The sequence below is a fragment of the Xiphophorus maculatus genome, chromosome 2 (genome assembly GCF_002775205.1).
Source record: "Xiphophorus maculatus strain JP 163 A chromosome 2, X_maculatus-5.0-male, whole genome shotgun sequence".
Lineage (NCBI taxonomy): Eukaryota > Metazoa > Chordata > Actinopteri > Cyprinodontiformes > Poeciliidae > Xiphophorus > Xiphophorus maculatus.
The window spans coordinates 14,867,444-15,011,622 of record NC_036444.1 but is presented as its reverse complement, the minus strand read 5'-3'; the positions used below and the strand labels follow the sequence as shown (position 1 = coordinate 15,011,622).

Here is a 144,179-nt window from a genome sequence, read left to right as displayed (position 1 = left end):
CTCGGAGGACATTCTGGTACCATTCTTTATTCATGGCTGTGTTTTTAGGTAAGACTGTGAGAGAGCCGACTCCCTTGGCTGAGAAGCAACCCCACACATGAATGGTTTCAGGATGCTTTACAGTTGGCATGAGACAAGACTGGTGGTAGTGCTCACCTTGTCTTCTCCGAACAAGCTGTTTTCCAGATGTCCCAAACAATCGGAAAGGGGATTCATCAGAGAAAATGACTTTACCCCAGTCCTCAGCAGTCCACTCCCTGTACCTTTTGCAGAATATCAGTCTGTCCCTGATGTTTTTCCTGGAGAGAAGTGGCTTCTTTGCTGCCCTCCTGGAGACCAGGCCTTGCTGCAAGAGTCTCCGCCTCACAGTGCGTGCAGATGCACTCACACCTGCCTGCTGCCATTCCTGAGCAAGCTCTGCACTGCTGGTAGCCCGATCCCACAGCTGAAACACTTTTAAGAGACTGTCCTGGCGCTTGCTGGTCTTTCTTGGGCGCCCTGGAGCCTTTTTGGCAACAATGGAACCTCTCTCCTTGAAGTTCTTGATGATGCGATAGATTGTTGACTGAGGTGCAATCTTTCTAGCTGCGATTTTCTTTCCTGTTAGGCTATTTTTGTGCAGTGCAATGATGACTGCACGTGTTTCTTTCGAGGTAACCATGGTTCACAGAAGAGAAACAATGATGCCAAGCACCAGCCTCTTTTTAAAGTGTCCATTGGTGTCATTCTTATTTAATCATGACAGATTGATCTCCAGCCCTGTCCTCATCACCACTCACACCTGTGTTAATGGAGCAATCACTGAAACAATGTTAGCTGGTCCTTTTAAGGCAGGGCTGCGATGAAGTTGAAATGTGTTTTGGGGGATAAAGTTCATTTTCTAGGCAAATATTGACTTTGCAATTTTTTGCTGTTACGCTGATCACTCTTTATAACATTCTGGAGTATATGCAAATTGCCATTATAAAAACTGAAGCAGTAGACTTTGTAAATATTAACATTTAAATCATTCTCAAAACATTTGGCCATGACTGTACACCCTTTAACAATGATACCTAAAAACACATACTTGACCTACATTTTCTTTAGCTTTGTTTATTTATTTTTTTTATTTTGAACTTAGGCATATAATCACCTCTTCATTGTACACCTTGCAAGCAAAATCTTGTCATTAAGAAATGCCTTGATAATATGATATAGTGTAGATCCAACATGGTGTTAGAAACATTCTGCATAGATTTTTGTCCCATTGACAGACTAGCAGTTCATATCCGTTATGCGACTCTTCCATTCCACTACATCTCAAATACTTTCTATTGGGTCAAGATCTAGAGATTGTCGCCAGATCTGGACTATCATGAACTTGTTCAATAAACCAGTTTGAGATTATTTGAGATGTGTCACATAGTGAATTATCCTTGTGGAAGAAGCAAATACGATAAACTTTGATCATAAAAGGAGAGAGATGGGCTGTAACAACATTCAGGTAGGCTGACTTAAAGCCATCTCAACATCCCACCTTTCACAAAACACACTAGCTTGCAAAAACCGTAGTTAGTTAGTGTCTAATGGTTAGTTAGTATTACTTACTCAGTTAGTGTTTCTTCTTTTCTGCCGAGTGGCTGAATTGCACTACATAAACAAAGGGGAAAGCTTTTTCTCTTCAGTGCTTTTGTTAGAATTTGCCACAAGCCATTCTGACAAGCATTTCGTGAGGAGGGTCATTTAACACAATGGGGCAGAAGAAGAATCCCTTTAACTAATAATTTTAACATTCTACTTACAACATTCAGCACAGGTGTAGATGATCTAATTACTGAGAATTTAGTTTCGCTACATGCAAGTCCATATATATAGCGTTTGTTCAAAGGAAACATGGACATTGTCATTTCTAGATCTAAATTTCTTTTGTTTTAACATGGAAAAACTACAATTGCAGATGCTTTAGAACTGGGCCCTACAATCATCAAATTTTGGTCAAGAATATTTCTCTTATTATTTTATTTTATTTTTTTACCAAAATAAGCCACCGGTCCCAAACACAAAGATGATTTGGTCACTGACACAACTTCTGACTTTGAGTTCATCAAGTTGCTCCAGTAATGCTATGTATGAAATGCTTAAAGCACTACAGGCAGAGGGAGGAAAATATGCTGCTTCAATCTGATCCTTTGCTCTAGGTCAGGCTCTATCACTTTGGTAAGAAATGGTACCCTCTGTCAACCTAAGGAACACTCTTCAAGCCGGAGGTACAGCCTTTCTGCAGCTTGGCTTACTCTCCAACCTACTTTCACAGAACTCTCTCATCTCTGTGTCCTCTGCTCTGATGGCGCTAACATTTTTGTAGTTTTTGACAGCGACATGTTTTGTTTCTTTTCTTAGTTGAAAGTGTAATTACAATGGCTCTAATAGGTCATGAAACATTGGTAAACATCAATTGCTGCACTGCTTCAGTATTTGCTCTCGACTGAAGTTACTACCGGGCCGTTTTCAGCACAGCACCTGTAATTTGTAGCTGGAGGTGAACAGCCGTAAATAAAATGAGGATACTGGTATAGAACCGCAGTACTAAAGGAACGTTTGGCCCATGGTATTTGGAGTTAAAATCTAAATGTAACACAAACAGTAGGTTAAAGCCAAAAGTGTTATAATTAAATAAATCAAAACATCCTAAAATTAACATTTATGAATGTGAAACTTGGGGCATTATGTGGCGCAAAGGTTAGAATGTTCATCTTCCTTGTTCCCTGATCTGAACATTTCTTCTCTCAAAGAAAAGAGCTTTTCTTCTCTTTGAGGACGGCATTTATTTCAGGATTTGTTGTTGGAAAAATGCTTTAAGTTCCTCATGGGCACAGTGTGCCACACAAATGTTAACCAAATAGACATTTATGGAACCATAAATGTTTTTATGGTTTTTATGTAATTTTATATTACATGAAATTTATTAAATTTCATGTAATAAAGTGTCTCTTTACAAAAAACACAATTATAAAACCCTGTTTATTTTTGTGCTGATAAGCCGGATATTGGATTAGTCTTAAACACAGTGGATCTTTATTGTACGTCAGAAACTTTAGTCTAAATGATCCAGATTTTCATGAATGTAGGTGCAACAAATTCCTACCTGTTTAATATTAACATGAATGTACAATTGGATATGCAATGATGCACATTTTATCTTTTTTGTCTGTCAATTGACAAAACCTTTTTGAACACTGTCCAGATTGCTAATTTAAAATCTTCAGTGACTGAGGCATGTTTTGAATCCTAATGTTCCAGTAGGACAGGTCCTTTCTATCCTAATGCACAAAGGTCTCTTTCACAAGCATCTTTTGTACCTGCTGCCATCTGGAGTAGACATTTGAGAGCGTGGCCATGTCTGCATAGGTCAGGCCTTCCTAATTAGTATTTCATCATAATTACAGTGAGACTGTGGACCAACAGCTTCATTTAAACAAGTGCAAAATGTCAGGTAAATAGTTGCCGGCTGAATAGTAACATCAGTCTATAATAGGACGAGACATGACTTATTATGGATAAAAGACAAAAAAGCAATGCAAAGCTTGGAAGCTGCAGCTAATGGAAAAGTGTAAAGTTAAAAATAATTAAGAAGAAATGATAAATTCTGCAAACTAAGAAATCCATAATGTTCATGCTTTTCTGAAAAACACATCTACATAATTTGTGTTGAAACTCTTTTCTATTGTTCTTATTATTACCAAATATATCTAGTCACACCAGCCCTGTTAAGTCCATTTTATTCAAACTCTAGTTTGTTTGCTGAGAAAGTCTGGATAGTTTGGGGAGATGTGAAGGCACAATCAAACCCTGATGTGGACCAAAAAAGCAAATTCCTGTCTGTCTAAAATCCTAGGTCTCGGTTCGGTTGAAGTGAACTCTTGTGTGGTTCAAATACATATGTGAATGCCATTTTATTTCTTTGGAAAACAATACGCCATGTTTACTGAGTAATTAGAAAAGTGCATCTACAAAATACATGTTTTCTTTGGCTCAGACTACTCAGCCTTATTCATTCCTGGTGCTAAGATATACCCTGAAAATCCTTATGATTCTGTTTGGCTGGTTTATTCTGGACCACTTTCAGAGGTGGCCTGTGACGCTATCTGTATTATCAACCTGAATCAATCCACCTTGAGACTTAATAATACCCTTGACCAACATGGTGTGACTAATTTCAGCAATATTACTGAATTGTAGTTTTTCATGTCAGTATTAAGATTTTTATTTACAAACATGAATTTTTTTTGGTCACATTACCAATTTATGGCAATTTTCACGAATATCTGCAGTTTCAGACATCTGACAGATATGACATCATGTGATTTCACTCTTAGAAAGAAGGGTCAGACTTGTACTACAGGGTGGGTCATAAGTTTCCATACATAGAAAAAAATAAACATTTTATATTTTGCAACAGTTTTTATTTTTTTGAGAGTAATCGCTGCACGTCTTGGACCACTTTGTGGTTGATCTGCAACATTTCCAATTTTCTGAAACTTGCAAATAAGTTTTGCCACAGTGTCGTGTGTGATGCTCGTTCCATGTTTTCTGTTAAATTTCGTGCAACCATGTGACAGCTTCCCGATCCAGTCATCAGTATACTTTCAATTCTTTGCTCTTTTGTCAAACACATCTTTTTGGGTATCTGAAATATGAAAGAAAAATACATATATAAAGTATGGAAATTCATGGCCCATCCTATAGAATGAGTTTTTGTGATTTTTTTGTGGTTTCAAGAATTAACAGGCTGGCGGGTCACCCCCATCACATCTCCGTCGTCCACACGTGAAAACATACCTCTGACATATTGAACTATAATTATTTTTATGATTTTTGATTTGTGTTAGGAAAACTCTAGTCACATCTCTGTTATTTTATTTTAATTTAGGGAACGTTTTCCGTCATATAAATGTGCAGTGCTCATTCACATAAATAATATGTCTATGGCATATTGGACAGTGCTAAGAATGTTTGTCGAAAATATGACAAGTGTATTCAGTCATCTAATTTTAGCAACAAAAGTTAAGTACAGTTCTGGCACAGACAGGCTCAATCTTGACAACAGAATGAAGCCAGTTGAATACATTGTTAGTGGGTGGAATATATTAGCAGCAAATGAAGTTTGGACTGGATTTCCTGATGTCCAATCACATTACGTCTTCCCACCCTCCATAAAACAGCCCAGTTTCATAATGGACAAAATGCAACGTACATTTTCTAGAAGGTAATAAGGCAACCAAACCAAGACAGTGTTTAACTCTTTGATACTATTTGGCTGTGCTTTGAAACTGACCTGCTGTATTAAGAGGGTAACTTGTCTAAAGTCCTGACAAGAATACCTAAAAATGTCTATGTAGCTACTGGTACAGAAAACTTACAGGATACTTCAAATGTGAAGAGAAACTTAATAAATGTAATTCTGTTATATAATTGAAACCAGGCATTTATACATACTAGACAAAAAAAAAAAACATTACATTTTTTATCTCACTCTCTGACTGGAAAAATCTAAATAATGGTTTTCTGTGAAGTTCTGTAAAAATAGTCAAAATAACTTATATTTACAAAATGTCTGACAAATGAGAATTATATATATTTTTTCCTATCAAATTAGTAAGTTTACACACACTAATGTCTTTAAAGAATTAAGGAAAGCCCAAATGACAATGCGATAATTTTTTAAAGTTTCTAATAGGTTAGTTCAAGATGTGTGCTTTTTGGAGGCAAATGTATTTTAAGCCAACACCTCATATGCACTGCTTTCCTGTGAGACTTTTTTTCAGAGCTTCATGTTAAATTTAGACCAAGTCAAAATCATCATCCCAGTATGCAAGAAACAGAGACTGTATGTTGGCACTGCTTGATGAGATAATAGATGAACCCGAGCCAAATTGGATGAAGTGGTGCCATGCCATTGCAGTATTTCTAAAACCTCTGGCAGCCTGTCATCTTCTTGCTTTTGGCACATGCTGTGGAGGACTGCAGCCAGCTCCCGAAACAGCAATGTTAAAAAATGGCAGGATATGTTAGCTGTAATTAATTTGTCTAATAGAGAATATGTTTTTCAGTTGTGAAAGACATAAGACACTGCCGACCAAAACAAATCCTGACATCGATGTGGAAATACTCCATGTTATTTTCAGAACAAACATGCAGTTGGAGCAAACAATATTTGTGTGAGGGGAATGCTCAGGCAGGTAAATATTACAACTTAAAAAATGGTAATACCTGTTTTAATATCTGTTTCTAGTACTGAAGCAGAATGTCACTTGCATAAGGGTCAGACAGCAGGCCAACATCCACATGTAAATACTGTAAGATATTGTAATGAGGCTAGAAAGTCATTCATTTCTCAGTAGAGGACCGCTAACAACTTGAAACATATGGGGGGGAAATCGCAAACCAGTGTTGCTGGCAATTCAGCTGTGATTATTAAGGAACACCTGTTTGGCTGGCTGGCAAGGCGACTCAGGGTCCTGCTGAATAGCAGCAGGCTAATGAAGGTCTTCTCAGCTTAATTGTTTGGGCTATAAATAGTGACGGAGAGAGGAATAGAGTGCGGCACCACACTCCCCCCATACATTCAGTGAATGAGCTATTAGAGGGTTGTTGTTGTTGTGGATAATGAATAGAACAGAGAAGGTATTCATGTAATTGCCAACATTATCAATTACAAAACAGTCATTAACAGTAAACTGTAAGATATTACTCTGACACATGCATAGTTGGATAGGTGGTTTATAAAATGTGAAGAAGCCTAATAATCTCCCATTAATATTGGTGTGTTAAAGTGCTATTAAAATAGCTAAAACTGTGTTGAGTTATGAAGTTAAACAGTCGCTTTTAGTCCAAAGGCCAACAAAGGTCTTTCTCATAAGCAATTCAAATCATGGCCAAAGTGTTTTTTTTTTTCTTTTTCTTTGGTGGCCTCTACTAATCCAATTGCTCATATTGCCATTCCTCTGACAGAACCCCATTTTAGGTCACATTAAATGCAAAATGCATTGCTAATTGCAACATTATCCAAAAAGGTTTTCCTGATGACTTTTTGACACAAGACACAATGAGGATGAAGTAGAATCATCAGACTTTTTCTTTTTTTTTTTTAGTTGTGTTTGAAGCGTTGCCAGTGCTCTGTCTGCCCTGCTGTTCAGGGGTCACCTTCATTGATGTTGTTCAGATGAATGTTGCTGGCTGTGTTTTCCAGGTTAAACTCTTTCAAAGGGAGATGCAAGACTTGGATAACCTATTATATTTTACTGCAGGTATAAACAAAACTGTATTTTAAAATTTGAGTTAAGGGAAAATTAAAAATGTTGTTTGCACAAACAATAATATATCTATGAAAGATTCATAAGGCTTAAACAAAAATGCAATTAAAAAACAACCCAGTGCAGCACATACCACACAGTATTCAAAAATTACTTACCCAACATTCTAAATTATCATATCAATTCATAAGAGCAATAGGTTATGCTCTATTTCAATAATCATTATATTGGCAAAATATATGTGAAAATTCTAAGTTTTCTGACATTGTAAACAATAAATGATAAAAATTGTACTGAAAATTTAACAAGAAAGGACACAATGTAGTGTTTAAGGGCTTTTTCAAAAAAAATAACAAAACAAGAAAACAAAATAGAAATAATCCTTGGAGTTGGAACAAAAGTGACATTTCTTATTACTTTACGATTTCTCTTGGAGCCACCAGTGTTTGTTTGGTTTTAAGCTGAGTTTTCCAGACTGTCCAGCTAATTTTAAGTTTGTTTAATAAGACTATTGAAACAGAATCAGTATGTTTTGTTAAGCATCAATCCGCTTGACATTCTTAAAAGGGTATAGTACACCTCTTCAGAAGTCAATGTCAAATCAGTCAATATGAAAATTGGAGAGAAATGTGTTTGCTTTGCAACAGCAATGTAATGCCATTTTAAAAATAACTAAATTATAAAATATTTAAGAAGGTACCTGTTAAGTATTGGAGTTTTAAGGCAGGACCAAACTGCAGACATGAACTCAAGATAATCATGACTTATTAAACGGGATTATAGAAGACACAAGAATCTCAAGTTAACTAAAAGGCAGGAAAAACAAGGTACATCACAGAAGGAGCCTGTCATGGATGGAAGAAACTTAAATACTGAGGGAGAGGTGGAAGTGACAAAGAAACCAAAGTAGCTAATCAGATGAGAATGAAAAGAATCTGAGTGAAAGCGCAAAGGACAAGGAACAGCTGAGAAGGGAGGAGAGTTGCAGCCTGAGAGAAAGGTGAAAGAGAAACAAAGCAGAGTGCTTGAGGGGAAAAAACTCTGAAACTGATATAAATATCATATAACACTAATCTAAGAAAAAAAAAGTCCAAAGCACAAACTAAACCAATAAATGAACTAACACAATGAATAAACTAAAAGCCACGAAATAGCAAATAAATAAGGAATGATCTAAACAGGAACATAAATTCAAACCAAATTTCTAGCACCTAAGAGAGTACCTAAACATTCTTCCTTTAAGTCTTTTTACTTAATGCAAGCTTCTGTTCATGTGTTGTATTATACATCGATGCCAGGCTTCCAGGAATGTTTGAAGCTTGCCATTTGATGTTTTTTTTTTTCCTTCTCTTTCTTGATTCTGAAACAACTGTATTTTTTATCCCACTGTGATGGGGTACACATGTAAGTACACATACAAAACTTCATCTTAACATGTAAAAAATAAAAAAAAACAAAGATTTGCAGTTGTCTGTGAGGGCTGGTGTTCCTGCAGAATCATAACAGCAGATTGTCAGCTTTTGTAAAAGGCTTTTAATATTCACAAAGACATTATGATGGGGAGGTGATCTTTGTTGTTTAGGGGGACAAAAATTATGATGATGTTTCTGATAACACTGCAGAATAGAGAGATGAAAAGATCTGGACTGAAGATAAGCCTACATTTATTGACACGAGCTAGTAGGATGCCCTTCAGCCTGTTTTGTATATTATTCTCAGTGCATGATGCTATATTTATATCTGTCTATGTGTACCTTGAATGTTGCCATGTACAATAAATGAGCTGCTGGCAGGAAGTGGGAGTAACACTGAGATTTAAAAAATGACTTCTGCCTCGTCTTCAAGCTCCCCTGTCAAATACAAACAGTTTGCAAAAGTATAGCAAAGAAGAGGAAGCTAAATATCACCAGTGTCTGTGTGGGAGAAGGTAAATACATGGCAAATTGCAAAGTGTTCCACAGAGTATTTTCTGTCTCCATAGGAGCAGTGAATAATATTACACAAAATCCCTCGGAAAACTCAAGTTGTGACACAATGTGTGGGGTGGAGGGATTGTTATATCAGTATGATGGAATGACTATTGCTTACATGTTCTCTAATTTTTGGCTAATGAAAAAGGAGCCAAAATGACATTCTTTGTAGCTGTTTTTAGTTGCAGCTGTATAATTATTGTTAGCAGTACTTATGCATAAGTTATCTTATTTTGTATAACACTGCTTTTTTGTTAATAATCCTTTAATAAATGTATTGGCAGCTTTATTTTTAAGATAATTACAATGACTTTTTTTTGCTGTTTTACTCCAAATTGTGCAAGAAAGTCAAATTAAACTAGTGTAAATGGTTATATCAAATGGTGCAGAACCCTGTATTATAAAACAGGGTGATGTACATCTTTGCTTGGATTACATTCATAAAGAAAACCATTTGAATGCTTTCTTGAACTAAATAAATCGGAACTTTCTAAGGCCATGTCACATGTGCGACCAGCAACGTTCAATACATTTACAGAAAACATAAATGTATGTAGCAGAAAATATATAGGTAAGAATAAAAAAGGTTGAATATTTGTATTGGCAAGTACTTAAATGTAGTAACAACAGCCGTCTTGCTGAGAGTCCAAGAATCTGCCTAAGAAGAGTAAAGTCCTAATTTCCTTTCGTTGGCATTTCCCGAATTGTTTGTGCTACTAAATCCTGATTGAACTCCTCCTTGACATTTGGAGAACCTAAGAGTAAATCAACTCAGACATTATAGAGATTGCTGACTGCTTGTTGTTTGTCTTTTTTAAGCCAGACAACTTAAGAGTGATCTTGACATCCAGCTGTACATGTTGCTACCAGTGTAAAAGACCTCAAGGCAATGTGATGAAAGGTTACTTAAACTTTGGCTGCCACACTCACTCAGTATCTATGATGCAAAATCTATTCCTTTTACCTGGAGTCGTACTCTATTATGTAATGTCTTGCACTGCCTGTTTTTTCATGGAAGCCACACAATTCCATTTTGCCGCCTTTGCCTCAAGACAACAATTAGAATTTAAGTACAAAATAAAGTAAAACAGCAGGTGGTTTTTTAGGGAGTCATACAGCAAACCGACAGGTTCCCCTGGGGACCAGTCCTGTCAGTCCTTTGCCTTTTTTTTTGCCCCCGTCTCTCCGTGTGACCGGCTCTGTTGAATCCCTTAAAAAGCAGGGATTCAGAACACTTTTATATAGACAAGCTTTTACTTAGATGCACCTCTTATTATTTTTGCACTCTGTAAAGCACTTTGTGTTCTGGCAACTTGTTCCTGGTGTTGCCGCAGCACATTACATATAGTTATCACATTTTAATGCAGTCTCTTTCTCTCACTGGCCTCTATATTTCATTAGTAATGAGGAATGATGGCGGTTTATAGAGAATCACTTTCAGTTACACTGCTATGTTTTCCTGGTATTGGTGAATTATTGGTGCATAAAATATGTCTGACTGGTTAACAACTCCATTACTTGAAGGAATTTACAGAAAAGTAGTGTCTGAAGTATGTTTACAATTTCCACACTGCACAACCTACAGTGGGAAAGCATAAAATATGTTGCTGTTCTGACTTTCATTCATCCATTGACTAATGAAAATCTTAACTATACAGGAAAAAACCTTCATAAATATGACACTGCAGCAATGAATCAGTGTCAGTCAGTAGCTTCCTTTACAAAAACATTGCTGGGGCATGCAAGTTGCTTTCTGTGCGTACTGCACATTTCATTATGTGGGTCATCATTTGTCTACGATAGACTTCACTGTTTGAAAACATCTAGATCACTTTAAACACATATGCTACAGTTCATACTAAATTCTGAATGAAAACAAAGGGATGCCATACATTTTGTATTTATCTTGGGCAAGTTTAAACATCTGCTCATTAAGCCTTTCTCTTTTCTTAAACAACAATTTAAACTGCAAATCTATGGGAGATTATGACAAAAGTCTGTACTGGCAGTATGTTTTGCATGCAAACATAAGACTGCAATTTATCTTAACTAGTTGTAAATTCTTGTTGAAATTCAGCTTGAGACACACGGCATCACGCTTTTCTTTCAGCCATTCGTTCAGAGAATTAGTTGCAGAAAAGAAACATTTAACAGACCTCTGCACACACTGCATGTACTGGCACATGATTTAAATTTAAAATATAGATTAACTAACGTGACTGTCAAACAGGGTTGGAAAACAGACATGGAAAAAAGTGCAATTTAGAACAAATATCGAGCTGTGAATTACAAAAAGCAACAGAATGTGCATACTAGTATGGGAATTAGGGATTGTGAGTGAGTATGACTTTGACTCACGTTACATTTGCGTCACAAAAACAGATTTCAGCACTTGGACTTGTGCTCTAAAGACCTAAGACTTGACTTACACTCAATTTCTGAAACTATAGCTTCATTAGTAGTCTGTATTTCACTTAATCAGTAGTAAAAATAAGGTAATAAATACAAAAGAATATTAAGGGACCATTGTTGTTTCCTCTGTCTAGTCACCGAACAAATGTTTTAACAGTGAAATGCTCCCGGATTCAGGATCGGAAGCCATGTTTTAAATTGCTTTATTTATATCTTTTTCTGTTTTTAACCTTCCGAAGGATCTACTGACATCTCAAAATGCATCACATATTTATTTGTATTTATTTTACATTCGTATCAAAGTGACATGATATTACTGGTGCATGACATCAAGCACTAGTAAGTGCTTACACCAAGCACACCGTGTAGGGGCTTTCTGTAATGTTCCTCAATAATCCTTTAATAAAAGGAAACAAAGGCAACTTCTAAACTCATGTGTTTTTAATGCCACCATCAAGGAAGTATTTACAGTAATTAAGCCACAACTGCAGCTCTGACAGAGGTACATACAGTATATTCTCACCTGAAAGAATGTGTTTGAGTTTTTAAACAGTGACTTTCACACACCATTGGCTATTAACGATTCTTTCACACACCATTGGTCATTAACGATTCATAACAACCTTTTTATTTTTGTCGTAGCTTCATTAGAATCCCCCATTAGTGCCCCTCAAGCCGAATATTGAAGTCATTTAATGACTCTAGGTCTTTTCAAGGCAAAATCAACTTAACTGGCCAACTGACATCCAAGTCTTTTGTTTTTGCATCATTTTTTTCTTCTATATTTCCCTATATGCTGTATTCAGAAAGGTGCACCAAGTCCTAAAAAGAAATCACTATTTGCAATCTCAGCACCATTTTTTTAACGGATGACAGGGAGGTTTTATCTAAAATCAACTTTATTGAGCTGTATTTCGTGTTATGATGTTATCCATTCACCAAAAACATATCTGAATTGTGAATAACAGATTTTCAGAACTATGTAAAGCAAAGGCAAAGCAAATAGTAAAATAATGAGATGCTTGGCTGACATGTTTGTAAAACAATGTTTAACGTTGAAGTTCATATAAATGTTTAATAATCAAATACGGTTAGGCAGCTGCTGACCTAATTAAACTGCATCACAATTTTGCAGACTGAATTTCCTATCTTCTATCAGGAGGAGAAACAGGACCGGCTTTCCTTGTTTGACCTTTTATATAAGCAGTTGGCAACAGGAAATAAATAATTGATCATTGATAATTAGGTAAACTAAATTAATGTTTTCCACAACAGACACAGATTAAATGCATTCTTATGGTTTCTTCATCTGCCTGAACACCTGTGTATTTTATATTACGTAAAAAAAATTATTTACTTTTGTGCAGCTGAAAGTTTGTCTTGCATGTCTCATTAAATTATATAGACTCATAAATATTTAAATTAGTTCATGGGCATTGTTGGGTAGATTCAGACTTATATTCCTGGAATGAATTTAGTCTAACTATTTCACTTAGGTACTCTTCTGTCTCTTTAGTCATGTTTAATAATACATGATATTTACAACTTTTCTCAGAGTCAAAAGGCATCAGCAACTTGTGCTTCAAAAACTTTAGATGCAAATTTATGCTTATATGTGTTAGAGAGCTAGGAAATTCAAGCACATAACAGAAACTGAAGATATTTCATCAGCTGGACTTTCACAACTGCTGCACATTCTATTTAGAAATCTGTAATTAGTCACAACATGCAAAATTTCTCTCTCGCTCTCATCCTCTTTTTAATTTAGCAACATGGAATACATGTAGTGATGTTTTTCATTGGCAGCTCTTTACCAGTGTTATCCATAAGACTTCTAAAAAATTGATTTCTCACGCCCCATGTTGCATCTGGCGCAGACTGACAGGAGTGGTGAACCAGGGGAAAATGTTTGGAGTAATATCCAGCTGAAAAGAAATGTCAGCAATAGGGTGGAACACAACACTCCGACATAGTGTCTCTATTCCCAGAAGAGAATGTAATAGGGCTGTGACATTTAAGCAAAGCAAATAAAAAAGTAATAAAGTAAAGCCCAATAACACTGAACAACTGAGACCTACAGGTATGATCAAACAGGTAATACAGGTCACACTATTTAGCAAGTGATGTCCTTGTAATTACTGCTATCATGCACTAGTTAGTAATTAAAAAACAAAATGCTAAAACAATTCCCATCAGGAGTTTACTGACAGTTAGCATGAACACTGTTGCTATATAAAGTTTCTAAATTTAAATATGTAATTGAAATATTCTCTTTTTCAGAATGTGATGACCATGCAACAAACAGCTTCAACAGACTTTGACAATGAGAGAGCAAGTTTACATTTACTTCAAAATTAATAAGTTAATTTCCTGCCACAATTTGCAAAAATAATATATTTTTATAAACTCTCATCTAGTATAAAATTATGTCTTCTCACATGTAAAACAGAAACCTAATCAAATGAGCTCTACCCCTTAAACAAACTTGAGTTATTAAATATACACCAATTTGTGCCAGAAACTTGTTGATGGCTAAAAGCAGGATGTGGCTGAGCGGCAAATTACAAGGGAACTTTTAATTAAATATTATTGGGAGATTTGTAAATATTTTAGGCTTGTATTTATAATTTTGACACTGTGCAGATTTGAGTTAATAAACCTAAAAGTCATGTTTTTGGACTATGGGACCCATTCATGAATATATTAACTCTATGCAGAAAGACCATCAGCCTACGACCTTCCTGCTGTAATAATAATAATAATATAATATTCCTTTATTTAATCAGGTAAACCCCGTTTACCTGTAAGACAACAGTGCTTCTAACGATGCCACCATGCAGGACATTTTCTAAGATTAGAGATATATTGTGTGATTGTTTTGGCCTGTCAATAGATTTTCAGAAAACTGTAAATTCACTGTATCTGTGAAATGGTAAATATTTAAAACCTAGAAAATGCTTCATTTATTAAAAAATATAGGAGAAACAAAGAGAAGAAAGGATAACAACAAAACATGCAGTTACCATTAGTGGCTATACTTTCCCTGTCAATGTTATTGATGGCAGACTGAATGTCTCCAAGGCTTCACGCGTCCATGTGTGACAGAATAAGAGAATCCGGATCGTCAGTGAGAAAATATTTGTGTTTATCAGTCAGCACAGCTACCTTCTATAAAACGCAGTCTGTTACATACTGTAGCTAAATGGCACGCCGCAATGCCTCCTTCGTTCTGATTGCTTCCCCTTGCACTGTCCCCTGTTGTCCCTTTTGACAGAGAGGCTTGACAGATAGATCACAGAGATGCACAATCATTGCATGGTAGGGACTCGGATGGAGTGCACCCATTATTCTAAAGCAAAGCTGTCTGCCGTAGCGAGGCCTGCGAGCCACATGGTGCCATGATAGATGGGGACCATTAATCAAGGCAGGACGGAGCCCTGAGATTGATGTGCAGAAATTCAAATGCTCAAGCAGCATTTGGAAGATTAAGGCTGTGTGGGTAAGGATGAGAGGCTAACTTTCTTTTGCAGAAAAAAAAATAGGTGTGATTGTGGATCAACATGTGATTTTCACTTAATTGAATGTAATTCTGAACGTAATATCTACAAAACATATTTGGAAATAAGATTGAAATTAAGAGTATTTGTGTCTGTTGTGTCATTCCACAAAAAAACTCCTTCGATTCATATTATAATGCTTTAACTTTCTTTATATCTATGGAAGTAAAGCAAAATCTATTAAATTTATATAAACGGCCTTGATATCACATAAGGATAAAGAATAATTGCGAGCTGTTGTGCAATAACATTTTATAAACACCATTAGATTAATCATCAAGTCATTTACATAACCATAGGTTTTAGATTCTTTTAACTGTATGAAAAGTTGCACCTATAGGGACCAAAGGAAGAACACCTGTAACCTCAGTATTTAAGATGTTTTATTTACCTCTAAATTCCACAGACTTGAGTATATTGGAGCGTCTGTTGGGATCTGAGGCAAGCCTTGTAATTGTTCTTTATACAGTGCTATAATTTTTTTTTTCCCATTTACAGATTTATTTTGTTTATTGTATTTTTGTCAGACAAAAATAACTATCCAATGTACTAAAAGTGAAAAAGTAATTTCCTCACACAACTCTGACAAGATGAAGCCGCATACAAGTGCTGTTGGCAATAGCTCTTGCTTAAAAAATGTGAATTTGAGAGATTGTGTTTTGCTACATCCGTTCAGGTCAGTTTGGATGAATCAAGAGAATTAAACAATGGTAACTTTTCTATTTGGTTTGCACACCAATTAGTGTCCTTTTTAGATACATTTAGCAGTATACAAAGAAAAATGCATCCTTCATGTACCTGCTTGTGTGTGTGTATTCTTTGTACCAACATTGTTGTTGGCGAGAAGGAAAATAAAAATATGTTAAGAATTATTTAGTTTATACAGTATATATTTATAAAGAATATTAAGTCAGAATATATTTATATCAATAAAAATACATATTTGGTGCAAATATCTTTTTACTTTAGAAAAGTCTCAAAATCCACTTCTTCATAGTTAAACTATGTTCAGCATGTAGATGTAAACATTTCAATTCATGAAGTAATCAACATTCTGAAACTTACATTTAAAATTACATTTGACTAAATATCATGTCATTCCATGAAATAAAAGGCACAACATCTTTTTTCAGAAAAAGCTTATGGAAGAATACCTTTCAGAATTTTCTAGAACATTATGGCACTTTATTTTTTCCATCAGTGTTTTATTCTCTTGCCTGTCTTCCAAGAACAGTATCCCTTCCCATAGAAAATGGCAGTCATAAAAACTGTTTATGATTCAACTGTTTAAATGCATATTTCTAGGATATGAAAACTTCCTGGTGAGAAAATATATGTTATGTACTTTGTCCGCAGAGAGGTTGACCCAATTCAACCTCCTTACCTATCAGAGCCTGGATTAGCAGGCATCTATATTGAGAAGAAGCAGGAATGTATTCAACATATACAAAGCTACATTTGGAATCAGCTTATTCATAATTTCATCAGTTCCAACATGTTTATATTTAAAATGAAGAAAAGAGAATATATCTCCTCTTCAAAGACAAAACAGTTTTTGTAACATGACACAAACTAATACGCTGTACTAAGGGTTGGAGTGCTCCATTTACTGTGTGTAGAAGAGCTGGTGAGACAGTTCTCAGTACCTTTTCTTATGGCAAAATGAGTCATCTGAATAACACCTACAGCGTTTTATCTCACCGCAAATGTAGTAGTAAGAGAATTTGTTTTTTCTTTTTATGTCATTTCCATCTGCTACACTATTTTTAGTTTGTGATTATATAATAAATTAGGTGTTGGTAGAGGATTATGCCCTTGTTTTATGAACATATTTGTCAGAATGTATTTGCTAAGTAGAATATAAATTTGCCTTCTGAGAATGACGAAAAATGAGTTTATAGCAGCAATTTCAGATAAAAAAAAAATGACTTTAAAGAGTTTTTCTGACAAAAAATGTTATCTCTCAAATACATCCACCTTAGTGAATGTGAAGGCTATACAGCTACAGGTAAAATATGACATATTTTATTCTATTAATTGATGTAACAACTTTAACCTCTCGGAAGTTGAGATGAAACCAACAATACCAAATGCAGGCAAATTTAAGACATCCTTTGCTGAATGGCACTAACCTGTGGAGACCAAACTACATTACAACTCCTGAATCATACTTAAGTTAGCTTCTAATTAAGAGGAATTAAAGAAAACACTGGTAAATAAAACAGGGGTGGTAGTAAATTATAGTAGAAATGGAAAAAAATAAGTAAATCCAGAGCACAATAAAAAAATATGAAATGTGTAAATGAAGACTGTTTTACATATAGACCTCTGTTTTTGGTTTCTTTGTAGAGACTGGCAGATGGCCTTCAAAATTTGTGCATTCTCTGGACCCCTATGACACATCAGGCTCAGTTCTGGATGGGGCTAAGATCAAATGTGGCCCAAATGCAACATTACTGTTTCTTAGGATGAATGATTGCATGTTATGTGAGGGCCAGAACTGACCCATGTTAAACAACAAGCGGTAAATATGAGTTATGACACATTGTGTGTAAACGATAGCTGAAACCCATGAAAGGAGGTCAGATCTGACCTTTGTGAAATAAAGGTCTTCACAGAGGACAACCCTCAAAACTAAAAGCCTTTCATCCCTGATTTCGCTGTCTTAGGGCAAACAGTTTTGTTGTGTGGCAGGAAAGACTTTCAGGTTAGATATTACATCATACTGAACACTTTCAGACAATCCAAGGCTTTGAATTCTGGGCTTTGAATGAGCTAAGGATTTTGAAGGGGCTGCACTACATATTACCCAGCCACATAATGCCATTTTATAGCTTACAACTTCTGTATATATCAAGCATGACTTAAAAGAAATTTGACTTTGCAATTTTACGGCTTGAAATTCTTAAGAGTGTTAGAAGTTATTTGTATGATACGCTTAGTAGGATTGCAGTTTGCTAATTGGTGCTGCCATAGTCTGGTGAAGTTGAGTGGTGTGGGGCATTGCGGAAGGCTGTTCTGTGAGACAGAAACTCAACTTGGAGACTGCAGCTGCAAGAAAGAACTTTGTTTGAGCAAGCGTTTAGGCATCACTGAATGAGTGCCTCAGGAGATTCAAGGATTTAATCAAACATGCATGAAAGAATCAAGCACCAACAAAAGAATGACTGAATTTTTTTATTACCTAAAATAAAGAAGTCAATTCAACTTTAATTCAGTTAATATCTTTAAAGTTGTGTTTCCATCCCATTGTCCAATTGAGTGGACTTCTAAAATTTAGCAAAAAAGAAGGAACAAAAATGTGAACCTAGTGGTTGGGAGCGAATCAACCAGGCTACACAAAGTGCAATTTCATCAGACATTGACTCTCCACATGGCTGTAATAAAAATGATGTAGAGGTTGCAAACTAGCATGGACCACACATCTCACAAAAACTAAATGGTCTCCCTTCTGAACTGTAGGTTTGGTCTTTTAAATTATTCAGTTAAGGTGTTGTAGTATGACCACTGTTAAACAAAACGAAATTTGTTACAAGCAATTGTAAATCTGCAAATGCTTTTTTATGTCGTCTGGCATCATAGTCAAAGGAAAATTCTTACAGAGATTTTCATCCATGTGTTCTTGAAATGACCATAGACCTCAGAAATTTGAAGGGAAAGTTTGCTACGTAAGAACTTGTTCTGTAAATGTGTTTCCAACTCCATTTTTATGCTCTGTGGAACAGGAAACTACTGACATGCAACCAGAAAACAATGTGTGTGAAAACAATTCTGACACTGTCTTTTTCAATAAGCACAGTAATATCCTTTTAAATGTATGGCACACTAATCTCACTCCTAACTGTTGTCTGCTAAGATATCTATAGTGTCATGAAACCCATATGTAAACTATGCAGACAGTTCCAATGGAAAAAAAAAGGAAAGCAGATATTTTCAAAAATGTAACTGTGCATATTTAATTCGACAACCACTCTGACTCCCCTCCAAAATACAGTTAACTTGTTAGATCTAAACACCTCGTGCAATTGCTGCAAATGAAACCATGTGAATTGAAATAAACTATGCTGATTAACTCTGATGGTTGCTCATAAATTAAAAAGAAAGTCAGTGTAATCACTGTACTTATACTGATACGTATGTATGAGGCAAAATAGATTGAATAGATGCTGAATAAAGCTTAAGGGGAAATAGATTGAAGTTCAACTTAAAAATGTAGGCTCTCCAACTGTTATCTTAATATTTTGGTACAGTAGTGCTAATATATTTATCTCGCGTGAACTGTGGATGGCAATCCATTTACTTTTATAATGTCTGTGCCATTTAAAAGTACACAAATGCTCTTTTAAGAATGACAGCCTCTGTTTGAGAAATTGGACTCCTGTACATCAGGCCTTCCTGTGACCCTGTTGTGCTTTGTCAGCAATACTCAAGTTGCTTGTTGTTTCTCCCCTTTACCATTTTCAGCTTGTGTGTGCTGAAAGTAAACATTGCAGTACTGTAATGACAAATGGCAAGCAAGCAGAGAAGAAGCCTCATAGACTACTACCTCCGTGCTACCTTTCACTATTTTTGTGTGCAAGTGAGAAGGGGTGGACTGCCAAGGGGGGAGGGAGAGGTACCAAACATTTCTTCTATTGAATGTTTTCTATGCCTTTATTGCTTCCTGTAATTGGTTCCCTGACAGGTAACTGGTCTTTGTTGTCCTTTTTCCACTGTTGAAGGACATTACACAACAAAATATGGAGGAAACCACATGTGAGCCACACATTCGATTTAAAAGTAATAGTTGTCAGCACCCATTAATGTAACTACATTTTATGGTCAGAAAGAAAAATTAGAATATCACTAAATATTTTAGTCAGAAGAGCATAATCTCAACCCAACACGCGTAATAGCCACTTTCTATGAGACCTTTTATTGTCATCCTTTGAAAGAATATTCAAAGTGTTATATCTCTAGCAAAAGCAGATCACATTATTACAATGAGCTGACATTCCTACAAGAAGTGCAACGTCATTTCCAGCCAGTTTGTAACCAGTGTATTTCTGCTGGATATGAATGTGGTGTGTTGATTTAAACTAAGCAGCAATACTGTGAAGGTTATAGGTTTGATCCCTTGTGACGACAGCGGTGCTAATGGTGCGTGTACTCATTGTATGATAAATGCAGTGGAACATAAACACAGACAATAGTCATATATTAAATGGTGTATTTTAGTTAAAAATAGGGGTGGAAACCCAAGAAGGGGTGTGTTTTTGTGTGCAGGTGGTGAAAAAGAAGGTCCTTCTAACTACTTGTACATGTTAAATAAGGGTGTTTTTTTTATACAACCAGCTCATTAGATGAGACAAGACAATATAATTAATGACCTTGGTTTCATTACAATGAAATATGAGTTTTGGCTCATTGTTTGAAAAAAAGACAAAGAATCTTATTTTCTTTGAGATTGTAAAATTTAAAAAAAACTTAGAATTTATCAGATGTGTTTTAAAATGTCTTTGATCATGTAGACTGTCCTACTTAATCTTTCATTCTTGTATTATTCTTAATTTTTAATAGAGTGGGATGCTTTTTTTCTGCATGCTTATACCTGAGATTTTAGATGAAGCCCAATTTAATCCAATTTTTCAGCTGATATTAGATCAATTTCCAATATCAATATCAGATTGAGACTCTCCTATTACATACAATTCAATCGAATCCATTCATGAGTAGATACAGTTAATTTGGGGTGAATACTTAAAGAAAAACTTAGCTAAGCTGTATTTTAACTATTGCTAAACAAAATGAAATTTATTACAAGCAATCGTAGCTCTGCAGATAGTTTTCCATGTCACTGGACATCATAGTCAAAGTGGCATTATTCTAAAGATATTTTCTTCTGTGTGTTCTGGAAATGACTATTAACTGCATGTCAGTAATTTTTTTCTAAAATACCGTCTGATAAAATTTGACACAGACAACACTGCATCCATAAGTGAGAGTCACTGACAAGAAAACTGGGCTGACAACAGCCTAACGCAATACACTGCTTTTAAGATTATGTCAGTTCACTCAGGCTTTGTTATCCAAGTGTTAAGTTTCTTTTATCATCCACTCAAAATTTGACAGCGTAGGCTTTCAAGTGATATCAAATTCCTTCTTGGAAATTCCAGATGAAATACCAGCAAACAAAAGCCAATGTTTTGGTTGATGGTTTATTCATCACCCAGTTGTTTCATCTATATGCTTACAAAGTCAACATAATAACTTTTGCTCTGAAGTGACATTTCAGATAGATCAAAAGAAAGTGCGAGACTAATTAACTTTGGCTTTGTCAACTGCTTGATGTTTTAGAAAACTCAAAACATATGATTGTCTAGAAGAGCATCACAAAAGACACACCTATATCGAATACTTATCTAACAGAGTAATCATGGGGAACTTGTCAACCAATCAGAAGCAAATTCAGGGGTTTATGAGCAATACAACAAGTTTAACAGGAAATGTCAGTGTTTATTTAAATTGGCTAACTGATTATGTTATTTCATGATTAACAACGTCAACAACAGGGAAAAAAAGGAGAATGTAAACACAATTTCATGGAAGCAGGAAGCAATGTAAGTGAGGTGGAGAGTTAAAAGCAGATTGCTAGCCACTGTGACGTGAAATAAAGTTTACACTCTGCCACTAGCATTTTAGGAGGCCGATGGCACGCTCCACAGTTGACTGCTTATGGGTGTGAGTATTATTAAAGTGTGCACTCTCTGTGCTCTGGGGGTTTAGAAACAGCCAGAGCCCGAGGGTTAGTCACTGTCCTTTGCAGGTAATAGTGAAATAGTGCATCAGTGCATCAGGTCCTAATGGTTAGAATTCCACAAATTAGTTTTTCATGGACTCACCAAGAAGTCAGCCATCACATACTGGACCTGCCTGCAGTCTACTCCCTACACTGCTTTACGCCAGGAAAAAGAAGTCAAGTGCTAAGTCAGGCCAGCATGCCACTAAATGGGACACCTGCACGCTCGAGTCACATAAGAGTTGCACATTAATAGAATGCACAAGCTTACATACACAGATTCATTGTTGTATGGAGCCCTTATCACTTCTCCTTTGTTCCACCATCCTCCTCTTCTGGACTTATAGTTTTTAATAGTCAATTTTCAGATGCTTCTGCTCCCTATTTTGACATATTCTTGTTTTTCTTCTACACATAACCAGTTTCCATTTTTCATTTTGTTTACTGAGCTTCACTACAAAGTGATCTTGCCTGCCTCCTATCTGTGTTTGAGTCCTCAAAATCTCTAACGAACTCACAGTACTGTGTTACTTGCTAAATATATTTCAGCCTTATTGTGCAAAGGATGAAAATACATATTTACTATTTTACACCAACATTATACAATTGGATGCTGCTCTAATTCTTCATGGTGAGATTAAACTAAGAAAATTGTTGAAAAGTTACAAATTTCACTTTTGCTCTCCCCTGTCAGAAGTGTTCATGTGAGAGAGATCTGGAAATTTTTTTGATTGTTTGGCACGGATTCTTCCAGGAGCAGAAAAAGATAAACTACATTTAGTCAGAGGATAAAGGTACAAAATTACTGGAAAAAGAAAACCAGTCCTGGCGTAAAGGATGAATGAACATAAGACTATTCGGTTTGGTGTATTTGGTTTGGCAGACCTTCCTCAAGATTTGATGAATTGTTGAAACGACCATGGTGAAGTAATGGTTCCACAAGCTTTCAGGGACATTTCCATGTATGTTTTTGACAGAAGGATGTTTTTTTTTTCCCTCACTGGAGAAAGATATTGCTGACATTGAGAAAATCAGGTTTAGGTCTTTCTTTTGTAATGCATGTAAAAGGAATAATCTTGTGTAGTAATGTTTTATTTTCTAAACCGCACTAAAAAACTCAACAAAGGCCAATATAAATGTTGAATTACTTTTTCTCCAGAACTGAAGGAAGGAGGAGTGTAATATTGTGTGACTGGAGTAATTCCCTTGAGACAGCTAGAATCCATCTGTGAAGATTCAAAGGTAATACTAGTGTTTCTAACATTTGAACTATGGCTGAATATAAAAAGAAAAGCAAATCTCCCATCTTCACTGATATTCTAAGCTGATCTCTCTGATCTGCTGTGACACAAAGGTCACAAAGCATTACGCTATTGCCTCAAGTAGTGTTTCTCAAAACCAACACAACTCAAAACACACACCTGCACAAGAAATGTGTTTCTAAAATCCACTCTCTTTAACTTCACATGTTTCACTTTTACTGACTTATTGTCACTTCTGTGCCTTTTTCTTTTCCTTCCTCTGCCTGGTTTGTCAGCTTAACTCTGAGGTGATTACAGTAAAAGTGACTGATAGAGGTCTATGATATCAGCAGTGTTGTTGCTGTTCAATTTGTGTGGTTGCTCTAAGCATATGTCATGACAGGCTCCCTCCACTTATTCTTCCATTTGACTCAATGTTTTCTAGTATTGCATGTGCAGTTTTCCGGTTTTCTGGCTAATATGAACAAGCAGACATTAAACAGAAGTGATAAATCCTTTTGCGGATTGCGGTGTTAGCTCTGAACACAAATGCATTTTTTTTTTAAAACTTGGATAACGACTTCTAAATAATCATTAAGTCAACCATTGCCTAAAATATTAAAGTAGTAGTGAAGAAATTATAACATCTTATATTGGTTACCATGGCAACATTTCAAACGATTAATGTTATTGTTTTAGAAAGAAAATACAGAGCAAATGGCGAATCAAAGTATTACAGCAATGACTCTCTTTTGAATTGATATACATGGCAATCCCTTTTGTCTTATTATCATACATTTATGATAAGACATAGGGTTTGAACCACTGCAGAACCTCGATGATGACAGACAGCAGCCTCATTATTTTGGAAATAAAATGCCTGTAAATTATCTTTTTCTAGGAGGCTTTCCTAGAAAAAAGCCACTATCAGTTCCACTGACTGATAGTGGAAAGTTGGAAGAAGTGTCTGTCACCTCAAACAGAAATATTAAGAATAAATAAGATTCAAGACCAACATTTGTAACTGTCTGCTGTTTGTCTTACAAAGATTTGTACCTTTAACCCACTATAAAATTCATTAAATCTATAGTAAAACTAGTTCCAACAACCTTAATACCATATTTGAGCATGCCCTTCCCATAACATGTTGGTTTTTTTATTTTTAGAGAGTCCACATCTTGTGCCTTGCACATACACCCAGCTTCAAGAGATTCGCTAGAAGCAGAAAGCACACAATACCTCTGCATGGCACAGCACATCAGTGAGAAGCATGCAAAGCAATGACTCTCTTTTGAATTGACATACATGGCATTGTTTACCAACCCTGCTCTGTGCATTGTGATAAGCACACACAGCTAAAAACAGCAGGATTAGAAGGGGCTTTCTTCCACATTGATGCTTGGCTTTTTACCTGTTTTTGTGTTTGCAACTCTGCAAAACCAAGCATTGAAACCAGAGGGCAGGTGTTCTGTGTGTGAAATAGTTCACAAAGCATATTAAGTTTGTAAGAATACAGCAAAGTTATAAGTCACCCCATATGTCCAAGAGCTCTCATGGACATCTGTTATTTTTAGGATACGATAATCTTTCTCTAGAATTGTTTTCAAGCAGCAATGCTTTGCTACCCCGGACTGTACATCTATTTGAATGTACAGTACATACAGCAGGGCATTTTCATACTACTTCCTGCAGAGCGATTGACATGTGGCCAAGTCCAGGCCCGGGGATGAAATCTGGCTTATATGTTTTTTATGTGGCCCTCTGTAGATGAGTATTTTGCATGCCTTAATTAACCACTAACTAGTTTAAGATGGTGGAGGGATCACCAAGAGCTCTCAACATGGGCGACTGATGTAGAGTAGAACAACTTCCTAGCCTTGTGCGCTTTCTGGAAAACAATCTTGTAATGAAAATTAATGTGAAAATATTTCCAGAAAGTTCTAAATAGCAAACAAAGCAAACTTGCAATTCACTATGTGAGAAAGGTTTGCATTTGATATTGTGAACCTTGACTAATGTTACGTGCAATGATGCATTCAGTGACAGAATATGGCTGTGGGATTTTTATGAATTTATATATTGTGTTGTTGTTGTTTTCTCTTCAATTTCATTTTTTAACAAGAGGATCCAAAATTGGTTGGACCCGAGCTCCACTCGCTCTTCTTGTTGTACCATGAAGACAAAACAAATAACATTTATCTCACCATGTTTGTCATTGTTTCAATGTTTTGTTTTGACACTTTATACAGTATGTTGTTGTGCAACATGTTACCTTTATATTTACATGTTTTTACTGAGGTGTGAATATCAGAGAGTCTACTCCCTACACTGACTAGAGTATAAAGGTATTCTTTTTTGTCACAAAACCCCAGAACAACGCAAGTATTTGACACACTTTTGACTTTAATGAACACATCTTGCTTTCATGTTTACACTTAAAACAGCCAGTCATTCATCTGTACTCTCCCATTGCTGCTTGTATTTCTCAGCTACTTTAATGTTTCATTAATCTCTATCTTTTCTCTTCTTACTTAATTTATATTTGTGTCACAATATTTTTTTCTCTTGCTCCCTAACATTTAGTTTCATCAGCTCTGCTTTTTATTTGCTTTGTAATCACTGTCTCTTTCACTTACTGTCTGACTGATTTTTTTTTTCTGCAAAGTAGCTCTACCAGAAAGACAACAAAGTTTTACTACAAAGAATGCTTTTAAAAGCTGAACAGCTGTGCTTTAATTTCCCAACATAAAGGGAGTTTCAATCAAAACAGTCACAAAATGTTTAATTGTTTTGGGACTTTTGATAGTTATTATTTATTAGAACTGAACGTTGACTTTAAAAGTAGATAGTAATTAAAATTGTTACGTTACTTAATGTGTTGTAATGCCTCAGGACAGTTAGGGCTGTTGTTGCTATCTTGATGTTGACAAACTGCTCATTCCTTAAAAGCAGTAAAAGCATTTTCTTGCTTAAAAAATAAAGTGCACTGCAGATCAACTGTTTTTTGTTGTGAATACATAAATAAATTTAATTTGTTTTTCTTTTTTTGTTTTCAAAATTTCAATTAAAGCAAGGTTGGGCCACTTCACCACTCTTTACCCAAATACCGAGTGCAAACTAAAATCATGCTTGACAGACAGGATTAATGAAATAGGCAATTGTCTGCATAATACTTCAAATAGATTTGACTTAATATTTTTTAAAGTGCTGCAGTTTTAGTGAATCTGTAATGCTTTTAAACAAAACAATGTCCTTTGAAACATACAATTTGAATCAGTGTGTAAATTTAAAATTTATGTTACATGCAAACATTTGACATTGGATCCAGATATCAAAATATTTCTCGTTATGGAACATGAATAAATAATTGGAAAAGAAGTATTGATTAGAAATTAATTCACTTCTTTTGCTTGTACATTAACAAATTTTGCTTAGAATAATTTGTCCAACCAATTCAATCCAATTATATTCTAACACATAGATAGAGTCACATGCAGTTAGAAATGTAGACCAGAGATTTCTTATGTAGTGTCCAATACTTGGGTTTTTCTAAATATAACGCAAAATTACATACAGATGACAGCTGCAGAATATTGATGATTATAAAGAAAACAGTAACAACTTGTCAAAAGAAAACAATATTGCTGGACATGTCCAGAAACCATATGTAACACAGATTTATATTATTATTTGTGGACTACAGCTCCAAAGAGGAACTTTATGGAAATAGGTGGCGCTTTGTGGGAGTAACCATTTTAGCTGCCACGGTACATTCAAGGATTCTCAAACTTATAAAGAATCAAAGCAAACTCCACATATGTTTTTGATGAGGGAATTACATTATAACGTAACGTAAAGCTCAAAAAACTCAAAACACCCCCTTTAAAATGTTTTTGATAATACCTATTAAATAACTGAAAAACATATAAATATACAGGGGTTGGACAATGAAACTGAAACACCTGGTTTTAGACCACAATAACTTATTAGTATGGTGTAGGGCCTCCTTTTGCGGCCAATACAGTGTCAATTTGTCTTATATATATTGTCAAGAAAATCCGAGCTCATCCCACTTCCCCATGCTGGAGATTTTAGTTTAACAGTAATAATAAATAAAGTTATCTTTAAAATGAATCACTCAAGTGACATCAAGGCCCAACAGTAGACTTAAGTGTCAATAAAGTTAGTTTAACAGTAATAATAAATAAAGTTATCTTTAAAATGAATCACTCAAGTGATATCTAGGCCCAACAGTAGACTTAAGTGTCAATAAAATAAATCTGGTTGTGTGTGTTGTTTTTGTCTCATGCAAACTTTGCTTTAATTTTACTTTTTTCTATCTAATCATAAGAAATCATAGTCAGTCAGAGAGAGTCATTAAACAGGAAAAGCAGGTTTCCTGGAAAAAGAGGAAGTAAGTTCCAGCCTGCAGATTTATAAAAATAGCTGAGACTATTCTTTATTTCAAAGGTAAAGTTTTAAAGAATGAAATCTAAACATTTTTGAGTAATTTGATAAGATTCAAAGTAAAATACTTATATTAATATTGGTTTACTTGTAATAATACTTACAGTTACATTTGTGGGAACACTTACAAGAAAAACAAGTAACTGTAACTTTGGCATCAAATAATTAGAATCATGGATTATTCTTGGTTTCTTTTCAGAAAAACATCTGTAATAACTCACATTAAGATTATAATAAGTATAATTAATAAGTTATGGTTATAAAATCATAAATGAATGATAAATCAAAGAAGCTAAAGAAAATAAATGTGATATAAATGTGATTTTGACATTGAACTTGAAATGGTGTAAAAGGTGTAACTGCAATTAAACATCACTGATATGTTGGAGGTAGAGAGTAGGTGAAAGGTGAAAGGCAAGGAACTAACAGGAGAGCAGAGATGATCAACGCCTTATTTAGAGAGTAGGTGAAAGGTTGTGCAGGCAATGGACATAGGAGGTTGAGCAACCCTGAGACATTAGCACAGACATCAGGAAATGTCTGTAAGACAGTGATGGATATGAGATCATCTGTCTAAGCAGTCAGAAACCCTATAAAAGGTGAGTGCAAAAGAGGAACCGTTCGTTGGATCCTCCGGGCAGCTTCGAGCCAAGAGATGGACAAAGAACTCTGCAGCTGAAGAAGAGCCGGGGCCACGGAGCCGAAGACTGTCCGGCCATGGGGACCAACCCGTCAGCCCCACAACCTGTGGCTTCAAATCGCACTTCTCTCATCGGCTGGGTTCAGACCCCAAAGACAAAGATGAAGACAAAGGCAAAGACAAAGAAGAAGAACTGGTGCCTTCCTTCCTGCCAGCACCAAGTCCTGTGTGACCTCACCATCCATGCGGAGAGGAGGCTCATCAGACCTACAGAGATCCCTGCCTTCATCGATCGGCGTCTTCCTCCTGCTGCAACACCTTCTTCATCATCAGACCTGCGGAGATCCTGGCCTTCATCGATCGGCGTCTTCCTCCTGCCGCAGCACCTTCTTCGTCGTCGTGCCAGGTCTGGGGTTCGAGGCGTCAAGCTCCGTCCGTCTCTCTCAAAGGTTCCTTTTTTTTAGTTCTCAGTCAGCAGTAGGGAAAGACAGACTAGATGACTGATTTTACTTATTTGATTATTTCTGCTACTGAATTAAGCTGTACTGACCCTTGCAAAAATGCCTTACTAATAAAATATTTAGCATAAAGAAAATCTAAAAGATGTTGTGGACATTCAGTTAATGAGTCACCTTAAAGTTCTTTGATGGTTGTAAAATAGCTGTGATGTTTGATTCTGGAGAGGAAAAAGTTTAAAATGTTTTTAAGTTGCTGGTAGCCCAAATTTAAAACGTCATCCTTGGGACTCGCCCGAGTCACTAAAACCTACCTGGTTCAATAACAAATGCAAGTTGTAAAATAAGAGAACGAGCGACCGTTAACAGGTGTGCTCTGTGAAACTAGTTGGCTGTAGGCTGCTCAGTCTGGCTAATTCACAGAGGGAAGAAGGGTGAGACACCTGGATGTAGGCCGTTAAAAATCAGGTGAATCGTTTCTCGAAACCAGCTTAAACAGAGTTTACTTCAGTTCTGGACAGGGTAAATCCCGGCAGATTTAGGAAACTCAATTAACCCGTTAGATGGAGAGCTGGTAGCACATCTCCCCTCTCAGAAGAGGAAGCAGAGAGTGAGAGAGTAGAGACAGGAAGGAGGGGGGGGGTGTTGCGCAACAACAAGTGGCGCCCGAACAGGGACTCGACTAACGGAGTAGGAGGGCCCTGCCAAGTCAGTAAAAACAGATGTGAGGATCTGAATAGCTCACTTGGTTTGTTAACTCTTAGGGAATAGAGTTAATGGTGACTGATATGGCCGTCAGTCACAACCCTTGCAGTAACTGTATGGCATACAGGTGAGGGAAAGCTTCTACTGAGGATAAATGACCGGATCCAGACAGTGAAGCTAGTAGCCAACATAGTCTAGACCCATCCCTGCTCGAGAGCGCAAAGAGAGGCTTTGGGGGATAGACAACTCGAACCGGCAGAGAGACGGAGTGATGGATGATCACTTCGAGGAGGAAAATCTGGGGAAGAAACCGGAGGAAGCCGGCCGCCCAGATCGTTTGGAAAAGGAGGAGACCTCAACAGAACTGCATCAACTTTCTACACAGCTACTGTGACTCAGACCTGAAGCAAGGGGGGACGTTGGTTCCAAGAATGAGGAACTGAAACATCAACCCCTGACAAAGGAAAGTTGGCTCAGTCTTGCTGGAGTGGTTCGTGATGTAATGCTGACAAGAAAAGAAAAGACCAGCCTGCAAGCATGCACAAGAAACACAGAAAAGTATCATCAGCTGACGATGGATGAGGAAGCACACCGCGTCCTCCACTGCAGCCATCGAGAAGACATCCGGCAACAGAGGAACAAACACCAGCAGCTGACATCATCACACAGACGCAGACATGGTTAAAGACATCCTGCTGGACCCGGAGCTTGAAATTGGGCCAGCACAACCCACCAGTAAGAAACGACCGCAAGCGACATCTGAGAAGCCAGGACAACTGGAAGGGACAATCTACACCGATGGATCCAGAAAGGGGTCCGACCAGTCGGCATACTGGGGATTTATTCTGAAGCAAGACGGCAAAGAGAGATGCCGTCAGAAAGGAAAAGCTCCCGGTAGTGCTCAAGCCGGAGAAGTAACGGCAGTACTGGAAGGATTGCTGGAGCTGGTGAAAAGGAAAATCAAGATTTGTGGAAGAAGAAAGCAGAACTGAGGCTCCGCCCGAAACTTGAGGTGCAGCGACAAGGCGCACACCTGAGAAGAAGCCCTATGGAGGGGCAAAGATGATGACCTTTCGTGCCACTAAGAAAGGTTGTCTCTGCCGGTGTCGAGGTGGGACAGAACACCTAAGGACAGGTGGTCCTAGAGTAGCACGGGGACCAGGTAGTACGGTGCGTGCATAAGGCCCTCGAATATGCAGGCGTGCTACACCCCCGTGAAGAACTGAGCAAGCAGGACTGCTGGATGTCCCTTCAGCCCATCCGATGCAGCTGTGTGACTTTGAGGTATGTGGTCGATACGCAGGGCACCCAGGGCAGCGGATGGAAGGTTTGTTCATCAAGAGCACAGTCCCATGGGGTTCAGTCTGCATGGATGTAGCAGAGCCAATGGGGACAACAGGAAAGAGAGGTGAGAAGTACCTCTTGGTGCTGATGGACACAGTGACAACTGCTAGAAGAGCAGGTCTTCCCCTGCAGAGGAACTCCGTTCACGTCACAGAAAGCAGGGAGGCGAAGACACTTCTCCTTTTTGCTCAGAGAAGGAAAAGGGAAGTTGCAGCTCGAAGTGTCACTGAAAACAGGGCAGAGAGTTTGGATTAAAGCTCAAGATCGGCCTGCAACTACGGGGATCAAGCTGAGATTCAACGCCCAAGATTTTGTAAAGCAAGTACTGAACTTCAACACAGTACTACTGATGAAGAAAGGGGTCCATGAGGAAGCAGTGCTCAAGCCAGTTCTTAGCTACAGCAAACCAGAACATTACGAGAAGATGGCCAGAGAATCAAGCACCATGCCATCCTACAGTAGACTGGCCACTATTACAGGAAGGTTGCCGTTCAAAGAACAACTTCAAGGCTTTGGACTGGGAGGGCCGTGAAGAAATTGGACTATGCTAAAGAAGAACTCCTGTCACAATCTGATGGATTAAAATGGAAAAGGATCATGATTACGGATAAAGCGTCATGATGCTTATGCTTTTTGCTTTGCTCTGCTGAACAGCCAGAATTTTTTTTTTTTTTGAGGCCTTCTGTCTCAGCCCATCTTCCCTTCCCTAAAGAACCATCCCACATCCTGAAGAACCGACAGTTCATCCAGCGAAGGTTCCTGTAGAAGAATCAGAGCGATCCAAGTTTTCTTCGACATTCATCACCTCATGGGGGAAATCAAAACTCCAAGGAGGGGGTGTCAAGAGAAGTGGAGTTTTGATGACTACACTGAGCCCTCTGTGACAACTGAGGATGAAGAATCTGCATCTTCACATCCCAGACGAACATCTTCTCTTTCCAGGGGATGAGGACGGCGAACTGCAGGAGGGTGATGGACTCCCAGCATGTGAAAGGTCTGACCTCGTGGAGGGGGTGTCAAGAAAATCCGAGCTCATCCCACTTCCCCATGCTGGAGATTTTAGTTTAACAGTAATAATAAATAAAGTTATCTTTAAAATGAATCACTCAAGTGACATCAAGGCCCAACAGTAGACTTAAGTGTCAATAAAGTTAGTTTAACAGTAATAATAAATAAAGTTATCTTTAAAATGAATCACTCAAGTGATATCTAGGCCCAACAGTAGACTTAAGTGTCAATAAAATAAATCTGGTTGTGTGTGTTGTTTTTGTCTCATGCAAACTTTGCTTTAATTTTACTTTTTTCTATCTAATCATAAGAAATCATAGTCAGTCAGAGAGAGTCATTAAACAGGAAAAGCAGGTTTCCTGGAAAAAGAGGAAGTAAGTTCCAGCCTGCAGATTTATAAAAATAGCTGAGACTATTCTTTATTTCAAAGGTAAAGTTTTAAAGAATGAAATCTAAACATTTTTGAGTAATTTGATAAGATTCAAAGTAAAATACTTATATTAATATTGGTTTACTTGTAATAATACTTACAGTTACATTTGTGGGAACACTTACAAGAAAAACAAGTAACTGTAACTTTGGCATCAAATAATTAGAATCATGGATTATTCTTGGTTTCTTTTCAGAAAAACATCTGTAATAACTCACATTAAGATTATAATAAGTATAATTAATAAGTTATGGTTATAAAATCATAAATGAATGATAAATCAAAGAAGCTAAAGAAAATAAATGTGATATAAATGTGATTTTGACATTGAACTTGAAATGGTGTAAAAGGTGTAACTGCAATTAAACATCACTGATATGTTGGAGGTAGAGAGTAGGTGAAAGGTGAAAGGCAAGGAACTAACAGGAGAGCAGAGATGATCAACGCCTTATTTAGAGAGTAGGTGAAAGGTTGTGCAGGCAATGGACATAGGAGGTTGAGCAACCCTGAGACATTAGCACAGACATCAGGAAATGTCTGTAAGACAGTGATGGATATGAGATCATCTGTCTAAGCAGTCAGAAACCCTATAAAAGGTGAGTGCAAAAGAGGAACCGTTCGTTGGATCCTCCGGGCAGCTTCGAGCCAAGAGATGGACAAAGAACTCTGCAGCTGAAGAAGAGCCGGGGCCACGGAGCCGAAGACTGTCCGGCCATGGGGACCAACCCGTCAGCCCCACAACCTGTGGCTTCAAATCGCACTTCTCTCATCGGCTGGGTTCAGACCCCAAAGACAAAGATGAAGACAAAGGCAAAGACAAAGAAGAAGAACTGGTGCCTTCCTTCCTGCCAGCACCAAGTCCTGTGTGACCTCACCATCCATGCGGAGAGGAGGCTCATCAGACCTACAGAGATCCCTGCCTTCATCGATCGGCGTCTTCCTCCTGCTGCAACACCTTCTTCATCATCAGACCTGCGGAGATCCTGGCCTTCATCGATCGGCGTCTTCCTCCTGCCGCAGCACCTTCTTCGTCGTCGTGCCAGGTCTGGGGTTCGAGGCGTCAAGCTCCGTCCGTCTCTCTCAAAGGTTCCTTTTTTTTAGTTCTCAGTCAGCAGTAGGGAAAGACAGACTAGATGACTGATTTTACTTATTTGATTATTTCTGCTACTGAATTAAGCTGTACTGACCCTTGCAAAAATGCCTTACTAATAAAATATTTAGCATAAAGAAAATCTAAAAGATGTTGTGGACATTCAGTTAATGAGTCACCTTAAAGTTCTTTGATGGTTGTAAAATAGCTGTGATGTTTGATTCTGGAGAGGAAAAAGTTTAAAATGTTTTTAAGTTGCTGGTAGCCCAAATTTAAAACGTCATCCTTGGGACTCGCCCGAGTCACTAAAACCTACCTGGTTCAATAACAAATGCAAGTTGTAAAATAAGAGAACGAGCGACCGTTAACAGGTGTGCTCTGTGAAACTAGTTGGCTGTAGGCTGCTCAGTCTGGCTAATTCACAGAGGGAAGAAGGGTGAGACACCTGGATGTAGGCCGTTAAAAATCAGGTGAATCGTTTCTCGAAACCAGCTTAAACAGAGTTTACTTCAGTTCTGGACAGGGTAAATCCCGGCAGATTTAGGAAACTCAATTAACCCGTTAGATGGAGAGCTGGTAGCACATCTCCCCTCTCAGAAGAGGAAGCAGAGAGTGAGAGAGTAGAGACAGGAAGGAGGGGGGGGGTGTTGCGCAACAACAATATATATATACAGTATATGCAGAGCAAGAAGTACAAATCTTCTACTTTTTCACCAATGTTAGTCAGTTTTCCAGGTGATGTTTATTTGAGAAAGAGGCAATTTTCCTACATACAATGCCGCATTTTCAGTTCAAGGGATTACATTGCATGAGCTTTATGTGGAAATGAAAATGACCAAATCAGTCATACTGTACATTCAGTGAATTTTGCTAGCATACTCCTTGGTAAAAAATAACTGCCAAAGATTAATTGAGCATGTATGTCAATAGTCAAGGCTATATGGAGAATTCCCGACATTCAGTAGCATAAAAGATTAGCTGCTTTGTGCACATTTTTTGTTTCCCAGCATGTTGCTTTACAGCAACATGCTGGAAATGTTGCTATGAACATTCCCAGCATGTTTATAGCTGTTTATAAATTATGTAGTATACTTAAAAACTACATAATTTTAAGTAAAAGTATGTAGTTTTGAGAGCACTGACTGGAATTTATCAAATGATGAAAGGCCCATACCCATTAACCGGGAGCATTTAAAACTAGAGAACTAGTGTTCTATTTAATACATTCATGTGTTCTATAAAAAAAAGAAACTTTTTAAAAATCTGGATTGTAATTGTTTATAATATTAATAATGTTAATGATAGCAATATTAGCACTTGCAAGTTGAAGATTGCTGGTATTTTCTTCTGAATTTGAGTAAAGTAAAACTTGTGGCGTAAGCTTCTCTCTTTCTGGTAAGTTCTCTCTCTTTGTCTCTTACCCACTGGGGGAATTGTTGCACTTGAACCTGTAACAGGTGCACAGAGGTGACTTTGACAGAGATATCTCAAAGGTTGGTAAGAATAGAGGCTGCAGAGAATGAGATGCCAGCTGCAGATTTACACGCCTCCACTGGCTCACTGCACATCATTAAAGCCAGAGAGGCTGCTTGCAGTGACTTCATCTCTGTCCTAGCCCACACAGGCTACATCAGGGCCCTACCCACTGATTTATCCCGGCTGTCTCTCTGAACTGCTTTTCCCGCCAAGAGAGAGATGAGTACTGACGAGATTTACATGTGTATGTGAGATGAAATTCATTTTAGAACGAGCACATGCTCCCTCTGACTGAAAAAAGAGCAGTTTTTTTAGTCTTGTTACCATTCTTTTCCCGACCATTCCTTCTGCCACACGCACTGCTATTATTACAAATCCGGAAATAGTGATGGACATTCATATGTAAATGTCTCTAAAAAAAGCCTCCAGAGTGAATTTTTCCTTTGTCTTAGACTTTCTTGTCAGCACGAATAAGATTTCTTTTAATCAATTAAGGTTAAAAAAATTGTTGAGGTTTTGAAGTAAAATAGAAAAACAAAAATACCAACAGAGTGTAGCACAAATAAAAGAACCTCTGATCCTCTTTGTGACTGTCTAGGGTTCAATTATTGACTTTGAGACCTTTGCTGCAGGTCTACTCTCTCTTTACCCATTTCCCATCTAGTAACTGGAATTAAAGGTGCCAAAAAATCTAAAAATTAAATTCAAGGGATTGGAGAATGTTAATTTTAGGTTAACTTTTTTATTTTCATAGCATTAATGGTAACAGAAATACTATGTTGTATAGCCCACTGTTTGTCAACCCTTGTTATTGGTACCTTCGTGTTTTAGATGTGCCTACTACAAACTTACTGTAAAGGATTGCATTACCTCCTCAGTATTGCATGAACTGCTGCAGACGCCTGCCAATCACCTGTGCACCGAAGTCAGGTGTGCAGCAGGGAGACACCTGGAATAGCTCTGAGGATCAGGGTTAAGAAATTCTGGATTTAACCAAAGCGTTTTGATTATAAACTTGTGTACTCATTGAGATATCATAAATTAATGGTGCACTTTATATCAATACATAATCCATCCATTCATTATGTGAACACACTTATGCTTGCAGTTTGGCAAGAAGGACTGGTGCCTTTTTCCAGTTGTTTTTTTATGTATTTTCTTATTATTTGAAAATAGTACTGTCAAATTCCATACTTTTAAAGACTTTTCAAGAATGTATAGAACCTGTTCTAAATGTAGACTGTTTATTCTAGATGCTATCTTTATTCTATGCATCAAATGTAAGTAACAGTATATATTCATTCTTATAACAGTAACAGAGAAATATGAAGTCATAGTTTATTAACATTTGAAGGTGTCTGGATTAAGAATAAAACTACTAAAGTAATAACTACTAAAGATTGATATCTTTTACACAATGATTGTTGCTTATCACTTTTTGTCAGTCTACATCAGATTATCATGAATCAGTTTAAAGACATGATGGTGTGAAACTATGAACACCATACCCTCTCTAACATCAATTATTTATGTACCCCTGCTTTTCCAAATATTTTGAAAAATATCTGGTAAAGACCACAAAACGTGCCAGGAAACAGGGCATGAGACCTTTGAAGTGTTAAAATAGAAAAACAGTCACAGCATCATTAATATATCCATATGAGTTTCGGACTTCCCTGAAAGCCATTGCTAATCATTACAGCTTGCCGCTGCATTTATAAATATGACCAAGGATGGGAATTACTTAAGAAATAATCTATTTTTGGAAAATAAAACTAAAAAAGTGTAAAATTTTAGACATTGTGGTTCAATGTGTATGAATTTTAATCACCACCTTAGAGTTCCACAAAAACATTAAGCAATGTAGAAAAATAAATATTTTTATCTTTACATATTTGTTTGAAAAAGGGGCCTTCCCAGTAGTGTCAGGTCTGACAGATGCAGAATTTAGTCTCCTTCAAACAGACTTACACAGTCCTTCTCTTGTACTTCTTCAGCAGGATAACCACAAAGCTGCTGTTTCTACAGTAATTACCCAGATCCTTGATACAGCTGACAAATGACTTTCCTTTCCTTACTGCTCGTGACATTCTGTATTCATGGTGGATAACACTGCTCTGAGGGAAGTGTCCCATGAACTCTCTCTGTCTTTCCAGCCTCTTTTTTTTTTGCATTCCTCAATTTCACTTTATCAGCTCAAAGTAGGAACTGGGGCTTAGTGGCTTGATGGTAAATTGAAATTCACTGAAGCATTTACATGACATTTAGCAACAGTTGCATAATGCAGGAATAATAAAACATGTGTCAAATTGAATGGATATGCTCTCTGATTTCTGCTATCTCATCATTAAGCTTTTGTGCAACAGTAAAAAAAAATAGACATGTAGCGATGTGTGCATTTGTGCGCTTTGTGGAAATATGTGTAGATGGAGATGTTCTCAAAAACATCTCCATGTTAGTGCTCCTCGAGTACCTTACATGCAAATTAACAGCAATTGTAAAGTATTGTGAAATGACATGGTTGACATTTGCTAAAGTTTGAGTCAGCAGTCGATTTTCACCCAGTCCGTAACTATTACTGCATGTTTCTATAGCATTGACAATGGTGACAAATTGGAATCTGAGCTGGTGGTAACCAGGTATGAACAATCCATGATCTATTCATTATTAGAATTTCAGTGAATTGTGAATGTCTCATATAATCACAGAAAGCACTGTACATATTCATAGCACAAGAAGAAAATAAGCATGTTTAGTAAAATAATCAGAAATATTCCATGGCAACATACATAATGTGTAAAGTAGATCAAAACACAGGCAGAATGCAGACCATGGTGTGGAAAAGAATGATTCCTACCGCCTCAGCACTCATGCTGGTGCTGAAACATTTTTCCATAACATTTCCATAGTCAAGTTTGACATGAAATACAATAGGTACTGTTATGCTTGGAAGACCTGCAGCACTACAAGGAAACAAATAATGGCAGTCCTTCATTGCTTAAAATTCTAGAACACTGACATCATAAAAATTGTCTAAAGCACAGACCACATCTAACAGATTCCCTTTTTAGTTTTGCTCCGGGAAGGATGGCATTCTAAATCTGTTGCTTTGAACTCTCTCTTTATGTGGTTCATGTTCTTTATCTTACTGACTGCGGTCTGTTTTATCAAATGCAGACGTGCACAATTATGGTCTTCTTTTTGAGTTTGTATTTAAAGCCTTCCTTTCTGAATTCATGCTGCTTTACTTTACCATGTAACAGCATAAAACTACTCTTTTTAAAAAGCATAACCTGGGATGTGCTCTAGACTATTGAGAGATCGCAGAGAGCATGGGACCCATCTGCAGCCTTCATTGGGCCAAAGACAGGTTACGCCCTGGACAGGTTAATCATACCTTAGGTATGACTGCACTTACACAGTTGTACCAAAGGTCATTTAAGAGAAACTAATTACTCAAAGAATCATGTTTTTGGACAGTGTGCCGAAGCGCAAGTACTTGTAAAGAACGTGCATGGGGAAAATATGCAGAAAGATCCCAGGCTGATACTTAAACCCATGACCGTCTTGCTGCATGATGGCAATCATGACTGCCATCATGCAGTCATCATTACCTATTATTGATATTGTTAGTAGTAGTAGTAGTATTGCTATATACTTGTCACTATTGTTGTTGTTGCTGTTTGGTTTTGAAATTCATATGTCATGAAATCAAAGAGGAATCAAGTCGATAGCATTCACAGTCAAACAGGTCTGTTCTTTTTAAATAGAGCACATCTGCAGAATTTGGTGGTACAAAAATAGCTTAAAATGAAACGCAAAGCTAAGCAAAGCCATAATTTGTGCTTAGTCAGCATATATGTTCTGCATAACGCCAACTGCTTTGGGACATAGTGATCAAGCTCTGAGAGATGATCAAAATAAGAAAAGAAAGATCAATTTCACATTCTCATTCTGCCTTCTGCACACTGTTTACCACAACATTTATGTGCTTTTAATTTTGATCGTTAAATATTTGCATATTTAATTAAATGGAAATAAAAAAATAATGTGCATAAATATGTGTAAGTACATTAAATATCAGAAAAATCAAAAGGCAAAAACTGTGTGAAAACTTTTCAGAGATATTGAGATATTTTGGAAATTCCTTTCTAAGGATTAAGGATATTTTGATGACAAGAGAAAATGCTCTCTAAACATCATCATCCTGCTATTGGGTTCTTGTCTGCAGAATCAAGATTTATGTTGTGACAATAAATGCCTTCTCTGCATGCTACCTAGTTCAAGGAGACACCTAAAACATGCAGCATAGAGAGACTTTAGTATGTCAGTTTGGGAACTGAGTCTAGAATGTAGCTGGAGGACTTTGCTTTTTGGCTATGCACTTTCTTCGCCATGACAGATCAGAGCAGCGCCAGCATTACTGCTGATTATCCCCCAATCCCTTTATCTGTCTTCTGCTCCATCCTGCAATCAATACTGAACAAGACACCAAAGTACTTGTACTCAACGGCCTGAGGTAAAGTAACTGTATTTGTTTCCATACAAGAGATAAAGGACTGATTATTGATAATATTTTCTGGTGAAAATATTTTATAGTGACATTTGTAAGATAATAATTTTACTAAATCATTCCTTTAAATTTTAGTATTACTGCCACAAAATGCTTCATTTTCATATTATTTTTCATTGTATGTTTATTTTTTTTGTCTGGTACATATGGAATTGGTTTCACTTTTGAACACAATGAAGCTATACAGTTTACCTCAAGAAGGAGGCCTACAGATGGCAATATAGATATCAGCCTTTGTTAATTTTCCAATACTCAAATATTGATTTTTTATGAAATATTATGTTTTTTTATTATATTATTTGCACAGTTTTTTCAGTTGACACCTAAATTACACTTGAACTCTATTTTTGCACTTATATATCGGAGGTTTATAATTCTCTGAATAAACCTCACTGTGTGCAACATATGTGTGCATGAGAGGATCCAGGTGTTCAGTGTTCGTGCTTGTGTAGGCGTGTGCGGGCGTGTCTGTGTGTGTGTGTGTGTGTGTGTGAATAGAAGCCCCGCTCGCTGCAGCTGGCTCACTGCTGTATGCTCCTCGACACTGAGGCACTTGGACAGACCCCTTCAGCATTAATTACTGTGGCCATTAATCAGACCAGCACAGATAGCTGTGTAATCCCTCTATAATGCAGTTTTCTGGATGGGGCCACCAGTGTTAATTGGATTTGATTGGATACTGGTATGATGCTGCTCACAGAACATCTTAAGGTAATAATTAGAAGATAGATCAATTGGTCCTTTGTGACATTGATTCTATAGTGTTGGCTGCACTGCAGGTCCAAGGACTGTTTAAATGAAGAGAATAATTTTGCCCTTAACTCTGTAGGAGAGCTATTAACAATGCAATGATGATAAAATAGAATTAATTAAGACGTGTTTATCTCTGATTTCAATAGGTGCACATAAATCAACAAAAGTAGGCAGAAATATGACTGAGTGAATGTAACCTCTATTATTATCGTTGGTATTTTTTCATTAATTTTGAGTACGCTGTTACATACCATGGTTATGTCCGATGGTGTTGTGTGAATGAATGTTCGTAAGGAAAGGCACCCTTTTTTGTTATAGTCCATATTAATTTTTGCATTTACAAAAAAGACTATTATTATTATTATTATTATTATTATTATTATTATTATTATTGTTGTTGTTGTTGTTGTTGTTGTTATTTTTATTACTTCCCCTGACTATACCAAGTATGTTGAAAAATATTTTTGTCAACTTAACCAAAACATCTGGTAGACAGTTTGTTCAATAACCACTATCATCTTCATTACCAGTTATCAGTCATCACTCATCATATTTTTGTGTAAAATAGATAAAATAGCATCTAAAATCATTGAAGCAAAAAAGCAGAAGAATATTTAGCCTCAAAAGATCAACTTGAATTTTAATTACCACTTTTATTGCTCATTGTGTTCTAGTTCTTAACAAATTCATGGCAACAGTTTGTGCTCACAAACTCTATAATAAAGAAATAGTTTTTCTTCCTACATGAGATTTTAGCTTTCTCCAGCTCATCCATAGCAGAAGAGAAAATTCTGTGACATTCCTGTATGATGGATTTCAAACCATTCATGGTGGGCTTTATTGGGTCTTTAATACTGCACAGTGAAAGCTCATGTTCTTACCACTTATCACCACTTTCAGGTATTTTTTTTTACTTTTTGTTCCTTGTATTAACATCTCATAGGTCAGATGCAGATAGCAGACGAAACAGTGTGTATACATAGTCTAATTATATGTTTCACACTGCAAGTTTATCACCAGATTGAGGGACCCAGGCAAGGCCGAGTTATCGTCTGGCCATCTGGACAAAAGTTTCTATAAAGGCCAGGGAAACATATTTCTCTAGCAGACGCAGTAGTATTTGTGTGTAGGGTCATATATAATTGTATAAATTTAATGTGCTGTCTATTCTTATGATGTCTAATGAGACATATTTTTGGAGCCACTGCAAGCACTTTAGCACTGAGTACTTATGTGTATGGTTTTGGTATAATACCTGCTATATCAATATAAAAATGGGGAATTAAATTTCAAGGTCAGATTTCAATCACACTTAAGTCCCAAAAATAGACTTCAATCTTGCTGTTAGGAGGAACTCAAGTCCTAGTCTTTTGCTCATGAATCAGGAATAGAAGCAAGCAAGTAGATTATATAGCTAAAGAGTTTTCTTTGTCTTTTGGGGAGAAGTTGAAACAAAAGAAATGATTTAAAATGATTACTTCACGTGTAAATTCACTTCTTATACATGGTAAACCTTTGACCTATTCAGGGAGTATATAACAGCTTAAGTACTAATAATATTTCAGACCCGATAGCTTGTTTTTATACTTGGTGAAGTTCTGAAGTTTCGCTAAGAAATAATGTCATAACTTCAAAAGAAACAAGTCTTTGTTTACATTTTTATGATGCGAAATAGAATGTGGAGTTTGTTTTGCAGTTAACCCAGATTCTTGACCTGATTCAAGATGTGTTGATGACAAACACCTAATCATTTCAGTCGGGCTTTATTTCGTGGCTCAAGTGAAGATAAAAGTATAGCATACATGCACACGCACCCCCCCCCACACACACACACACACACAAACCAACAACAAGGCATTACGGAGCTATATATTCAACATATCTGGCATTTCTTTTTTTTTTTTTTATTTGATACTAATTTATATTATAAACTCAAATTTTACAAAAATAAAATAGATGATAGAAGTAATGTCATCTGTAATTCATTTGAACATTTTAGTAAAGAGTTTTACATCTGCAGCATCAAGGGTACGAGAAAAAATTGTGTCACAACAGATTATTATCTCATTATCTGCTGTACCTGATCATTTAAGCATGAAAATAATTACAACAAAATATGTAAATTCCGTGACTCATGTTAATAAGATTAAGGCAGTGTTTGCTTGAAACATAATCAGTTATATGCTAAAAACATGACTACATTTCATGAGGGAATCTCGTTAAGAGGTAGAATTTGGAGGTTAATATGAAAGTGCAAGGAAAAAAACAGTTTTAAAAGTTTTGCTTTGGTTTTGGCACAGTTGGCATATTTATAGCAGCACACTTAAAACATCAAGTTAACACTGATCAAGGGCCAGTACAGAGATGACTATAAATATATCAGACAAAGCTGCAAATTAAATCTTTGACATTTTGAAAGAGGAAGTGGAGTAGATTGTTTTTTTATTTTATTTATTTACAGTTAGCAGTTTTACTTTTCCGTCGTTGACACAATGACTGGAGGAGCTTGACTGTTGTTCCTTTTAGTTTTTTGATGTAATATACCTTAGCATGAAAGATTAATTTGTTAAACTTTACAGGGAGTCCAATTTGCCTTGCTAAGTCCCCAAAACTCTTAACAAACTCCATTGGTGTGAGGCATTTGGTGAGGTCAGCATTCACTCAACTAAGAATGGATTTCATTTTGAACAGACTACAATGGGAGCGTGCTGCTGTGGTAATTTAGATTTCACATTTAATAGATGTTTAAGCTTCTGTTTGTTCACTATGAATATTAAATACAACATTGCAGGAAGAAAGTTCACACTGTTTTTAGAGCGTGATCAATAAATGCCAACTGCTAAAACAGAAACACATGATAATGGTTTTATGCAAACCTGTCTATTTTTTTTATTGTTGTGAATTCTGCACTTTACAGTGTGTTGGATACTATTCATCACTATTACTGGATGCAATTGGTTTTTAACCATCTAATTTGTAATATGAAGTTGGAAGCATCTTGGATAAAAGTTTGTACTGAGAGCAGTTAGCATAAACCCCTTTAAAGCTGCAGTACATAATCTTTATTAATAAAAAAATGTCTTTTACATATTATTCAAAATTGTCACTAAGTCGTTACATTTTCTTCTGAAACAGAAAGTCTGTAAAAAATATCGATCTCCTCCACCTCTTCCCTGAGCTACTATTGCCATCTGAAGAAAAAAAAAATCCTAAGGCAAATGGCTTCGAACTGTAGTCATACAGTATAATCTGTATATTTATAAGCAACCAGTTTTAAGTATAGAAGAATAAATTTGCACAGGCAGACAAAGACCTGTACAAAGTCCTGACCTGACAGTGTGAGAATTGAAGGTTTAGTAAGACCAACATTTCAAACCGCACTAATCAAACTATTTCTGTAAAAGCCATAAATTCTAAGATAATATTACAATGCTGCAAACTCTTACAGGGTTACATGCTGGGTTCAATTGATGCCAGAGAGATTTAAGGTGTATTTAAGTTTCTTCTAACTGACCAAGGTTAATTGTGTTTCTAAATCGGTTGATGAAGTATTACTCAACAATACTTACTGAATGGAATACCGTTGCTTCAACAGATGTGGAGATAGAACAGTAACCCCCTACTTCTGGAATAACCTTATTGCTAATGTCAGCCTTCTTTCTGTCTGAAAAAATATTTATATATTTATATAATGTATTTATTTGTAAAGGATCAAATATATGCTCATTTATGAACATATGAATGTTCATAAATGAACATTTGCTGCATTTAATATCAACAGGTAGCAAAATGAAGGTATATGATGCAATATGATGTAAACTGATTAAATAGCAAAAAAAAATAAAATAAAATAAACTTAAAGTTTTGGAGTCCCTACATTTAATGTTTGTGTAACATAGTTACATAAAGATAGAAGTTTATGCTGAACAATTATGTAGAGACGTTCTCAGCTGTAATGTTGTTGCTTGAACCAACTCTTGAACTTTGACTTTTTCCATTTTCAAAGACACTACTTCATCTCAACTTAAAGGGCCTGCTAGGTTTTATTTAGTTGGAATTAAACTAGTACTGTAATGAAAACAAGGATGTTTTTCTGACATTCATAAAATCAAGGACCAGAATGATACAAGCCAAAGCAAATATGAGGTGTTGCACATTGCAAATTATTGAGAAACTTGTCATGCTGTGTTATTTCCTGTTTTATTTTAGCTTGAATGATCTCATATTGAAATGGTGTGTTATTGATTAAGATTAACTTGATTATCGAGAGCAGTGAGCAGTATGCTTACATCCTAATTATGTGTAATTGATTCTTTTTTCATACAAATCAATAGGGGTTTTTTAACAAAAATATGTCTTTTTCATGTCAAGACAAAAGTAAAAGGATCACATATTTCAGTGCCATGATGAACAAAACAAGACATTATAAATCATTTCAAAATATTTGTCTTGTAAAATTCAAATGTATTATTTGTTAAAACAATTAGTAAGCAATAATGCAAGATATAAAAGGTGAAAATACTGGAATAACCAGGGGTGTTCAAGGTGCAGCCCACCAGCCATTTGTGGCCTTGGCAATATTTCTGCTGGACACACTTCAGGATTGGTATGAATTTGACATTCCAACAACTGGAGCTGATGTAGCTGGATGCTTTTGGTAATTTTAGGGTCAGATTTACAAAGATAAATATATATCTTCTTAAATAACAAAGCATTAGGTACACAACAAGGTATTTTTTTCCTTGTTAAGCATGGTATTTGCTTATATTTTAATAACATTAAGTAGGTCTGCAAAGTCTCCGAGGTTTTACTCAAAACTAGAATTGGGCACACCCATTTACTGACCTCTTTATTGTTACCCCAAAAACAAATAGATCTCAGACAATGGTTCCATGAGGAGACTGGTCTCTCTACTGGATTGTAGACACAGCTACTATGGGACACATTGACAAAACCAAGACTGTCATGCACTGATGCCACTGGGACCTCTAAGCAGGAAAGGCAAGTGAAGTGTTTCCCTCAAGGACACAGCGACAGAGACAGATGGAGCTGGGGATCGAACTGGCAACTCACAATTTCAGAATGAACTCCTACTACTGTTGCCACCATCATCCCAATATATAGTTAATGTAAAAAAAAGAAAGAAAAAAAAACAACAGAACAGTATTACACTCCGGGGTAAAACATCCTTAAGTCTGCATACAGTCTGTAGACTTTAGGGAGGGAAGTTGTTCTTTGCGTCATCCACTATTCCTTTTTTTCCGTTATGATACTGTAAAAACTGAATGTCTCAAAACACGCAAACTAAAATGTCTCCTACATTATTTACTCATAAACCACTTTTCTCATGAAATCTCTATTGTGAATGAAGTAAGCCAGTTTTTTTAAGCAACACATTTTCTCAAATTATGTTAAATTCTTTGGATGCCACTGCATCTGTTATAAACTTAGGTCTTGAACAACAAAAGTCAGGCAAGTGGATAATTAAAAGGTTTTATTTGGGGAAACTAGGTCCATAAAGGGACTATGGTAATGGCGACGTTTTCAGTTGGGGAAGAGAGAAAGGCTGCATATAAGCCAAAGATCTGTCACCCACATAGGGGGAAATTACCCATAAAACTCTTTGGTACAATGTTTCTGGATCAGGTTAGTAGCTATTATAGTTTTACTAAATACTTTGTTTTTCTTTTTTGCAAAAGCAAACAAAACCACATTATATTCCTGGTAACTGGAGAAGATTTTCAAGCACTTTATGTAATATTTTTTTTGCACCTAAGCTGCTACATACAGTAGATTCATATTTGCTTGACTGCATTTTGTTTATTACTGCCTGACAACTAAAAAGCTCAGCAATAATACTTTTGTTTATGTTGCTGACACCACCTCATTACATCTGTTCGTAGAATAAAATTGGGCGACTTTTTCGCCTTCCATTGGGATGAGCTTAAAATAAAATCGTCATGCTCCAAACAGCTGCGATATCACCAGACTGAACCAGTAAAGGCTGACAAGAAAATAAATAAATTATAACATCACATACTTTGATCAGCAAAAGGGCCCTTCTACCACTTACTGTATTCTACCTCTTCCTCTGCCCTCCAGAAAATAAGCTAATTCTTGCTCAAACTCAGCTGTGCTAGTTTCAGAATTAGGTCAGACAGTTTTACTTGGGGGATTTTTATGCATAAAGTTAACATACAGAGCTTTTATGCTTTACATTTTTACATGTGTTAAGAGAGTTTAGTCATGCAACTACAGATAAGATGTACCAAAGGTATAGAAATATACAAAGCAGATACAAGGCAAAAAAATAAAATAAAATCAATTTAAACTTTTGTCCCTACATTTAATGTTTGTGTAACATAGTTACATAAAGATAGAAGTTTATGCTGAACAATTATGTAGAGATGTGCTCAGCTGTAATGTTGTTGCTTGAACCAACTCTTGAACTTTGACGTTTTCCATTTTCAAAGACACTACTTTATCTCAACTTAAAGGGCCTGCTGGTTTTTATTTAGTTGGAATTAACCTAGTACTGTAATGAAAACAAGGATGTTTTTCTGACATTCATAAAATCAAGGACCAGAATGATACAAGCCAAAGCAAATATGAGGTGTTGTACATTGCAAATTATTGAGAAACTTGTCGTGCTGTGTTATTTCCTGTTTTATTTTAGCTTGAATGATCTCATATTGAAATGGTGTGTTATTGATTAAGATTAACTTGATTATCGAGAGCAGTGAGCAGTATGCTTACATCCTAATTATGTGTAATTGATTCTTTTTTTCATACAAATCAATAGGGGTTTCTTAACAAAAATATGTTTTATTCATGTCAAGACAAAAGTGAAAGAGCCACATATTTCAGTGCCACGAAATTTTATGCATGAAGTTAACATACAGAGCTTTTATGCTTTACATTTTTACATGTGTTAAGAGAGTTTAGTCATGCAACTACAGATAAGATGTACCAAAGGTATAGAAATATACAAAGCAGATTTGACCAAATTCCCATTACCTCAAAATAAGCCGTCAAAGTAGACTTATGATTTTCTTTCAAATATAATTTTATATAATCTGTAAAAAATTAACAACAATATAACATTTAGTTTTTCTCTTTACCTAGTACAATTGCAAAATGAAATTGAAAGCATCCTTTTATGGGTTTTAAGGCTATCTGAAATTGAAGCTTTTTTTATTTAGGAATGAAAGGTCCCAGGTCCAATCTGATGTTCATGATACATGAATATTGTACCAGGGATAATATCATGAGTGGCAAGAAAATACTGTGCAACCCGATCACATGAGCTGGTCCTTTCAACAGCAATCAGAGTGTTCTTACCAAAGACATAGGGAAGCCTGTTTGGCAAAGCACAAAGTCACATACGTAGATCCTTTTTCCCCTATTGTGATGTTCACAATGACAGGTACCACTGGCCAAATGTAGTAGGCCGTGCAAAGTGCACTGATTAACCCAAAATCGAAAAGAAACAATGAAATGATCTAGTTAAAAGATACAGATGAGTGTGACATTGGTCTTTGCTCGTGATTCAACCACATCTTTTCATAATAATTAGTTACTTACAGGTGTTTGTTATCTAAAATCTCTATTGTGAGCATAGATTAGTGTGGATTCATAGTTAGCCAGTTTCAAGATGCTGTGTGATAGAATAGATTTCACAGTACGGTATATATTTTTTTTTGTTTGTTGTGGACATTGCATAATAGGGCTTACATGTGCTGACAAACAAAATTGAAACACTGAAGTATTTCTTGAGTCAGTCTCACACAAGAAATCCTAATAAACTACAATGAAGTTGATTGTTCCTACATCACAAGAGGGGAATAATTTCATGGAGTACAAATGCATTTGCACAGTAAGCATAGGTTTACTAGATAAATTATATATGGTTTTTTTTCTAGTATATTTTTCTCGCATCTCACAAACTAATGTACAGTTTGTAAATTGCACATTACCTGACATAAGAATTCAATTATTTTCAAAATGATTTTAAATAAAGATTTTTCTACTCATACTAAATACAAACCAAGTTAGTACAAGGATTTGGAAGTTAGCAGAGACTTTATTGAGCAGAAAAGCTGACAGAGAAGAGACCTTATTTTAACTGATAAACAATGCTTGGCATTATGTTCTTGGTTAATACTCGGAGTATGGTGCGATATCTACTTAAAGCTTTAGAAAACTTTCCATGATTGTACTTTGTTACACAAGAAACCATAGTAGCTTACCTCAAGGGATGCCATGGATGAGGAGACAGAACAGTAATTGGAGCTGACAGTGATCCAGCCAGTTTGACACATCAGTCACAGTGCATATCATGCTATGTAGCTGCCAGGTATAAATAGGTAGACCAAAGGTCACTACATCACGTTGTAAAAAGTTGAATACCACAGTCAAACAGACATGGAGAGGTCCAGAGTGTGAAGGCAAACTTTGCCACAAACTGGGTTAATTATTTTTTGATGCCAAAAAGCAGGGTTCACTTTCTATTGTATTTTGATTCTTCGCTTATTGCTTTTAAAGGTTGATATATACAATTGTATTGAATGAATAATGGAATTGATTAATTTGATTTTCTGTGGTTTGTAATAGGTTGAGATGCACAAATGCATTAAAGTTATTTTGCTATTATTTTGCTAATATGGTATATTAGAAACTTTTAAAAGCAGCAACACATTTGCCTAGCAGACGTTCCGATTAACAGATCTGTCAAAGGTGAAAGAAACACATTAGTGATTACTGATTAGCACGACTTAGATAAGATGCTCTCTGATACTGTGAGGCTTTCCTTTACCTTCACTACTTCATCCTTTTATTCCTGCCTGTCAGACAGCAGACTGGACAGAAGGTCAGAGTGTCGATCTGTGCCAAAACTCAGAGGATTTTACCCCCTCCCTCTCTGTTTTCTCTCATTTTCCCTTTCATATATGCAAACACTGGACCTCCTAATGAGAGCATGTTACTCCCAGATACCATCTGTTCCGCTTGCACAGTGTTCGAGAAAATAAAGAACATGTGACATCGCTCCAATGAGACTAATCTATCAAAGTCAGAGAGTAGTTAGCCTTTGGAGAAGTGTTCTTCTCTTTTTTTTTGTGAGTTTCCTGTGTTAAGTGCAAAAAAAGTTCTATATCTATTTAAAACAGACTAAAATTATTTGTGCGACATAAACAAATAATTCCATCTGTAAACAAGAACTGACTGTAATGATCACAGAAAAAAATTGTATCGTAAAAAATCTATTTGTGTGAAGAGAGATGCATTCATCCAGAGATGGCTGACCACTGTCTTTCCAACCTGGTGATTCTTTGACGTTGCTGTGTTATTACTACTTAAGGTTGGAGACAAGAAAGATATTTGCTCCCACAAACTTGACTGAAATTCAGTAGGGGCTGATTTCTCTGCTTGGTTGTTTTCCATTTCAGCTGTTTCTCAGCAAACATTCTGCACAGTCACTGTCAAGATAGACATGTCTGCAAGCTTGGTGCACACCAGTGTTATTCCAATCAAATCTAGTCTTGTCTGTGGGCATGAGCATCATCTCTTTCCCAAATAAGAAATGACAGCCCAGAGTGCTGCTCTGGTAGGCCAATCAAAGGACAGCTCCCGGATATCTTATAGTGATTAGGACAACCTAACCTTTGCTACCAACTACCCCTCTTTCTACAGAAAGAGGGATAGTTGATTCAATTGAGAACATCATGGAACTAGTAGTTAAAGGAGTACATTCAGAAAGCTTTGAATTTCTAACTTGTTTGTTCCTCTATACAGGATTTGAATAATGTATATCACTAAAAACTAACTTCATATTAAATATGCAATCCAGTGGCCTGGTACAAAACAAACAAACAAAAGAAAAAAACAGCCCCTTGTTCTATGCTGTACTTTGTACAGAAGGTTTGAACCCCCAGCTACTGAGAAATTATTCCTTCCTGGAGACATGGACTTTGTTGAAGTTTTAAACTGTTAACATTTGGCTGTGCTGTATACAATGTGCCAGTTCAGTGCTATGAAGCTTACCTGAAATTGCATGTGCTATGAACAACCATCTTCCACTGCGAAGAGAGAAGTACCATACTGAGCTGAAAGAGGTGGCTGTTAATGTCAATTCAATATTTGAGAGCTAGCTTTCTGCACTTCCTCCTCTCATTCATTTATTATTCACTTTGTTTTATTTTGTTAATTTGTGTTACATTTAGGAAAGCTGCATAACCCATGTTCACTTTAACTTGGTCATGAACTGATGGCTGGATTTTCTCATTTAGGATTTTGTGGAAGAGAGCAAATTCATTGGCTCCATCAGCATCAATAAGTTGTCCAGGTCCAGAGGCATCAAAGACGCCAAAGACCATCACACCACCATGGTTGACTGTAGGTATGGTGATTTTTTTTTTCTTTTGATTGGGCCATGCTTTTTAAGGTCTATTAATTAACTCACTGCTGTCAGATTGGTTCTGTTTAAGTGATTTCTTGAATCTGCAGGTCTAGCTGCAATCAAATGTAGATGTGGCAGGTGAAGCTGAACCACAGCACATGGTTAATACCAGTTAAAGCATTCTCATCTGCATCGCTTTCTGTTCATATTTCTTTTAACTATTTTTTTCGCACAAACCATGCAGGATGTATATTGAGTCAATACTGTCTGTGTAAGCATGTTTATAATAAAGGGAGTGTATTTTTAATAATACTAATACAGTACTGCATGGTTTGGACGTAGGTTTGTTGCAACCTATGAACTACACAAAATAAATTGCTGACTAAGTTTGTAAAGTTTGAACAAAGTCCTTTACACATTGAACATGACATCAATTTAAAAATCTAATTTATGCAAAGAGTACTCAAGTAGGACATTAAAATAGGTCTCTAAGATAGAAAACGCAGATCATACCAGTCTGTGAGAGCCTCTGAATGAGAAGAGTCTGTCTGCCAAATGTGTCTGCTGCAAATCACTCCTCTTGCAGCTCCCTCCTGCTACCAGTGAGCTGGTCTTCTGCCATCTTTCACTCAAACTGCAACACAAAGCATAGCAATCGGTACTTTGCTAACACAGACTCCCAGTTTGCCACATTTCCCCAAGCTAGATTCAGCCTCCAGTGTTAAACACACACATTATGTCACTGATCATTTTCCACGGCAGGGAGAGTTTGTAACCAACAGTCACATTCCGCTCCCCTCTCCAACATTGCATTGTCCATCACCCTTCAGCTCCCACTGGACCTCTCCTGCAATCACACCAGACATTTTAACTCACGTTCTTCCCTGTGACTCATGCTTTTCCATGCTCCTAATCCTTTGTCAACAAAGCACAAAACCTGTTGCCCTTAGCCAGGTGTACTCAAAGGTTGTGACTAAAAAGATTAAAACCCATACATGGGTTGAAAACCATTGTGCCGCATGTATAACATGAAGGTCATTGAGTCAAACAGTTAATATTAGCATCTGAGATGTAGGCCCTTCCAATATGCTTTTAATAGGTTTTAGTAGGCCTTTTTCAAAAGTATGTTTTTACTTTACAGTGTGAAATTCAGATAAACGTTCAATACAAATAATTGAAAGCTTCCAAAACAATCCATAAAAGTAAAAAAAAAAGGAAATAAGAATAACTCTGTATAGTTTCATAAGAATAACTATGTATAGTTTCTTTTTTTTTTTTTTTTAATGACACCAGCAACAGTGTTGGCAGCTGTACAAAAAACCCCCCCAAAAAACCCTGCTAGCCTGTGTTATAAACCGAGACATAAAGCCTAAACCAAAATCCCAGATGGTTATGTTTCGTGGTGGTTTGTTTTCTCTGAGTTTTTAGTTCTGGATGACGGATTTGAATTGACTGCAAATGCAGTGTCTCAATAGCAGAAACGTGAACAAAAGAGGGCTGTTTGAAGCCGCAGCAGCTGCAGCATAAATGGTGCAGTGAAGGAGCAATGGTTTGAAATGTGCTCCCCCGCCATATCACTGCAGAGATGTTAGAAAAGTTTGCTCTCCAACCCCCCTGCCTTTTTTGCTGTTTGTCAGATGTTTAGCTACTGGTTATTCATTTTCATATAATATGCAATATCACATAAAACTATGATCTTATTAGGGGTGGCATCAAAATGTGTTTCTCCTGACAGCTTTCCAAGCACAGTTGATGCTGTAATGTAAAAAAACAACAGATGACGTTATATATTAAAGTAAATTTACATATCAGAGTGTTTCTATAGTCTCTGCTCTCAGTAGAGGGATGGCGACACAGTTTCTGAAACAGCTGTGATCACCCAATTCTCTAGATTAGAGAATAAAACAGAACATATTTATCTCAGTTGTACAGATTACTCTACATAAATCAGTGGTTTATTTGTAAATAAAATAAGTGCTGGTACACCCCTTAAAGCTGTAGTAGGTATCGTTGATAAACAATATTTTTTATGCATATTTGTTAAAACTGTCACCACCAATGATGGTGGATAAATGACTTTTCAGTAATGATACGTTGTTTCTCCACCATTAGCACTTTGAGCAGCACATACACAAGCATTATTGAAATCACTAAGACACTCCTCCTGGCTGTGGTTGTTTCTGACCGGGAGCTGTGCTCTGTTGAGACAGTGAGTAGATCCCAGTTTCTTTAAGTAGGTTATTTTTCAGAAAAGCTGTAAAGTAGCAAAACCTATTCAACTGTGTGATATAATTACATAAGAGCAACTACAATCTATTTTCAACTTAAGATCATTTTTGAATTCCCATATTATTAAAGTTTATTGCTTCATTTAATTCAGCATTTAATTTGATTTAAATTGCAGGAAATTGTACATTTCAGAAAATTGTGCATGTACAGTATTTTACATGGGCATTATAGTGAACTTAAAAAATGTCAAGTGTTGTATACTTTTATTTATGGAATCATGCATCTCTTTTTCTCTTCAGATGCATTATTGAGATATTTAAATCATTCTCCTGGCATCCTGCAACACTACCAAGCCCTCCTCCTGTTGCCTTTGCCTCACGGGAGATCATTCATGCATCACAAATGGAGGCTGCACTAGTAGACCCAGGTCAGAATCTTTCAAAATTTTTGGTTTATGGATAATTTGTGTTATGGTGATTTTTTTCCCTAATAAAAAAATTGAAGTGTTGAGTGTGCACATTTTTTTACATGTTGAATGATGGGGTGACCTTGTGGGTGCCACATAAGTCCTCGGGGGGCAAAATTACTTTTCCTGGCTGATTCACTTTGCTTCCCTCCATGCCCGGTTTCTGAATTTTGTAAGTTTTGCTTATCAAATTTCTCACTAATGCCGCTGATTGTTTGTGTGCACATCGATTCTGTCTTTTCACAACAAAACTCGACGGAGTGCCGTAATCCCTTTGTGTGTGAGCAAAGCGCACCATTTACAGACCAAAAGCGAGCACATGCAATTTTTTTTCCCCATTTGCTTTTGCATGCAGAGCTGTAAGGGGGCATTTTGATGGGGTAACACAGACTGACGTAACACCTGTTACAACATGGGAAAAAGATGTGCAATAGTCAATGGAGTACCCTAAGCATTTCCCATCTCTTTGTTCTTTGTATTCTGAATGTAACATTCATATCAAGACTTCTCATGTAAGGGCTCACAGATCTGCAGTGAGTGGGAGGATAAAAAGGTGAGATGGCAAAAGAGAAACTACTGGAACGAGAAGGCAGCAGTTGCTAAGGATACCTTGTGTAATCTGCAGGTCACTAAAGGTTACCAAGAAGGCAGATAGTCAAACTTTACAAGCACTTTGTGCTACTACAAATAAATACGTAGCAGCATGTACGAAGCTACTACGTACATGCTACTACTTACGTAGACGCAAAACACCATATTATTCCTTTTTGCACAGTGATCCTATATATTCTAGCCACACAAAAAGACAGTAAAGAATGTTTTACAGTTTTTATGTAAATACATTTTTTTGTCTTAAAATTAAGCTATTTTCTTTTGTTTCCAAAGTATTTGCCCTCACTTTTCTCATTGAAGTGAATGTATGTGTTGTGCTGGTGTTTCTATTGTATTCATTTTTTGTTTAAATTTGTTTTATTAAGTTTGACAGTTTTAGTATCCACTATTAAGAACTACTAAAACACAAAGAGGTGTTGACATGTTATTCCCTCAGGCACCAAGGAGCACAAAGACTTTTTTTTTTTAAATCAAACTGACAGATTTCATTTCTTTGTCTCTTGCTATGCTTTTACTGTTTACTACCTTTCCTCAGTTTCAAACTTTTTTTTCTGGATCTTATCCAGTTGCCTGCTAATCTATGCACTGTATAGCTTTGTTAGAGAGGCAGTGCGAAATGGCAAAAAATGAGATGTGTCCAGCTCCCAACCTTTGCTAAATGTTTATCAGTTTGGGCCAGCAAATTCTTTCTACTCTGCCTCTTCCTAATTATGTAAGATCTGCAAGCTGTCATTTGGTGGAACTGATTTCTGCTAGAAGTTACATAAAAGCCTCGGGCCCCTTAGGATCATGTCTGTGAAGTGTTTGCCCACAATGTGGTGTAATTGCTGCCTTGCAAACTTTTTTGTTACCCTTGAAATAGTTGTTTGTTGTACAGGTTAAACACCTGTCACTATATCTTTTTGCAAAAAATTTTTACATGAAAGAAAATGAGGAAAAGGTTGAAATGTTGAAAGTGGCAGGAAAAGGTGGAGGAGACAAAGAGACAAAAACAATGCACCATGTCACTCAGCAATATATTTATACTTACCTATTGAAGACAGAGAAAGGAGCAGTGTGAATGAGATTAGATTTTAAATCAGAATGCAAAACAATTGTGCTTTTCAGACAAATACAGTGACAAGACATTGTAATAGCCACTTAAAGGGACTGCTGGTAACACTGATTGTTTGCTTAGCATTGTATGTGTAGGTTATACTGTACTAGTCAGAGAGTGAATATTGTGCTCTCTAAACTGACGTTGGAAACAGAAAAAGTGGGCATAATTTGACTTTGACTAGGGCAAACATTTTGGTATCAAGTACCACAGTGCACCGTAGGAATCAAGATGACTCCATGCCTCAATAGGGAAGGACTGTATTCAGTTTAGTTTATATAATGCTAACTCACAACGGACCCTAAATGGGCATGTATTATACTGTGTACGGTCAAATTTTTCAGAATTCCGGCAATTTTGTATGAAAATTATCTTTTATTGATATTATTTTCAGAGAACCTGATTTGAGTTTTAACTGTATACTAATGCAAAATGAGCAGGAGAAAACATGTTCAATGTTATATGAGTTTAGTTTTTATTGTAGTTTTTTAAAATGAATCAATGTAATTTTATTCTAATTTACTGAGATATTTCTGTGAATTATGCTCTGATAAGTACACTGTGCAAAATTCACATAGCATAATTCAATGTTCATATTAAAAATCTTTAAAAAGAGTGAAGGAAAATATATAGTAGTTTTTTCAGTAACAAATCATTTTTCATGAATATTAAATAGATTATCCTATTTGACAATAAATAGTTGATCTATGAATACAGACAAAATCGTTAAAGACTAATGATGACCATTTAGCGAGATCAGAAGTGGTAAAGTAATTTCTTTCCGTCCACCATTAAATACTTGTGCCACATCAGGCTCTCTATTCTATTACTCTTCCTGGTGATCTCTTTAAAGTAGCAGTGTCATTTAGGCCTGATGACAAACAAATCTTTGCAGCTCCATCTTTAACCGGTTATTGATTCTTGTTGTCTTTTGTCAAACCGACTTCAAAACGACCTTTCCCCGTGAGAGAAATTGTTAATGTAATTAGCACTGAAACTTGTGTTGTTTAGTTTTTTCAAACTTTCAAGGTGATACCTTGCTTATGGAAACAAAGCTTAGCCTACAGTCTTTATTATGCAATTTTCATGATAGCCCTTGGTAAATATTTTACATTTTGAGGCCAGAATACATAGTTTAGATTTGCAAGCAAGAGTTTCAAGATAAGACATTTAAATTCCCTCCAGGAAACTGTCACAGCTAAATAGAACGGCAAACCAAAAGTAGCTTTTAATATACAATTAAAAGTTTAAATATCTGCAAATAGCGCAGCGAGGAGTGGTTAGAAGGAGAAGATTGTGGAGGAGTAGGGAGAGGTTGTCATTATCTCCTCCAGCAGCCTCAGCCTACACCTATAGGCTATACTAGACTGGGACAGGCCTCATTGACTAAAACTAGGAGCTGGTTCCACAAGAGAGGGGTCTGACAACTAAACAAACTGTCTCCCTTTTTACCTTTAGAAATCCTAGCATCCGGCAGTAAATCTGCAGACTGGGAGGCAAGTGGTCTGTTAGGAACATCTGGACCAATCAAATCTCTGATGTATGATAGAGTTGATTATTAAGGTTTTATATGTTGCTTTATGGCCTCATATAAATTGTCTTTAAAGGCTAAATACAGAACAAATCTGCATAAACAGTTGGATCAGTGTAAATTGTTAGACTTTCTGCTCAAGTTGAAATGATTCTCTCAAATCCAGCTGGAGATCCAGCTAAGACCATCATCAGGGGGGGTGTGTGTTAATATGTGCAGCATTATAATCCTAGGTCCCCATGGTAGCCAAAATCAATTATGTGATGAGTAGCAGAAACTTTTGAGATCTTTAAATCATGGGACTGCTGTTATAGCAGAACGTTATGTTAGCAGACATAATAAGATATAGATACAGGAAGTTTGCCACATTTCAACCCAAGTTAAAATACTGCAAACTTTATGTATGTTGCATATTTATAAACCATTCAAAATGTACAAGTCATGTTTTTATTATTCAGGTGGAAATATATTGCTTTTTTGGGGGGTTTTGTTGTGTCTGTTTATTTGCCCTGTGGCAGGAAGCATGTAAATGAATGGCTCACATGATCCCTCATGTGCCTGAGCAGAAACACAGCAACCCAGAGGATTAGAGACAGAGAGGATCTGCAGTCACATCCAGATGCTGTAAATCTGTTCCTTGCCTCAAATGCGTAAAGGTACGGCATTGTCTGGAGTGCTGCTTGTTTTGGTTCAGCAGAGACATAGCCAATGAGATAAACAAGCTGAAACTGAGGTTCCACCAAGTCTAAATCTGCTATGATACAGGATTACAAGGTTTATGTCATGCTTAGAGCTTTATCCTCTGATTGTCAGTCAAGATTTTCCAAGTGGCAAAGTAAGCCTTTAATGGCTGTGCATTAATCAAAAATTCTAGCTGGAATATGGGGGCTGTGAAAGATCTGCAGAATACTAATGATCACTCGCAATACACTGAGGTGTGGTGGAGTTCCTCAGACTGATACTGTTGTTTTTGGAAGATAATGCAGTGTATGTTGTGTTTCATTCAAAATAGCCCACAGTAACATTAACCCAAGACAATTGTTGTATACCAGTGGTCCCCAACCTTTTTATTACCGCGGACCGGTCAAGACTTGGCAATTTTGCTGCGGCCCAGGGGGCCGAGGGGGCACAGGAGGAGGAACCGTCAGATAATGCTTCTGCATGTTAGTGTACCCGCTAAAGCCTTTTTTTTTTTGCCCCGATTTTCCCTTTACGACCATCTTACAGTGTGTGGTGTGTTACTTGGTGGTGTGTTGTATATTAGTGTCAATATGCCCGATTTAAAATCGGGCATATTGAACATTGTCTTGGCCCGATTATCGCAGCCTGTGGGGTTTTCCCTGACTGGGAGCAAGAACGCAGCCTGTTGAATGTGACAGGGTAGCCAATCAGAAAGCGTGGTGACGGAGCGGAATCTCAAACAGTTGACATGGCAACTGAGAGTCCGGTGGACATCGGAAGTGATATGTGGAAATGTTTATTACTATAACATATATCATGTTATGTTATAAAATAACATGATATATGTTATAAACATATATCATGTTATAAACATGATATATGTTTATAACATATGATATAAACATATATCATATGTTTATATATCATAAACATATGATATATGTTTATCATATGTGGCTATGTTTATGTTTATTTTGCTGCTTGTGGGCTCAATGTTGGCGGGCAAGACGTAACCGAGAGAATCCGGTTAAAGGATTTTCAAAATAAAAGATCATCCAGACTCAAATAATACATAAAACGGAAATATTTAATTGCTTCTTGCGCGGCCCGGTACCAATTGGTCCGGTCCGTGGCCCAGGGGTTGGGGACCACTGTTTTATACAGCATCAGAATTACAATAAGCTAAGATCTTAAGATATTTTTTTATTTACGCTGAAGGTTCGTAATGCCAGGCATAATTCTTTGGGTTACTCATCTGTTTCAAAGGAAACATCTGACCTTAATTGTGCTGAAAATTTGCTATGTACTACAGATGCATTAACACCATGTTCATGTGCTTTATGACTGAAAAATATCTAAATTCTTCTGAGGAAGACAACAAACAACTAATGGATTCAAGCTTAACTTCTACGTGGCTCAGACTCCAGCAGAATTGTACCTCATGTTCACATTTTTTTCATTATTCACAGTAAATACACTTGATAAATGTTTCCAATTGTTACATGGGAAATGGGGAGCCATTAAGCTGGTGCATGCTTCATTTTCTCACTATCTGGTTTGTCATCAAAAGACAGAATTTTCTTTTCTAGTCCTTCCTTTTTTGGTTAGAGTTCAGTCCCTATAACCTGAAACCATACATACTCAAATAGTAATCATATAAATTGGAACTAGTTTAGATGTTGTCTTGGAATTACATTTTAAAATTTATTTGCATAGTTACAGTTATCTTTCTAAAAGAGAATATGGGATTCTTTAATAGTGACTTAAAAATAAAAGATTATTGGAAGATGTGCTGCACACTCGAATAGAAGTGATGTCGAGACATGCGGTGGTTGTAAATTTCCATTACTTTCCTTTTTATCTGAAAATAGAAACAACATTCATAAATCCGACATGCGTCACACTATGGCTGCTATGTACTACTGAGCTTCTTCAACACAGAAACGTAGCTTAGCTTAGCTATCTCAGTCTCCACTGAGATAATCATATCTCCGTTATTCATACAGCAGCATACATTTATGAAACTTTACCACTTCATGTTACAAACATACAATGCCTTTTGGTAACTTTTTCTCTACTTCGGCTTACCTGAAAATACAAACAACATTCATAAATCCGACGTGCGTCACACTATGGCTGCTATGTACTGCTGAGCTTTTTCAACACAGAAACTTAGGACCCAAGGCTGCCCTAAGCGCCTGTTCAAAACTGAAGCCTTTCTAAACTCATTTCCCTCTCATCAGCCAGAATAGTTACCAACATATATGAATGTTCAGCTTAACATGGACAATGAAACACAGTGCTTTTTAATAACAAAACAAAATATTCAGAGGAAAGAGAATAGAATCATATTTTAATGGAAGGGGGTGGGGGGGGGGGTTCTTGATCTAAAGTCCCCAGCAACTGGTCCCCCACAGATGATAAATTAAGTTGAAGGTTCAAAATGTCCTAAGTTACTATATGCTATATCACTTGGTTAAATTGTGTTTAACCATATGTATCATGATCCATAGCACACATTTTGTTTTGCCTAATTTATTTGGTGCTGCTCTCTATCAAAATTTACAAAGCAGCATATTTCAGATGCTTTACATCATCTTTGCATCACTGACTTCTGACACTTAAACCACAAAAGGGTTTGCATACAAGGCTAAAAGAAATTTGAAATTTCTTAATGCTATACTCTGGGGCTTCTCATGTATAATGATTTTTGGTAATTCTATAATGTTTTTTTTTTATATTAAAAAACAAAAACAAAAAACAAGGAAAGCTTTGACGTACCAGCCTCTTGCCCAATGAGTGCTAAACACAGGCACTAGCCCTTACTGCAGGAGGATCCTGGAGTACTCAGTGAGAAGAACTGAACACAATGTTAAAAAAGCAAACTCCATGCAGTAAGGCTTTGGCTGAGATTGGAACCCAGTACCATCTTGCTGCTAGGCAACAGTGCTAAAAACCATAGCACCGTGCAGTCCATGTTGGACTGGGACCAATCTGTGGGCTTCTCTACCACTGGTCAACCCAATACCTCTTGGAATAATCCAGCTAACACCGATGGAAAAGGTTCCTGCATCTGTTTCATAGGGTGCATTTGTATTGTACATATAGAGTTGCAATTGTTGGACCAGCCTAAGATGGACAAAAGCTAAAGCCTTTGCCAAGCATGTTTTTAATCAGTAATGGTTATGGGGTTTATGATTATCTTATGTCACTAATCTGACTACACTACAGCTGTTAGATTAGCCAAATTTTTTAGCCATCTCTAAAACATCTGTCCTATGTGCCAGAGTGGAAGGTAGAAAGTCATCAATAAAAGAAAGTCAAATTGCAACTGTTAAGAACTCATACAAGGAACATGAGGAATATGTGGAAGTAGGTGCGTTGTGAAACTAACACAGTACGTCAGCCTGAAAACCAAATGAAGAAAAGTTTAAGGTATATTAATACTTTTATAAGGCGTTCTGTGCATATGTAAAGAGAAGAAAAATGGATATAAGGAGTAGCAATAAAATAAATCAAAAAGTAAAACAAATAAAACATTTACAGGCCTTTTGTGGCATTACCTTGCATCTTACCTCCCACTCACCTCATCACATTGTTTTAATGCCATTGAACCCTGTAGGATATCAGTTGTGAAGTCTCATACCCTCCAAAAACATCATGAATAATGAATGGTGGTTCTTAAAATAAAGAACACACATTATTAATGTATTCAGGGAGCCTCCTTTTGAAGTGGGACAGCTGTGGATGTCACAGCAGAACCTTCTTACACCATGTCTGAGCGGCAGGAAATGTGAAGGCCATTAAAGAAAGGGAAGAGTCAGAATTTGAGCAACAAAACCCTAGTTCAAATACACATCTATTAATGTCTTAGTAGTTTATAGTTTATGTAAGTTTTGTGTTGCAAACACAAAACTTTGTAAAATAAAATTGGGTTCTCCTGTGGGCTTCTCTACCACTGGTCAACCCAATACCTCTTGGAATAATCCAGCTAAGACCGATGGAAAAGGTTCCTGCATCTGTTTCATAGGGTGCATTTGTATTGTACATATAGAGTTGCAATTGTTGGACCAGCCTAAGATGGACAAAAGGTGAGTGGGAGGTAAGATGCAAGGTAATGGTAATGGTAAAGGTAAGAATCTTTACTCCCTATTCCTGAATAATCTGAGTTCATCTCCCTGTTTGGCTACTCTTCCTCATACCCTGAGCAGTGACATCTTTTTGAGTGACTAGGGTCCTACTATACTGCACACCAGAAATATCTTCACTCATTCATATAAATATGACAACCTGATGCTCAAGAAAAAGAAAAATTATGGGTGTGTTATGTAGTCACTGAATGGTCCCTTGTTGTGTTTTTCTTCTGCATTTTCAGAAAAAGAAACACTTTGAAAAACAAAATATATAAAAAAAATAACTGAACAACACAATGAACAAACATCCAGAATTATACCTTATAATTATACCATTTGTAATTCACATTAATGTCTAGCTGTTGTTCTTTTTCATGAGAATGCTTAAACATGTAATATATATTGGAGCACTGGTCTAAGTAAGGTCTTTTACTTGCCCTTGCTGCTCCAGGAATATCTTGCTCCCAGGAGTCTTATATGAGTCTTGGCCTTTCAGGGAACAAGGTCATAGTTTTAACAATGGCAGCCCAACACTTTTCAATCACTCTCCAAGGACAGAGTGATCTTTACTGAGGTGTTTCAATTGTGCCCAAGAGAAGTGCTTACATCTGTACAACAGAGAAAATGATGAAAAAACAGAAGTATTTAGACTCTCTTTTTTTGTTGTCCTTCACACTCAACAGTGTTTAGCAGTAGTATTCATATCCGTTAAACGTATAACTTTTCTCATGGTGCAGTCACAACCTTCACTTTATTTTATTTGAAATTTATGTGATAGACCAACACAAAACAGTACATAGTTGTGAAGTGGGAAAAAAACAGTATCAAAGAAAAATGTAAAAGTACATGTAGTGAGCATTTATAATCAGTTGACGCAGATGGACACTTGTTTATATGTTTTAGTCTGAGATTTCTACTGATAATTTTAAGTCTTATCAAGCCAGTATTTGTTTTTGACAAGCCACTTTTTTAGCTTTCGTTTTAATTTAAAATAGTAATATCCAGTAACTTTTTGTAAGTCAGACCTGGGCCCACACATTGATGTCAAAAGACAGGCTGACCTATATCCTTCTCTTCTTGCAGAGAGAAAAACTTCTGTAGAAAACATTCAGCCTCATAAAATGAAGACACTGTATCGCTTCCTTTTAATAAGGCAAATGTGCAGGCCCTCATTTTTATGTTTAAGATTTTTAGCGATAAATGGATCCCTTTTCTACGACAAAAGGAGTCCTTTTTTGTTAGAATGGTATAGATTTAGCTTACTCCTCTGAAAGTGAAAAAAAATAGCTATGTTTTAAGGTGAAGTCTGGCATCTTTCACAGCTTCTAACATGTTTTCTTTAAAGATGGTCCTTTGTTTAGCACCATTCATCTTCCCATCACATCAGACCGACTTTTCCTTTCCAAACAATTCACCCAGCATTTTGCTCCCTCAACAACACATGATTTGTTTGTTGCCACAGAAACTGTTTTCTTATTTGCCAGCAAGTTTATTTTATCTGACCCTATCTCTGAATTCTACATGTTTGTTGTGTTCCCTGTGTGGCTTGTTCCAAACTGCAAACAGGACTTCTCATTGATTCGGCAGTAGCTGTCTTCTTGCCACTGACCCATAAATTGTGGCTTTCTGGGATGCATGACTAATAGTTATCTTGTCAACAGATTCTCTGAAGCTTCTGGAGTTACAATGGGCCTTTTAGATGCCTCTTAGATGAAGGCTGTGTTTAGGTGGACATCCGTGTCTTGATATTTCAGCAATTAAACCCATTATGTTCATAATGCTGTTTGTTGAAGCAGCTTTTACTACCTTTGACAATGTGTGCAGGTGCCAAGTCCTGCTCTATACAGCTTGTCACCAGAAGAAAACAAAAAGTGCTCTAGAATTTCCTGGTAGATTATGATTGCACTGACTGTCAGAAAACACAGTGGATCAACACCAGCAGATGACGTGGCACCTCAAACCATCACTGAATGTGGAAACTTGTCACTGGACTTCAAGCAATGTGGATTCTGTGCCTCTCCACTCTTCTTCCAGGCTCTGGGACCTTGATTTCCAAATGAAATGCAGAATTTACTTTAATCTAACTTTAGACTGTTGAGCAACAATTCTTTTCTCCTTAGCTCAAATAAGATGCTTCTGACATTGTCTCTGGTTCAGGAGTGGCTTGACACGGGGAATGTGACATTTGTGCCTGATGTGTAGTTTTTGCCTTTGTGTGTTGGCTCTTCTGAAATGCATTTCAATGTATTTGCTTGTAAAGGATGTCAATGACTGTCTTCTGGACATCTGCAAAGTTAGCAGCCTTCCTGATAATTGTGTAGCATACAGACCCATAGACAGGGACCATTTAAAATGTCAGTAAACCTCTGTAGGTGTTTTGAGTTAATTAGCTGATTAGGATATGACACTATGACATTCTATTAATGACCTTTTTCACAGTATTCTAAGTCTTTGAGACATTGAATTTTGTGATTTTGTTTTACCTGCAACCTATAATCATCAAAATTACAAGAAACAATTATTGTAATATGTCACTCTATTTGTGATTGTTCAATATGACATTTAAGCTTCACTTTCTGAGATGATTGGCAATAAGTATTTTGCTATTCTATTTTTTATATATCTAAAACTCAAACTGGAAGTAATGGATGGGAGAATTTTTAAAGGTTTTTTTTTATTTCAAATGGAGATCATTTTGGTGATTCAACTTGACACAAAACAGGGAGAGTTTGGTCAGGTTTAATGTCACACAGGAAAAATGTTTGTGTCTTTTCTTTTTGCCTTGCATGAAAATATCTGGTTTCAAATATGGAGAGATTTGTGTCAGAAGGGGCAACCGACATAAAATCTAACCCAAATCAAATATTAAAATCAATAGAGACACATGACTTGCAGTGACAATCTTTGAAGGGAAGAGCAGAATGAGGAGAAGAAGATAGTTCCTTCAGCAAGTTCTGGGCCTGCCCTGAGGTCTTTTCCCAGTGTGAAATACTCAAACACATTCCAAAGGGGCATGCCCACAATTCACTGTGGTCAGAGGCCAGAACCACCTCAATGTACTCCTCTACCTGATTAGGAGCAGCAGCTCCACTTGGATCTTCTAAGGGAGGATAACTAACTTGCCTGATGAATTTCATAAAAACCTTTTATATAAGTGAGGATTTTGTCCTCCAGTTACACTGCAGGCCATAAGTCTATTCTTAAGTGGTAACGCTTTCAGAGTACTTCATTATATTTAGTAGGGTTGTCAAAGTTCATCACTTTTAACCTCCAAAGCAATGACTAAAAAAGCTTTTAAAAAATATTATTCTAAAATATACTGACCTGTGACAAGTATTTGCAGGTTTGACAGAAGTCTTCTCTCTTTGTCTCTCTGACTGAGCCCTGCCACCCTACAGAAGAAGCTCTTTTTAGCTGCTTGTGTCCAGGATCTTGTTCTTTCAGTCATGAGTCAAATCGCAAATGCATAGATGAGGGTCAAGATGCAGAGTTACCAGTTAATTGAAATCTTTACGTTTTGACACTGCTCTTTCTTCACCACAACAGACTGAAGCAGTGGCCACATTATTGTCGACAAGACCCTGTTCCATCTGTCAATGTCCTGCTCTGTCTGATCATCGGTAATGATCAAGACACTTGAACTTCTCTGTGAGGCAGAGATTAACCTCTCTGGTAATGACATTCTTGGTTGAGAATCATAACCTCGGACTAAGAGGATTTGACTCTCATCCCAGCCCCTTAAAACTTGGCTGTGAATTGCTGTAGTGCTTGCTGAAGATCATAACTTTAAGATGCCAAACAAGCTATGTTGTCTGCAAAAATTAAATAAAAACAACCCTGAGTTTCTCAAACCAGACACACTCTCTTCCATGACCATGCCTACATTCTGCCCATGAACATCTCAGATAAGATGAATGACACAGGGATTTTCTGGGAAAGAAAAACAAATACTTCTTTAGTAGTTTTCTGTAAAACTTGTAACCCCATGTGTCAGGTCAGTATAATATTTTGAATCAGGCATAATAAAATTTGTTAATGTATTTGTTCGAGAGCCACAAATTGATGGACTTTGGCAAAACTAATAAGTATAATGAAGTAGTCAAAGGTTTCTGGAATTAAGAACAGACATATGGCCTGTACACAGCTGCTGTATAATAATAATGCTAAATGATGGACAAATTCCTCCTCAATATATCACATTTGATATAAAATCTTTATATCAAATGTATTAGGCTAGAAAGATGAACAGGACAATAGAACAGAAGAGCCAAATGCTAATATTTCTCATTAAGTTGTGTTTGAAATTAAGGACAAATGTGAACCAAGAAAAAGTAAATAAAATAAAATAAATAAATATACCTCCTCAAATTGGAAAGCAGAAGGTTGGTGCTCTTTACTACAGTATGCCCAAAACTCAGACAGGCAGGTCGACAGTTATGAAGACAGATGAATGATGCAACACCTACAGCACTGAGGGATAGGAGATCAGATGTTGACAACCAGATGGACACATCCCAGTCATTCAAGTGTCTTCTCACATCTCGCTATCGTGTTTTATTTGAGCACGTTCACTGCAAATGCTCAACTCGGCCTATATGTGGAAAAATTCCTCCACGTTTGTAGCCTCTCTATATATGTTGCAGAATATTACTGAGTTTAGCATAATATTTGCAGTGCAGCAGGCGGCCCAAGATAAACGCTTCACAAGCAATAATCTTTCTGAAGACCTGAAGTCTCTGGTGTCACCCACCGTGCTAAAAATCTGCACCGTGTGGACCTATTTCATAATTCATAACACTCTGCCAGCATTTATAAATAGGGTCTAAAGTGCTGAAGCCTGAGAGAGATTATAACTCATATTAATCTGTTTTCTGGATTGTCACACTTCTCTCTGTATGTGTGCGCCTGCACTTTACATCTATTTCCGTGTTTGCATGCATGAAGATAATTCAAGCTCGGGTCTCCTTTTGTGCCTGACAGTGTTTATGAAATACAAATTCAAAAGTGTATGTAAACACAATCTATAGAACGGTCCTATGCGGCAGTCAACCCGAACAGGGCTATCGCATTATCACCCAGGAGAGAAGGAGTCGGTAGGTGGCAGTCATGTCCTATTTCCAAGATTCACATGGGAGGAAGCACTTTTTCTCCTGTCTCATTCTCTCCATCTGTCTGTGTCGTTTGCTCGACGACTTTTATTCCGACATGCTCACACGCACACAAAAAAAAACTACAGTTTTGTCCCCCTTTTTTTCTTCAAATTGACCGACTAATGAGAGATAAAGCAACAGGCAAATAAGAAAATATCAAAGGAGCACTAAGCGTGGCACTTAAAAGGCTTTTCAGATTTTTTTTTTTTTTTTTAGTTCAGGGCTGCATGTAGACTGTAAAAGAAGGAGGGCAATTTTCCCTGGCATCGCTGCCTCGGTCTTGCGGGTGAGCCACCTGCAGTCAGTGGCGGAGCATACCCGGTTGAAGTTGGAGGAACAGCCTGTCAGTGGGAGGTAACCTCACATGATGCCCCTTATCAATTCACTGTCTGTCGGCGTTTTATTTATATAGCTATATAAAAGGCTGAGCGCTCGGGGCACTTTGAAAGGGACCGATGGATGCAGCTCGCCTGTGCGTAATGGAGCCATCTAATTAAAGCCGACTAATACACTCCGCGGTCCAGAGAAGGGGAGGATAGCTGGACAATCGACGTCTTGTGGAAATGCACTCCAAAGAATAAATATATTCTGTCACATCAAAAGGAGGCTTCATGAGGAAAATTCACGGAGCGAAGGGAGGGTGCAGGAGACATGAATGCTTTCAGTGAACTGTGACTCCCCTCCAGACTAGGTGCGGAAAACGTGCAGGAATTGAGCTTTTTTTTTTTTTTTTTTTTTTTTTTCCCTCCCTCAGCTCTTTCAGACTTAAAAGCTGCTGCTAGAAGATCCAAGTGAAGACACCTCCCAGGATTTTCATTTGCTTCGTTTCTTCTTAAAGTGTATTATTTTACAAATGAAGAGCGACGCAACTTGAAGAGAGATATTGCCCTTTTAAATACCCAACTTCTTCACTTAATTTGTAGGATAACCACACACAGGCGTAATTCTGCGGGGCTGCTTTCATCGGCGAGGGGAAACAGGAAAAAAAAAGAGTCTACGTTGGCTAATGCGCTAAAATTTCAATCAGGCTTGATGACTGATAAATATTCTTATGGGGACTTGATAAAAAGTTATATTTGAAACGAAAGCGAGCGGGACGTAAAAGCAACCCCACCTCTGCCTCTCTAAGGAGAAAAAAGCTCTGTCTTAGCGTCTAAATGACGAGCTTTCCAGGATGTAGCTTTGATGTGCCTGGGCATTGACCAACTCGAGCTGATGGGTTTGGAAAGGTCAGTTTTTAAGCTCTGAGAAAAGACAAAAGAGCCATTAGGCTTGGATTAATTTAACTCTTTTTTTTTTTTCCTGAAAATTTGGGAGCGCATCGCCTTCTGGTCGGGGAGACTAGTTTCAACAATCGCACTTGTCGGGCGCCTTGGTGGTGATTTGCGTCTTGGAACAGGAGGAAATATCCATTTGATTTGCGGGGTATCATCACTGTGAGACTTTAGCAGCACGCCGTCCGGACTAATGTGTGGATTACGTACCACTTGTTTTTTTGTTTTTGCTTTTTTAATTAGGAACACAGTGTCTTTGACAAGAAGACGACAACACGGAATTTTGTAAACGCGCCGGAGAATTGCGGAATTTTTCTATGCAGTTCTTTTTACGGGAGGGTGAGAGAGTGAAAGACGGACCGTCAGCCGCGAGACAGCAAGACAGACCTTCCAGACCTCTTGGTGGAAAAGTAAGTTTTTTGTGGTTAAATACGCTCTAGGGTGTTCTATGGCTTCTTTACCATATCTTGCTTCTATGCACCGTCTTTAATGTTTCTAGAACTGCGGGGATATTGGACACGTTATTGGGGTTCTATACCCCTTCAGCTGCAATCTCAAAGTAAAAGATGTTTAATAACCTGCTCCTTCGACAAGATAGTAGAAAGATCCGCACGTTCGCACAGGTCTGCTTTGGCGTCACCGCGCGCCCTTGACTTGAGTGAGCGAATGCGCGACAAATATATATATATATATATATATATATATATATATATATATATATATATATATATATATATATATATATATATATATATATATATATATATATATATATATATATATATATATATATATATGTATGTATGTATATATTTTATTATCAACTGAAAATAGTTTTACATTTATGCCAATATGACGCCTGTTTGATCGGAGCAACAATAAATAGGACAGGTCAGGTTTTGCTTAACGCGAATGTGACACCTGTCCTCCCCTCTGCAGTTATCAATGCAGTCTATACCTGTTTTTTTGCGCTCAACCTATTCAGCAGCTGAAAATCTGACATCAGATGCATGTGTGCATCTGATCTTGGATAAATTTGACCTACATGGTTTAACATACAAGTGATAGTACAGAAAAGCTATTGATGAAACTGGAAATTCTTGCTCACTCCTGGATCGTTGAATAATCAGACCACAAGACCCCCTTCCACTTTTACTTGGTGTGACTTACACAACAGGCGCTTTTTCACTTCTCTGTGGTAGGCTGGGAGGGAGCTGTCCCTCTACGTGGTGCTGAAATTAAGAAAAAAAAACTTCATTCTGGTCCTTCCCAGTAATATATATGCGCTAGACGGCTTGCTAGAAGTCTGTTTTGAGCTCCGCCGCAATATGCCACAAAGCAACAGTTACCACTTTGTGAATGTGTGTTTAAAGTTTGATGAAAACCAAAGAGCGTGAGATATTCCAAATTACAAGACATGCTTTTATAATAAGTCTCGTCTTCTAATAAAGACTGATATCCAGTGAAGTTCTGCACCTCTGAGGCTTTTTTGTAAAACTTCACATGGACAGAAAAGTCACAAATATTGTGGGGGTTGTTCTCCAAAAGCAGTAAGAGAATTTCATCATTTTTATTTGGCATGTTGCTGTGGGTGTGCTTGAAATTTAGAACTAAAAAAAAGAAGAAAAAATATGTTTCTCCTTTTCTGACTTGACTAAGACATAGCCAAGTTAGAGTTGACTAACTTGACCATATAAATTGTAATTTTTAACCTAAACATGTGATTTTCATATCATTTGAACGTGGTGCAAGTGGTGTAACAGACTTTCAGAAAGGACCACTGTTACAAATTAAATAACTGTTGCAATGCAGCTTGCCCTTTCCACTTTAATACCGATGCATTAAAAAATATTATGAATATAAAAATACAGGACTGTCCACAATGAGTGCAGTGTCTGTGTTTTTACACTGATCCCCCTGAGGATAAAGTTTTCAATGAAGATGGGTGTCACTCTTCAGTCAAAGAATAGATTTCATACATAGCCTGTAAATGTGAGAAACATGGCATACATTTTTCACCTCACTGAAACAAAAAAAAAGAAACTTTCTATATTATGGAGTGACATTACTTTTAAGAAACAAATTTGAATGCAGATTTTATGTTTTTTGCCCTGTCGGAGGCTTTAGTATGATAAATATCCGTATGTATTCCCAGGATTGCAGTTGTTTATTGGCAACTGGTGCAAAGTGATCCATGGTAATAATCAGAACAACTATTCCACTTCCCCATTCAACACTACTCAAACCTTGTCCTCGCAATGGACATTTTTATTTATGTATTTTTTGGGAGATGGATGGTGCTTGTGGTTTCAGAATGCCATATGGTTTAAAAAGGGCATGGCAACCTAAATATTTCTAACCGACATAAAAAAAAAAAGCTTATTGCTTTTGAGTGAGTTTAAATTAGAGTCTGTTTATTTCACTGTGTCGAACCAAGAACAGCTGTATCCCCTGTGTGTCGCCATTAGTCCGTCTAAACAGTGGGGAATAGCCTTAGAGCAGGTGCAGCAAAGAGACCAAGTGGGACTTCCTGCTGCTCGCACAAAGCCAGTCTTCAACTAATAATGTAGTCACCAAAGACATCTGTTATATGCCCTATTTCTTTTGCCATTGTTGTCTGACTTATCTATTGAAAATCTTTCTGGGCAGCTATGTCAGAAAATAAATGAACTTGTCAGCTGGAAAAGGGCACAACTGCAATGAGGTGCCAGGGTCTTGTGAAGCGGCAAGCTGTATACCCATGTTTCATTCCCAAAATCCCTTTGTCATCTTTTTCCACCCTTTTTCAGTCCAGGATTCACTTCAGATCATGGCCAGGACTGTGTGCCATATAATAAACTGTTCATTTCTAAAATCGGATTAATCTCTGTAAAACCCAGCTTAGGACACCATTAGCATTCATTTCTTTCGCTGCCGGAGACTTGTATCAATAATGGAGCTACCCGTACATTTTTCATCTTCTCTGGGTATAGACTATCTCAGGGGGTTTCATTCATTGGGAAAAAGGGAACTGTTGAAGTGATCTCTTATCTTCGTCCTTGCCTTCTTTAATAGAGCTCTGTGATGCTGGAGGTCTAAAGTGGTAGGCCAGAGAGGACGTAGTCCTAATGAGGACAGCGAGATGAATTTTTATATAAAAATAAGGCTTACAAAAATGGTTAAATTCATGATTTTGTCCATAATTTGAGGTTGATTTAGATGTGCAATTATTTGAAACAATTCTTACAGGAATCTTTATATGTGCAATATCACAGTCACAAAAGAAGATGTGTAATGCATTGATACTTAGGATGTGATGCACTAAAACTATGCTTGGCAATATTTGCTTTAGGATACCTGGACTTTCGTTGTCTCTTCTGGCCATAACTTTTAGAGATCTTAATCATCAAGAGAGTAGTGGCGTATACCAATGAAAAGAAAAAGTGTGGTGAGAAAAATGTGGGTAAATCATAATATGTCTGATATTTTTAAAATATTCCATAATGTCATGACAGTCTTATATCCTCCTAATATTGAATAGCCCTAGGACCACTAAATGGAGTTTGTTCAGTAGTTATTTTTTTTTAATTTTACTGTTTAATACACATTTCTGCAATAACCCTCAGAGTACAAGTTTCTAGAACCATCTTTTTTTCTGAAATTACTGCAGAAATTGTTTTTCAGAGCATGTCTCCACCATTTTTGCACATCTAGAGGAAAACATTTGTCTCAAACGTAGTCTAATTAAATGGATAACATCTATGAACAGCAATTTACAAATCCTACCACAGATTCTCAGTTGAATTTAGGTCAGGAGTTTGACTTAACTGAGCTATTGTAACACATGATTATGCTTTGATCTAAGCCATTGTACCTCTTTGATCGTGGTTGTTCTGTGGAAAAGTAATCCGTCACCTAAGTTTCAAATATTTCACAGTCTGTAAAACGTTTTCTTACAGAATTGTGTTGTATTTAGCTCCTTCCATCAACTTTGTTAATGTTTTCTGTTCCTGCTGAAGACAAGCATTCTCAGAGGATGATATACCACCAGGATTGTGCTTGTATTGTATGCGGTTCTATTTATTATTATTATTTATTTTTCCATGTGTAGGCTTTTGCATGCATTCCACTATTTGAATTTTGGTTTCATCAAACTAGGGCTACATTTGTTCAAATGATGGATAGAAAGCATTCTGTGGTTTGTTGATGTGTTGATGTGGGATGGTCAAATCTTAGGGATTGTTCTTTAAAATTCTCCACAACCTTATCCCTTATCTGTTTGGTATTTTCTCTTGTTTCCATGTTAGTTCTTGTTGACTGGTGTGCTGAGAGGCCTTCACAGAACTGCATTATTTATACTGAGATTAAATTACATTGAAAATATGCTCAAAGCCTAATGAATTGACATTTAAAGATGAGATGTTTCATTACATTGTGTCATGGAACATCACTGTAAAAGGGGCGGACATAAATATTTTATTTGCAAAGAATGTTTTAAAGAATAGTTCATTTTTCTACTTGATTCTGCACTAGTCTGTCTTTATCCATCTTATAAACTCCCAGTAATATGACAGGGACAAAAGGAAACAGCCCAAAGGCTACAAATACTTTTGCTTGACATGATATGATAGCTTTGCTACTGACAGTCACCTTTTTTGGATTTGTGACAAAAACAGCATCTTTCACTTGAGGTGATTATCTGAATAGAACAGTCTGATCAAATTTAACAGTTTGTCTTTGTTTTACTGATGTTGTAAACACCTGCATCCTCATGAAATCTTAACTCAGAAAAAGAATATTATTTTCCACTGTGATCAGTCAGTTGAGCATGAGACTCTTAGATCTTTCTAAAACATAATTTGCCACACCAACCAAACAGGAGTATGTATGTAGACTGTGTCCAAATAAACAGTCAGACACGGATTGTATACCTCAGTAGATCTGATCATTAGTCATCGTCTCCAGCATATCCGTCTAAATGTTCTGTCCTGGGGAAAGAACAGCTTAGCTGGGGAACGGCCGCGGCACATTCCACCAGTCGATGGGTTAATCAATTGGTGTTCCAACTCAGCCCATCCATCTCAAGGAATAATCTGGAAGACATCATAAAAGTGCCATTCTAACTTTCAAAGGACCAAGGAGCATTTTCTCATGTCACTTATTAGGGGAACAGGAGTACATTAAATGAAATATGGATAAGAGTGTTTAGTGTGGCAACACTGTGAGGCATTCGTTCACATTCGTTTTATTCTCATATTACAGCCCAAAATATTTTACTGTGACTCAGATCCTAAAAGGAATCCCTCCAAATCCATCACTACCCCCCTTTTGCTTGCTTCCTTCGTCAGAATCAGCAAAGAGCACTGACCTGAATTCAGGATGCATCATTACTCACCACTTGCCTTACATCACCCACCTTCCGTCAGCGATGGTGTCTTATCAACTTAGTTATTTGTACCTAGATCTCTTTTTCTCTACCTCACTAAAATGTCACATGTCATCAAAAAGAGTGACAGCAACTGAGATGGGATTGATGTAATGGTAGTGATAACAGCTTGCTTAACTGCAGAACAAATACGCAACCTCCCGACATCTCTCTTTACACTTTTCTCTCTGGGATACACACATACACATCAACAGTAGCTCGTGTGCTTGGAGAAGTCAGTCTTCCTGCCTTTTAGGCAAGTGGGCAGTGTCGTTTTAAAGTGATACTGACTTTGGCTAACATGTTAATTCATGCTGCTAAATTAAATGGTAAATGAGGTGGAAAAGGGTAGAAGGCAGAACTATCTCCGACTGGCTAAGTTTAGTTTTTATTTGATGTGCATCATTGATCTTTAGATCCTTGTTCCTGAGTAAAGAAAGTAGAAGATAATGAAGAACCTTAGAACAAGAAAGTAGGGGACAAGGTCTTTCCTATGAAGCCTTTTCAAGCATATTCTGTTGACAGAGGATTTTTAGGAATCCATGAGTGCTCTGTGTTCCGCAGTATGAACACTCCAAGTTAAAACTATTTGAACTGAAGAGACACCCTCCAAACAGGTTTCTAGCTGTTGCATAGCAACAGAGCTATGATTGGTGCATCCCTAGGCATCTTCTGAGCTGCTAGCTAAAATAGAAGTTGACGATGGACACTAGCCTTCCATGACAAAACTTATTTCAGCAGGCCATTTTGAAATTATACACACATCCACTGACCTATTATTGGTTATTCTACAGCCTAAGCAAACAAACTAGTTTGAAAAGTTCTAGACTTTCTCATGGTATTGGTGGAATTGTGTATATGGAAAAACATTTATTGCATTTCAACAGTAATCATAGTATATTTTTGCCACAGTGAAAAAAAAAAGCTTTATTGTGGTACGAGCTAGTTGACCTGTGAGAGCAGATAGGTATTTGCTTGAGGAAAAGCAGCACTTTTGTCTATAACATAATGCAGTTATTATTTGCCAGGTTTATTGAAAATATGTTGTTTCTCTCTCAGACAGAAAGTGAGAGTAATTAAGTGTTTTTTATTTGTTATTTGTTTTTTTTGTTTGTTTGTTTTTAAGAAAACATCCAATAAATCTTAGGGCAAACTAGAAAGTTTGCTATTTTCCTTTTTTTTGTGAAAATTATTAAGGAATTTACTTTCAATTGAATGACAGAAATCTCTCTAACATTTGTCAGTTAAAAAAAGTTACATTTACATTTACATCAGGTAGGTATTGTTTAACATATGCATGGCGTAAGCATGGAAGGTGTCATATTACAAAGACAATTTGAATAGTGTTTTATTCAGATTTTAAATGACAGACCAACACAAAGTTATGATCGTGAAGTCAAAGGAAGAGTATTTTCTGAAAGAGGATTTATTTATTTATTTTAAATAAGATCAGAAAAGTATCCATATTTGATTTATTTTACTTTGATAGTCCCGAATAAAATTCTGGCAACCAAAATTGGTTAAAAAAAAAATTAAATAAAAAACATTTGAGGGGTATACATAAGACTCAAAAAAACAACAACAATGTCTTAGTCTCTGCAGTTTTTTTTTTTTTTATTTACTTGGAAACTACATTTTGTTTTTACTCAAGTTACCTTTGAGATTAAAATTTGTTTCATCTGAAACATGTACTGAAATGTGCAAATACTTTTTCACAGCACTGTAAATATCACTTTCCGTATTGCCAAAGCACCTTAGATGGTATTTGGGGGGCTTTTTGTGAGTTGTAATCACAATATGAGGTCTTGTCATGCTGTGACTGAAAGTGGCTGATCATTCGCTACTAAAGAGAAACTCATATTAACATAGTTTTTCTATTACACTTTAGAGGAGATAAATAGTTTTCACACCATCACAGTAATTACAGGGATGTAATGCCAGGTTTGAACTCTAGCATTACACTGTTTAGAAGAAGAGATTTCGACCATAACATGTAGTGTTGAAAACCATACATGAACATGAACATGTAATTAGTTATAAACCCAAAAATATTTTTTTTTAATCATAGTGCGACAATAATGTACATGTCTACATTTGAGAGGTCACATGTGTGTCCTCCTTCGCAGCAACGTACTGCAGACCCAGGGATGCAGAAAGACTGTCTGCTATCTGGACATGTGGGTCAATCTTTGCCGTCTGTCTCCCAGATCTGCTTTTTAACTCCTCAGGGCAGTTACACTGGCAATCAGATGGCTGTGCAGCTCAGCTTCGCAGCAGGAGTCTGGTCATCAGTCAAAGACCCACAATACTACACAGCACGTTCAATCTGTGTCTAACATTCGCATGCTTACAATAGTGTTGGGGTGTGTGAACAAAGCTTTGATAAAGATGAAGACAAAAAGCTTTATGTCCATTCCAACTCTCTTGTAACTTCAAAAAGCCTGTGTCATACCTTGTATCTTTCTGTTTTTATCATTTTCATCCAACAATATAGTCTCAGTTTTATCTTTCTACAACGTTTCGCATTTTTCTTTCCACTAACTCTCTTTGTTTGTCTCTGACCTTAATGTTTTGCTCATCAGGGCACCTGAATGTAGGCAACGTGTCCTACTATGTTTCTGATGTCACAAAGATTGTTTTACACTTGGCTTAATCTAAGTTGTCCCGACATAGTCTGCTGAGGAACAGCCCTGTTTTCCTGCTCAGGTCAGGACCTTATGCCAGGAGCTGTCAGACTGCCCCGAGAACTGCATGCTAGAGAAAGAAAATACTGGAAAAAAAATAACAAATTGAGAGCACATATGCCTGATAAGGATGATTCATAAAAAATTATTTTTAACAGATGCAACCCCATCAAAGGAAAACCCATTCCAGCGGCAGTTTGTTTGTATGCAGCATAGAGGGTGAGAAAAAAGATTTTTATACTGGCAGCTGTTCATCAACAAATCTTAAATGGCGTAGTTCAAGGAACTTTAGCTAAGCTACAGAAAGAAGGACGGAGCGGGTCATATAAATATTAACGTGCAAATTAGGCTTTATATATTCCTGAAAGTGTTTGTGATCAATGATGAACTTTAATCTTTCTGTCACACAGCAATATTTTTCACTGATGAAAACAGAAAACTGTGGTGATGATGAATCTAAGTCGTGAGGAAAAGCTGTGGAGGTATCTAATCATTCCTGAAGAAGTGCGTGCGTGTGTGGGCGTGAGGGGGGGTGGGCGTGGGTGTGTGTGTGTGTGTGTGTGTGTGTGGGTGTGTGTGTGTGTGTGTGCGTGTGTGTGTGTGTGTGTGTGTGTGCGTGTGTGTGTGTGTGTGTGTGTGTGTGCACGCCTGCGTGTAGCCAAATGAGTAGCCTCCTGCAACCAGTGCCAGACTTCTCAGCATTTAGCACCAGTGCGTCTGTCACTGAAGGACAAAGAAACACACATTCTCTTCCTCATCACATTACATGTAATCTTTGTTAGTGAACTAATCAAATTTGAAATATTTGCATACAAGTACTAATGGAAACTGGAAAGGCTCCATTATGTCAAATGTATGCAAAAACTTTCTTTTTCAATATCATTAAATTAAAATCCATTCCTACTTCTCTTGAATTAAAGAGATTATTTTATAAACCCTACAAATTAATATCTGACTAAATATCTACGAATACACATTTCTTGCCTTGACAACAGCTGAGGAGTTTGTTGGGAAATGTGTACTTTAATGTATGGTTATTAATCTTTCTGAATTTGTGACTTTGAGAGTCGTTGAATAATCATATTTTCAAAGAATCTTTGATCCATCCATTTTTATATATACTTGCTTAATCTTTGCAGTCGCAGGAATGCTAGTGGCTTTCTCCGGTGGTCAATATGGGACAGGTGGGGTTGCCAGTTCATCACAGGGCAATAAAGAGGCAGAATAAACAACCATGCAGGGCTGTAATTTAGAGAGGCCAAATAGCCTAACATGAAATTATGAAATATTTACACTTAGGGAGAAAGAAAATGGCTAAACTGCTACCAATAACTCACCACAATATAATAGTGTGTCCCTCATATAATTGTTCCTTGCATCTTCTTCCTCCGACTTCACTTCCATCATACTAGTCTTGTAATGGTACCTCGGGCACCAGGCTGGTCTAGTTCAGATGGAAGGCTGCCTTGAAATGCATTAGCTACAGTTTTAGTCAGTGGGAGGAAGACAGAGTACCCAGAGATAACCCACTCATGTACAAGGAAAGTGTGAAAACAGAATGGCTTGGACAGGTTGGAAGTCCAGGACTTTCTTGTTGAGAGGCAGTGGTGTGACAACTGCAACATGCAACCCCAGATTCTTTTAATGAAGTGAAATATTGTAACGTTTTTCCTGAGAGAACATTTCAAAATAGATTTCTAGATATATGCCACATTCTCACATTAGCATTTATGACTGAAAAATGAAGAGTGCAGGGATTAAACAGGGTCAACTCACATTGACCCCTTCCAAATGATGGAGATGATGGTTTACCTCCTCCTACTTCATTGCTAATGGGTTTGCAAGTGTTTACAAGCCAAAAGTCGGTGAGTGTTTGTTTGCTTTAGTGACTCCTTGATTAGGAAGACTGCACAGCGGAAAATAAGTTATTCCCATAATCTAAATACATATAGAAAGCTTTTTTGTAGGTTTTTGCTACTAAGCTGCATTTGAAGTTGAATCTCTAATACTGATCCAGCCTTTATTAATAGTAGACATTTAAGCAATATTAAATTCATATATGTTTCTAAATGTCCTTCTTTAAGCGTCATTAACTGGTTGCAACCTCCCTGTCTACCATGTATCTGTGAAGAGTCCTTCATGTTCCCTATGTGAGACTGTTTGATTCCTCCCTGCTCCAGACTCTGTCTCAGTGATATAGTGATTATGTATAGTAACAGGAACGTTCCAGGCTCTGTGTTGACTGCTAATTGGGCTCCAGAGTAACGACTGTGTCATATTAATGACCCAGATCCAGCTCATTGTAATATTCATGGGGTGTGTGGATTGCCTTTTCTCTCTGGGGCTGCATGGAACAGAGGTTTATGATTGTGTAACTGTTTGTGTGTAAATGACAGAGTTGATGTGTTAGCTTTTGTGGGCATTGTGAACAAATACTGATCTCAGTGCAGAACCCCTGATCTATTTCTCCTTTTGTGTCACTAAAAAAGGACTTTGCAGCCTTCACTGCCCGCTGTCTGTGTGGATTTCTCCATTTTCTAACTGCCATTGCAATGAAAAGGTGAATGTAGATTTAAATCTGCATTTAATAGCTTAATTCACACTCTTTGTGAAAAATTATGCTAACAAAGTGACATGTAAGCCATGGAACCAGGTGGGCTATACTGAATCATTTGCTTTATAAGCAGATCCAGAATGAACAGACTTTTTCCAGAGGATAACAAACCCTTAGGGACATGTGCAGCTTTTTATAGGGCACTACAGGCAGGTTAAAAGGTTCCTTTGTGCTTTGATTAAACAGGTGGGCCTGCAGTCACTGGGATGCAGTCCTTCACCTGCCCCTCTTACAAGAACTGCCTGTATTTGCATAACACTCATCCGAGCACAGAAGAGATGGTTTATTCTGTTTTCATTAGCTTCAAATCAGGGTTTATTTTAATACAAGAAATTAAAAGCCAAACATTATATGGCATTATTTATTTGTATGATGGTGATTTTCCTTTATGCAACTTTAGAACCTGAATTAGGTCATAAAACTTTGAGGTTTGCCTTGCTACTATAATGTGAAAACTACTTGGCTAAGGGAACAGAACGAAAACAACCTGTTCCTGTGTTGGTCTGGACAAGACAACAAGTGGAACTGACCAATTAGAAAGCAGGGAATATTTTGCTATCTCATTAGTGGATTCAATTTCCAACTTTGATTCAAAATTTATTTTTGATTGAAAACGATCATCCATAGTGACTTCTGCTTCAGTCTGTAGGTTTTCAAAGGATCCTCATGGTCTACTCCAGCATCGCTCTTAAGTGACTTATTTAAAACCTGGTTAGGCATTAAATATTAACACATGCTTAGATGGAATTGTTGCAATTTCCATCACACATTAGTGTGAACTTTGATTTACACTAGTGTATCAATCAAAGTTTGTTGCAAGTTTTTTGTTTTACTCTTTCAGTGAAGCTGTGGCATAGCTGTCAGTGAAGAACGTGAGGCTCTCCCATACTTCATCTGGAGAAAGCCATGTCAATTTCTTTCCAGAAGTTTTTAGCCATTTAAAAGTCTCAGTAGTTATTCAGTGAAGAATAGTACAGATGTATAAAATTCTTCATCTCATCAGATAGTTGCTCCTTGGGAGAATTCATGTTGCCTGTGGATACAATAAACAAATGGACAAGTTGAACTACAACATTTCACTACAGCACATTTCTGCAAAAAACATGGCCACAAACTTCTGGAAAAACGCACAAAACGCTGCACTGATCTTTATATGGGAGGCTCTGATTTACCTTTGCTCCACTGTAGCTTGGATTTCTGGTATTCCCGAAGTTCTCAATCTTCATTTTGTAAATCTTGTGTAACAAACATTAAGAGAAATGCACCCCATGTGATGATCCTGGAGGCTCAAAGGATCATTGGTCTGTTCAAGCGGTGAAGCTCATGCCAAGCTTGGTCTTCCTACAAATTTGGGGGAAAAAAATTAAATGAGTCCAAATGTTTGCCCTCAAGGAAGGCTGAGTGATTCAAATCTCCCTCTTCTTCATTTTTAGTTTCCTCTTTGTTTTGGTGCTTTCTGCACTTACATAACTTCCAGTAGCAGCTGCATGGTGGCATCAGGATGCCCCACGTGGCTACAAATTGGAAGGTGACAGACCGTTAATTTGCTTTACTTTTTATAGCTTTCAAAACAACTTTGGGGCATTTTATTTTGATTCTAAATTGTAGTAAATGAGAATCTCGATTCTTATGTGAATTGACTTTTTTTGGGACACCCCTATTTGACAGGACAAGTTATTTTGAGAAAAAAAATAAATGTCATATCCCTATTATGAGGAGGGAACTTTAGGATCCAAAGAGAATACTCCATAGAGTTCAAGAAAGACTACTCTCCTCTGAATTTGAATTGTTGTAGTTTTATCTGTGCATGTGTTCACTTTTAAATAATGAACCCAAATGGGAGAGCTGCATTTCCTTGTCCAGACTGAAATGATCCCTAAAAGCAGGGGTAGTGTGAGAGGAGGTTGTCTTCTGTCTTGCAAATGCAAATGGGATTTTAATGAAGAGCATAGCAGCTTTAACAGAGTCTCTGACAAAAGATCCAGCACAGAAACTTTTGTGCAGTGATAAGGTATTCATTATAAGCAGTTAAGAATGGCAGCTATCAATCTGTAAATGAGTAGTATATGTCACATAAATTACACTGCGAGCCTTGGAAGCACACCCATAAATGTCAAAAATGCAAATTGCCTTCAGTAGATAGAATGCAGACATTGCCTGTATGTAGGGTTCTGTTAAGTCTAAAAAGGCAAGAATGCACCTAGCTTTTATATAACATGACAATAGAAGATTTCACCATTGCTGGTGAAAAAAAAGAACTTGGCCAACTTAAGGGAGATGTGGTGTATCCACACATTGGTTAAAAAAAGGGGGAGAATAAAAAGCAGTTTTCTGTTCTGCCACGTCTGTATTCCTTTGTTGCAGCATCAAAGGATTTACATCATCATGATTGCAAAGACAATGAAATGGGCTCTAATTCAAACTAATTGATGGAGTTAAGCTGTAATATGAACGTACCATATTGTCCTGTATGTTAAAATGAGGAAGTTCAAAATCATTTTTAAAGTTATATCAAAGCATTTTTTTTTTTAAATTTCAACATAGGGTAGACATGATTGCAGGTTCTCCACAAAAAGTTGCTTTGCTGATGACTCTGTCTAGGACCTGAAAGTTGTTTGCAAGTAGACCATAAAATAATGAAATGGAAAAGAGTCTACATGACAAGTTTCTCTTTATCCTGGATGTTGCTGTAGAGTTGTAACAGTTTCTGTTTCTTACTTCGATTGCCACAATTATTAGCACTTACAAATGCAAAGAAATGCTAACAATTAGCATACAGTATAACCTCTTAAAATACAATTTACAAGAGCTATGGGAGATTTGGTTTTGATATCGGAACTGACCTAGATGTTTTAGAGTTTTTGAAATACTGATATTATTTTATATGCACAGCCCTCAGTTACATATAAATACATATAATACATATAAAATGTATTACACATATAAATACCAGCTTATTCCTACCAGGTATTATGGTTTACAGTGAAACTGCTTTGTTGTGGCTGTTCTTGTTGTCCTTGAGACATATTTTTCTGTGGGGAGAGAAAGAACTAACAAGCATAAAAGAAACTCATGTGTTTTAGGTAAAACAAAACAAAAAAAACCAATTAAAGTTAGATCACAATATAGTTATTAAACTTTTGATTGAATTATTTTTTGTATTGATTTCAAAGATGAGCATGCTTCACATTAGCTTAGTGAGCAACAGCGGCCTTCAGTAAGATCATTACTGGGTTTGAATGTTTGCATGTTTTTCTTGTGTTTATATGTGTTTTCTACAGCTACTCTAGTTCTCTCTTACATTCCAAAAACATACGTTTGGTTTATTGGTCACTCTAAGTTATCATTAGGCTTGAGTGTATGTATGCATACTTTTTTGTTTCTATATTTCCCTTTGATAAGACCCTCAACATATGTAGCGTGCACTCTGCACCATGTTGACAAATTGCAGAAATAGATAAAATTATTGACATATTTATTTTCTGATACACTAAAGTTTTACTTTTTTCTGTAAAGATTTTTGATCCTCTTTAATTATTATCTGAGGACTTTTTTTTTCTGATCTGCATCATTACAAAAGTTTGCTTTCATAGTTTAAACACTTCGGTTGTGAATTCCTTCCCTAGTCAAATCTTTCAAGCTCTGCATCGTCTCAGCACTCTGTTAAACCTCAAGGGCTGAATCTCCTGCTCCTTTCTCTTATGTGCCTTGAATCAAGCAGCTAACCCATGGAAGCAACAATACACTTACTGATTTCAGTTCTACTGTTCCATCTATAGTGAGAAAGCTAAAGGTGGCTGGCCACTGGGACATTGTTCAAACAAGGCATGCTCAGAGCAAGCAAAGCTCCTCCAGAAAGCCAGAACATCAGTGCTATTGTTAGCACATAGCAGGAGATTAGCACTGATGGCTGTACGCGAGCTTGCAGGCTTGGCTGGTGTTCTGTGTCAGATGATAACCAAGCCCACCCCTGCTGCCATGGCCACCATGTCAAAATTAGTCAGAGTAGCTGCAAACAAGACTTCCCATAGCCCTATAGTCAATTCATCTACAAAACTGGATCAGTATCAGTAAAATTCATCCTACAATTATTGAACCAAGTCATTTAGTAGCATCAGATAATTTACGTTTTTTGTTTCATTAATTTCTGAAGGTGGGAGGCTTACAGCGCATGTAGCAATCTGTAGCTGTGTCATAAACTGATAAAAATTCCATATACATTATGAAAAGGACAAATACACAATAAAGACCAAATTAAAATGCTCCCCGTGTTCTCCACAGCGGAGAGAAGCAGCAATATACCCGCTTAAGCGTTGCATGAAAACTGTTGCTGGCAAGAATACTCTGGCTGCAAATTACATGTTGTCTGCGCCTTTCATTTTCACTGTGTAACTATTTCTGAACCACAGACAATGTACCCACATCCCTAGACACACACAAACACATAATTTTCCAGTGCCTCTAACTGATTATAGTCCATGATTAATTAGCAGACAGATTGCTAAACGGTGTTGAACATGGTTTGATGTGCAGAGGTAAAGAGTATACCCTCCATGGAATTCAATAATGTCCTCCATGCCCAGATCCTTCCCTCACTCTTTCCTTCCTCCTCATCCTTCTCTTCCATCTAGTCCTTCCTTCCTTTCTATATAAAGCTCTTCTAGGTTAATCATTCCTAGAGGACGACAGCTATGTAGTGATGCAAAAAAGTGCCACACAGCTGTGCAGAGCAGGGTTCTTGTACAACCACTTTCAATGATTACAGACCCTTAAGGGATAAATCCATATCGTACTGTCACAGGACTACGCACCCTAGTCCAGATGATGAGTTTTATTCCGTATCTGGGCTTTGTTTCAACCTCGCTGAACCAAATCACTTGACCTTTTTCCATCATTTATCCTTATATTTGCTTGTCCTTTCACTTTGGCACCGCATGAAGCTTTTCTAATCTTGATCCTATTATACGGAATTCCTTCACCTCTCTTCTTTCTCGCTTATGGATCCAGTGGGAGGCAAGTATTTTAATTCGCCTGTTTGCATATGGGAGAAGTGTCCAGCTCTGATGGATGACTCCCGCTCTTGCAGTCTCACAGTAGCTTAGGGTTTACAATAGAACTGGCTGTTGAAACTCTCAAAGGTACACATCTTTGAATACAGAGAAATAAAAAAAATAAAAAACACACACACACATGTACTGTGCACTAAGTACATTCAATATACTGATATGCTACCCCCTTATTGCAACTAGAAATGTGGAGTCAAACACCCTTGTAATAGATTCTATGTCAAAATAATCAATCATGTACATAAAGTATGCATTATTCACCAGTGTCTACAAATGCAAGACATAAATAAAATAAATTTAGCAGAAAGAGAAATGGAAGGGGCACATTGAGAGCACTGAACTAATCCTTTTATAAAACTCACATGAAATCAGCGGTTGCCAGTACTGATCTTATCTGCCCCATGTCCAGATTAGTCTTCATGGTAACTCTCTTAATCAATGTGGTTGCAAACTGTGATGTGATGTGACTGCTAACATGGAGTCTTTCTGTGTCACCCTTTCCTCTTTCCACTCACACAACCACACACAGACACACACGCACAACTACACACACATGCTTGCAGGTTCTCTAGCTAAAGTTAAATGTCTGCCAGCTGAGCATGTCCCTCAGTTGGGCTTTTGTTCGCCTACAGCTGAAGCCCTGTAATTTGTGTGCCAGCAATTTGTCAGAACTGAAGGTTTAGGAAGGCCAGATTTCTTGAATGTTCCATCTAAAAAGCATAGATACAAAATAGTCTTCATATAGTTGTATTCTGAAAAGTTTATTGTATAATAATTTGAGATAATAAGCAAAATTAGCAACATATCAGAATATATACATTGTTATTGTTTATATTTGTTCCTTAGTGCATGCTGCACTAATGTACCTGTGTATTTTGAACCTTTTCTATTACAAATATTAAAGAAACTGGGAATCAGTTTTTCTAACTGAACAGAGAATTACTCCATAAAATGTTCCTAATTACTACTCAAATGTAATAATTTCAGAACTTTACAAAAAGACCAATACAAAAGAGTTTTGTTGTGTGTCTATATATAAGCATGAGTGATATTTTGCAGAATTCTAGAGTTTCTGTTTTGCCAGTTTATTTCCTTGTTTCTCAAACTGTGGTACAGATTCTTGAGCTGCCGTTAGCGGTATTCAGAAATGTTAATGATTTCAAAAAACAGATTAACTCTGGTGTCTATGACGCCATGCTAATTGAATGACCACTCATGACCACTCTTACCATTCTAAAATAATAATGTATTTCTGTAAAGTTGTACATTTCAAGTATTATAGCAAGATGTGTTACACAATGTAGTACTGTTTGTTGTTTAGTGAGATAAACATTGTCAGAAGTGCAAATAAACCATTTACACTGCACATCCCACTAAGTGTTCTATGCAATCAGGTTTTGCAATGGGAGTTAGAGAGAAACCTCTGACTTTCCTTCATAATATTCCAACTTATAGTGAACCTTTGAAACTTCCGGTTTTGAACAAATGTAATGTGTAGTTAAACCACAACTGTCAACTTGGTTATAAGTTTGAAAATAATGGTTTGACTGAAAGATTCGCTGTATTTTGAGTAGTTACACAAATATATTTGTAAAATCCTAACCACACTTTTCCCTAAAATTGAAAACATGATTCCAGTGGAACAATAACAAAATTTGGGTAGCCAGTTGTTTGAATAGTATCTGGCCTTTTAATTCAGTCCAGCTGTTTTATTTTGGAAAGCATGTTGATATATCTCTGATGTTTATATATGTAACTGCTGTTTCTTAGACAAATACTGACAGATCACCAGTGTCTTTAATAAAACGCTGCAGTCTTTTAGTGACTAACAGATCAAAACAACAAACTGAATTCAATGTATAAAAGACATTGATTAACATCACTTACTAAGAACTTTACCTATGCATTAGTTTTAGTGTAAAGTTAAATTTGTTAGTGTGTGAGGATAGACATTTTCAAAATTCTACTTTATAACATTATCATTTTGTCCATGTTGTACATCTTGAGAACAAAACTGACAAAAAAATCTTGTTAAATTAGTCTTGAAGAAAGCAAATATTAGGTTGGATAAGAGCTAATACTGTCCCCATTTACATATAGCTCAAATTGATATAGGAGCCTTTTTTGTGTTATTTGCCAAGGTCAAAACTGGAGTTATTTTTGAAAAGCCACTTTTGAAAAGTAAAAAAAAAAAAAAATCTTTTTAGAGAGCTTTGATTTCTGTCTTAAAGGAACCTTTCCATCTCACTTAGTGTATTTTAACTGTTACTGACTTAACTAAGTCTATGTTGTTAATCATCTTGATGTGTATCCCATTGTGTCACAATATGAACATCAGGGAAATCTCATATCCTCTTGATAATCTACAGACATGACCTACTAATATGAGAGCTTCCTGTATCTCCACCTTTAGTGCACTTTGCTATGGAGGAAAAAAAACCCTTATAAATATGTTCTGCTCATTAACAGAATGAAAGAAGGCAGGTGAGGTTTTAGTATTATTATTATTATTATTATTATTATTATTATTATTATTATAGAGTGCATCATGCACAAAAATTTCAACCTGATGTTTTTTTTTCAGTAGGCATATCTTGTTGAATGCAGTCATTAAAAGTTATGCACACAAAATCCTAAATTTATTTTTCAATGATCACGTTGAAATTATAACATTAAGACTCTAAAATCTGAAGTTTTACTAGTTTTTCTGCGATTACTGTGACATTACATACACTATGAGAAAGCTGCTCATGCGTTTCCACTTCTCCATCCCTTTTCATTGCTTAGTACACCAATTTCTTTTTTCAGTAGTATGAGGAATATATTTTCAGTTTTAACTGCAGCTGAGAAACTGAACATCTCTCCATCTCCTGGCAACCTATATGCTCAATTCTCCCCCGCTGGGTACCCAAAACTATGGAAACGCACTGCATACCAATCTCTGTGTGCAAGGAGCATGAGCATGGCATGAATCCTTACTTTCTTTATTTCTTTTTTGCAGCTAGGGTACATGGAGTGCCTATTGCTTCATGCCTGCCAGGTGTGTGCTTGATTAGGTTGTAGCCTTGAAATGAAACTGCTGTGGTCACTCTGGCAACTTCTACCATGGTTAAGACATGCATAGCTTATGGATAATCTGCCACTACCATGCTCTTCCACGCAGAATGCAGTATTGAGATATGCAGTGCAGTCATAGCAATGCTTCAGACCTTAAGACTCTACAGTGACCGTCCACACATCGTTTGATTTTTGCTGCTGTTGAAAAGCTCTTAGATATTAAAAACGCACATAGACACTTTTTCTACACTGTTGAATTTAATGTATATTAGATTTATTCAATGTGGTCTCATTAAATAACGACATATGAATTTAAATTGTGTAACAAAAAAACTTTTTTTTTTTTTTCAATTTTTAAAAAAATCTTCATGTATTGTGTGTGGATAGGTTCTTCCAGACAGCAGAGAAAGTGAACGCTCATATTTTATTTACAGCACAAAATTACTTCTTTTTTTTCTTGTTTTTTATCGCACAATATCACATGCATTGCAGTAATGCAAAAATACTTCCTAAAGTGGTAATATAGAATATATATTTTAATACAATCAGGTTGTGCTGTACAATTGTCACCAGATTTCACAATTATCAGTACAGTTCCATAATTATTGAAGGCGATGATAATTGGGGATAGTTTGTCACTGCCTTTATGCTGAGCGTACATATACATTATCAGTGGCATTAAGTGATTTAGTTAAATATTTCAAATGTTTCAGTGATATTTATAACCAATATCAACCATGAACAATATGTAAAATCACTGAAACAACTAAATGTTATTATATTGCACCACTTGCAGCTTCTACTTCATGTTTTCAGTGTTATTTAGTGTAGATAGAGACACTGTTATTGTGCTTGTGGTTGTGTCAGTTTATTCGCTTTACACACGCAGGGATTTATCGCCTGCTTCTACTGCACTGTCCAACACCTGATGTTTTAGGCTGTGTTTTTTTTGCACATTTCTGGGTGCAGCTTGTAGAAGTGTAAGTGTTGTGGCATCAGCTGTTTTTGGAATGTGTTCCAGTGCATCTTCTCTCATGGGCAAGCTGAGGCAAAGCTTTGAAATTTCTTGTTTTGATCTGTGGGCTATGGGGTGCCAAATTAAACGCACAGTCCATCAGGATCATCTGCAGATTAAAGACCATAGCGCCCCAAAATATGCAGGGTAAATGGAAGGTACGAGGCACCGTAGTCCTTAGGTTCATTTCATTTGCTTTCGTTTTTCTGTTTATTTTTTCAGTTTGTTTTTGCACTTCCATATGTCTGACTGACTCTTTTTAATGTAGATCTACCGATTCACATGTTCTTGGACAAACAACCAAAATCCCTAGACTTGTTTCATTAGAAAATTGAGGTTGTGTAAACCTTGGAAACACAACTACTGCATGATTTTCTATACCTGAACAACAGATTTTAGATATTCAACAAAAGTTGAACATGCTATCTGTCTGTTGGGAGACCTACATCATTTGTAGCAGTTTTAATCTTCACCAAAATTGTTTCTGTGGATTTCTGTCACGCACTGATGATTTTTAAGGTGATCTAAGCGTTCAGAAGTAGTCCAAGATTGAGTCATCCAGGCATCCTTTGACAAAAATTAATTTCACTTGTAGGCCCATAAATATTCCACTTTTTCAATCTCTACCAGCAGCGCGGGATCCAATCAAAATGTGTCTGAAGCTGCAAAACATGATTTTTCATTATCACTTCAAAGCCAGATTTTGTAAGTGTTGTTAGGGGAACAGAAATAAAGAACATAAAACCCACATAAGACTTTTACTGACCTTCTGTGAGTACGTGAAGTCTGAGTGCTTAAAAGGTATTACAGCATTGCTCTGTTCATTTCATGTTTTTATCAGTAATTTTTTAAAGTTCACTAGGCTAGAAACATTTTCCAGACCAACAAAGTAGAAAATATTTGATGCACAAGGTTAAGAAATTATTCATATTTCTTTGATAAAGGCATCTGAGACCGTTTTCAAAGTAATTTGTTCTTTTCTACTTTTGCCATTCAAATGTTGCATTTTTAAGTTGTGACTACAGAGTTAAGAGAGTTCACTATTATTTTTCTATTGTGCGTTTTTGTTTTTATTTTTTGTTGTTTTTTTTTTATTACTGAAATTTTTAAACATCACACTTTAGTTCCCACCGGTTTGGACAACACTGGTCTAAACTAATGTCTCCAAATAAATTACAACAGGACTGTATTTTGTTTGTCTGGCTAACTGTTTGGGTAGTATGGCCAAAAGTATTCACTTCTGCCTTTACACTTATATAAATTTGAGTGACATTGTGTTTGTTATTCTGCCCACCCACACTTTGCATATATGACAGATTTGGATCTTCTTAAACGGGCCCACCACAAGGTTTATTGGAGGGTATATGTTGATTTTTGGCCATTCTTCAAGTTCCACATTTGTAAGGTCAGACACTAATGTTTAAAGAAAAAAATTAACTAGGGTTGCAAGGTATTAAAAATGCTTCTGATAGCATTAACAAATATTATGATTACAATATCAACTGCAATATATGCATACTTTCTTCTTTCCTCTCTTTCTCATCTGTCATTTCATTGGATGAAATGACAGATGAGACACAGATTAGTGTCTGAAATGACAGACACTAATGACATTTGGCCAATGTCATTAGTGACTGGTGTGAGCATATGCTGTCATGAGGCTTTGTCCAACAGGCTAAAGTTTACGTTAGCATATAAAATGCAAGTTCAGAACACTTGGAATATACTATCTAACAATTATTGCACTGAAGTACAACCCTTTATGACATGAATATTGTTCACACTTACATTGTGATGATGATATATTTGCAATATATTGTGCACCACTAGACCTAGCTGACTGCTGGTCTAATTTATTCTGAAGATGTTCTATCAGGTTAAGCTCAGAACTCTGCACAGGTCAGTCACGTTCTTCAACAGGCCCACAACATAATCCTACAAATTTAAACCAATTACTGGTGCTTTTGTTATGCTAACTGCCAAACCCAGAGCTATCCACTGGACAAATGTGCTTTGTCTATCTATGTTATATATTTTATTTAAAGTAAAGTGGTCCACTTTCATTTACCATAGTTTGTATGTTTTTTTTTAATCAATCAGTTTTTAACAGTAGTTTCAATTCACAAGCTCCAACAACTCTGTTCCAGAATGACTGCAGTCCTAAGCGGATTGAGCACAGCAATTAAAAATGAAGCAGTGAAAGATCATATGCTCTGTTAAAAAGAAAATTATTGGCCTTCTGGCACTTTCAAGGAGACTCTTTTCCTCATGCTTAATAATTGACTGTCCAACTTGGGGTGAAAGTTCCAAGTTACCCATTGTAAAAAGGCCAAACAGCCGTTTCTACCAAGGGACAGGAAAGAACTTGCAGGGACCTTCGATTAGGACAAAATAAAGGCATGAGTTAGTGCCTCACTGAAAGTCACTAAAGTGACTTTCTGAAATGAGGGTCTAAACCTTGCTGAGTATGTCAACAGAAGTATACCACTTTGACATACGTGTTGGCTTCTATTTGGTTTTTGCTATAGTGGCAACATTTCTGTATATTCGGTATAAACACATCAACACAGCTCTTCTACTACGTCTGACATGGTGCAAGCAAAACAAAATGATTTCCACAGCATGCTTTGTGAATTGTGACCTGCCTCCTGCGTGTTCTAGACAGACACTCCACCACGCCTTCTCTCTTGAGATTCTAGCTGCGAGAGCACATCTCCAGTAGAAAATATCCCACTGTGAAGTTTGTGTGTATTTTTGTGTTAAAAGCAACTCCAGATAAAATTGTCTCCACTTTTTCCGTTAACACATTTAGTATTCACGAGGTTTACATTCAAGGCAGCTGAAAAGGTAAAAAAAAAAAAAACATATGTGGCTCTAATTCTTTTGTTTGGTATTTCGATTGTGAGTGAAACTGCAACAGTTTACAGCAGGATTTTTTTGCACATCAACAAATTGTAATAAATTGCAATGCTAAGATAACGTCATGTGTTTGACGTTAGCAGGGAACAGAAATATGTGCAAGTTGTAAAACAGCTGAGAACACCTTTCATTCTGTCTGTTTCCAATAACATCTGTGTGCCAAATGAGTATGGTTTGTATTTGACAATTTATCAACCAACCACAAGGTGACTGGTTTAAACGTTTTTACTGCCATGATAAAAATGTGTAATGTAAAATAGAATTTGTTTGGGGAAAAGTAAATGTTTATATTACCTCAAACTGCAGTTTTCTTAAATAAATAAAAGTACTTTGTAAATATGTTTACATGCAAACATATTTCAGTGACCGTCACATTTAGATAGAAAATCACATTTTGTCAACAGAAACACGTTGCTGTGATTTGACTTTACATTTCAGAAATAGAGTTACTCAATAGTCAAGACACTGTCCTCTCAGCATAGGTTTATCAGCAAGGCTTAGATTCTCATTTCATGTAGTCACTTTGAGGCACTAATTCAAGATTTTATTTTGTCTTAATTGGAGGTCCCTACAAGTTCTTCCCTGTCCTGGAAGAAATGGCTGTTTTGGCCTTTTTGCATTGGCTTCCAGTCCATTTTAGAATGTAGTTTAAACTTGTTTATTTTTACTCCTTAAGCCTCCACACGGTTTTAAGATATGGGGCCATTTGAACCCCATGGATTTTTTACTCTGGGGCGGACTTGCACTGACCTGTGTATATTGTTTTTGATTTTAACAGTATGTTTTATTTTATGAAATTGCATGCAAGTTGATTTTAAACCACGTAAAGCACCTTTAGTGAACCATGTTGTTTTTAAACCTGCTATTGAAAACCCGATTGACTTCACCTCATCCTGTTGTTGCTGGTAGTGGAATTCTAAAGAGTAATCTCAACAAAATAGATCTATGCATATTTATTTTAAAAGTGCAGCTGTTAATTTTCATGATTTTATTTAATCCTTTTTTATTTAAGACATATCCTTAAGTACTGTTGTGGAAAGTGGTTTTAAAACCATGATTGGCAACAGCTGACAGCTATTGGAAAACATATACTACACATATTCAAGCAGAGTGCAAAGATTTTCCTACTAGCTTATCTGCTGAGATCCAATACTGATGACCCATTTAATCTTGTGATCTTAGTCTTTTTTATTTTCCATTTTCTCATTTTGCTCTATGTTCTTGATATCCTTCAGATACCAAATGACTTTCATTACAGAATATCTAGAAAAATAATCAAGAATCATATGACATTACAGGCCTCTGGACAATCATTTGAAGGTCTTTTGACTAGCTACTATTTACCAATTTCCTGTATAAAATGTTTTTTGTTTAAAAAACTTCCTGACTTACTTACCCTTGTGACCTGATTACACCCACATACAACTTACTAGCTTTAAACTTCTTCATGCATATATATTTTTTTACTTCCTTATACATTTTTTTGTTTTGATAGATTTCCTTCTAAAATTAGAGAATTACGTATATGTGACTAATTTACATAACCGGTTTTGGTCGTTTGTAACAAAGTCCCATAGGAAGTTAGGTCTATCACCTCCACCGTCTTGGCAGGTAATTCCGACTTTGACCTATAGTGGTCTCCAGATTGTATTCCACAAAGAGGTGTTGCGCAACTAATAGAGGCAGGTTTGACTATAAGTAATTGCTTAGGAGAATTATTAATAAAACTAGTAAATTAGATCAAAAGTACTAACCCAGGGTACCACCTGATTATCAAAAAATTATAGAAAAATAATTCTGTTTCAGTTATTGTTCATATACAGTACAGACCAAAAGTTTGGACACACCTTCTCATTGAATTCAATGAGAAAGTGTGTCCAAACTTTTGGTCTGTACTGTATATGTAAGATCTACTAACCTGGTAAGTCACCTGCGACAAGGGGATCAGTGACTATGAATCCTTATAATCAAATAGCAAATCAGAACTAGGTTCAACTCAGGAGGAGCAAGGGAATCAATGTGTTGAACAAAACAACACATTTATTACACATTTTGACAATAACACGAACAGAACAAAATAGTCAATGTTTTCTTTTAGTAGTCCTAAGTCAAGTCAGTCAAGTTCAAGAGTTTCTTTTCCTTTGATTTGTTTTCATTTCAGTACTCAGATCTGAATGTTATATTGTAGCTACCCGGGTAGTATTAATATGTGTGTCGTGGCCATTTATGTAAAAGTTTTGCAGTTTATAATTTCTACCAATTTTGTTTTGTTCTTTGGGTAGTTGGAATATATTTAAGTTAATTTAGGATCAAAATTTGTAATTAATTTTTATATTTGGAATTATTTAGATTACGTTGTTAATTGTTAGACCCGCCCACCAATTTGAGCAATTAAGAACACACCGGGTGCTGGGTGGATTGTTGGGTGGATGTCTGGTGTGGATGGGAGGTTTTTGTAGAATGATTTTTTGACCACTTGAACACTTATTTACACCTTCAAACATTAAATTGAGAGTATTTTTCATTTCAACTAAGTTACAAGACCTTTTATTTCAACTTTAACAATAAATGAATCAAGTCAAAGTGCGTACAAATCCCAAACCACCCGTTACCACCCACAGCCTTTATTGGAGTTTTTTTTTTTTTTTTGCTTTTTTGGAACGAAAGGCTGTGACAATGTGCAATCCCACCGATCTACTGGAACAGAAGAAGGTCCTTCTTTGGCATCGTAGTGGACACAATGTGAATCCGCTCTTGTGGATCCTGGCTCGCCGTTCTTCATGCGTTGTCTCTCATCACAAAAAAAAAAAAAACAACCTGCATGCAGCAGAAACATCTTTCACTATAGCGTCATATGTGATTCTAAGTCACTTCAGTGAAACTTTATCTCTTCACTCCGTGTAGATAAAATTATTTCCAGCTGTGATAAATAACTTTTGTTTGTTTTAGTTCAACAAAACATCACAAAATAATACTCAATTGACATCAATATCTTTTTTTTTCCAGCACTCTTAAATTCCATACAGTGGAATAAATAACTCACTGTCACTAAATACTTAATCAGTATCAGCATTTCGACAAGAAAAGGCGCAATATTAGCAGAATAGCCTTTGTGAGTTAGCCATAATAAGCATTGCTAATTCACATACAAAACGTCATGTAGACATGTAGAACATGCATTATTACCCATAAACAAATATCTCCGATAGTTTTTTTTCTTTTTAACATTGAAACTATAAAATTAGATTGCAATATAACTTTTATTACATAACAGCAAAATATTGGCTTGTGGCTAATCGATAGCTAACGAAGCTAATTATAGCACAGAACACACCGGAGATTCGCAGCAAGAAAAAGAAAGAAATTAAATCTCAAAAAACAAACTTCTTCCGGATCCAGATACACAGGAATCAAAAATTACCCATAGATGAAAAGTAATTCTTGAAAAATATAGAAAGGAAAACAGAGTTTTGTCAGTAAAGTGACCACAAAACGTTTTTTTTCTTCTTCTTCTGGTTGTTCTAGCTCATATTCTGTAGCATATCACTGTTGCTTTAGACTACTTTGAAGCTATTTACTGCAACCTATTGGCAATATAGTGTATTACAGGCTATAATTCATATTCGCTAAAATAACATGGGTTACATATACATATACTTATACTTAGCATATGCCTGCCAAGATTCATATACTCCCACAATCTTAACACACAGTGCTCCGGAAGAGAGTGGCAGATGTTACGGTCGAGCAACAGAAAGTGGTGGGGGTGTCCGAACCACCTGTCAGTTCCTGAAACCACAAAAAAAAAAGCCTGATAATAACTCGTTCCAATGGACCCAATCTCTTAGGACTGGGGGAGGTTCAAAATAACCACAGATTAAAGGAGAAGTCCAACAATTATGTTTCTCAAATATCAAGCTGTCGCATGTTTTGGGTAAACAAAAACAACTTCTCTCTAACATATAAGAGTTTCTTAACAGAAACAATTCATTGAACTTGTCTTTCTATGGGTGCGGAAAGAGGTCTACCATCTTCAGCCGAGGGCTCTTGTTAACCTCATGTCAAATAAGGAAGGCCCTCTGACCGCTTTGTGGTTGCCAATTTGCCTGTGGTATATCTAGGTACTTATAGCTCTCCTCTGCATTTGCTATTCTCCCTTCTGGGAGAGTAATCTCCTCTGTATGGATTACCTTACCTCTTTTTGTCTCAATTCAGCCACATTTCTCCAGCCTGAATGACATTCTGATGGCCGTCTTGTGGATCCTGGCAGTGTGGATCAGTGAGTCAGCGTTTCACTTACACTTACCACAGAGCTTGATACCATTCATATAGATGAGGTGACTGATATTGGCCCTATTTCTGAGTCAGTATCCATAGCCTGTGTTGTTGATTTATGTGTTTTGCTCAGGGAGTTCAGACCTATGCAGAACAGCAGTAGGGAAAGAGCACTTCCTTGGTAGTAGTACATCAAAAAATTTGAATCTCCCTCTTGCAGCCCACATATTTTTTGTAAGGCTCAGGTCAATCAAGAACAGAAACACCATAATCACTGAATCAGCTTTTATTATCTTTAGCAATGTGTGTAAGTGCCAAGTCCTGCTGGGAAATAAAATCAACATCTCCATAAAGCTTGTCAGCATAGGGGAGCATGAAGTGCTCTAGAATGTCAATTGACTGTGGACTTCAGAAACCACAGTGGATCAACATGACATGGCACCTCAAACCATCACTGACTGTGGAAACTTGTCACTGGACTTCAACCAATGTGGATTCTGTGATGCTCCACTTTTCCTCCAGGCTCTGGGACCTTGATTTCCAATTCAAATACAGAATTTACTTTCATCTGAAAACAACAGTCCAGTTCCTGTTCTCCTTAGCCCAAATAAGATGCCTCTGACATTGTCTCTGGTTCAGGAGGAATGACATAGGGAATGCAACATTACCCTAAGTCTAGTATTAATGTGTGGTGTCTCCTCTGGAGAGGATTTTTGCTTGACTATTCTTCAAGGCTGCAGTTCTCCGTGTTGCTGGAACACCTTTTCCTACCACACTTCTTCCTTCCTCTCAATGTTCTGCTAATGCATATGTTTGGATACAGAACTATGTGAACAACCAACTTCATTAGCAAAGACCTTTAGAACAATACAAGTAAAACAAGTAAGAATAAAATAAGTGTTGATTAACGTCACCCAATGCTTATTTAAAGAATGCAAGTAAAACAACATGTGTTTTACATATATGTGTTTTATATTGATACAGTTTAATAACTGTATTGATAGGCATTAATACAGTGATTAAACAGAAAACTTTGATCATTAACAGAACTGAGAAAATCGGATTTATTTCTGAGCATTCATTAAAACTGAGTTATCCGTCCTCATGGCTATCCTCTCTTCCTCTCCTCATTCTCTTCACAGCATTTTTATTGTGTCAAGCAACATCGCACTCCCATTTCTTAAATTTTCCAATCTGAGCACTTATAGAATAACACACAACAGATGATAGAAAGACTTCCTTCTTATTTTGAAAAGATTTCAGCAGAGATAGACCAAAAGAGTTCAACCATTTCAAAGAGATTTTTAGAGGTCTTTGATTCTGCCCAAAGATCAAAATCATTCTTCTAACGTGTGCATTATGAAAGCACACCGTGATCTACAGAACTCTACTGAGTGATGACCCATGCAGAGGTTCTGCCTCAATAATTAAAGTTCACTGCTTTTCCATTTCACATCTTTTATTGCTTAATTTAATTTGGCATGGGGCACAAAAATAAATAAATAAAGAGCACTTTAGAATCTAATTGATGCTGGATTCTCCCCCATCCTGCATCCTCAGCATTCTTCCTCTTCAGCCAATGAACTTAACTAGGTGGGGGATGGAGCTCAGAGTAATATAAAGGTTAAGGGGAAAGGCAAAGAGAGGGATGAACAAGGATAGAGGAAGGAAGTTACGATATTGAACAGGGGATGATGATTTTATTTCTTCATAATCTGTTGTCGGCTTGTAGCTTTAGAGGTAAAGTTTATTTTTTTCTGTTGCTGTTGTGAGGGCGACTGGGCCTTGGCTTGTTTCTATTTGAGGTATAATAAATAGGTGTTATAAATAGGAGATATCAAATATCACAGTTGTCCCTCAAAAGAAATAGGAAAGCACACATTGCTTTAATTCTTCACCTTTTTTTATCTGGTGGTGTTAAAAACACTGTAGTAAAATGGCTAAATCCCGGAGTCTGACACTGTTGTGGTGTGAGATTTCTTATATACAACCTAAGCTGCTAAGGAACACTTTACTTTTGCAACAATGTCATCTTAATCAAAACCAGCACCAAGAGAAAATCTAGATCTTCCCCTTGAATTATCAAGAAACATGAAAGAAGTTCACTGAGACAGGTTTGAAGGCATGAGAGCCTCTGCATATGTCTTACAACCCTCATTTTGACTTTTTATAGCTATGGGGGACCTCCCAAATGACCCTAATATAAGAATGCATATGACACCTCAGTTCATTAGGAGGAACAGGGAACAGTAAGGAAGCCTTTTGTTGGCTCCCATGATAACAGCTTAATGCCGAGAACAGAGCGTGGAGACTCAGCTTTATGAAGCCAACTCAGCCAGACTTCTCTGGCATCCAATAATTCACTCTGGTCCAGATGGAAAATAAGTTTTATCCTAGACATTCAAACCTTAAGTTCATTCGAATAAGGCGTGGAATGGAGCAGAATGATCAAAGGAAAACACTAGAGGGACAAGGGAGAAAAAGTGACTTTTTTTTAATGACTCTAGGGTGTAATGGGAATGCTGTTAATGAGGTAGACTGGGATAAAAAAAAAGCTGTAGAAACCATGTAGAAACAAGCAAGCCCGGGAGGAACCAGAAGTACCTCTCAACTCAGTTTGCCCTATGTATTTAAAGCTGAACGAAGCTAACCGTAACTATTAAACCACAGAGGTGTGCAATGAATAGAGTTTGACTATGAGGAAGACAAAGCTGGTATTGAGAACGAACTGCTCCAGCTTTATTTCTCCTTCTCTCAGAGAGACAGTGGCAGCTCTCTTGTGAAGATCAGAAAGGTGGGAGATGGAAATTGAGCAGTAGTGGGAGAAAGAAGGAGAAGAGAGTGACTGTTGCCCCAGGAGGTAACGACTCTAGTCAGTTATTCCTCTGAGGCTTATCCTACTGCTCTTGAATTTCCAACTCTGAATGAAAAATAAATAACATCGTCACACGCCCTCCTTTTCTTGCAAGAAAGAACACTTTCTTAGCAGGCCTAGGTATTCACACAGTCAACCCTTAATCTCGACTCTTTCAGTTAGACTTTTGTTAGACAATAACATACAAATGTAGGGGAGCACAATAGGTTCATGTTGTTTGTCGAAACTAGGCTGAGCTGCAAAACTCTGAAAAACCTTCAAATGCAAAACATTTCTCACCACAGAACTAATGTACTTAGAAGAAATTGATATTGTTGATATTGTTAGCATGACTAAAACCTGTTGACGATATGTTTTTTCTTGTTCTTTTACTTAATTGTTCGTGGTATTATGTTTCTTTCAGATATGTCATTTTTACTCTTTCACTCTATATTATATAAGTTTAGGAAATACTGAGGTAAATTATGCCTGCAATCTAATTTTATGTTAATTTTTTTTTTCATTTCAGACAGATTGTGCTCTATGGCTGAGCAAAAACAAATATGTGTATGATTAGTTAGATTATTGTTACTGATTATCAATAGTATTTGAATCTAACAAATCATACCTCTGTGACTATACAAGACTTCATACACATTTTGAACTGTCCCTATGAATCTGTAAACACTGAAGAAGGCTTACATTAGCTAGTACTACAATGTCACCCGCCTTTCACTGAATCAAAGCTTTATGTTATGGCCGAGTGATTTATAATTTTGGGAATAGAAAACGTCCTTTCTTAATTCATCTAAATTAGAAAGGCTTCCTATTACAAAGCATGTTCTGACCTGCATTATACATTAAAAGTCATGCATTTGCTAAACATTTACTGTCCTTTGAATGGTCTTTGTCCTTCCTCATTTAGCTGATTCCTCTTCATAATAACCCGCACACTGTGGTATTGGACACATTACTCTACCTGGGAAGCCTGAGTGCTTCTCCTGTGATAACAGCCAGAATCAAGGCACACAGTACAATGCGCCTTATCTCTACTCTGATGGAGCATTTTCATCTTGCGCAAACAACACTGGCAGAGTATTGTAGCTTGGGGTGACAGACAGTGAAACTCAAGTCTGGTGAAAGATTGTTCTAGAAAGCACTAAAAGACTGATTGCTTTTTCAAGATAGAGCCACTTAGACAATTCATCATGACCAGTTTTCTCTGCTATTTGATGTACATGAGATTTGCAGAAGAAATCAAGTCATATCTATCACCTAAAAACATTGTGAACCATAACAAAAGTACTACTGCTTGGCTCTGGGAAGACACAGAGTTACACATACTCTAACGTACATTCTCACTTTCTCTCCTCCTCTTCCATCCTATCTTCTACTGACTCTATTTAGCGCACAGATATTAAACACTATAATATGGTCTTCGGATTTCATCCCCCTGCTGATATCATGTCAGCATTCCCTTCCTTAAGTCTGTTATCAACTTCTAATACCTGTAATCAACCCTGTGCTTAGTGCTGTCCTCACAATGTAAATCTGCTTAAGAATAGCTGCGAACCCAAAAGGCAAAATAGTCTGTGGCCATAGCCCCATAAAAGTATTGTGCATAATTTTCCATGTTATGGGATTGGATTTTCAGAAAGATAGATCAAAAATCAAATCAAATCAAATCAGCAAATCAAAATGCAATACATCTAATATTTTGTGATAAACATGAACTGAGGTGAAACGTTGCATTAATTACATTACTTACATAACATAAAGTTATTTTCCACAACTTCACACATAAACTCTCCATCTACTGGTAAAAAATAAGGTTATTACAAATCAGAAAGTATTGTGTGAAAAAATAAATAGTATAGTTTAGAAACCATTAAAAAGAGAACTGCAAATATCTTCTTAAAGTTCATTTGAAACAACCTATTAGAAATATTTTGTGTTGTTAGCTTAGGGGCATTCTACTACTTAGCAAGATCATGAAATAGGCCTCAAGAACAGTATGCATATTATTATAGACTGGAAAATTTCTTCTTAATACACATGCACACCAGTGAATGAGGTGAATCTCAAGCAACCCCTTGTTCAAGGCTCATTTCTGTTTTGTAAAACGTAGGAGTTGTGTTCATCTCGTGGGAAGTGGGAGACGATACTCAGAAGGTGATTCTAGGAGCTGGAAATGAGTCATCTTTTATGGAGAGGTATTTGCTGGAGTTTGCCAGAACTGATCTAGGAAGGGTCTCTTTATAAGCACATGTGCACTCCAACACCTCCTTCATTTAAGGTAATTTAAAGACACAATGAATATGGTGCAGTGCGAATGACTTACAGTAACCAGAGTTACTTATACTGGACTTGAAATGTGAATACCTTGAAATTGTTAACTATTTTTGTCACTCATTTTAGCTAAGAGAAACTACATTCATTACACATAGTGATTACACAAACAGATAATTACACAAACAGATAGCTTTTCATTATCTGTTTGGCTTACAGATAATGAAAAATTAAAATTTGGTAATTCATAGAATTAGAATTTTAAACACCATAAAAAGAAGATATTTCAAACAGAAATGTCAAGCTAAAAGTAGGTTCATTTCTATGTGCTCAATACTGTAATGGGCCTCCATTTGCATGGATTGCTGCATCACTGTAGCCTGTGGCACTGCTAAGGTGTAATCAGTGACCATCAATGACCTCATACTGCACTTCAGGCAACATGGATTCTGTGTCTTTCTGCTCTTTCTTCACACTCTGGGATCTTGATTTCAAAATGAAATGCAAACTTTTTTTTTTATCTGAAATGAGGACTTTGGACCACTAAGCAATCATTCAGTCTCTGGTTCAGAAGTTGCCTGAAACAAGGAATGTAACATGTGTAGGATTCATCTGTGGATAGTGACTTTCAGTGACCCTCAGTTCACTCCTTGTAAAGCTTTGCCCAAATTCTTGATTGAAGTTTGCTTGACAATCCCTTCAATGGTATGGCTATCCCTGCAGCTGGTGGACATTTTCTATCCACAGTTTTCCCATACACTCAATATGCACTATGAATATGTATGGACGCCACACTCTCTAAACAACCACTTTCTGTGGGAGTAGCCTTTTGTGTATTACACTCTTTGTAGATCAATGGCTGTCTTCTGTTCAACAGTGACTTTTTTAGTAACACTGCTCAGTACTTCTGTTTTTATCATAAATATGTTGAACGTTAACAAATCTGATTGGTACCAGAATGCACATATCACTCTGCACAGAAGATTATTAGACAATTGTTTTCCCCCTGCCATTTTTGGCAGAAACAAAATGCATCCTGGATTTAAAAAAAATATCTAAGTATATTAACATCATTCTCCAAGCAAAAGAAATCATCACAAAATATACAGTTAAATGTTTTTTTTATCTCACTCTAATTTCTTCTTTTGCAAGTTGAAGCTTTATTTAGAATCTTCTTGGGAATGTGAATTCTTGCCATTTTTCAGCTAATCTTAACATTTTTATGAGGATAGTGATACTGATATTTATGTAAATATCCTGTAAGTTGCTGAAATAAGTTTTTTATATCATTCTAACTTGAAACTTAATCACTTTTCTCATTGGAATTGGCAGAGCTTATTTAAATTGGTTGTTTTCCAGGAGCAAAGTTCACAATCTGTGAACAGAATAGGAGACTCGGTCATTCCATATCCTAAAACTTTATCAGCCTACTTTGTTTATTCCGCAAAACATTTTGGACATGGTACGTGGGAGCATCATGGTGTTGGCTCTGCTCTTTTAATGAAGATTATAAAAGTTGGATCTGCCCTTTTTAAAATAGCTTTTAAAAAGAAATGTTGTGTGGTAAAATAAAAGATAAGAGTTTGAGTTGTATGCTTATTTATCCAAATACAGAGGTGGTACAATGTTCAAACACGTTAATAAGCTACATTTGTTAGAAACGTTTTTTTAAAATTCTTATTATTTATTTCCCTTATTATGTTTGTTTCTACATTGATATAAATATTTAACTAGCCTTATTACAGAACTCATTAATCTAGGTGTCAATAAAAGAAACTTTATAGGGCTCATCGGATATTTACATACCCTCAACATTTGTGTGATCACAATTAATTTGGGGGTTACAATTATGCATTGAGAGATTATTCTCCTTAAAAGTTGTATGAAAATGTTGAAATAATTAATTAACAATTTTTTTTCAGATTAGCAAATCAAAGATTTATCGAGCAATTGTCACTGTGAATTTACTAATTTGGGACAATATCTCAAACAAAATCATTTTAAGAACAGAATAAGAAAGAGAAAAAAAACATTAGCATTTCTTATATCCCAGAGTGTTTTAAAACTAATACAGAAAACTAATCTGTGAATATGATATAAAAAAGGAAGATGTATAAATAGATAGGTGCTAGAAAAATTATGCAGCAGCAAACAATGAGGAAGTTAGAGAAAAAGCCTAAAATCAAAATCAGATCAATTACCTTAAGAACACAGCCTCATAGGGTTCATAGAAATCAAACAAGAAGCTGCCTCTCATACCAAATGGGGCACCGTTTGACGCATGCTGTTTAATTTCTGGGGGAAAATCCAAATGAGTACAAAGAACAGAAGGGAGAAATTAATCTAATTTGTCAGTTTGCCTCTTCAACTACTGCACTCATATGCTTCTGAAGAAAGACGCACTTGGTGACTCACCATAATGTCCATCACACCAGGAAAATGAAATGAATAATGACAATATAAAATTCCCTCTACTGCTCTCTCTTCTTCCCTTTCTGTCTTTCACCTTCTTTGCTCACATATCACACTCATTTGCCAAAAGGTTTCTTTATGCCGCCTTGGCTTTTCTTCTTAATTTTTATTCGACTTTCTCCCACTCCAAGGTTTTGATCTCTCTGCTGTATACTTTTTATTTTTGTCTTTGCCCACTCCCTTCATCATCCTATGCTTTTGTTGTTTTTTAAGTGATTGTGTCTATTTACTGTCTTTGTTTTTCTGCTAATTAACAGGGTGACAAATAATTGAAATTACACAAACACTGATTTACATAGCACACAACACTTTCCTTCCATTTTAGTGTGTTGTGCATTTCATATCAACAGTGGCACAGGTTTTACTAACTATTGCCAGAATCACAAATTGCTGGGTTGAAGTATGCTAACTATTACCTTTATTTTTTCTTCCTTTTGCTTTACCTTGTGTTCTACTTCTGAAGATTTTCTTTGTACATGGCATGTAGAGGGATCAACCTGCGGCTCTCCAGAAGTGTTAAGCAAGCACTCTTTTTTTAATAACCAGCTGATTGAGTTTGTTGTCTCACCTTATCCTTTGACAATACTTAATATCTTTTCTATGAGATTAAGGTCAGGTGAGTTTGCTGGGCAATCAAGCAAATGCTCAGGTATTGGTACTTTCGGGAGTATGGGCAGGTGCTAAGTATTGCTGGAGAATAAAATAAGCATCTTCATAAAGCTCATCATCAGAAGAAAGTACAATGTGTTCGAAAATGTGTGGGTAAAATGGCTCTGCTGAATTAGGACTGGATAAACCACAGTAGATAAACCACACCACATCAGCAGATTACATGGTTTCCCAAATCACTACTGACTGTGGAATCTTTACCCTGGACCTCAAGTGACTTGGATTCTGTACCTTTTTAAGATTGATGTATAATCACATGTTTAAGGTTTGAGTTGAGTGCGTATGAGCCAAGCGAGTGGTGTGACTTTTTATGCCTGGCACTTCCTATTCGGAGAGCTTAACATCTAAGCAGCTCTCCATCCCCCATGTACTGACATTCCTAAATCTGCTCAGTATTACCCTGATCAGGATTTTTTATAAAATCTATGTAGATGGTTTAGATGGTTTACATATTTAGCTGAATTTTAATTGATTTACAATCCATGATGTACAAATGTACAAATTTGTGTAAATTTGCACATCATTTTTTCATTGAACATTGTTCAATATGATCGATGCTCCTAACTATGTATACTGTGCATTTTGGTCCAACCACAACTCATGACCCACATGGCCATTAGTGACCTAAGTTAAATAAATTTTTTTCTGTGAAATAGTTTCTATTAGCTGTTAGCCATATTCTTCACACATTTTAAATTTATCATTGTTCAATGAATCTATTGGAGAGAAGTTTCTCTTTTTGAACAAAATAATAAAATACATTATTTTTAATGACACCAGATGTACAAATAAATTGATCAGTAAATTTTATAACAGAAAAAAAATCTCTCTTAGGCTTTTTTGCTTGTCTAGGTGAGGTATTGCAATTAAATTACAAAACCAAATTTTGATCCAAAAGTTGGCTTAAAAGAAACCAAAAACAAAAGAACAAATTACTTGCATGTTCCCCTGCTCTGTATTGTCTTTGTTACACCATAGACCAATCTGTCAGTCTTTATTGCTTCCAGAACATATTGCATCCCTCCCCTGCAGCTAGAATCCCCTTTGGACCAAATGCTAATTCAGTCAGGCTCTTAATCAGACATATTAATTCCATATCTACCCTGATTGAACTAATTCCACTCTGGTGAGATTTTTGTCTCCCCGATGCATCTCTCTTTGGAGCAAAAATAATACTGTAGTACCAATCAAGATCTTTTAAACATTTAATCCCAAAAAATTGTATTAAATATGTTTAAAAAATGGATGTAAAAATTAATATGCTGGTCACTAAACTCGGAGTGAATCAGAATTGATGGGAAGTTTGATGGAAATGTAAGCATATCCGAAAACCTGGTAAAGGCCGTAAAAGGGAAATTCATACTTTTGCCAGGCAATGTAGCTATGTCTTTAGAATGACTTTATTGTGCATCTCTCTTTCTAATGAAAAACTGGAATCTGGCAATGGTTGCCACATTTTCTTGGCATCTTAAGTGTTTGTCTATATTTAGGCAAGTCTGTTTGTTAGTAACTATGTTCATAGACTGCACCAGCGCAGACATGCACACACTGAAATGCTGACAATATGTTAAAAAATCCTGCAAGCTCACATGTTGTCTAGTACACATGGTGTATATCCCAGACGTGTTATTCGATATCAAATGAAAATGTATCAAAGTACATATTTAGCTGAATTTTAATTAATTTAGAATCCATGATGTAACATAGAGAATTAATTGGTACCAGGTAATTGTACTCCATCTTAATGTCCACTAGTGGCAGATCTAGAAGATTTTACATGGGGGCTGGGAGGCTAGTTACTATTTAGATTTACTTGAGTACCTTTTGAAAAAAACAGTACGGTACTTTGCAGTACAGTGCTCTAGTTGTAAATGATCATTTACTAGTATAATATTGTAAAATATCACAACTCTTGAGAAAAAATTTGGTATCCTTTACCTACTGTATCCTCACAGCCATGGCTCGGTTGCTCACTTTCGCAATCATAGAACTCTAAAAAGGTTACATTTTTTGGCAAACCTGAACCTACGCCAAAAATGCACAGATTCAGGTTTGTTCTTCAGAATCAAGGGTACTATAGTTGGTCCTGAACCAAAATGAACTAATTAAAAAATGCCAATTTTTATTTATTTATTTTTGAAATTTGGCATCGTATGCCAACTCTTAAATGAAATCATGCTAAATAAAATCATGTCTGATTTCATGGTAAATTAGCTGTTGTATTAAGATTTACTATTTTCATTGTTACCTATTTATTTTCGCAGTCTGACAATCAGTCTAACATGGTTTAACTGTGTGATGCCTTGCTGTGACATTGATCTTATGGAGCTGCCTCTGTAAGTTCAACCCCTGGAACAGCAAGCCATAAACATTTCACATATTTTAAATATTCATAAACTCTTCTTGAATAAAACACAAGCAAAAGCTAACTTGCAAAATTTGCTTATACTCTAAGAAATGACATACGAGAGTCACTGTCAGCTGCGACAGACTGGCGACCTGTCTAGGGTGACCCCGCCTCTCGCCCGAAACGTTTGCTGAAGATAGGCACCAGCACCCCTCCTGACCCCACTAGGGACAAAGGTGTACAGAAAATGGATGGATGGATGGATGGAGTCTCTTTCAGAAAGTGATAATTTGATAATGTGACGTATTAAACCGTGATCATCTATCATTGCAAACTTGATTGGACTTTAACTTTTTGTGCTAATACATAACCTGGATAAAGTGGCTCCTCTGCTGGGCAACAGATGTCAATATGCTTGTTACACACTAGCATGTGTGGTCGCTGTGCAAGAGTTAGATAATGTTTAATGCAGGGACACAGCCAGATTTTTCAGGAATCTCAAGATTATATTTATAAATATAGAATTTTTGGTGGCCAAATATTTATGTTGAAAGCTATAAAAGACTTCTGAACAAAAATATTATAAGGTTTATATGATTTTTTTAGGATATAAAACTTTTGAGGGCAGCTGGGAAGCCAAAGTCTACTGGAGGGGGTAGTTGAGCCCTCTTTTGCCTCCTGTAGTTCTGCCCTTGATGCCCACATTTTAAGTCAGCTAATATGTTTCGTCTTGTGGAATCATGTTGATCTGAAATACATGTGCACTGTGCAATGATTCTGTCTGTCTACCTGTCCACCGAAAACACATAAATTTACCATTAGATAATGACAGATGGCTAACAGAGCTAAGCTTATTTCACCACTTCTCCTTTGGGAGTCTATTCTCAGCATACTACAAACTGCACTGCCTCTCCCACAAAATATCCTAATTGAACAAGTGGCTGCTCACCCATTTGATTCAGCATGGTATGCTTTTCTGGTCTGTTTCAGAGGGTGATGTAGTGTGACCAGCAGGTCAAAATATGTTGACTTTTTGGAGCAGAAGACACTGATATTAGTCATGATTTGTTGCAGCATTGCTCTTTGAGACAGGGACTTTATTTTTGAAAAAGAGAGAAGAAGAAGAATATGGCTTAGTTGGTCTTGACTTGATGTTTTTATGTAGATGAATGATGTTAAATTAGTAATGAGAAAACAAAACTCTTGCAGACACACAAAGATGTCAGTTAGACCACTGAATGATGCAAAGTGTTTTTTATTTGATAAACTTACTGTTGGAATATACATATATATATATTTTTATTTTATGTAATTTTGGGGGGAAAAATGCATAGGTTCAAGTTTGTTCTACAGAATCAAGGCTACATAATTACACTATAGAAGCATATCACACTTTATCTGCTTTTGAACTGCCAGCTGTTTTTTGGCAATCTTTGCATTTAGGTTTTGCATAGATCTTAGAAAAACATTCTAAAATACTCACTTAAGAAGCAAAATGAAAAACATAATGATATATCACTTTGGAGTCTGATGACAAAAGGCAGAGGATATGTTTTTCTTTGTGTCAGAGTGTGTTTAAAGAATGAAGGTGGGGTGAAGTGGGGTGTTGCAATATTTATGCTGTTGTAACAGTGATGATAATGCTTACAACAACAAATTCTATATCCATCATCTACTTAGTAATATTAATTTATCATTTTAAAACTGGTTTAAGCTTTACAGCTCTGGACTGTCAGCCATAAACACTGCGTGCTGTGCTGTGTTTACGATCCATTCATTTAATCACTTACATTGCAGTTCTTCTCAGTTGCTTTGGTACACTTCTCAAGCCATCCTTGACATTTGTGAAACAGCTTATTTCTTAAAACATTCCATACAAATAGCAAAACATTATGGACTACCCACAAAAGCCAGGATCTTTCTCAATATCCTTGTTTCATCTCTCAAAAGCAAATATCTGCGTTAGTGAACATGCCGGTGCCACCAGTGTTACAAGTCATTGTTTCATTGTGTGTGGATAAGGCAGTGGAATTCCTTAGTCAGGTCAATATCACAGTAAACTCTTGAGGGATGTTCTACAGTAAATTATTGCTTAAGATTTCATAATAAATATTGCATGTTGGAATTGTGGGAGATCAAAGCCAAGAGAGTGAACAAGATTTACATTTATGCCTTTACTGTAATATGTTCACAGACAAAGAAACCTTATCTGTGTATGTGTCTGGTGGTTATATGTCTTACATCTCCTTGGTGAGAAAAAATCCTCAGTGGGTTTAAGGAATTAAGCTAAAATTCGATTGATTGGAGATAGTCACTGAGCATTAAACTTTTATTCTCAGACGGCCACTCAATTCTTAAATATGGAAAAAAAAAAGACTGTTATGTTACATCAAAAGTATTGCTCCCAATTCGAACACGGAACACAGATTTTTTTTCTTCCCCCTAATACTATAAAACAGTAGGTATACTGTTTTGTAGGGACTACAAAACAGAGAGGAAATGGAAGCATTTTCTCATATTTCAACCAACATTGGCCTATTTATTGATAGACCAACCTACACAGTGAAAAGACAACATTAAACATTTCATGGTTGCTCAAGTTACTGAATGCTGGTAGGAAATCAGAGACTATGGCAAGATTGTGCCGAATCTGCGAAATATGGTCACTATATCATTATTTACTGTAATGTTCTGTATTTCTGCTTCATTGTGTAAACTGTACCTTTGTTGTGATTTAATTTATGCATAGAGAAGCCTCCCTCTTAATGCCACTGGTATTCATTTTCAGCCTGAGATTATTTGAGACTCACACTTGAGTAAAATTGTTACTGCGTAACACTTCACCTCATTCGGATGCATGTAGGTACTGCTGTGTATTTTGAGATAATCTCAAGTACACAATTCTACTGATAAAACTACTTAGCAGACCCTGAAAAAAAACCTTCCTGAGAATCCTGAGATATGTGATTTTGTTTGTACTTGGCAAAGTTTGATCTAACAACCCTTAAACAATATTTAAACTTAAGCTCAACAAATGTGGAATATTCCCCTTTTGTTCATTCATTGTTAAATTTTCAGGTGTGCAACATATAGGGACTAATACGCTTGTGGCATTCCACGGCTGTTATTTAAATGTCATTTTGAAATAATGTGACAGTACATTTAACACTCATGAACCCAAAAACAAGAGTTGGTGAGATAAGCACACACTTTATATTCTATTGCTTATCAAACACACACTTATTTGCAGTTTCTACACGGTACTGTTGTGTGGCATAAAATATAGAAACCTTAATCTCTGTTTGCTTTCCTTCTCAATAATTTATTTACCAGGGGCCATCCTCACTGACTGTGAAACAAACTCACACTGTGCATTTATTTGTGTGTATGTGTTTGTTGCAGACACTTACTCAAGGCTTTATAGAATTGAATATTGCACTGACCCTCAGGAATGAGCTTTTCTAGCCATCTAGGAGCATATATTGTAGTCACTCTTAAGCAAAATCTCAAAGTTACTATTACAAACATCCGTAACAGTAATACAGAAAACATTTTTTCTCAATAAGGAGTGCATTAAAGTAGATGTCTTTGCATTAGGTGATGAAGTAAACCACATTTTATTTGTAATTTCTTAATCAATAGTATTTACTAAAGCCTGTGGTAAGGAGAATTAATAAAAAACATGTTTTGTTTTCTCAAGAATGACCTATGCTTATACCTCGTTTCTTGTATTTACAGGCACCCATGTTGGACTGGTAGCTGGAATGAAAATGACCAGAAGTCAAAGTACAAGTTACTGAACTGGCAGGTATGAAGTAAGCTTGAAATGGGAGTTTGGTTACCTTGACCTTCTTTATAAGCTTGCAAGGTTTGATCTACAAAAGAATGAAAGAAACAAATAAACAGATCTTTTTTTTTTTTTTTATCCATGCGACACAACATAGTTCCATAATTCTGTACCTATGGTTGACTTACTTTGTAAACTGCAATTCTTGGGAAAATACAAAAATCAGAGAATGAACTGTCTTTGTGGGGGGTATCATTAGAATTATCATTGGAGACATTACTGTTAAAAAACATTGCAATACAAAAATGAAAAATAAAAATCTGTAGCAGACTAAAATTTATCACCTGTCTTTAAATAGATGATTTTAATACACCAAACACATTAAAAGCACAATGTTTTTTGTTAAAATAAAATAAAATTTGTTCTATTTTAACAGTAAAATTCATATTATTATGCAGAACAATTATAATCTGTAATTTTGTTAGGAAAAGTTCTTTGTCAAGATTGTTTATTTAATATTTTTCTTTGTTTAATCCATAAAAATGACCAAAACAAATTGCTGAATTGTTTCAAGAATACTTAAAATTACTTGACAGCCTATTAGGAAAAATAATCATCCAGGCTATTAAGAACATCAAACTGGAACAATACTGGCTCTAAAGGATGCCCTGGGTATTTTAAAGTAGCATCACTTTCTTGGGAAGCTTAACGACCATGCAGAGCAATCGCTGGAGATAACGACTCCCACTAGAAGGTTTACTTCCCAATCACCAACCCAAAAGGGACAGCAAATATTTTCTAACTACCTACCTAATGAGGACTTGTTTTAGGGTTGTTGTTTTTATTACCACATATTGTTGAAATATTCAATTTCAGAAATGCTAGATTTGTTTTTAGATATTTTCACTATACAAAGGACATCTGTCAGTGTGGTGGTGTTTTTGAACCATCAGAGAAGACTCCCAATGACCAATGTTTGAATTATATATGAAAGATTGCACCATAAAGAAGTATTGTCAGAGGGGTCAGTTTTTGATGTTGGCAATATGAAACTTTGTTTGTTTTCAGTACTCACATTGAATTAGTGTTAGTAGGTTTTAGAATGAAGTTGAATTATTCCAAAAATCAATTTCTCTCTAAATAGAAAATAATGTTATGGGTTCACTTCACTGCATGAACAAGATTAGAATTTATGATTGTAACTGAAACATATATATATATATTTTTAAAATTAAACTCCACCTAGACCACTTTACTTTAATCAGTTGACAAGACCTGACTACATTCATACTCGGCTCAAAAAACAAAACATGTTTGATTGTAATGGAAGCCATGTAAGATCTGCCTGCGATTTTACATGATTGCAGATGTTTCACTTTCACTTATCCTAGTCGTCCTGCCTAGCTACCAAATTCTCCAGCTTGATGGAGACTTTTCCCAACTGGGAATAAGAGGTAAAATCAGGCAAAAAGAATAAATAAATAAATCATATAATTTCAATTTGGAGAGATTCACACAGAGAAAAGCAGCAGCAATTAGAGAGCTTTATTTATTTATTTGGTGCTCAGACCCTGACAGAAGATGTGTATGCTGTTAATGAGAATAAATAATTATGTGTTTTCTTTCTATTTCCTTCAGCTAGTTGCAAAGCTAAAGCTAAAGGAAATGACATGTTAGGAAACGCCCTCAAAGCTACGGTTAGAGAATATGACACAATAGGGAATGCCCTCTTTAGGGCGTTGTTTAGGGGCTAGCAAAGAGAATGAAAAACTTTTGTTTGATGCCATCTTGTTCTGCTCGCCCTTAAGGATAGCATGAACTATGGATCAGCTGTATTTTGGTATTAATAAATGTAATTCATAAATTCAACTCACTGACTCTTCTTCAACCTCATACAGCAAGAACTTAGCATGGAGAATGGATAATTCTCCACAATGCTGAGAATTGCCACCAGCTTGAATAGAGAGCTAAAGGTGAGGATTAGGGTCTTCTTCCCCATTGGCCCGAACACTAGTGGTGGAGTGGAGAATGGAAAGAGAGCGAGCCTGAAGGTGCTTGGGATAATGGGGGCGGGTGGGTTGCACACCCACCCGGAGGTGGAGGTGGGTAGAAGCACAGCTGGGAAGCAGGTGGATTGATGGATGATGAGCTTTATGAAGGGATACTTGATCAATGACTGCCTGAGGAGGAGCGGGGACTTGGCGGTGATTGGCTGCGGCAGAGACAAGCAATGATGATGCAGATGAAGCTAGAGAGAGTCTCCCAGCTTTAATTTGCACCAAAGGCTTCATGTGTCTTCATCTCAACACAACAAGAGAATATGCAAACACCCAGCAAAAATAGAGTGCATATACGTACAAGAAAGCACTATAGTCAGCAATGCTGAAGTCTCATAGATTTTTAAAAAAATTCAAACATCAAACAAATCAACCAGTTGTTTTTTAGATGTTACCCTTCAGCTTTAGTCACTTGGTCCTTAAACCTGAGAGACAGGTTATGGTTTCAGTGTGGCAAGATGGAATGGAAATCTTTAATGACAAATGCTATATTCAAAGTAAAGAAAAATTCACACAATAAAAAAAAAACAGATTTGTCTCACAGTCAGTCTGGATAACTGATTTAACTACTTCCATAAGGGGGTTACTGCATATTGGTTGCTCAATTATTGGCTAAATTCATTGATTTAAAAAGATGATGGGTTAAGAAAAATCTTTTTTTTTTCATATAGCATATGAAAAAACAGAAATATTACAAAATTAGGATGATGTATAGTTGACAGGGAGCAGTATTTAGTTTTTCTATATTCACCACAATAAGTCATTCTTTTTACAAATCCAGAACTGCACCAGGCTTTTGGTCGCTTTGGAACTCTGCTGGTTTCTTGGGATGCTTTTAAGCCCACGTATAAAGGTGCTGTCTGTCAAACCTTTTAAAAAGTTAAATGCCATTCATCTTATTTGATGTAACTTGCATGAATAGTTGCTTTTGTGGTTCACTAACTTCAAAGCTTCTTTTCATGTGGTTTTACTCAAATTTGATCTGTGCTTTTTTCTATCCATTCCTGTGGGGCTAGATAGGAAACTTTCATAGAAATTGATATTAGAGTGCTGCAGTGAACTCAATTGGCCTGTTTTTGTCTCTTGAAAATGTTTTCCATGCATTCTTTCTACACCACGGGTTTAGGAATTTTGAGAACAGTTTTGTGGGAAAGACCCGAGCTCAGCAAAAGAAAATGTGCAATGTGACTAGACATGAATGGTTATGTTTCAAGCAAAGTACTTAGTTTGTCAAAAAGAATGAAATGTATTTTTGTAGGTTTTGGCCAAACACAATTACATGGAACTAAATTTTTAAAAAATCACATTTTTATGAGACGACATAACAGTTTTCAATTGTTCAAAGATTCTCAGCCAGAAGAGACATTTGTTTACTGAAGACTCTTTTGGAATGTCTGTAGATTTAAATGCCTTGTCATATAATCCTCTACAAATACATGACAAAGAAAAGCATGTTTTAGGGGAGGACTTGTTTGAACATTTTAGCTGGTTTGAAAATCCCCATCATCTTTGATGGATTACAGAAGAGTGCCATCAAAGTATTTTACAAAAAGTTTATTTATTGCCATAAGAAATTTAAGGTAGTTTGATTGCAGAAATATACTCAAAACACTCACAGGTAGAATTTAAAAGCCTTACAGATACTTTAGTATAATCCCTATAAACACAGGTTATTTTTCATTTACCAGCTGCAATTTTGCACAATACTTTTGAAACTGGACAGTTTTTTTTTATCTTAAAGAATTTCTTTACTTTTAAGACAAGATTTAGGAGACTTATTCTGTTTTATGATCAGTTAATTCATTTTCTTTTTGTTTTGTTGTGTTAAGTATTCCTTAAGGGTCCCCTTGCAGCTCAGGTGTTACTTATTTCACTGGCCTTTTAAAAACCAGTACCAGTACAAGACAGTAAAAGGAGTAAAAAGATAAGCAAAAAGAATCTGTATAAGGCTGATTATACAGAGGACAAAATGTTGATTAGTGAGACAAAATTCTTACCAGATTGAATTGTTTGGTAGTGGACTTAGTGTCACAACAGCCTTATGCAAATTTATCAGAGACATTGTTAAGCTGACATGTTAGTGCCAACACAATTAATCATTTCATGCAAAAACATTTAACGATATTAAATTTAGCAGATGGTCCTTCTGCTTGACAATTATGCATTCTTAAGAAACACTCTTGATGTGGAGTTGTTCTGTTCCGTTTTTGTAATTATTCTTCAATGAGAATTTGTTTCTGATTTTTCAAAATAAGATTTCCTACATTTTGTGTGACTACTCATATGTACTTCACAAGAAACCAGTTCATAAATAGATGATCCTTTCTCCATTATTTTGACTGATCATGACTAGCATTCTGGTGATTTAGAATTATTACCATAAAGTACAAATTCACTACAACAAATGATTGCTGCAATGACTACAACACAGAGCTGTAGAAGTGGAGAAACAACTGTTTCTCATAGGGAAATAATTCCACCCGTCTGTGTGAGCTCACTTGCCATTTAACCTCTGCATGATTTAGAAACCATTAAAATGATGCACACCGACCTTGACCTCTAACAGACACCAGAGTGACAGCAGCATTACCGACAGACTCCTACCATGACATCCTTGAGGAGTAGTTAGCAACCATTTTCTACCCACAGCTTCTCTAAAATGTTCACAGGGTGAAGATGGATTTCATCAATAGCTCTTGTCAGCTACTAGTTCTCGCTGCCAGCACACTGCTCTCCATGAAACAAGCCAAATGCCATGTACACATCTTAGGCAAATTTGCACATAATGAAAACCCACACTTCAGATACATTTGAAAACACATGAAAACACATATATCAAAAATAACTATCTGTATGGTTGCAAAATGTCTTCATTTTGAAATAATATAACATACAGCTTAATTCTCATGTATGTACTTTTCCCACATATAATAGGTACAAATTTCCATTTATATTCAAGATTTTGTCAAAACATATGCATCTTGACTTGATCTGCATGTATGAATTCAGTGCAGTTACACACATGTACAAAAAAATCTACATGAAATTTCATGTACAACAACTCAAAACTCACATGCTATTTAGTGTGCAGCAGCTGATGTTATGTTTACTCAGCAAAACACTAATAAAAGACCACATTCAAAAATAAAGAAAAACACATCATTGCAAATATGGAGAGACTGTATGTTTACAAAGAGACTCACTGAACAAACATGTAGTGATAGCACAGAGCCCCCAAGAAGTAGTAGCTGCAATGAAGCTTGCTTTAGTCATAATTAGGGTTGGTGTCATACATGATAGTGCATGACAGCATAGCCAAGCCTTTGTTTGTAGATCAGAGGATTTGAAAGCGAAAATACAACAACCTAAATAAAGAGCTTAGCTGCTCAAAACATGTAAGAAGGAACTTAAAAGGATAGTCATAATTACCACATTTGCATCTAAGAACTTGGTAAGAAAATTACTCAATTTAGGGATATAGTTTTGTTCTATATAATATGGTCATCAACATGTTGTGATGAAACAAACGGGTCTATTTTAACAGTACAGTACATTCTGACAATGGATAACATTATATCCAATGGAAATTAAAGTGAAAAATGATGCTTATATCTTGACCAGCACTATTGGAAGGCAAGACAAAATTTTGTTGTCAAAGTTAACGTGTTGGAAGCAGAAGCAATGGTTTGTGCAAGGAATTGAGCAAGATTGAGAAGATCACATAGAAAGAGAAAGAGGTTGGAACATATCAAAATCTGCACATTTTGTGTTTTAGCTGTGCAGTAGTATGTATCTTTCAAAGGCGGAACAATGATAAACTTGTTACAGGGTCAAGGACTGCCAAAGGACATTGATTCATGTGGGAACGAAGTCTGGTCCATGTGGTCCGATCCAACAAACGAGCCCCCGTAGATAGCATTAAGAGATGTTGATGCTCATTTTTATAGAGTGATATCAAAATGCACAGTGGATTACAGTTTGTTGTGTATGGGACTGTAGACTATTCAAAGCACCCATGAGAATCTCTGTCTACTGCTGAAAATCTATGCATGAACATCACAACTGGTCAACTGATGAAAGTGGTTTAGTCTGAATAAAATCAGTTTCTTTTATAATATATGAGGAAGGCAAGCTTGGGAAGTTGAAGAGCCTCAGGGATACCAGGAACCAAGGCTTTACCAATTTATTCAATAACTCCTTACACTTTGGGGAATCTCATTAAATCCTACTTCTTTGTTTGTGGTTTGCATTATAGAGTCAAACCCACTTTACAGTCAATTGTTTCTAAAGTATGGCATTCACATGCCTGACTGGTTCTCCCTGGCAGCAGCTGATGAGGGAAGCAGCTTTCAAGGCATGTCTGACAAGGCAAGGGGAAATAAGCAAATCTGTGAGAAGAGAAACATTAACCTAAATATATAGAGCATGCTGGGGTAAACATCCAAAGGACAAACTCATCAAGCAACTGCATTATCTAGCAGGTATACAGAAAAACACATCTGCAAAAAGTTATAACATGCTTCAGTCAGTCAGTGATATGTGGAAAAACTTGCAAAATATGTATGACATAACACGATGTGTTGTACGTTTGCTGTTTTTCTGTGACCTGGCTGTTATGGTAAAATATTTACTAGTATTTAAAACCCTCTCATTAGAGAAAGCTGGAGATGATAAGATTTATGAACATGAGCATGTTCGACTCAAGTGCATCAGTAAGCAGCGCTGATTAGATGCACTTTTAGGGTCAAATGCATTCATTGGTTTTTAAATTATTGCTTAGGTTAATCAGATCTCTTATCTAGAAGAGAGAGGAAAGTTAAATATGTAAATTAGCTAATGCAAGGCTCTTCTGCAGGTGCAGTAATTTTGTCAGGGATGACTCCTAGTGTTTGGGAAGACTATTACGGTGCCAAAAACAAACATTGAAAGTGCTTAAGGAACTGTGTGATCAGTCAACCTTTCGTCTCATTCTTTAAATCACGATTCATATCCCATGGCCGTCAGAGAGGGTTGTTGTGTAGACGGACCAACATATTGAAAACGTTGTTTTTTTGGGTGAGCTTTTGCTTCACCGTGACATACTAAGACATTACAGAGGAACAAACACATCACAGACAGAACTAAACATGTCAACAAATGTGGTAGTGAGCAGCCTGGAAGCTATTGAAGCTATTGTTCCATAAATACCAGCTTGTTGACCTGTGGTATTATAGGAAAAGAGGTTAAAGAATTAATGTGTGTACTGGGGTTCTCAAACAGCACGCATTACACACACACAGAGAAACAACAACTTCTATTTGCCATGTTATGGATATTGGGCTGCATTCAGCATCAATTAGGTTCCTCATTTTGGTTGAAAATTTGCCAATGTCTTCATAAACAGCCCCTCGGCTCCGACTCAGCACAGGTGGAGTTTTTTGGGGGTAACAAGTGTGTCAAATACATCTCCTTAATTTAAATAAAAGTGAAAGTATGCCAGGCTAATGGGTTTTTGATCAGCTGTCAGTTTGAATATAATTGAAAGTGTGTTATTGAATGTAAATTCATTTGCATTTACAGACCTAAAAATTGTCACATTTATGAACATGGGGGTGTGTGCTGTGGTGGGGTAGGGGATAGCCACCACAGCACCACAGGCCACGTTTGGAGGCCTTGAGTCCTCGACGTGGCCGTCGCGGGTTCGATACCCGGACCTGGCGATATTTGCCCCATGTCTTCCCCCTTTTCCTGTCAGTCCACTTTCGTATAAGGGACACTAGAGCCCACAAAAGATCCCCTGGAGGGGTAAAAAAAAATAAAAATTGTGAACATGGTTTTTGATTTCTCGCAAAATGTTCAAAGTAAAGATTTAAGGAAATGGCATCAGTCATCAGATTTTGACCTCGTGTTTCAGGGAGGTTTTACTGATTTGTGAGGAGTAGTAGAGCCTATATTAAGCAGACGTTTTTATGGTGCATCCAGCAGAAATTCAATTTGATCAGTATCTAGCAAGTGACGCTTGCTTCTGGCGTTCTTACTCAGCATTTTTGTATAGCGAGGTAGTCAATTGTCCTTGTTGGTGATTTTGTTTGACATGGGGGATGGTACTGACCAGTAGTAGTGTTTAGGTGGGTGGTATCTGTCAAAACAGTACCCATACGAATGCCAGAGCCATTCTGATTGTGACAATATGATTTGTTTTATCTATTTCACTTTTTATTTGTTTTGTGGTGATAGCATATATGTGTAAGTTTGCATAAAAAAGATTGTTTCAATATACATACTTTAAGATATTGTTTTCCATCTCACAAATTGTACATGCCTAAAACTAGTTTAGAAGAAGAAAAGCGAAAAGTTCTCAATCTCTTATAGACTTTGGTGTTTATGTAATCCAGAGCATAGAATACAAATACATGGAAGTGAAAGTGAGTGACACAAATACTTAAAGCTGTATCACATGACCAACTTTCTCATTCTCACTCATTAACTGTTTGGTAAAAAGAGCCCTGACTATGCAAAAGACTATGCAAAACATTTCTACACAATCAAAAAGTGGACATGTGAATCCTGCAAGAGAAAGTTTGATTTAATTAATTCAATCTGTTTCTTGTATGTCCTGTTTATGCAGTGAGAATGCAGAGATGGAATAGAGAGGGTCTGTAAAGCATGTGGTGGGTATCCCTCCCACACCGCAGTCCTGAAAGGATTCAGATTTATATTTGGAGCTGTTGCAAGATTGCTGGCATTATCAAGAGTGACCTGATTTGATTTATATCTCATTAATCTCCCTCTCTCTCCTTCTGTCTCTCTCTTTCTGCTGTATACGCCGACCTTCCTCTGTCTCAACTGTCTCATGCTTCGCGATATCTCCTTGTCTTTTTTCCTTTCTTTGCTGTGCAGTGTGAGACAAAGATTTTGTTCCTCACTCTTTGCTGGAGAGTCAACTTTCACTTGCATACTGAACATGAAAAAAAAGAATATATGATACTTCATGCCAAGCAGTAACTTCTGTAGTTAATTTGTTTGACTTTAATGACACTCAAATTTTTCCAGCTCTCCAAAAACATTAATTTTTTCTGTTTGATTTGCTCAAACACAAGCACCCATTAAAAATGTTAAGCTAGTAGAAATGTCTGTGTAGCTTGGTGTGGCCATTAATATGAATAAATTAACTTATTTAGGGCTAATTAGCTGTATTTCCTATGGAAAATGGATATTTAGGAGAACATACATAAAACTGATTTCCCATAAAGTTCCAAAACAATCAATGGAAGAATGTGACTGTAACTGTTAGGAATCTGGGGTGTTTGTGTTTTGTGTCAGTTTCTTCCTGAATCTCAGGTTCCCACCAAAAGGTGTAATAGGACCGGAGCTTCGATCCTGGAAGGTGTAGATGTGCAGGTGTGCTCCCACACACCTGCAAGCAATCAAGTCAATCTCCCGGTGTTTATGAGGAGTGGATTGTCAGTCTCTCACTGCTTGAGTGGTAAACTAAGTCTCTGACTCTTCTAGTGAGCTGCCTAGCGTCATGCATCAAGATTAATCTCTGTGTTTTATCTCCTTTAAAGGAGCTGATTCCGAGCTGCATGTCCCTAGAGCTTTTGGATATCAACCAACTTCCTCTGCCTCAGAACTACTCTACATCATTCATGTCTGACAACCATCATGCTCCTTATTTCAACCACCAATGAGCGGCCTGTCCTCCCTTCTATGTTTCCATCTCCAACTCTATGCTCAGATCACCAGTGCCCTCCATCTATAATCACCACACAGATAATCATCCTGGAGTCCGCTTGCCTTCCCCAGGCAAAACCTCCACCATTTATCCAGTAAGCTACCAGGATCCATTTCAGCCTCACTATCAACATTCCTCCACTCACCTGTCTTCTCTTTCCTCAGAAACTTAGTCCTCATGAGCTGACAGAAAATCCCTGTGGAGCAAAGACCATCTACACATTTATTTCACTGTACAATAAACCTTTCAAGTCTTACCTCCTGGGAGCATTTGTGCATGTGAGTCAGTCATTTCAGCAAGAACATGACAATAACTTCCTGATGAAAACCTGAACACACTATTTTCTAAAGTTATGAAATTTCCACACTGAAGGATCTTTTCAATATGTCAAAATGAACATTTTATTATGATCAAACCATATTTCTTATGAAGAATTATTAAGAAACTTGAAGGTAGGTTCTTGTTTTGCAATAATGTAGTCAGCATTAAACTTGATTGTCAACATGTCTTGTTATGATTGGTGCTGTCAGCCACTGAAAGGCATTGGGGAGAGATTTGGAGACTTGGGTGCGTTTATTGTGGCATGTATGGAGTTTTATAGTTATATTATGATTTTTCAAGGTTTCAATTTTAAAATCATTAGAACCACTCACAAATGCACTTACGCTGGTGTTGTGCCAAAAGTAATGATCTGCCATAAACGGATCACCCACCATGGGCGTGACCACAGCTTATAGACTGTGTTGCTTTGCATAACTTGCAGCAGTTGCAGCTTAAAATATTTCCAGTCAAACAATAATATTGCTAGGAAACACAAATTTGTCCGTAAAAGATTATTTAACAGAGGGTTGTCTTTCATTACTACATGAAACATCACTCTTGAGTTGATTGGAATAAAACAAAAAATGTATAAACATGTAATAAAATTAACTGAATGTATTGTCAAATTTTAATCAAAGAAACTTAGGTTTTGTATAATGTAGTTCAGATATTAAACAGGAGACAGTTTAATATCGGAACTATTTGAATATCTGGATTTTGGCTAACTGCCATTTAAGTTTGGAAATAATTGATGGAGTGGGAGATGTTGCTGCAAAATCTTTTGCTATTGCTGAGAGCAGTAGCAATAGGATTGTAAAAATGTTATCTCTGTTTGGTTATTTTTCAGATGTTTCCCAATAACTTTTTTGAATGTAAAAAACACTTTCGAATACAATGTTGTTTTTAATGGCTAATAGAAGTGCATAATGTTAGCCAGATATATATTGTATTTAACCAAACTATAGTTTTGTGCCATTTAAATGTCTCCATTCTCAGTCACTCTCCTACTTATAAACCTAAAGGGGTCTGATGGCACCTCTGATGGAATAAAATGAAAACAAGCTGGTTTGCTGATGCAACTGCCCCCTCACCACATTACGCCTTAGGGTAATGTGGTGAGTTGTATTTCTAATTGGTACATTTGTAAGTGTCTGTCTGTTGCTGTGGTAGTTTCGTCAAAGACAAAGGTGTCACATGCTGTTATCTTGTCCAGCAACTCTGCTGCATATTTTAGACATTAACTGAGATGTCCTCAGAGTAAGCTGCATCAAGGTGTATTTTACTTTGCAACTATATGGAAATTATGATATCTACATGGTAACATATATGACATTTTCAATATTTTCAGTATTTAAAAATGTTTCAAATTTTGCTCCTCAATTGTCTAACTCCTTTTAATCTGGGTCAGTATTCAGCTCTATCTGGCAGAAAAGACTAGAGAGCAATTTTTAATCTTTTTCAAAAGTTGAAAGATGTACTATCTTTCTAATCTCATCTTGTTATCGCTTTATGTCTAAATCCATCTCTGCACTATGCAAATCCAGTTCTGTGCTTTCGTTGCTGTTATGCTGACATCTTGTTTTGCTTTGTAAATCGGCTTCATGTTTTCTGCGGCCCTTCTGCTGATTAATTGTTTACATCTTTTTTGATGGTTGATCTTTTGGAGTAAGGGATAAGAAACGGCAAAAATGAGAAGAGAGACATTGCTTTTCTTTTTAATTATTTTAGCAACTAAAATTTTCACAAATGAAAAGTTTATAAATTTGTATTTATAAACATAATTGAGACTACTGAGCTTATATGCTAGTACTGTGGCAGATGGAAAATAAGCAACCTAAAATGAACCCTATTCTTTTGTCAAATGCAAGGTTTTACTTCTTACCAAGTGAAAGAAGTTATAATTGAAAATAGGGGTGCTGCTGTGGGACATTTGTAGGACAAAGTGTGGTTTGGGAGGTTATGGGATTAAGGTTATGCCCAAATGGACAATGGGGGTTTGGAGGGTGGGTGTTCTCACCTGGGGTGAAGCTGTGGTCCTGACTGAACTGACGGGTCTTTGGGTTCTAAGCTGCTGATGCCGGGCTCACTTTGCTTGGCTGATCCAGGTTCTCCCAAACTGCTCCCACCTAGGTAAGGTGATTGACTTAGGGGTCAGTCAATATAGCACTTGACTGTTGACTGTGGGTGGCAGAAGGTGAGGTCAGTTGGGGAGCTGGCCCCAAGTGAGAATGGTGCCTTTGCCATAGTGCTAACTTCCTTCTCTGTGACCTATGCAACACCATTCTTCAGTTGGGTCTGGAGACTGGAGTTCTCAGCAACATGATGGGACGGGAGGGACGGGGAACAGCTGAGGGCTGGCGTTGTGCCTTGTGTCTGGGATCTTCCAGAGCTGAGTCAGCCTGTCTTTCAGTCTCTATGAAGCTGAAAGACAGACTGAAAATAAGTGAAGCCTTGCAAGGCTTCAACCATTTTCAACACTTTTAACAGCTGGGCAACTTGAGGTGACAAACTTTCTCACATACACCCACTCAACACAAGCACTATTATTTCTACAAATATACCCTTCCACCTACCTCCAACCACCACACACATCCACTGACACACAAATGATCCAAATGGTTGACGGTCATACAATCCAGGTTACTATTACATTAATGTGGCCTGCCAAATTTGATACTAAATCTAGTCTTAATTTAATGATTTCAATCATGCAATTTGGATTCCATCTTGAGATATTCATATTGCAGAACAAATGTCCTCTGGCACACATAGGTAACTAACTTCTCCATATGGCATGCCACAAATGTGTACATGTATAAAAAAGGAGCTATAATTTAAAGTGACGTTCAGCATGGTGTGGGATCCCTGTCACATTTGTCTGCCTGCTTGAATGGAAACACTTTTTTTCCTCCACCCTAGGATTTGGGTACTTTGAATTTTGTAATTGAAGAATTAATGGAGTCAGTAATCTAGCAATTAATCAGCAGTTACAGTAATAGCCTGTTCGTCCTGAAGTGGAGAGCTTTCTGTTGCAGAATCAGCAACACATTACTGAACACAGTCACAAAATAGAGCAATTCAGTGGCACAGTTCCTTAAAAGTCTTCTACCGTACTATCAGGCCAAGCATTCCATTGAGCAATGGAAAGTATACTTTATGCTCTCATCACCATACCATCACATACTTGTAGTTGTGCTGAAAAATATAATTCCTGGGTAATGTAAATCATTCTTTATTTTTATGGCTAATAAATAACTCCTTACATTCAAGAGCAAATATGCTGGAAGAGAGAAACATTTCAGAACATTTAAACTTATACCTGTTATCATATTTTTTTGTTAAATATCACTGCTTGACTCATTTTTAGTTGCAACTCTGAAGCCCGGCCTACCAGTGGCAATATTGACAAGTGTCAGTACAGCTGCTGCCACCATCATTTAGACCTAGTGTGTGAAAAATGCAATGCTTGCATTGCGTAAGTTTTTAGTTTACATTTATTAGAACTATCATGTTAAACTATTTTGTTTTCAGTGTAAATTTGTAAGATGCAAATTGCCTGTTTGAAGAAATTACATAATTATTCAAATTATCCTATGTATTTTACCATCACTTATACATTTCTTGAACCAGAGAATATTAGTCTCCATCTGGTGTTCAGTAATTTCTCTACATCAAAAAAAATATATAAATAATTTATATTACATACATTGTTTGCACAGAATACAATGTGATCAAAAATAAATACATTTGAGTTAGGAAAGCATGTGGGTTGGACACTAAAGTAGAGAGGTAACAACATACAACTTCCAATAGTTGAGCTCATACAAATCATTGAGAATAAAATCTAATAGAACTACTAATATGTTCTTGATGTTAGTTTAAGCAAGTTTTTGCTATCTAATTTAATCAAAAAACCTGGAAAGTCATATGTCTTAATCAATGAAAAACCAGTAAAGATTACATATTGGCTTTTATGTCAGATGATTGACACTACAATCTACTAAACTTGCACCATGAGTTGCTGTTCTTCATCAACACAAAAATGTGTTTCTTCCTCTTGTGTTTGAGGTTGAATTACTATGCCAGATATATTTCTTTAAAAAAAGGTGAATTCTTGCGGTGCTGTGATGGTGCAGGAGCAAAGCACGACCATTACCCTGTTTCCTGTTGAACTACTTTCAAATAAAGGCCACTAGAGCCAACAAAACCTTTAAAAAATGGTGGATTGTTTTGTATGCATGTTTGTTATCATGAATTTGAAACATACAAATAAAACTGACCAGGATAATCTTTAACATGCATCATACTTATTCTAATTAATTGTCTCTTTTCTGTCATTTCATTCCAGTTGGCCCATATCCTCATGAAAAAGAGTGGAAGAACAGTCAATGAATTATGAATGTTCAACAAGATGACCTCTTCCCAGCAGCAGCAGATGATGCGAGGTCCTAGGTGGAACCGGGCCTTGTCCGACCCTTTATTTGTGCTGCTTCTAGCCCTCCAGCTGCTAGTAGTGGCAGGACTGGTGCGTGCTCAAACTTGTCCTTCTGTTTGCTCCTGCAGTAACCAGTTTAGCAAGGTTATTTGCACCCGCAGAAGCTTGCGAGAAGTTCCTGATGGCATCTCTACCAACACACGCTATTTGAATCTGCAAGAAAATCTCATACAGGTGATAAAGGTGGACAGCTTCAAACATCTAAGACATTTGGAGATTCTGCAGCTGAGCAAAAACCACATACGTAAAATTGAGCTGGGCGCTTTCAATGGACTGGCAAGCCTCAATACCTTGGAGCTTTTCGATAATAGACTCACCACCATCCCAAACGGAGCATTTGAGTACTTGTCTAAGCTAAAGGAGCTTTGGCTAAGAAATAATCCAATAGAAAGCATTCCTTCTTATGCTTTCAACAGAGTTCCCTCATTACGAAGGTTGGACCTAGGGGAGCTCAAAAGGCTCTCATACATTTCAGAAGGAGCCTTTGAAGGATTGAGCAATCTGCGCTACCTAAATTTGGGAATGTGCAATTTGAAGGAAATTCCCAATCTCACTCCATTGGTCAAACTGGATGAACTTGAAATGTCTGGAAACCAGTTGTCTGTTATCCGGCCTGGTTCATTTAAAGGGCTTATCCACCTGCAAAAGCTATGGATGATGCATGCTCAAATCCAGACTATAGAAAGGAACTCGTTTGATGACCTTCAGTCACTTGTGGAGCTTAACCTTGCCCATAATAACCTAACGCTTTTGCCCCATGATCTCTTTACTCCTTTACATCATTTGGAGAGGGTGCACTTGCACCATAACCCCTGGAATTGCAACTGTGACATCCTGTGGCTAAGCTGGTGGCTTAAGGAGATGGTACCTGCAAACACCAGCTGCTGTGCCCGCTGCAGCTCACCTACCCAATATAAGGGCCGCTATATTGGTGAGCTGGACCAGAATTACTTTCATTGTTATGCTCCCGTTATTGTGGAGCCTCCTGCAGACTTAAATGTAACAGAGGGAAGTGCTGCTGAGTTGAAATGTAGAGCCAGCTCGCTGACCTCAGTTAGCTGGATTACACCCAACGGTTCAATAATGACACATGGTGCATACAAAGTCAGAATTTCTGTACTAAATGATGGGACACTGAATTTCACAAATGTTACCATGCAGGACACAGGGACATACACATGTATGGTTAGTAATTCTGCAGGTAACACAACAGCCTCAGCCACACTGAATGTGTCCTCTCCAGAGAACAGTAGCTTCAGCTACTTCACCACAGTAACAGTAGAAACAATAGAAACACCTCATAACGAAGGCTTCACCACCACTGTTCAACAGAAAGTGAGCCCCACATCCTCTGCCAGTATATGGGAAAGTCCTTCACCCACCTCTACTACAACAACAACAGTTCGAACCCCACTGTCCACACGCGCAACAGAAAAACCCTACACAATACCTGTAACAGAGGGCTCGCTCAACGGTTTGGATGAGGTTATGAAGACAACTAAAATCATCATTGGCTGCTTCGTTGCAATCACTCTTATGGCAGCAGTAATGCTGATTATCTTCTACAAGATGCGGAAGCAGCATCACCAGCAGAATCACCATGCACCCACACGCACTATTGAGATCATCAATGTAGATGAGGACTGCGTAACAGGAGGCCCAGGCATGGAGGGCCATCTTACTCTGCCGTCTCTGGAGCATGAGCACCTCAACCACTACAATACCTACAAGACTGCCTACAACCATGCCTCAGCTATGAATTCCATACACAGCTCAGCTCACGAACCTTTGTTAATCCGGGCCACCTCAAAAGACAATGTACAAGAGACCCAAATCTAATACTTTTGACTAACTCATAAAACTGTTGGCATTACACAGTGGCATTACTGACAGGACAGTATTGACAACTGGTTTTGAGGACTGTCGCTCAAATCTGGAGCAACACACTCATGTTTAGCAAATCACTGGAGTGATTTTCATTCAATGACATTGGGATTTAGAATATGTCTACTGTTTCGAAAAGTGTCTTTACAAAACAGAAGTTATTTATTTAAGAAAAAAATATTGTGGTTGAATCAAGAAAAAAGATTATTCTGCTTTTTTTTCATCTATTAATACATGTTATTTTTCCTCCTCTCATGTGAAAATGAATGGTTTACAAATATGCTTAAACTCTTTTAGAAGACATCTGTTGGAAAAAAAAAACTATCATTACTTTTTAGCTGGTATTTTAGTATAATTACAGTTTGAATCTGAGTGGGTAATTTCATACTTTACACCTGTGAAGAAAATCTAGAGCACATTAGGGGTTTTCTCCAGCAGTGAATGAAATTATTGAATAACTTGTGGTCATCTAAAACATGCCTGTATAAAACACTTGGCAAAGCGAAAGTGTCAGTTATGAATTCTGACCACAATTCAAAGTTTTAATTGGAACTGTCACATACATTAGGCACTCTCTGTTCTGCCATGAAGTCACATAAAGTTCTTGAAAAAGGGAAATAGACCCTACTTATGAAAGCTGTTTAAAAATGAAGTTCATTACTAATGATTTTATGTTCTCTTAAATTAAATTTCATTGATCAAAAGGTCGTTCTGTCCCTAATGTGAATGCAAAATACAATTATATTTCTGACCTCAAAGTTGTCTTGACAGAAGTCCGTGCCTACTTAGAGGGATCCTTTTATTGTTATTAAAATATACCATTGACAGCATTAAGATTTATTGCTGTTCTGAAAGTCATAGCAGCATTAATAAATATTTTAGAAGCATTATTGTAATTGAACGGGATGGGAATAGTGTCACTGACCCATCCTGGCAAAATTCTCCTTGCTTGAAATGTTTCCAATGTATTCTGACCTCACATTTACCTTCTAATGCTGTGTTCCAGTGCATATTAAAGTGGCTGCTTTAAAGAGGTTTTTTATTCTTGCTGGGACCTGTTACCTCTTCTGCAGTACTGCCAGGAGTGCTGTCAGAACCAGAGTGACGAGCTGAAGAAAAAGCTTAAACCCTTTATACAGCTGTCTGACCACATTGCTTGTCATCTATGTGCCACATTTCCACATTGAGATGCTTGGCAGCCCCAGCTTCACACCCTGCCCCTGCCAACCAAAGGACTTGGCCCTGAGTGGCAAGGCTTATGCTACAAGAGGCTTTATGGTCATGCAGAATGTGTGGGATCAGGCATCAACCAGATGTTTGAGTTGCACCTACCTTTTTTTTCTTTTTCCCTTAGCGACAACACAATTTACATTTTAATTGATGTGCCCATGGGCTTTGTATGGACACAGTTCTGCAGGCACTCATATCCAGGAAGCCATTTTAAAGTCCCTACTGTGAAAATTGTGCCAAGCTCCATGAATGCTGTGGTTAGACAGATGGTCCAAGATTTACTTTTAGCAAGTAAATAGGGTTTCTTTTCAGCAGTAGGATATTTTTGGTGAAAGGCATTGTTACACTGTTTGATCATATTGAAGAAGCATGACATGTATACATTCACAGTACATTTGCAATTCTACCCTGGTCACTTAGATGTTTAGAATTTTGGGTTGTATTCCAGGTAAGGAATCATGAATTAAAAGCTTCCCCCAACTTCTGGTAATTGATAATAACAGAGGAATACGGTAGTAGAAATCAAAGAGTTGTCAAGAAATGCAACACTGACTTTGAAAACAATACATGGTGTTTATATAATGGTTGTATAAAAAATTAATAAGATTCAGCTTAGAATCTGTATTTCTCAAAGGTGTATGGAATTTGAACAGCCTATTCTCTGCTTTTGCCTAAACCATGTTTTTTCTTAAACAAAAATCAAATCACAGTGTTGTTGCAACAAAGTAGCACTAACTGAAACAACTGCCAGGTACACAAAAAACTCTAAAAGAAGCACCATTAAATTTTCTTTTCTGATTTTGCTTAATTCAAGGACATATGGCCAGACTAGAGGGCATATAGGACCCATGAGCAATTCGGCAAGACAATAATCCTTACAATCATAGTTTTTCACCTTCTTGGATGTTTTATTTTTTTCATGCTTTTACAGTCTGGATTAACAAAATGTGTATTTTTATGACAAAAGTACTGAACAAAACAACTCCAATGTAAATGTGAAAATTGATATCTATAAAATGATTATCAATAAATAAAGAAATTGCATAAAATAAATGATTGCATAAATATTCACTCCCTTCAAGTCAGTATTTGATCAAAGTCTGGGCTTTGAACTGGCCACTCCAGAACAAGATCTATCATTGTTTTCTTCAAAACATTTTTATGTCGCTGTATGCTTCGGTCATTCATTGTCTTGCTAATAGATAAATGTTCTGCAAAGTCGTAGTTCTCTTGCAGATGGAAACAAATTGTCCTCTAGGATTAATATTATATGTTGCTCATTTCATTTTACCTTCTACCTCTCCAAGCCTTCCAGGAGCTGCTACACAGAAGCATCCCCACTGCATGATGTCACCATGACTTAAAATTTGTGGTGATGTGCAGTGTTCAACGTCTGCTAAGCAACGTACTGTCTGATGGCCAAAGAGCTCCAGTGTTGTCTCATCAGAACAAATAACATTCTTTAATTTGACCATGGAGTTTCCCACAGGCTTTCTGGCAAACTCTACTCAAGCTTTCTTCAATGAAAAGAAAGCTTGAAGCTGGGCAACATCTGATAAAGATTGCAACTCCTTCTGCGTAGTCCTGGGTCTCTTGATGTCTTCTCCCAATGGCCTCCTTCTTGCATTATCACTCAGTTTGTGAGTACAACCTGATCTAGGCAGATTTATATATGGGTCATATTCTTTCCATTTCTTGATGATGGATTTAACTCGAGCGGATGTTCAGTGCTTTAGAGACGTATTTTGTTTCTGTCACCAAACATTCAGTAACCATCTTTTTGATTTGCATGGTGTGTCCTTTGGTCTTCATTCTGGTAGCCTGGAATTCTGCTTAACCAGTGAATGGGCCTCCCAGACACAGGTATTGTTATATTGCAATCACTAGACATACTGTCATTGCGCTCAGGTGATCTCCATTGTACTCATCGTGAGACTACAAGCACTAGTTGGCTAGACCTTTATAGAATTATGTCCGTCACATTGGAAGGGGTAGATATTGACGCAATCACTGATTTTATGTTACATATTTTTATTGAATTGTCACTTTGTAGAATATGTTTTCACTTTGACATTAAGTGGGCTTGTTTGTAAAGTTTGTTTTTTTAACATTAAAAAAATGACACATCCAAGCGAGTGAATACTTTTTCTCTATGCTGTAATTTACATACAATTAAAACTATCAGCTGTATTAATGATATAAGATTGAATACATATTTACATAAAATAAGTAAATTATATGTGTGGCATCATTACAGTAAAATATTCCAATCTATCTGTGGATCCCAATCTATCAAAAATCTTTAAATGAGCCTTCCTGAATATTTTTGTTGCTGCCCTTCCACAGCCCAAAGTCAATCGCCCACACCAATTAATTGTCTTTATTTATGAAGGGGCTTCAACATATTGGCGATTTTTCCACAAAAGACCCACACTGTGGTACAAACTGTTTTAGACTTTCAAGAAAGTGTTTGATTTGTTCTTAGAAACTGTATAATTTATCGAAGGTGCAACACACAGTACTTTTGTGGTTATTTCTGCTTTGGTAATATTACAATACAATGAATTTAAAAAATCGGTCAACTTTAAGTTCTACACATTTTTACCTGCTGGACTTCTCACCCTTACTTTTGTAGAGTGTGGCACTTTTGTATACCATAGGATGGCAACGGTACCAGTCATTGTTTTGTCTAAGCTCTTAGAGGTGGAATTTAGGACTAAAATTCTCTGTTGCAGACTTTTATCTTTTTTTTTTTTTGGAGGAAAACTGTCAGAAAATTTCAATGGTAAATCAATTGCATTTGTCAAGCTGTCTCATGTATGTAAGATATCTGAATATTTTTGGTCAATATTGTTTTTTAAAAAACTACCTTTCTTTTTGAATGTGAGAGGGAATGCTGTTTTAGTGGTAGATTTCTTAAAAAATAAATTTTAAGGATAAAATAAAAAATAAAAAAAGCTTTTTTATTATTATTTTGATTTTACATGTGCCAACAATCTGTTTAAAAAGTGAAAATAGAGAAATATGCTGTAACAGAATAAGAGATTGATTTTCATGTAAGCATTCTTTCATGACCTTTAAAAGATATGGAGATTGATTATAGAGACCAGAGTTTGTAGTTCATACACAAAATATGGGTAAAATAAACTATTGTTGTTTTTCTGTATTGTGTGATCCTTGTTTTCAAACACCACAGCAAAATTGTTTTAAATTGGAAAAAGCAAAGTTACATTACGTCATACTGTCTTTTATTTTTTCCCAATTCTAGTCTCAAGTCTTTGATAAGCAAATCTAAGTGAAGTCTGCAGTGTCTTCTGATGTAACTTAACTCAGAATTGCTGCAGGTTATGTATTCACATTTTTATTCTGTACCTCTGAATCATTTGACATCTTTTTTTTCAAAACATTACGATCAGTAATAAAAACTGCTGTGACTGGCTATGAAATATTTAGAAAATTATTAAGATGTAACATTTACCCTACTTTAATTTTTAATGAATCAAATAGGCAAGATTATATCTTCACTTTCTATCTGCAGATTAACAGCACGTTTAGCGGCAAGAAATGAAGATGTCAGAGATAACATAAGTTTAATATAACTCACTTAACAGTTAGTGCAGTTTGAGACATATTCTTATGGTGATTGTGATCCTGGTGTAGCAAACATGAAAAAATTATAAGTCTTTAATTGCCCATCACCCAAAAACGTCCTTGGTCAATTAATCAAATCTGGCCTTTAACAGGACTGTCATGGAACATTGCGGAAAACCCCAAAATACTTTCCAGAATGTTTCAAAGAACACCAGTTAATAAAACCTTTTTTAAAAGGGTAACATTACCTTAAATGACCTACTCTTTTAATTTTAATCCCACCCTTATTTACATGAGATCTGAGCTGCACTCTTTGACTCTCAGGAAAGTGAAGTCTTGAGTCGTTATATCACGAGTCAAGCATGTAACACAGCCTTGGTTTTGTGACCTAAGCATCTCTCAAATCTACTGTACATCTGGAGTCACTAGCCTTGATGATCGAACACACAAAAATATTTGCTTTTTGTATTAGACAAATTTTGAAAAGGAAACTGCAATATTATTTTTAAGAAATGTTTCCTTTAAGATTAACAAGGTATATTAAATTGGGTTGAATTTAATATAATGATCTTAAAATATTTTGCCAAAGCATTTTATGTATAAAAAATAAAATACAAACTCAGAATAAAGCATCCGAGCATTCTGAGGCCTTTGTAGTAGGATTTAAAAAGATATACCTTTACACAGTTCACTGAATCATTAGTACATAGAAATATTGACAGAAGTTTACAAAAATATTAATCGCTTATCTCCCAAAAGAACTATCACTTTTTTTTTTTACCTCTACTGAGTTAGTCTTCACCTCATTTGTAACACAAAGAGCAAGACTGAGCTTCAGAGCAAACTTAAATAGTAACAATATATAGGAACAATAATTGGTTAATTTAGATGTTCTTAGCACTGATCATATTTAAAACTTATAGAAAACGCTAAATATACATTCAGCTCGGCAACTGTGGTAAACAGAAATTAACATTGCACTTAAATTAGTACTCTATCTGCCTCTAAAGCTTTTATTTTTAATACTGTCTTTGTTCCACTTAGTCATGTTAAATAGCATGGATCTTCCACGTTTAGACAAAATCACAGTGGAATACTAATAGGTTTAAACAACCAAAATAATTATTAAGAAATAATTTCCAGAAGATATAATATCAAAAGCTTTTTTCCTCTGATATATTTTTTGGTCAGTCATGGCAAGCCTGGTTCGCACCTTGCTGCTCAGTGAAATAATTCATAATCCCAAGCTTTTCCTCTTTTGATGTTCCTCAGTTTTTGAAAGGGTTCTCTAGTCAGAAAACAGCTCAGTTCGTGTTCCACTGCCTCCTCACTAATGCACCATTAAACTCATTTTCTTATTTATTCTGCTCCTGAGGCTCAGTTAAATTAATGGGTGCTTAATGTCAGTGCTTGGTATTCCAGTGTTTGTCTTTTGTAATAAATGGGTTTCAGTGGAAAACTGAGGAGAAATATATTCATTAAAAGAGGTGTTTAAAGACTACTTGTTGTGCTTAATTTATATGTTGAATTCACAAATTACTCATGTAAGTATCTATAAGGATAAAGCACTCCATGATTGCAGACATAAAAAGAAATTGCTCTTTTTGCCAAGGAATGAAGGAAGGGAAATAAACACCCTGATATTGGCTTTGACTAGACAATATGATCAAATCAGATAGGTCGGGTTACCAAAGATTTTTTTGAATAGTCTAAAACTCTCACACGCTATTAATACTTTTAGTGTGTAACAGACCTAACTGCGACTAAAATATTGCAGCAATTGAACATTAATAACACCATTGTTCTCCCACTGTGGTATGCCATCTGCACTGATGAATATTCACTCACCTTAGCATGCTGTTTGCTTGAAACTTAATGTGGATCTGACCACTTGATCTAGTTTCTGATCACTTCAGAGCTTTTATAGGACATTTTAAATTTCATTTTAACAGTCAGTTCTTCATCAGGGTTTGTGGCTGTATGGCGTAACGTACCTCGGTATGCTACAGGATATGAATTCCACACTATTTAGAAGGGGAGAAAATTAGAAGTAACATTCACATCAAAGCATCATAAATCCTCTATACAATAGTAAAGTTTTTCTTTCTTTTTTTGGGGGGGGAGTATTAAAAAGAGGATAATATGGAGCTATTAGCTGGTGAAAGCATAGAGCCACAATGCATTTTTGGTTGCTTTTATTTTTTAGTTGTTTGGTTGGACAGTATGACATACAACACCAGCAAACAAAAAAACAAAAATAACTGCATTAGAAGACAATCTCCTCAAGTCTGTGGTTCTTCCTGTTACTGGTGCACATTCTGCTACTACACTTCTTCCTTCCACTCAATTTTCTGCTAATGTGTAACAACAACCTCCTTATTTAGCAATTGCCTTTTGTGGGTTAACCTTCTTGTGAAGGGTGATGGTGAATATCTTCTGGATATCTGTCAAGTCAGCAGTCTTCCCGATAATTGGGCTTCAATTAATTACTCATTTCAAAGTTTAAAATTCAAAACATAAAATAATTTTCTGAGGCATTAAGTTTTGGGTTTTCAATATCTGTAAGTGATGATCAAAGTTACAAAAGAAGAAGTTTTGGAACATATCACTATATATGTATAATACATGAGTCTCATTTTCTGAGCAAGAGATGTACTTTTATGCAATATTCAACATTCCAGCAAAACTGCATTTCTCTGCAATCCTGGAGGCTACAACACTTTCAGAAAGTCTTAAAGTTGAGTGTACTGGCAGCTGGAGGAACTTTTGAAATTAAACAACTTCTATTACTTTCACAATTGTTTATTAATGTAAAATTTGACTTTATCAACCTGGTCTTCGTTGTTTCTAAGAACTTAATAGCTTAATTTAACTCAAAATATTTTAATTATGCTTCATCACCAAGTCCTGTAGCTATACTTTATTGCATGTGGTAACTATACTCTGTAATTAGAGCATAAGTCAGTAATACATAAAAGGTAAAAAAAAAAAATGTTATTTAAAGCCCAATGTATGTACATTAGTTATTTTAAGTGGCCTTTATCTATTCACTCATACAAGAATGCTTTCTAATAATTGCATGCTATTGTGTAAAAGTGTGCCTCTTGTGAAACCAGCAAGTATACATTTGAAGGTCAGGTCTTAAGGAAAATCACCTCCAAACAGTGCCAATTCATTAATCTAAGGCTAAATGCAAGCACAACGTGTATTTGGATGATGAATGTCCAGGTCAAACACTTTTCCACCCCCAGAAGCATAAAATTAAACTCAATAAAACTCTAGCCCTCTAATAAATTTAATGTAACAAATTGACACCAGGGATTTTTTTCTTTGAAATGTTGTAAAATAATTTCTTTGCAAAACTTTGTGGAAGACAAGTTAAAATGTAATGAGATCTGCAGCAATATCAGCGAGGTGAAACACACTGTAATGAAGAACCACATGGAAGCAAACATGAAGTTGTTTTATAAAAGCGCAAACTTCCTATGGGATGAGCTTCAGTCCGACTATCTTTTAACTTAACTCTCAGGAGCTAAAACAGACCTTTGTTATTCCAAACCGGAATTGTTCAGAGTGATATGCAAGGGCTGCGCAATATATTGCACATTTTTCTTTATGGCTTGTATGCAATATGCATATTGTACAGTACAGCCTGGTTTGTAAATGTTAGCTAAAAATGTAAGCCAAAAACTAGTTTGCTTTTTTAATACCTTGTTGAGATCTTTCTATTTTCTGATTGAGGCGTGTCTGCTGTGAACCCAAACTAGAAGTTCATAAACACTTATTGTATTTTCAGTTATATTTTTATAACATGCACCAATATTACTGCTTGCATGTGTGAGCAGCAGGGGGAGATTTTTTTAACAAGATGCACCAGAACACAGAATAGTACACAATATTTTATTGAACAATTTTCTTAAAACATTTCTCTTTTAAAAACAGGCCTACTACTAGGTCCCTGGAAAGAAAAGGGATCATGTGAAGTAAGGACAACTGTTATTAAAAAAAAAAAAAATGCAAAAGAAAACAAATTAGTAAATCAAACCAAAAAAAGCAAACCAATTAGTAATTTCAATAATGCACAACAAAGACAAAATGTATTAGAAAAACACTTCAAGCAATGGAAGAAATTGTTGTCAGGTTTCAGAGTCTTTAACAGGTCCACAGGAGTTATGCCCAGTCCACTAAGCCTGCCCAAGCAGGAACAGGTTTAGTTGAGAGCGGCCCAAACAACCACCGGCAAGACAAAACAGCAGAGCGTCCAAAGCGCTGCAACTCCAAAACAATCTTGTGCCGAAAACAGAAAACTCATTAACTGTGGATTCAGGTAAAATAAATTTAAATCTGAATAGCAGGTAGCGTACACAAGAGTGGAGACACAGATTGCCCAGGGAGGGAGCGGATCAGCAGGTGAGGACTAGATGAAAGTCGCACGCCGCAACAACCTCCAGCTGCAGCCGCTAACGCCAGCAGAGCAACGCTGCAGAAACGCACGGCAGGTATAGCACCGAAAACCCAACCACAGTCCCAGCCACAGATGGTATAAATGGCACTTATGAGCACAGATAAGCCGATCAAGCACACAAGCCACTCGGGCAGCAGACATGTAGCAGGGGAAACGAAGACACACACACCTTGCAGCGGCCTGCTCTACTATAAAGCCATCTGCCCCGCCCACCAATCAGCGGTGCGCTTCTGGCTGCACCTGGTGCGCAGAGTAGGCAGGGTGGAACACCATCGCATCACACGTGTTTTCCCAATGTTGTCCAGTCCTATTTTTGCTGCATTTTTTTTGGGTGTCGAATTTCAAAGTTGTATGCAAAAATTTGGATTGGAAAAGATGCTTATGTAAAAGAAAAAAAAAAGAAGAAAAAACAGAGCGCCAAACAGTGTTTGGCATTGTATACAGACAACTAATTACCTGATGCATTCCATCTCATCAGTGTGGGGAAACATCGATTACACTAAGGGTGACAAACAAAAAGTACTCATGTAAATTAAAGTCCTGGGGAGCCATTGGCTCATTCAATTATGATTTTCTTTGTTCGCAACTCTCTATCAATGAACTGATATTCCACATTCACTATAGTTGAAGGAATGCACTCAGCTGTGTGAATGACTTTGAAGACAGGGAAGAGTGTCATATTCTGTGTGATTTTTGTGTCCGTGGAGACAGCTGTTGTCATCAAACAGATTTATAAATGGCACTTTTACTTAGCTTCTGTGTGCCAAAGCCTACTGAAGACATATGGTAAAGTCAGAGCTAAAAGTGTGGTGTCTGGTCATTTTTCAGAATAGACAGAACAATAAAGCAGCACAGTGACAGTATAGAAGAACTGGATGGAAGCTGCAAATGCAGAGAACGGTAATTGATTTAGCTACATGTTTATGTTACTGTGAAAGTGCCTGAATGTTCTCTTAGTTTACACTTAAAACAATGTACAAATATACAGTATAAAATTTTCATTGTTTAATTTTGTAAATTGTGGTAATCGTGGCTTATAGCTAAGCAAAAGTCCATATCCAGTTCCTCAGAAAAAAAAAATCCTACACACAATATTGGAAAAGAGTTCTAACATTGTTTCTGGTTCAGACATGGCTTGGACTACATGACATTTGTAGTCCATGTATTTTATAAGTGGCTTAGATAAGCATTCCCTCTGGCCAATGTTCATTCTTTGTGAATCTATTGCGAACTCCTGAATGAACTTTGTTTTACTATTTTCTCAACATTGCTGTTTTAGTTATAACTGGTGAAACTTTTGCTTACCAAATTTTTTTGGTAAGCAATCAATTTTTATGTCAATTTTTATGCTTGAACACAGAACTGAAAACAGACAAGTTCTTTATAAGTGACCTTTAGTGGCTTATCAAACTTGTAGAGGGTGTCAGTGATTGTCTGCTGAACAGCTGTCAAGTCAGCATTCTTCATCATTATTCTGAAGGCCAAAGCACAGTATTTCTGTAGTTAAAATCTTGTATCGGTCCTTTGTAATATTCAAATGGTCTTGTTTGCTGAATTGTGGCTTCTCAATAGGGGTTAAACAAAATGATCAAAGTCATCAGAACTGAACACTTGATGTATAAATCTGTGTATAATATACCTTTGCAATATGAGCTTCACTTATTGAACTGAAGTAGTGAAACAGGATATTTCTTTGTAATTTGTGGAAATACACATGTGAAAATGTGTATTTTCACATGTGTTGGACAAAGAGATTCATAAATACTTGATTAAAGCTTAAAGCAAAATATTTGAGCAATGCCCTATCTACACACACTAAAGGGTTGTCATGTTGTTTGAAGACCAATGCAGAAAAACTCACAAAATTCTTCAAATTATACTTCTGTAAGCATTTAATGGTAAGCTAACTTGCATTAAATGTGATATGTGCAAGCACATGTTAGGAACTTATGTTTAGAGGTATATGTATTACGTTTTCATGTGAATAGACATTTTGGCTCGCTATGTCATAGTACTCAGTCAGTTATTTGCAATCATAATCGACGTTTTTTAAATGTAAAAACAAATATTTTCATTTCCCTTTTCTTATCATGTTAGTTCACCAGGGGTTATTGCCCTTCTTATAATGTGCTTCTGCAAGGAGGTGGAAAAATTCACAGTAAGAAGTCTGAAAATGGTATGTTGGCATAGCTCTAGCAGAAATGCAATAAATAGCTTTTCCGGACATTGTGAATGCAGAGTTTGAACACCCCGACACCAGTGGCCTTTATCACGACACTTTTCACAGATCTGTGCATTTAAAGAATTTTATGTGAGGCAATTATTACTCCAAGAGGCAAAGGCTAGGAAGAGAGATGAAGTGGAACAGAAACTTCAGACAACATTGCCTCGAGGAAGGAGGAGAAGACGAGAGGATTTGACTACAGAGAAACCAGAAAGAGTGAGCAAATCTTTAGCTGCAATAGCAGTCAGTATAAATCAGTGTCATTGGGTTAGAAGTCCTCAGAATTTGAATCCCTGTGGGACAGAAAGCTTTACTTATCACATTTAAGGTCTACTTTTGGACATGCAATATCCTGTTTGTCTTCCAGCCTCAGTGACCCAAGGCTATAGTCAAGAGTAGATTGGGGAGAAAAAAGTGGACCTGGATTTTCTGACAGACTAGTCCACCTTCAACTGCTTTATTTATTTTATTGATAATTAAATAAATAAATAGAGAAAATATCTATCTGTCTGTCTGTCTGTCTGTCTGTCTGTCTGTCTGTCTGTCTGTCTGTCTTGTTTATCAGTCTGTATATATAGACTGTCTGTATAGACCAACATAAATGTGAAGTATGGGACTGCTTTGAAGCACGGATGTGGCTCAGTGGGTACTGCAGCTACATTTTATTTAAATGTGGTATCGTCATTATTAAATAAAATTCAAAAACCTGAATGATATGGTAAGCACCACAACATGTATGTCTTGTGACCATTTCATTTATAAATATATTAGTGAAATAAAGCATAACTGACTGAATAATCACAGTAAACTCCATTGTCACATTTATCTTCCTAAAGTGTAAGTTCACAGTGGAGCATCAACAATGACAAAAAGCTGAGCTGACAACCCAACAGGCACATTAATGTCTCTGCTTTGACAGATCTGCAACACCATGCCATGGGCCTTCTCTGATCGACTTGTCAGGCAAAGTATGCACATTGACTGTCCAAGGAGTTATTGATTGAGGACTGTGAAAGATTTTAAATGAGTTATGAGTTATTGAATGTGTGTTATATCAATAAAGTTGTTTTGAGTAAAATTAACCATGTACAGTAAAGGACATTCATGCTCTGATTGATTGTAACACACAGAAATAAGAGAGATACTCTCCTGTGCTTTACATAAAATTAAACTGCAAATTAGATCATGTTCAGTTTGTTAAAGTTTGCCGTGTAAATTTTGACAGTATTAGTTTGAAATACATGACATACATTGGCCATGGAAAGTGAGTAATTGTCCTCCTTTGAACAGGGCACAAACAGTGATTCTATGTGGAGGGAAGCCATGCAGCCATTACATCCTCTCTGGGGGCATGTCAACTCACAGCTGTTGGAACAGGCCCTCCAGATCCAACAAACAACCACAGGGTTAGAATTGACGTGTGATAAATCCACACATGTTCACCTGTGAGAACACTCAGGATACTTGGCTCGCTCCAGGAGGACCTTTAAATTAGATATGCAGATCAGATTCAAAGAGGTAGGTAAATCAGTTCCATATAAATAAAAAAGTACTTCTAGGAGTTGTTTTCAGTCCTACTTAAGTTATTTCATTCTGAGTCCAGTTTTTGGGTACTTCACCGACCTCTTATGTCACTGAATGAAGAACATACCTGTTTTGACCAAAAATGCACAAGACACAGAGACACTTACAGTTTATTTTAAAGGAAGAATTGTTGTTTCCACATAATCTTCTTTGTTCTAATGTTATTTTCTATCTGCTGAACTTTATAATCTAGGTAAATAAACACTGAACAGCAAATTGTACAATTGAAACAATAATTAAGCATCTCCACTCACTCTTTTTATCAGAACTCTTTACTAATAACATCCTGTTTTTAATTATGCAGATGTAATGTATTGATTGCACAACAGGAAGCACCTAAGGGTGCTCACAGTAGGCTAGAAGCTGTCAGGATGGATCCATGTTCGAGGGATTAGGTGATATTAATGATAGACTGCAGAAACATCACCGTGACATCCATGTAGTCAGAAAAGTGGTCTTAAGTATGATCTCTCTGTAAACTGACTTTTAAAAAAAGCAATTGATTTATGAAATAGTAAGCACTTTTTTCTTATAAGCTTTCTAATGCTGTAGTACAGGGAAAACATATCTATGATTTTCTTGTTTGGAAATAAAAATCTTGACTTCCACCACTATAAACACAAAGCCTAGTTAATGTTTTTTGTAATACTAACACAGCAATGTTACTCAAGTTCTGTGACATTATTGGTGAAAGTAAATTTTATTTTGAATGGAAAGTTCTTCAAAATGCATCTTTTAAAATTGGATCCTTTTTTAAATAATAAGAATTATTTTTTTTAGCTGTATACAATAGTTGGAATGCATGAAATACTGCAGATGATTGGGATGTTAAGGAAATGTTCAGGTTTGTATACTTCCTGGCACTGGTGTGGCAGAAAAAATGTGACTATTGCCAATATGTTTTGAAAACTGCCTTCAATTAGATTATTGACCTGGAAGTTACATCCAACCTTTTACTTGCTTTTTTTGATACTGTGAGCAGGGAAAAACAATATATATTACTACTGAGAATGGAGACCGCTAGCCATCCCATCTATATGCAATGGCTTTCAGACATTATGTCTAGTCTCAGTTTTGAAATGACTCATCACTCTATTCATCTTGAACTTTGCGGTGGGCCTGTTCCACAACAGTCAGATGGGTTTTGAATACGCAAATGTCTTAACGTTCTTAAATGTAAAAGCTAAATGAAAGGAAGAATCAGGTCATGTACAAATAAATGTGTCAGGAAATCAGACTAAACATCAGAGGCAGGAGTTCATCCCACAGTTGGTGGGTTGCCGGTTCGATCCCCGCTTTGCCGCCTCTATTGTTGTGCAAGACACCTCACCCTCCTTGCCTGATGTTGGCGATCTGAGGGTCTGGTGGCACCAGTGCATGGCAGCCTCACCTTTGTCAGTGTGCCCCAGGGCAGTGGTTGGTTACTATCCAGTAACTTGCCACCATCGGCATGTGAATGTTTGTGTGAATGATTGAATCTAGTGTAAACTGCTTTGGGGTCATATGGACTTGAAAAAATGTTATACAACTACAAGCCATTTACCATTTTCTTTTCCTTTGGTAGTGTCTTTTTTTTGTCGTTTTGATCTTTAGTGGTAAAAAAAAAATAACAAAAGGTCTTCTTGAAGGAAAATATTTTGAGTAAATACAAACACACCGTTCCTTAACTGATCTTTAAGCCTAAAAACAACCTGCAAGTAAAAGCTAAGTAGAATAACAAAGATTTACCAAGATTAGATGAAACTTACAAATAAATATTAAAATTTATATTGATCTTAGTTTTGTTCTTTATGTGACACAAAAACATATTTTTAAATACTTAAATTCATAGTTGTTTTTTTTCCCCTTTTAGCTCTAATTCATATTTCTATCAAAACCACATATAGGGAAACTAAAGCCTGTATATATTGACAATTAAACACATGTAGCCAAGCAACTTAAACAGTACTTGATGATTTATTTATTAAAAGTATATTCTTGAATTTTTAGGATTTCAATATTTAACTAAATATGAGCAGTTGTAATAAGAGATAAACGTTATTAGACCTGATCCAGTTCATTGGAAAAATCTTTTCACCTGTTATTTATGAACTCTAAGTCAGTAACTTCTCTCTTGAACATTTGCTTCTCCCTCCTTCCATTCAATAAATTGACTTGCATAAAGGTTGGCCACACTGAACTGCCAATTTGCACCAGGGGTCTTGGTTCTAGAGCTTAATTGGTATCAATATCAATATAATGTACTTGGCTTCAGTCCATTGCAACCACTGAAAAAAAAATGCCATAGCAGCTCCTGTATGTTGGAGTTTCAGCATCAAAAAGCAAATGATTTAGTTTGTTTGAAATTATCTTTTATGTAATTTTTACTAGATTTACTTTTTTATATATAAAATTCAGCTGTTAATTCATTGTACACATATCGTGTACAGAAAAGTTTTAATGTATTGAGAATCCCCAGTCACATTATGAATAATTGTTGTAACTGTTTCAGTCTCTAATTCTTAGTTTCTGATTCTAAGTTTCAGTCTATTTTTCTCAGCTTAAATTGTTTATGCTATGACTATTATTTAGGCAAAATGGTATAAACTGACAATATATTTTTGGTGTTTTAAAGACTTTTTAATTGTGTGTAGGAATTATAACACTTCTTTTTAACACTCGTCATTGGTCCTATGAACCAGTACTTACCTGGCCTATGTTAACTAATATGAAAATTTATTGTAAATATTTCTGACAATTGAAATTCTTTTTTTATTGTCAGCTCTTTTAGAATTAAATCAACTTATGAATAACAATTGTATAGAATATTTTATTACTGCGCTGGGGCATGGTCCATTAATATAATCTGCTAACTGTTATCTGAATATTATTTTAAAGGGGACAAAAAACAATTATTTACTATTTTTAGCAATGCTTTGTGGACAAAGGCTCAAAATCTGTTAACACTTCTCAAGTCCACATCAGGCAGATACTCCATGATGTGACAGAACTGTATTTACTCAAAATTATTTTAAAAAGAGGTCAGATCCTAACTCAGATAAATTGTATCTGAAATTTAATATATCAAGGAAGTAAGGAAGATAATAACTATCCTGTCCACCGCTTAGAAATGTTCAATAGCTGAACAGGTAGAAAATAGCTCTCTATATAAATGGAAAGCTCTGATTATAGAATAGGAAAAATTTAAACTGTTTTAACAACGAAACACATAATTGAAATCCAAGTGCAGCTTAACACGTGTAATGTGGCATTTTTGTTGTCTGTGTGAAACTTCATGCTTCCCATTTTAGCTCAAAGTTAACAGATTGCTGATTACACAATGGCTGCATGTCATGTCTCTTCTGTGACTTGGGCTGCAATGTCCAAGTCTCAACATTTTGCCCATTTTTCTTTGATAATGTGAGGCTTCCTAGCAAAACTACACAGTTACAGTATTTTGTTATGTCCAAGTATTATTTTCAGCTTTTTATTTTTACAAAAATAAATAAAAAACTAAATAACCACTATTGTGGTTTTTCTGACCACAATAGTATCATTAAAGAGTGTGTACAGTATGAAAAAAATACTTAATTTGAAGAAGCCCAATTTGAGATACGAGAAGACATACTTCACTATTAAACAGTATAAAATGCATGCTAAAATACTAAAATGGCACACTATAATAAAAGTCTAGTCCAAGCAGTGTTAACAGTAAAAAGAGCTTGGTCTTGCCGTTTTTTCTTAGGAGTCTTTCGTGGTCGAGCCAGTGCTCGGTCCTGTTGGTTTCTAGTATCTTCCATCATCCTCTCCCTGTCCAATCCTACAAATGTCCACTGTCCAGCCAACATTTTTAATAAGTACTGAGCCTGGCTTGGGTGTGGTCCCTTGTGGCTCTTCTACGGGTCTTGCTGTTCGCAGTCTCACAGGATCACCTCTCTCCACACCGCCCTTTTCCCTGGCACACTCACTCCTCACTCATCTCCACTGCCAAAGTGCCATATTGTTCAAGTTCAAGCCTGTGTGTCTCTGTTCATCCTTCCTTGCCTGCTGCGATTCTTGCCATGGTGCGAGCCTCTTGGGTGGAAAGTGGCGGCCCCCTCGCAGCTCGTTCTCTCTTCGATCACCCGCTCGCCCCTGTGTGCACTCGTACCTTCAGTGTCTGCTGGCTTGTCAGTCTTCCCTCTAATTCCTGCATAGAGCTAATTCACAATTAGTCCATGTGTATTTTCAGGTTTGGCAAAGTAATGGCAAATGGTCTAACTTCATGCATGAAAACAGAAGTTACTCAAAACATGCAACACAATAAGATGAAATGAATCAAAAAGCAAAACATACGTGTAAAAAAAAAAGTAACATGTCTTTTACACATTTGTTTAATTACGCTACCCAAATAGCAGTCTATTTACTTATTTAAAAACTGATTACACAAGACAGGTTTTCTAAAAATAAGTCTTAGTTCATGACCTTATGAGAAAGTACCTTTCAACACCTTCAAGGAAGGTTAGCTTGAATGAAAGGGGAGGTAGCCCCTTGAGTCTTATGGTGACAACAACCATGTCCTCTCACTGTGTGTGACATTTAGGTCTCAAGTTCCCTCTGGTAGATCATTTCCAACATGCCAGAGGTCAGCCTCAGGGCACATTTGTCTAGCTTCACTGACCACTCACTGCTTCTGGCATTTGACTTTTGAACAAAGCAATGAATTCGATCTTTCAGTCCCTCTTGGAATCTTACATTTGATATATTTCACATTTCTCACTAAAATACAACAATTTGAATCTGTTACAGATTACTGTAAAAAATATATGGCTGTGTCATACCAGAACATCATCAATGATAATGGCAGAATCTGTGCTCTGTCATACCATACATTTACAATGAAAAAGACATTATGTTGAAAAGGATTGCTAAAACATTTTTGCATATCTGTTTGTTCCCCTGTTTAACTTGCCAGAAGTAAGACTATAATAAAACCATGTCAGCTTTTTTTATAGTCAAACCTCAAATTCTGCACACTTCACATTAGTATTTTATTTCTGTGTCCATGTGTTCTTGTAGAGCACTGGTCTGGTTTAATGTTCATGACAACTCTTTGAGTGAACTCAAAGCAACAGGTGAGCCTTCATTTTCTGTTAAACCACTTTCAAATGTTTTATGACTTTGACACAGAAATTTAAAGTCCACTAACTTGAAATGAACAGTTTTTTAACTTGATAATGAGTGAAAATAGTACAAAAGCATGTGCTTGTTCACCTAAGTGAGGATAGCTTTCTTGGATTTATGTGAAACAGAAGGAGCTATCAGAACTAAAAAAAAAAAGAAAAACTGTGATTGGACAACCTGACACTTGTTTAATCTACTTGACTTTAAATTCTTGAGTTAAGATTATAAATATTTTTTAGTTGACTTTTTACTTGCATT

The 144,179-nt window shown here is 36.6% G+C and overlaps 1 protein-coding gene across 2 annotated transcripts; it reads left to right on the top strand.

Moving 5' to 3' along the window:
* The first annotated feature begins 66,568 nt into the window (after window positions 1–66,568).
* Window positions 66,569–130,077, top strand: lrrc4c (leucine rich repeat containing 4C). Of its 2 annotated transcripts, XM_023326876.1 has the most exons (4): window positions 66,569–67,913; window positions 68,006–68,172; window positions 109,166–109,235; window positions 123,655–130,077. In XM_023326876.1, exon 4 carries the CDS (start codon window positions 123,706–123,708, stop codon window positions 125,638–125,640), a length of 1,935 nt encoding a protein of 644 aa, XP_023182644.1. In that variant the 5' UTR covers window positions 66,569–67,913; window positions 68,006–68,172; window positions 109,166–109,235; window positions 123,655–123,705; the 3' UTR covers window positions 125,641–130,077. The 2 variants fall into 2 exon arrangements, with proteins under 2 accessions (XP_023182644.1, XP_023182643.1); XM_023326875.1 differs by having other exon boundaries at window positions 66,569–68,172.
* The last annotated feature ends 14,102 nt before the right edge of the window (window positions 130,078–144,179 follow it).

Coding starts and splice junctions, on each gene's coding strand:
- lrrc4c (XM_023326876.1), top strand. CDS start 123,706: ATGTTCAACAAGATGACCTCTTCCCAGCAGCAGCAGATGATGCGAGGT.